The 123,929-nt window shown below is 47.1% G+C and overlaps 1 protein-coding gene across 1 annotated transcript; it reads right to left on the reverse strand.

Annotated features, from left to right (window-relative positions):
• Nucleotides 1–209: 209 nt before the first annotated feature.
• On the reverse strand, nucleotides 210–67,893 carry LOC126517689 (pancreatic lipase-related protein 2-like). Its single transcript, XM_055064130.2, has 10 exons — nucleotides 67,848–67,893; nucleotides 66,634–66,884; nucleotides 56,345–56,494; nucleotides 41,939–42,050; nucleotides 41,134–41,259; nucleotides 30,848–30,916; nucleotides 28,794–29,051; nucleotides 27,096–27,222; nucleotides 9,925–10,155; nucleotides 210–2,695 (listed from the first exon to the last, which is right to left on the reverse strand). Exons 1-10 carry the CDS (start codon nucleotides 67,891–67,893, stop codon nucleotides 2,593–2,595), a joined length of 1,473 nt encoding a protein of 490 aa, XP_054920105.2. The 3' UTR covers nucleotides 210–2,592.
• Nucleotides 67,894–123,929: the final 56,036 nt, after the last annotated feature.

Consider the following 123,929-nt stretch of genomic DNA (forward strand, 5'->3'; position numbering starts at 1 on the left):
ACGCACTCATGGTGGCACTGCAGTTTTCTTTTAATATGCTTGCTGGCCCATACCGGATGATGTGGTAGACTAAATGTTTCGATCATCATGATCGATTCAGTTATGGGAACCAAAGCCAATGAAGTAAGGAGCTTTTCATTTAGTCTTTCGTTCCTCGACTTGTATAGCAACAAAGTGCCTATAAAAGAAACAGCATACGGAAAAGTGTATAGGTTCAATAAATAGTATATGTATTTTATTGCTTCTCCTATCGGCAATCTCATAAATACACCCAAGCTCACTGTACTGTAAGCCCTGAAAAAAAGAGTGTTGTTCAAGGCAGAGTTCCTATGGTTTAAAAATTTATGAGCAATCCTCGCCTACCTATCAGCTAGACACGGCGCCGAAGAAAATGCCAAGAGCTGTAAACATTATGTTTACAGAGTACTTGCGAACATTCCGATTTGATGTTCTGACTTTTACGCAAGGTCCACTGCTCGCCAAGTGATCAAAGGAGCAAAAATAAAGACTAACCAATCTTTTCTCAGTGCCGCAAGATAGGAAGACAGCTCGCGTGGGTAAATGACGGTTAATCTATCAGGACTCAGTACGGCCGTCAAAATTGAGAAGAGGCTCAAGATGAACTTGCTGGTCTACTTGGTACTTTTCGTGACATAATTGCCACAAATGGACAAACACCTAACCAGAGACACAATGTCATCGGGATTCTCGAATTCCCTACTGTTCTGCAGGAAATATGAACACAATCCACGGAAGTGGTTTCTGTCACCGGGATGTTCCATTTAAAGTCCCATGTGCGACAAGATCCTGTCGCGCCCAGTGCGCCATATACTGAAAGTGCGACGGCGACCCGCGAGGGAAGGTGGCTTAATGCGCGCCGTTTTCCCATGCGCAAAATGTTGCAGAACACGTGATAATGCCCGCCTTAGAGGCAGAGGAGGGCGCCAGGTAACTTCCTCTAGTGCAGCCGTGAGGTCAGTGGCTGCGCGAGTGGCAGAGCACATACCAGACAAGTACACCCTATCATGGAGGCAATCTTCTGTGGGCGCACACACCTACTATTTCAGGTAGCGTAATCTCAAGTGTCGGAGACTTGTTGAAGTGGGACGCTACACGAAGCGCCCACTTCTCTCTGCATGTGCATCACGCTCTCATTGTGACAGTGAGTGTTTGCGGTCGTTTAGTGAAACCTGTTCATGTGTGCCTCCTCGCGCGTAGCACCATGTTTGTTATTCAATTAGTAAGCGAATGTTTACTCCAGTTTACAAGGCCGATAAAACTACGAGCCTTACTTCAAGTAGTCTCATACTTTGCAATTGCCATGGTTGCTTCGCCTTTCGAGCTGCACAGTGCCTGAATTTCATATGCGTCCTTTTATCAGCAATTATGTCAAACTCAAAACTGGCTACCACAGGTGAAGTGACAGAAAAGCTGACAGGAAGGGCCCTTGAAGTAACCACGAACAAGCGTGGTGCACACGTCAGCAGGTGCTCTTTTAGACAGGTAGGTTTGCGCACTGCTGCTGCCACGTGCTTGTGGTACTAGAGAACAAGGGTTCGCTGCGGTCACTCTAACTAATGGGAAGAACTAGCGAATGCTTGGCAGAAATTCTTTTGCTATAACTTGCACCAAGGTATGCACCAAGGTACTCTGATTCAGAGGACATGAGTGATCAGATGAACATGCAATATATTAGAAATTGAAACATATTGATATGCGTGTGTGCCGTGCGGTGACTCCAATCCTGAGCACTTAATCTGGTTGGCCGTAAAGCCTGGGGCCATAATATGTAAATATTCCTGTCATTTCTTGTTTCATTTGTCCGTGCTGGCACAACGCCATACCTCCGTTGCCACCAGTCTCGGCCTCCAGCTCGAACGTGTGATAAGGAATGAACGGGATCGAAGGAAAATCATTTTTATATACTGCGGCTTCTGGTTTTTCTAATGATATCGTCTACTGCAGCAGTATACTTTGACCATCACTTTCGGGAGTGGTTTAACTTTTGCGAGATTTCTCGTGAACGGCACCGATCACATCGGTGTTGTCTATGTCCGCGAGTGACAACACTCATGCCATAGTGTGAAGCACGCTTTCTGAGCAGTGCCAGAAACGCTGTCGCTCGTAGACGACGACGTGCCAGGTGTTGGTCACGCAATCTGTAGGGAAAGCGAAAGTATCCTCAATAGGGAATACCGCTCGCCTGATGTGGTATTAGGCCCTAGTTCCATCACTATGACAGGCCCTACCTTCGCTATGGCGGGCTGCGAACAGGAGGATTGCGTAAATGTTGCATGTGGTGACGCTATTAAGGAGCCATAGTCGCCCATTGGAAGTGTCTTTAACCCTATTCTTTCTCTCCATCAACAAACACTGCGCTTTGGAAGTTCTGCCATAGCAGTTTCATCGTAACAGCCGAGCAAGAAATTGTTTTGTCTCCTCATAAAGATTGGCTGTAGCGAGTACCCCGGACCTAGGTCCAAGGCAACTGTCCAACGCAGCGATGATGGTGAGGAGAGCTTGCTTCTTCAGGGTGCCGCACCGTTGTTGAAGAGCCCCCTCATCGTTGCCTCCATAAGGCCACGTACGCAGTCATGCTGCTCCCGTGCATGCGGTGAGAGTGAGCACGGAGTGCCTCTGGTGTACCACTGTTCCGCCAACGGGGCAGAACAGCTTCGAGCCTTCAATCTGTTCCCTGCGAGAGTGATCAATGCAGTAACAAAGCGTAATTACACAAAAGAGAACTCACATACTATGCTATTTAACGTAACGAATACAACAGTAAGAAGTTTGCCCTTTCCAGTACCGGATCTTGCATTCCTGTTACACAACTTGTCTGTGACACAACAAGTAACAGTGTTGAACGGTATATGTGATCCTGGGTTATTATAGTGACAATGAACGTAGGAGCAGAAATGAGGGTTCTTCGCAATCAGGACTTGCTGCTGAAGTTTTAAACAGAGCTGATCCCGTTGGTGTCATTGATTATATAGAAGTTATCGGACGACTTTTGTCTTGAAAAATACGGTACAGCAGAAAATTTGTTGCAACAGCTTACAGAAGCGACTGCGTACTGTGAAGAAAAGTTTATCCCTACAAAGATAAAACGTACAAGTGCAGATGACCATGGTTATCGCGTAAAATTATTCACGAAAGAAGAAAAATACAGATCAGCGCACGACAAAAGGTGACTGCGATGAATTCCGTAGGTTAACCGTTGAGCTTAAAGAATTAGCTGAGCCTGTAACCACTTTCTTTCTGTCACACTTACGACTTTCATGACACATGAACGAAGCAAATTTTGGCGCTATTTGCCCAAGACTGAAAACTGTGTCGCGCAGTTAGAAATAGACAGTGGAATTAAGGACGATGCTTCCGCTATCGCAAAAGCGTTCAATGAATGTTTTCAGTCTATTTTTACTCGCACTTCAGAACCTCCCGAGCACGACGGAACGCGAGCCAGTTATTCAGCAATGGCACCAGTCGAATTGTCAGAGTAAGGAATTGTAAACTTTATTTACAAATGGATGGAGAAAAGTCCGCAGGACCCGACAACATCTCAAACATGTTTCTCAGACGCTACGCAGATGAAGTGACTCCTTTCATTCATGAAATTTTCCCAGCGTTCTTTGAAACTTCTAGCGTTCCATTTGACTGGCTTTGTGCAAAAATCATCCCCATCCACAAAGGCCACAGCAAGTTACAGGTCAACAATTAAAGACCCGCATCACTAACCAGCTGCTATTTTAAGCACATAGAGTATTAACAAAGCGATTACTACCTATCTTGAAGGAAACAACTTGCTGTACACTAAGTGACACGGTTTCCGCAAAGGTCTTTTGACAGTAACGCAACTTTTGGAACCAGTTCCCAACTTCTTCGCAGTAATTAATTCTAGACTACAAGTGGACGCTATTTTCATTGACTTTTCAAAAGCACTTGACAGGCTAGCACACTGGAAGTTTATAAGCAAGCTTACAAACATTGGAATAGATGGGAATGTACTATCACGAATAAGCGCGTACCTCTATAACCGCGCTCAGTTCGTTGAAGTGAACAATGCAGAATCAGAACATTCGGAAGTTTTTTTTTCAGGAGTACCCCTAGGGTCTGTGTTAGGCCCTATATTATTCTTAATATAGGTTAATAAGATGTACCTTCAAGTCGAACCGGGCGTAACAGAAAGGTTATTTGCAGATGACTGCGTCATAGACAAAACAGTTCGAACAGAGGCTGATTAGCTTAAACCCATCTTTACTCAGCGTTACCAGATGGTGCGAAAATTGGGGAATGAGAACAAATGCCTTAAAGACGGCATGCATGTCAGTAACACGGAAGAAAGTGCCATTGCTCTTCACCAACAAGCTCATGGGATCAGAGGTTGCGCTGACAAAATAGTACAAATACTGTGGGGTAACCTTAACTGTTGCATTAAAATGGTACACATACATTAATAATATGTGCCAAAAAGGGCTCAGAGGCTTTGGTTTTTGTGTAGGAGGCTTGCAACAGCATCCCCGAATGACAAGCTCTCATGGTGTAAATCTCTGGTACGCCCCATTCTCGAATACGGCAATGTTGTCCGGAAACCATACCAAGTGCACCTTATGAGCAAGTTAGAGGCAATTCAAAACAAGGCGCTTCCCTTCATTTATTTTAAACGTTCTAGGAATAACAATGTGACACTACTACGCAATCGCGCTGCCGTACAAGCACTTAAAATCCGGTGGAGCGTAAACTTTATTTTCAAGTCAATAAGATTGGGCACCTGCCACGGACGCGGTTCCGAGACCATGTCTCGAAGCGGCTTCCTCGGCTCGCTCGACGGAATTCAAGTATTACTTTTTTTACGAAATATGTAGACAACTTTGTCGCACACAACATAGTGGCGCAGTGTGCTAAATATTCTTTATGTATATCCTCATATTCTGTTGGCAATTTTACCTATGTGCTTATTGTTCTCTCCTGTAAGTGCCTGCAAGGATCACAGTATGTAATAAATACATAAAATAAACCTCGTTCCACAATTTGGGACATAATATCTTGAAAGTGGTGTCGTATTGGAAATTCATTTCAGCTGGACATGCCTTGCAAGCTCACGGGCTACAATTCGTAAATTTCAATATGTACCGTAAAATAAATATTGAACGGAATCAGTGGATTTTTAAAATTATATGCCTATGTGGTTTGATTTCTCGTGCTAGTAATGACCTGTCTCATCAAATAATCGAGCTCAAGGGCAAGAATTATGATATCGGCCACGGGTGATCTTTAAAAATTCCATAAAGCTTAAAAATGATCACCAACGTAGATACGCAAGCAAATGCGCGACATACTGAAAAGCTTCCATCCGTCCACACCCCAATCACAGCCGGCTATCAAAAAACTATCTTTCTGTACGCACGCCACAGTAAAACAAAACTATCTCTAATACATGACAAACCTCGTTCTTTAATGTGATTTTACAATGTCACCACCACCTTGCAGAACGGTCACGCCTGCGCGCTTCACTCGCCTTAAACTACAAAGGAATTGTGGCCTATGATTTGGCACATTGCAAGGCTGCTGAAAGGGCCATAGCTAAACTTTGCCTTGATTCCACTCTTGTACGGTGGTGGCGTCATAAACTTCAGGCAAGTTTTCAAAATCGATTGCATCGACTGTCTTTCGGCTGGGCCCCCCCCCCCCCCCCCCCCACGCGCTCTTTGCCGCCGTTGTCGAGTCGCTCCTCCAGAAATTCAAGAACGACGAACACGGGTGAAGGGCTTAGCAAGCCCTGGGAACAGTGAGGCCGGAGGTATTACCTTATATTCTCCGTGTTACCCCCAACCTAAAGAAGGTTGCAGGAAGACACGGGGCGCATATCGTATTTTGTGCGCCACGCAAGCTCACCTAGTCCTGCCCGCGCATTCTTTCTGTTGGGAGCCAGAAGCGGGGTTGCAGTAAAAGGCATGCGAAGCCGTACATAAGATGTGCCACTGGAGTCGTATATGAGATCCTGCTAAATTGTGAGAAGACATATGTCGGCTAGGCTGGGCGATGCGTAAACGAGCGTGCGCGAGAATTGTGAGCATTCACTAATAAGTAAAAGCTGAGCGCATTCGTCTATACGCTGCAATTTATGAACCCGTATCCCGTCCAGTCACCACTGGACGGGATACGGGTTCTTGGAAAACGCAGGGACACCACGATACGTGAATTGTTAGAGGCTTATCAGAATAAAAAAAAAACATGTTAGTCATGTATTAGCGATACATTTGTTTCACTGTTCCGCGCATAAAAAGAGCATGTATATAGACAGATTGGATTGAGCAGACACATAGTCGAAAGTATGCGCTCCGCTTGTCCTTTTGCATCCTTTCTTGTTTGTGCTAAGTGGCTGGGATTTCATATGGTTATTTGATTAAGCGTGTGTGATTTTTGGAATCGCTCGCAGCATGGCTTTTCTAACAAGGCAGTGTTGGGTTAACGGTAAGTTCCTGTAATGTGGTAACGTCTGGTGAAAGGTTATGGCAATTCGTATATCGTATTGCAGAAGTACGGTTATGTCGGAGGTTGCGACAATTTTACTAGCACACTGGGTATCAGCAGGGAGCAAGTGTAGTGGACGCGGACCCAGTGCTACAGCTCGCCACCTTCGGGCACGGGTTTCGGAATGCGCGGCGAGGCAACAATGCGCGCTAGTAAAATGTGCAAACGAGCGCACCTACACTTACGCTCGCGTGTGGGCAGGGCAGCAACGTTTGGGACGAATTCGTCCAATGTGCCTGCTAGTTGAGTTAGCCGTTCAGAAGTGAGTGACGTCAGTTGCTCGTTAATGGTGGCACATTTTCAAGTCTGTTTTCGAGAGTTCTCTAATTTTGCTCCAAACTGCTGTGCGGGGCGAGTAGGAAAAGGGACACGTACTGAAACATGCCACCGATTATAAAGGAGCGGCCCTTCACATTTCAAACATTATTTGGACCGTGGTCAACGAGACGCTTGTAGTAAAAGGCGAACGTATTCATAAGAAATTATAGTACGGATGCGCTTGGTCACATCAGCGTTTGCGACAAGTTCTCCTTTGCATATATGCATAAAACGACAAACCCATGCTTCATGAAGTGGAGTTAAATGGAACGGAGCTGTCCAGTTTTACCTACCATCCTTGTTAGCACGTCAAGAAACCTTGCCCTAATCAATAGCAAAGAACACGTGGATAGCCCCGCGGAAAGACGTCAGATGTCGAGTGAACTCCTTGCTGCATCATAATTAAGAATATTGTCAAACTCATTTTCTTTATTTTATTGGTTTATTATTTGTGCAATACCCATATTTCTTCAATTTGTTCTTTTTTTTTGCTCTTCAAGGTACAAAAGTGGAGTAGCCGACGTTCTCTCTACCTCAAAAGCTCCTCAGCAACGAGTGTATAAGAAAAATACTTGACACGTCATCCCTACCGACCGCCTCATCTGTTTCGGTCTTTGCACAGAATAGTTTAAATCAAGCGCAGTTACCCCTAACAATACCTTTTAAGCGATCGCAATGATATTTGTCGAATCTTTGCCATCGACGTCAGCCTCCATTGGATGTTCCGCATTAAGTCGTACTGCGATAAGATACTATCTAGTCCGGCACTCCATCTGCTGCGATATCGAGGGAAAGCGCGTGAGGCTCAAACGAGAAGGATGGTGACTTGATGCCCGCTGTTTTACCGCCCAAAATGTTGAGCATCACGTGATCATGTGCGTGCCATAGAAAAAGGGGGCGGTGAAAGGGCGTCCCCTCCTTCATCCCTACCTTGGCTACAGATGGTTGTCCGCTTGGATGAGCGCCAACGCCGCACACGCGCAATATCTTGGAAGTAATCTCCGGAATGTGCAAACACAGACCGCGGGCCGAGATGGCTAGTCCGAAGGCTTCATGCGCTGTGTGTTCCTGCACGGCTAGTGTATGTGGTCGCATAATCGCAAGTTTCCAATACGCGGTGAATTGAGAGCTAGCAGGAAGCGTTCCCTCCCTGCGGCCGACGCTTTTCATCATGCTAGCTTAGGGAGCAAGAGTCTTCGTGGTCATCGAGCCAGATTTGTTCACGTTTACCTGAGCGCGCGTGGAACTACGCTTGTTCATTTATTTAACAAGCGAATGTCTACTAGAATTTATGCGGCCGATATAACTACGAACTTCGTGTAGTTGTCCAGTACTTCGCTAGCGGCATCAGTGCTCCACCTTTCTGGTGAAATTGCGACTTTGTTAGATATTACGAAAAAAGTTCATCAGGGGTCCATTCGAACATTTGCACAAAAAGCCAACATTTTCGTTTCCAGATCTTAACCCGATTTACCACATCTTGTATCGCAAGCTTCATATTGACACGTGTACTTGTTTATTCTTTTGCGAGGGACCGCATTTGACCCGCTAACAAAGTTATCGCTCAGCGCAAGACGCGCCTTTATGGTTTGGGACTTACCTGAAGAGTCGGTTTATTCTATCTGTTGTCTGTTCTCTCACCAGGCCTTGTGTAATGAGAATGCATGCGCGACGCGAATAGTGTTATACTTTATGGAAGGTATGCGAGCAACAGCGTCTACGCTGGAACCTGCGACTAGTTATCTATATACGTGCTTCTCACAATATCAGACGTCGACGATCGACAATGTGCTCACCGTTATGATAGCACTGAGTGCTACCCATTTCCCTGTGCCCACGTTCGCAGTATAAATAATTAGTTCCATGCAGTGCTGGGCAGTATCGAATACACATTCATGTTAGATACTATCTTAAATACTATTTATGTATCTGGTATCTGTAGCATAATACGTCTGGCAAGACGTGTATTAGTATCTGTATTGCCGATACACGAAAGAAAGTGTAGTGCATCTTAAGGAACAATATACTGCTATCGCAACCACACCCTGCAAAACTATAAACATTGTATTGCCATTTGTTGGGCGTGCTGATAAACTGACTTGGTGGCAGTTGCTTAGTGGCAGCAGTATCAGCTTCAGAAGTGAAATACAGCCAACGTTTATAGTTTGGCAGGGTCTTCTGGTGGCACTATCTTTTATCCTAAGATACAAGATGTATTATCTTATGTATAGGAAATACAGGTACTGATACACGTCTTGCTAGACGCATTATGACACAGATAAAAGATACCCAAACACTATCTAAAATAGTATCTAAGAGAGATGCCACTTCGATACGGACCAAGGCTGACTAAAACACAGATTTGCATATTGCGCCTGAAAAAAAGGGGACGTGGTATAAAAGAAGTAAGAAAGTGAACAAAATTCAACGCAGAGAACGCCATTTTATTTATGTAAGCGCAATATAATTGCAAAAATTTGTAGTAACTGCAACACAAGTCAGCGGAGTTTAAAAGGACACTGAAAAGAAAAATTGCGTGGACCAGCGTTGGTAAGTTGTCCTTCTAGCCACGACAGAAAAGCCACTCTTACAGTGAGAAGACACTTGCTAAGCCAGAGAACCAGACATATACGAAAAGCAAGTAGCGACGCAGCCTTTACATTTTCGCACCAGTTCATCATGGACAACATGGATTTTAATGTCACCTACTTGCGACTAGTGAAAGTTTTATCTCTAAAAATCTAATTCATTATATTCTAGATAAGTCCAGGATTCAACATAGAAATTTTCACATTTTTTACTGAAGCACAACGGCCAACATTATGAAAAACTAAATTGAAATCTGTTACGCAAAACTGACGTACCGCCGCTGGCATTCCTGCACGAAATTCAAATTGAAACTGACTAATTTTCTCTCATAACAATGCACCTATTACAGCGAAATAATTGACAGTAGAATTCTTCAAGGATAAATTATCAATGTAAAGTTATTCACTGCTTTATACAGTGTGTCTGCCATTAAGAGCGCACTTCCTGCCCATTTTTGACAAGGTTTACACAGCAAACTGCGCTCACCTCTGACTAGCGTGGTTCATTGGCTTCATGTGCACGAAGTTGACGAGCGACTCGAGGGTGCCGAAGTGGTCGCCCCTGACGCTGGCAACAGTGACCTCACGCAGGGCGTCCAAGGGTTCCAGGCTGGTGGCGAGCCGTGTGTAGCTGCGCACAGCCGGCGGTTGCAGCTTGAAGTCAGCCATCACGTCGCCATCATCTCCCCTGCGCAGACCGCTGTGCTCCGGTGTGGCGCTGCGTTAGTTTCATTAGTGTTTTCACACTGCTGTCACGTTGTAATGATCGTCAAGAATGGAGTAGAAAATCTATGGATGACAAAACGATCTCATTATTGAACGAACCTCTGCCCACAAAAGGAAATGAGGCTCAAAGCGCATCCATCACGGCGAGCACAGTGAGCGATCGCCGAAATCTGATCAGTCGGTGAAGCACATCGGATTTTTATAAAAGACACGGCGAAGGTACCAGCTTAATCACAAGTGACCACATGCCTTCCAGAAATAACTACGCAGTTTGCGTCGCGCACGCAGTCAGATTAAAAAAGGTTCGGCGGCAATAGACAACGGATAAAACTATCGATAGCATTCGAGAAGTTTCCAATATATGCGCGTCTGCCTCGAGCGATAACGTTCATTTTTTAGGTGCTGAAAAGCGGTCACAGCAGTAAGATAAAGTATGCGCGTCACCATTTTTAATGTAAAAGAGACAAAATTGGGAAATTATGATATTTGCGGGCACAACATTCAGTCAGCTAATACATGACAAGGTTGACTGGACATCGCTCTGAGAGGCCTTTGTTCTGCAGTGGACATAAACAAGAGGCTGCGGCTCCTGATGATGATGGCAGCGTTTATGACGAAGACGAGACAAATGCAACCGCAGAGTTATTGAATTAAAATAAACAAGTACCCAAAATGAGGCACCTGTCGGGTGAAGGTGATGGGTCACAAATCAGGCACGAGTAAACATATCGGATGTATAGAGCATTCGGTTTAGGCTTAGGGAACATTGAAAAGGGAAAATTAACAATATAACCAGCTTCCACTCGCAGACCCAGCTACTGAGATGACGATGACATACCCAATTGCGGAGTAAAGGAAAAAGAAGCTTCTTTTTGAGAACATGAAATGCCAAGCAGTAGGACTAGCATGAACAGAAAATGAACATACTTATGACAGGAAACGAGTGAGACAAAGAAATAAGAGTCATACAGTTAAAGCAGGTAGACAGCCAGATTCAGTAACATAGTTTATAATCGCAGTTTTAATATAACCGTGACAGCGGTGAATATAGCGTGGAATGTGAAGACGCGGAAGAACATCACCATCCTCTGTGGGATGCGAAATCCTTTCGCGGCAGTGCCCCACATGAAAAGGGGCCGGCATGAAAATTCCAGCGGTGAAGCAGCCGAAGCTGGGATTCACCGATATAATTAATTACATGACTTTCTTGATGAAGAAGCTTATGTGATTGTGAAGGTTGCGGAATTCTGTTAAGAGGAAGAGCGCATGCTTCGCCAAATTGGTAATTGATATTACCAATTTTTTTAGCACACAAAAAAAAAACAGGAGTAAAAGGAACGACGTGGAAACTGCGCTAACTTCAAAGGTTTGGTTTAGTTTACGAGGTGGTACATGTATGTATAGAAAACACGTAGCAAAACACGCAGGCGCATTTGTACTAGTTTTGTAATTTAATTTAATTAATTAATTTAATTATGGGGTTTTACGTGCCAAAACCACTTTCTGATTATGAGGCACGCCGTAGTGGAGGACTCCGGAAATTTTGACCACCCGGGGTTCTTTAACGTGCACCTAAATCTAAGTACACGGGTGTTTTCGCAGTTTTGTAATTTAGAAACAGCAAAGGTGCATGTGTGTCGGGAGTTAAAATAAAATGAACCGGGATATATTGGCTGCAAGATTAAGATACCAATCTGTCTTGCCATCCCCATCTGACCACGTTCTGCATCTTGTATACAATTTTTGTTGAGAATTCCATTGAAGGCGTACTAACATACATGTCCGCCAAACTACCAATTAACCCCGCTTCAATAGATCATGAGCTGTTTGCCTCGGATTTCTCCAGATGACACATCTTTCCATGAATGTAGGATTGTACCCACAGTTGCTGTAGTAGAAGGCCAGAGATTGTCCGTGCCTCCTGTTCGCACAAGATTTGCGCGCTCCCGCAGCCTTTCATTTGCGCAACGGCCCGTCTGGCCAATATACTTTTGCCACAGTACAACGGTAGCTCGCACAGAATGCTACTTTCACAAAAAACCTACTTTTGTGCTTTTTGTGGCAACCGGGCTGCTTGAAACCGCAGTAACTCGCTTTGCATAGAGTATAAAGCATGTTTGGCGCTGAATAGACAACTCTTACATTTGCCTTTTTCCCTGTCTTCTTCAGCCTGTTTGAGAAATCGTGTATGTACGGTATTAGTTCACTCGCTCCATTTTCGGCATAGCATACTTACTCGGACGCATTTGACGGTCTTAAGCTAACTTTCGATCATTGCTGTCACAACAGCATGCATAAATGCGCCTTTTAAGCATGAACTGCTTTTATATCCCGTTGTCGGCGACCTTCAAGAGACCTTGAGCCATAATTCTGGGCCGTTATCCTGGCATAAAAACGCGAATGGAACGAAAACATCGTCACCTCTTGGGAGTAAAAAACGCGATCATCTGGGCAACCAGCCAAACTTAAGAAAATGCGGCCGTTGGCCGCTTCGCCTTTGTACGGGACGGCATTAACATGCCCAAGTTAGTGCCCAAACAGGTTGCAACAAATATTGCTTCCCAGTTCTCAATATTTGTTCACAATATCATTCATGCTGTAGCAACTAGTACACTGAAGTTCTATTTATCATTTCCAATAGCGACCTTCATAAGGCAGCTACAGGGCACTGCAGACTTGATTGTCATTTTTTTATCGCTTGGACGGCGTAGCCAGCGCTCTTTTCAACGCCAGCGATCCGTGAGTTCCATGGGGCGTCCGGTGCGCCGCAGATGGCTGTTTGGCCGAGACGAGACTTGCAATGAGGCACTGTATGTGACGTGAAACTATTGCATTGATATGAATCAGGGCACAGTATGGCGTGGTGCGGTGTGGTGCGCCGTTGCGAACAACCACTGAACCCATTTTAAGATTGGGACTAGTGTCATCTCTAACCGACCTGCGTTGCCGGTAGCCCTTTCATGCTTACATCTTGTTAGATACGCACCAGTAATTGGCATCGGTCATATTCTCTTAACGCAACCACTCACTGTCGCATTCCAGTTACGCGTCGACCAAGCTACTGGACCCGCCAGACAGGGTGGCTATCCCACCCTCGTGTTCCGCGCGTGGATCTTTTCTCAGGCCACTGTGTGACGCTTCCCCGAAGTGCCACTGGAGGCCAGCACGGTTCTAGGTAGTTGCCCTAGTCCGGAAAACAGCTTCTTTGCATCACTGGAAGGTCGTTTAAGGACGACTAGTCCCCTCCTGCTGAGGACCTACAAGGCCAGGAGGCGACGCATGACAGAGCCAGCCATTGGAGAATACACTCTTAAAATTTTCACACCCTTATTGGCGTAATGCGGGTTTACTCATCTTTTCATCCTTGTAAACACTCTTGAAACACCCTTTCTTAACGGAAAAGGGTGTTCAATAAGAAAACACCCTTGGAACACCCCAGTCTTTCTAATTTACACCCTAATTATAAGGAAGTAAGTGAACAAGCTTACACTATATGATAAATGAACATTGGCAGTTAACGCGTTGATATTTGCTGTACATGAAACGCGCGCTACCTGCACTTGAATCAGGTAGCTGGAATGACAAGATCGCGTCATCTAGGCAGCAGCGCACTGACTCCGAACAGCGGTCAAAAATGAAGTTTCCCACGAATGTTGATATCGAAGGGATGACACTAACGCGCCGACTTTGCCGAGCCAGATATCTGCAAAAGGCTTCGCATGATCAATGGCTAAATATTTACAATTGTAACACTGAATACTTAAAGGTGTGCAACCAATTAGACTGGGAATGGTTAGGAGTGAGGGCTAACGGTAAATAGCTCACCAACTTACAGTTTGTAAATGACATTGGCATAGTCAGCAACGCTGCAGACTATTTGCAACTAACGTTACAGGACAGTAGCGCAAAAAGTGTAAAAGTCTAATTGAAAGTTAGTATGCAGAAGAGAAAAGTAATGTTCCACAGCCTGACGACAGAACGAAATGTCATGGTCGGCAGTCAGCCTCTAGAATCTGCGCAGAAATACGTTTATTGAGGTTAATTACTCGCAGGGGCCTCTGATCAAGGAAATTAACAAAAATAAAAAAATATTTGGAGAGCTTACGGCAGGCATTACTAAATCATGACCAAGGAGCTTACTGCTAATCACTGCTTTCTACCGTTACTAACGTATGGGGCCATAACTTGGAAGTTACCAAAGAAGCTTGGGAAGACGTTGAGGACCGCGCAACAAGCGATGGAATGAAAAATATTAGGCATGACGATAATAGACTGTAAGATAGCGATGTGGATTAGAGAGCGAACGGGGATAGCTGATGTTCTGGTTGACATCAAGACGAAGAAATCGTGCTGGACAGACATTGCAATGTGTAAGATAGATAACCGCTGGTCTATTGGAGTTGCACAATGGGTGCTAAGGGAAGGGAAGCACAGTCGAGGACGGCAGAGAATAAGGTGGACATGATGGAATTAGGAAACTTGAGGACACGGGGAACCAGTTAGCACAAGATAGGCGTATTGGAGATCGCTGGAGAAGCTTTCGTCCTACATCAAAATAGGCTGATGATGATGTCACGACCTCCATGCCAGATTCGCGACATGTCATTCATGTTATGTCATGCATGCACGTCATGCACGCTCTGATAGCTCGATTTGCGCCGATTGCGGGGGGGGGGGGGGAGGGGCGAGTAGCGGCGTAGCCAAGGGGGGGCACGCCGGGCACTTGTAACGCTCATTAACAGTAAATTTTTTGCTACTATGGCAATGACCACGCTCCTTCCCCTTCCACGGTCAATTGGGACCCCCCCCCCCCTCACACGAAAAATTTTCTGGCTACGCCACTGTGGGGAGGGGGCTGTAAGATTGCTCTAGACCTCTCCCACTAACTTGTCAATGGAAGCGGGGGAGGGGAGGGGAGCTGCCGTCCGGCCGGAAACCTTAGGCAGCCGAATTACCGTCTGCATTTCCTTTTGGACGTGAATACTGCTCTAATGTGATTGCACAGTAGGATTCGTGGCGGTTGGAGGGCATGCGAAAAAAAAAACTGCTTACAGCTATCAGCAAGTCTTAGCTTGAGCAGGTCTTTGGGAGCTGGGCAAGAATCTCATAAAAAGAAAAGCTTCGGACCCCTCTTACATGCATTGTCAGCTCTGGATCACCAGCGACTGCACATTTCCGATAAAAAAAGAGCACACAGAAACTCCTCTGGGAGTTGTCTAAGTATGCGTAAGCATTGTGACACTTGCTCATCTACACGCAGTCCGATGTTGTCATCAATGTTATGACACTTGATCCGACGATTATAAGCGACAGCGCTGCGGCGACACGAGCTGCTCTGGTCGGCGGCGCAAAGTGAATGAAGCAAGCAGAGTACTGCAAGTGGTGGTGCCAGGTGCGCTAGTGACGTTCCGTTCATTTTGAGCCGTTATCGCTCTTTAGCCCTTCTCATCCGCGTCGATCTATTAACAACCGTTCTCCGGCGGCGGCTGGTTGTGGCACGGCCGCCCGAACCGTACCTTGAAAGCGAACTGCAATGCGGACAGAGTGTGCCCACTGCTGAAAACTTCACGCGCTGAGTTCTCACCGTTTACTTTGCTTTGAAAACAGACGCGCGTACACCTGCCTTGAAAGTGATCTGCGAAAAGCGCATAGTGCGGCATGTGCTGAGAGCTTCGTGAGCGCTGTGTTCTCGCCGCTTCAGTCGCGTTGAAGCGAGAGCTAGCATGAAGGTGAATTCACTCGCTGCTGCGGGTTCTATTTTGAAAGATATCGTGCGGTACGGACTGACGGACGTATGGTTTTTCTTGTTGGGTAAGTATACAAATGCTTACGTTATAAAAAAAATCGCAGGGTTCGCGAATTTCGCGATAACAACCAACACCAACCTACTCCTCCGCCCCCCGCTGAGCGATGCCGTCTTGGTCGCCCCCTCCCCACCCTCGGGAAAAGGGACACCTCTGTCTCAATTGAAGAAACGATGATGAAACGTTAACAACGACCTTGCGCGTTACGCGTTAACAACCTTACGCGCTGTCCCATGGCCTCCGAGATTTGCATGCGAAGCGGGCGCACGCGAATCTAGGAGGCCATAATTGACCGCTTAATTGCATAAAAAGACAAAAAAATAATGCCAAGTGACACAGTAAAAGAATGTACACAAGAAACTGATCTTAACCATACTGTTCGGGAAAAAAATAAAAAAATTAGACAGCCGCAACACACGCCACTAAAGCCACCACCGCCGGCATAACGTCGGAACCAACAGCTGGCAACATTGGTTCACCGCTACATCGCTGCTTCGTCTCCGCAACAAGAGCCGCCATCTTCTCGCGCCTAACGTTTTGTATGGTTTTGTTCTCTGCAAGTCCGCGCACGCAGCTCATCGGTGGATGCACAGCTGCACGGCGTTGCAATGCGGTCTGCGTCATTTTCTCGTGTTCGCATAATCGGTGTGAGACATGTCGCATGTAAAATGTCTGATAGAAGTGACTCCCGTCCAAGTGAAGCGGTCGTACGGGGTTCGGAAGCGTCGACGGGTTTCCGGCATGCGAATTTCAGGTACGTGCAAATGCGTTTCGCCCTCCTATTGAGCTCTGGAGCAAAGCGTGCAATATTTCATGTGAAAGATGCAGTGCCCGTCATCATGGTGTGAATTTCGAGCGACAAACGAGAACTGCGGCACTTAGCGCACACCGCGGCTGCTAAGTGAGCGTGGAAATTGTTTTACGTTACCGTGATATGTTTCTGTCAATCTAACCTGTGGCTTGTGAACAGCTAGCCCATTGACTTTTGCTTGTGGCAGCGATAGTTACGTAAATGGAAGCGGTAATAATTTTCGAGAGCAGACAGTTGTTTCGCCCGATGTTTGGCCGTGTTCATGGCGTTATGAAGGCTAGAAAACTGGCTTAATCGTGCTTAGTTCTAACTCCAGGAGGCGTAACGTTGCCGCTGTATGTGTTTGTTTTCCCTGCCGCGATTACCACTTCCATGCTTTTGTTGCATGAGAGTGGTAGCTGCTACATGCCGCCTGGGCAGAATACAATAAAAGCAATTTTCTCACTTTCATACGCATGCAGTGTGACGTAACAAACTTTCCAGCGTTTTATTCGGAGCGTAAATATCCAGTATAGTTTAGTAGGAAACTTAAATTCTATCTTAGCTTAGTACGCGTGAAACAAGTGAAACTCGCATTCCTTTTTGAATTGTTCTCCCAAACCGCACCGCCCGCAGATGCGTCATCGGGTATTTGACAGTAGCTTCGCTAAGTGAGTGTGTTATGCGCAAATAATGCCCGGTTAAGTATCCTGTTAATTTATGCCGATGCTCGTTCATCTTAATTTTAAGCGATTACTATCCCCGAGTACCGGACGATGCCAAACTTGTTGTGAGGTGTAGCAAACGCGGGAAATTCAAAGTGGCGTGGCTCCAAGTTCCTGTTTTTACGTTTCTTGCATTCAGAGCCAACAGACACAGTATCACTGATTACTTTCCATTTCTGCTGTACTTAATCAATCTAATGTGACAACTGTATTTGCTCTTTATTATTCTCCATTTATTGTGTATTCAGCTTGGCTGCCAGAAAATTCTTGAATTTTTTTCAGTATCCAAGTGACGGAATATTTCACTGACGGCCGTGTGTAAAACACACAAGATAACAAAACTGATAGCAAAATGATGAGATGTTTCTTTTATAGAGTTCGGACTCGACTTTTGGTGAGGATGTCGATCGACCTTGGCCCCGGTGACAGCACACCGGACATGGCCAAAGTGCATCCTGTTAGTTGAGTTAGTTGAGAGCCGCCACGGTGCATATCGGAAGAGGGCTACCTCGCGGCTACATTCGGATATCACTGGGCGCGCAAAGAGGAAGCGGGGAAACATGCACGCTTGCAGTCTCGGAGGGACGCGCATGCGTGCAGGCGTCGGTCTCAACACCAGGGGTTCACCGCTAGAAGGGCAGGAGGGTCGCTTTGCCACGCGCTCGCGCATCCCGCAAACTTTTGCTGTTGACTGTACAAAGCCTGCACTAAGTAAAACAAATCGCGGAGGACAAATCGCGTAGGACGCTGCCCTGGAGTCCCCCCAGGGCAGCGTCCTCGGTCGCCTACTTTTCTTAACTTTTATTAATGACCTACCCAAATGTGTCTCATCTCGATTTCGTTTATTCGCAGATGATTGTGTTATATATCGTAATATTAGTAATGACGCTGACCGACTTTCCTTACAAACTGATCTTGATGCGGTGACCGCTTGGTGCTCCTCGTGGTTAATGCCTTTAAATACGTCTAAAACCAAGCTAATGTCATTTACTAACCATTCCACTCGACTTCCTACCACCTACTTTGACACTCACTGAACTTCCGCTAACTTGCAAGTATCTTGGCCTTCATCATCAGTCTGACTTAACTTGGCATTACCATATTAACACCGTCTTAGCATCAGCTAACAGAGCACTCGGTCTTCTTAGGCGTAACCTCAAGCATGCTCCTCCACACTTTAAAAAACTTGCTTATATCACGCTGATCCACCCAAAAATTGAATATCCTTCTGCCATATGGGATCCCGATCAAGCATACATAATCAACAACATTGAATCTCTGCAAAACTGTGCCCTTCGGTTCATCTTTTCCGATTATTCACGCTTCACCAGCGTCACATCGTTAAAACAACGTGCCGAGTCGGAATCACTATCACGTCGACGCCAGTTTGCTCGCCTAATCTTATTTCATGAACTTTATCACCATTCCACGCTTCACGATGACTTCTTTTCACCGCCCCCTGCAGTGTTCCCGCGCCGTGACCACGCCAACAAAGTAAAACTCATGATGTGCCGCTCATCGCTCTACGAAAAATCATTTATTCCTCGCACAATAATAGAATGGAATAACCTACCATCACGCATAGCTACTAAAGTTAACTTACCATCTTTCCAAACTTTGTGGCCAGAAAACGGTTAGTAGTAGCAGATTAGATGTTACTTATGGTTATATGCACATATTAACATATTATGTAAAATGTTCTTGTGTTTTCATGACCAAGTGCATATACCCCTTGTTCATATCTATTTCTGTTCCTTGTGTGTATGTTTGTTTCATGTAGTTTTATTTCTTGTGTATATTGCATGTTGGTGCACCCCCCCCCCCCCCCCCCTATGTTATACCCTCGTCTGAGGGCCCTTAGGGGTAATGTAAATAAATAAATAAATAAAGTGCAGTTGCGGCCATTTTGAACTGGTGGAACGAGTAGTGAGATGCAGCACCTCCTGAACTAGTTCAGAAAGTGCAAGTTAATTGAGTGGAGATTATATAGTAACAGAAGTTGGGTGATTCTGCATTGCATTCATGAAATATACTTCATGATACCTTTCCATTTATTTCTTTAGTTGTTAAAAATCCTTTTTGCATTGTTTGACAAAACTACAGAATGCCAACATATTTTCTAGCATTCACTGGTAGCAAACGTGTCAAAACTTGTTCTAGTTTCTGGATTGCCGCTTTACCCGTAAACCCCCAAGTTAATTCCGGAAAAATGTACCAAATTTTCGACATTTTTTTATGTACTCATTATATCGGTGTCATTCTCATTCTAAAAAATGTGTTACTTCATTTATCTCTGGTTAGAAATAACACAAAAATAAAAGCTGCTCTTGAGGGCAGCTTTCCCTCAACACTGACTGTAACTCATCTTTGACAATAAGAGCAGCATAACATCAGGCAGAAAGAGTGCGACTCGTCATTGACGATATTGGTACTGCCTCCAGTCACTAGTCCAGCTCGGGATCAAGGGTTAAAGGTTGCGACTTCATTGCTGCCCAATTTTAATTCTGCAGCTGTTACACTTGGGTGTAACTCACTCACTTCCCACTCACAGGAATGCATGTCATCTGAGGTGTTCCTTTTTCAATCAAGAATGTTGAGGTTGTCTTTAGTGAAACTCGATTCCTTGCCTCAAATGAGCTTGTACAAACTGACCAAGCTGATAATTCTACCTGCTTATATATGAAATATGTTGCGGTTATGAGCCCTCATAATGAATGACACGTAGTACAAGAATTTTGTTTATTAAAACAATTTCATGAAATTTTCCGTGTTCTTCGCATTCGTGTTGTCCACTTCTCTACTCTTGTGTCCTGTCTGCACGCCTCACCTCTTTCTTTCTTGCATATTTAATATTGTCTAAATTTAACCATGCTTTCTTTACCACAACGCAGGGAGAAAAGGTTCCGGTAACACCATGCATTCAGTGTGGTGGCCCAGACGTGTATGCAAGCAACCTCCCTCATGTGGACGAAGAACTACTCTTCAGTGTCTCGCAGACTTCCATGCGAAGCCCTGAACATGCTCCTCTCAGTGGAATGGCTGCTCATCTATCAGCGTGTCCATCACCAAGACTGCCAGTTGTAAAGCTTCTGAACCCTTTAAGAAAGCTTTATGATGTTTTTATTTACTTTTCACGGTTGGCCGTAGAATCTGAACATTTTTGATGTTTCTAACATTTTTACCTGGCACAAAGCGGAGCACTAACTTTAAGCCAGTGTAATGTATTTAAGTGATGCTCACTCTAATGCCTATCTGGTTTTGTTAGTGTTCAAGAAATTTGAATGTCTGATGAGGTAACAGCATTTGAATTTGTCATTGTGGCTTGTTTCAGTGAGCTGCTAGGAAATAAGACGAAAAACTTACCACACGACAGTTGTAGAATGTTTGTTTTCATGACTACAGTATACACGTTTCAAAAGATGGAAAGTGGGAAAAAAGCCTCAAGAACATAATCATCGTAGGATTGTCATGTCCTTGCAGCTCTGCAATGACTAATGCCTCACAGATCTTGGGAGCACATTCGTTGCAATGCCTACAGGTATATTTGATAAGATATTTGATTTGCAACACAGTTGATGGCTGATGGTTTTTTTTGTCGTCTTCATGATACTACTATGTATTCAATATCCATTTAGACGTAAAGGACACTACAGGCACTGAAGTATCAAATGGCATTCCAAAGTGCGATCTGATACAAAGTGCCCAGCATGCCTGTCACAAAACGTGTTCTCGGGGCTACCTTGCCTCTCTAGGTAAATGGGCACCAGATGCTCTGTGTACAGTGTAATCGGTGAACTTGTCTGGGGTGCTTGAAAGATGTGCTATGGGCTGTACTGGCAGTGTCTGAAGATAATGCATGGTTCTAGAAAGCCTGCAGCTGAGCATCTACCACCATACTGAAGGAACTGTCCTAATTTATTTTGTTAATGTGGTTGAAAATTAGGAGCTGCAATGAATAGTTGTGAATGTGACAGTGCTGCCAAACTAAAGCACAAATTACACACCTCGACTCACACAATGCACTCTGAAAGTTTTACTATGTGGTATCTGTGTTTGCTGCCTGACAAAAACTTAGCATATGCTGTAAAATGATGGAACATATTATTGCACCTCATGTTTACCAACATCTAGAGTCGAACAACTTCCTTTTTCATAATCAACATGGTTTCAGGAGAGGTTTGTCGTGCGAAACGAACTGCTTGAATTTACAATAGATTTACATTTTAACATGGACTCAAACCTTCAAACTGACAGCACCTTTCTGGATTTTTCTAAAGCTTCTGACCGCGTAGCTCATTGTCGCCTGTTTTTGAAGTTATCATCATTAAAACTTGATTCACTAACTCCATCCTGGCTTCGAAATTTTCTTTCTAACAGACAGCAGTTTACTTTCGCTAACAGCTTCTCCTCACCCTTTGCAGATGTTTCATCCGGTGTGCCACAAGGAAGCGTTGTTGGTCCCTTACTCTTTCTGATATACATTAATGACATACCGAATAACTTATCATCATGCATGCGCATTTTCGCTGACGACTGCATTATCTATCGTTCTATTAACACCTCCGATGACCACCTGATCCTCCAAAATGACCTTAACCAAATTATTTATTGGTGTGACACCTGGCTAATGACTCTAAATTCATCAAAAAGTAAAGTGATGTCCCTCACCCGCAAACGCACTAACTTGGACTATTCTTACTCTATTAAAAATGTCCCATTATCTCGGACCTCATCATTTAAATATTTAGGCGTAACTCTTTGAACAAACCTCTCCTGGACTTCTCACATTACCACCATCTGTGCCAGTGCTTCTCGATCACTGGGTTACCTGCGACGTAACCTTCGGAACTCACCTCCACTTATCCGCAAACTGGCATTTCAAACATTTGTTCACCCTCGACTTGAGTTCGCCGCTCCAGTCCGGTCTCCCCAGCAAAACTACTTAATTACCATGCTGGAATCAATCCAAAATAGAGCCGCACGTTTCATTTCCCGAAATTATGACTACCGTTCTAGCGTAACTAAAATAAAGATTCACCTTTCACTTCAGCTACTAAGTAATCGTCGCGACATAGCCCTTTTGTCATTATTTCATAAATACGCCCACCACACTAACAAACGTTACCTACACCTCGAATCGTTATCGCGCACGTCGCACAGATTATACAATCATCATAGCTTCACGCGCATCTATGGTAAAACAAGCATTTAACTGGTCTACAATCCCACGTGCCTTTCGGCTCTGGAACAACCTTCCAGACAACATAGTTCCGGAAACTGACCGCGAAAAATTCAAGCACTCACTGAACTCACTTAACCCTTCTTAACCATTAAAATCACACTCACTGTTCTGTGTTATTTTTTCTACCTTTTTCTTGCACTGCTATACGTTTGTTAAAAACTCATACAGTTCCCTTTCATTGTGCTCATATGCAGCTTTATGTAGCTAACATGTTTCTCTGACATTTAGGCTGTGCACTTGGCTGTTGTTTTCTTTTATTATTGTTGTTTATAGATTGTATGTACTTGATTGTATGCTCCCCTTACTCAATCCCAATGTAGGGGCCTTGTAAGGTATTCTACAAATAAATAAATAAATAACTGTGAAGAATGTATTTAGGTACATAGATTACTGCCTAGAGTTTCTTGGGAAATTTCAGCCAAGTTTTCTTATGACGCCATCAACGTTACGATGCCAACTACTCAAAACCGCTTACAGACACACATGAACGGCCAAATGTGCGAGTCTTGCGATTACGTGACATAAGAATGCTTTCCTGGGAATACCGTGTATGCTGCTTGTATGAACCAAGGGCCACTGCCTTTCTTTGTGGCGCAAGCTGACACTCCTAGTGTATGCCTATAATACCCAAGAAAGTTGATGGAGAAACGGAGCCAATCTAGCTCACATGGTCAGAGCATCGCCCGCCTAATGCGAAAACGTGTTTGAACCCACTTGCGGCAAGTTGTTCTTCCGTCCACTCACATTTATCTTTATTATCCTTTCTACACTTAAAGTTAAGAAGAACAAATAATCGATCTCATGCTTTCACTGTATACACATGAGAGTCAATCATTGTGAGAACTTCTCGGTATTATTGCCTAACACTTTCGGTAGGTTGACAGATTTTCGTGAGGCATTACAGACAAGTGAGGTCACCGTGTTTGTCGCCGCCGCAGCCCAGTGGGTGCGGACATTCTCACTGTCATACTCTTACAAGGAATATGGAAATATTTATTTCGAGGAAAAGCACAAATAAATAAAAGGTTCTCGAGTATCACTGTTCAGGTAAATAGAAACAGTGCAAACAGGGGGGGGGGGGGGGGAGGGCGCGATTCCTCAAATTAGAATGGAAAGGAGAGCACGTGTGAACGGTGCAGACGGACTGCTTGTAAACACCACTAGGGACCGTACAGATGACGGGTAAAAAAGATGCCTTAAGTTGGAAAAGGAAGCGCAATACATACAAGAAAATTTCAAATAAAAGGCAAGACACGGTCAGGCACCCTACAGCGCCTGCGCTGGTGGGGTGAATAAAGGCAGAAGAAAATGCTTACGATGGACAGCCCTGGTAAGAACTTCCTTCTGTCTTTATTTCACTATCTTAAACATGACTAATGACACGTTGTGCTTCAAACTAAAGCTAAACCTCGATAAGTATACTCCGCATGTAACCTCGTATACACACTCTTTATAAATCCCTGTGCTATGGTCTGAACATTAAGTAAAGGAACGTCTCATGGAACCACGGTCTCTCTCTTTGAATAAGTTGTACAGCAAGCAACGGCCCGTTGACTTTTTATTGTCATTGCATTCATATAAGGCAGAATGACAGGACTGACCCGAGGGCCAGGAAGGGAGCCAACGAGCTGGAGTCCTACATTAGGCTGCTCTTCCTTAACGACAGCTTGAATTAAAGAGGTTGTCTGTCGGAAATTATCTGCAGTGCGTGCGAAATAGGAAGCTGGAGACGCCGCCTGAATTTCACGAGGCACCATGCAGACAAGGCTATCGGCTGTGGGTTGCTGATTGGCCCGCTCAATGGCCGAGCAGAACGATATAGTGGCAGTGTTTGGAAGTAGCATGAATTGTTCCGCGATGCAGCAACTGTTCAGTTGCTTGCGTTTCTTAATAATACCTTCAACAGTTCAGCAGTCCCTCAAGAGCAGCAAGGTGAAAGCATCATCAGCGAATCCTTTCTAGACGTTGCTTTGTCCATCTCGGTCATCTTTATATGACCAATAGGCCCAATAGGTCACAAGGCTTCTGCTTGCATATATCCCAACTGGTCAGCTCTGTTTCGTGAGTCTCGAACCAGACGGGCGCTGTCCCGCTGATGTAGAACGGAGACTGGCGAGTCTCACTGTCGTCTCCCACCGAGTGTTCGTTGTGACGCGCTCGTAATTCACCAGCCAGTCATGGACGTCGATGATCTCGGTGCCGCACAAAGAACCAGGGTCACAGCTTGGATCTATATCCCCGGGTGAGGTGCCGGCGTTGCGGTTGACGCAGTATCTCCGGCTGTTCACATGGGGAACTTGCAAGGACAGGTCCGCTGCAGAGTTCCGTCTTGCATATTACCCAGCACCTCCACCAAATGGCCATGGAAAAAGCTATATATAGAAATGAATTTACAAGCTATCTGCGGGGAGCTGCAGCAATGCCAAGACGGCGGTAACATGATAGTTACGACCGTCGTTTTCTTCCCCGAGAGGCCAATGTCTTCTTTGTCACACTGCTCGCAGTCTCATGGCAATACTGTCCCGTAGTAGTGACGGGGAAGAGCAGTGCAGCAAATCTGTGAATAACTTAACATTTTATTGTAAAAACCTGTGCCCACAAAAGTAAGTTGTACTCGGAGCACAACGATAGCGGCACAGTCGGAATCGTCGGAATCTGATCAGCAGGTCAAGCGCGTCGGCTTTTATACATGAGTACCATACAACTAGCCCCCTGTTATAGGTCATTGAAAGGATTGCCGGACAATGATTTCTCTTGGACACATGTGCAGAGGTCAGCGTCGCTCCTGCCGCGTGATGAGACAGCAGAATGCCCAACAAGCCGCGCCCGTTCAAGCTAGCAGCAACTCTCCTATCACCCTATATCCCCAGCGCTCTCTCACCAAAGACTTTGGTTGCCCTCGCACCTTGCGATGGGTGTTCATTCATCATATCACTTTATGTTCTTAAAGACCCCTCTATGGGGTATTACATATAGGGTGGGTTTGCAATGTAACTGCATGACGTCATTCAGAAAGAAAATTGGTCATGTCATTCGAAAAGTTAATAGACAAGTTATTCCTGCAATCTAGCGGGAAAGGCCATTGCGTTCCGATGATGAGCGCGGAAAAATTCAACCGTGCGGGCACAGGGCGTGACACTAAACGTTCGTGGCTGATGCGACGGGATGTGCTCACTGGGGCGGAGATCTGGGTTTCAGATGTACGCATGATCATACTGGATGCAGACTTTCTGGCCTCTTCGCCCTTAGTGTTGACCTCCGCGCTCGTCACCTTGTGGAAACGACGACTAATATTTCCTTACAAGGCACCCTCGCGCCTATGACACCAACCATTAGAACGGTGCCCCAGATATCACGACTGGCGTTCGCCTCAATTCTGTCAGACTCCCCAGCAATCACGAAACCTTTCAATCTTGAGCTGCAGTACGTCACAACGTACCGCATCATGTTGTCCCCACAGGCCGCACAGTGTCCTGCCGACTCAGACTCCTCGCTGGTTACCATCTAACTATCGCAAGGAAGGAATTCGACCACATGCTCCAACTGCGCATCATCCATCTTTGGTCGGGCAGTTGTTCTTCAGCTCTCTACATGGTACCAAAGCGTGACCTAGGGGATTAGCGCATCTGCGGCGACTACCATGCGCTCAACGCGCGCACCGTCCCTGATCGCTATCCACTCCCTCACACTCATGACTTCGCAGCAATCTAGCTGGAATGGTAATATTCAACACAATAGATTTATTGTGTCTACCATCAAATCACTGTTGAGCCCGCGGATATCCCGAAAACTTCAATTGCGTCATTAATTGGGCTTTTTGAATGCGTACGCGTGCTGTTCGGGCTCAAAAACGCTGCTCAGGCGTTCCAGAGGTTTGTCAACGAGGTGACCCTGGGATTCCTCTTCACACTTGCTTACCTCTATGATCTCTAGGCGGCTAATATTTCTCCTGAGCAGCATTGCAACCATTTGGGCCTGTATTTTCTCGGCTATATGAACACTGCCTTCCTATCAACCCCGTAAAGTGTGTTTTCGGTGTCCACGGTAGTGAGTGTTTCGGACACCGCGTGACTGCCGAATGAATCAGACCAGACACATTGAACAGACGAGGATAAGGAAGTGTATGTGTCAGCTTTTTGACCGCTATGTTTGTAGTCGACGTGACAGACCAACTAGCTAAACAGTGAGCTCTTTCCAAGTGCATCCCCCTGAGTGTCATCTCCACACGCTCACTAACTCCTCTTGTCACTCCTTGACCGCTACTTCACGATGTTCCCACAACTGCGTTAGAAACAAACTATGCGTGCATTGGAGTGAACCGACTCAAGGAAGCTAACGTTTAAAACATGAAAGCGAAGTGGTGGCACTTACATGTCAGTAACGAGAGGTATGTGCAGCTGTACTTTTGGTCCCAGCGTGACTGTGAGCGACGAATTCTGGAGGATGTATCGGCTGGCCACATCGGCAATCACCTCCAGCCTCACCTCGTAGTGGTACACTGCATGTAGGTTAGTGCACGCAAAAGCACGGATAAGCACTTGCGTTTAGAAGGTGCTCTAGCAGCGCAAGATGAAAAAGAGACACGCACTGGAAGCACTAAAAAACACAAACCTGCGTGTGTAATTGCACACACACACTCACGCACGTAAATACACACACACAAATACCCACATACACGTACGTGTGCTTGTATAGAGGTGTTCCTTTTCGTCTGTTCCCGAATGCACTGCTATAATACCTTGCGATGTCATACCTTACAATGTCATGCCAAACATGCGGGATTAAGGCCGCATTGCCCCTCTCTTAGGCAAAAAAATTAACTGAGCTACAAGACATGAATGAGGGAAATGCAACCGCAGGGACGTCATCACTACAAGTATATATCTTGTTTCCTCCGCAAACTAATTTGTTTCGTCCCCGTCTTTCCTCGCGTTGAGCGCTTTCGGATAAGGATATTGCTTTAGGCGTCCCGTCTACCAACGGAGTTGAATGCATGTTATTGTGTCAAGTTTCCCAATTTGCTTTTCCTTGATCTTCAGAAGAACCTGAATGCAGTACCTGCTTGGTGCTTTATTTTGTTGTACCTATATAGCGTGTAGGCTTTTCCACATGGATATTTACCTTTACATTTATTCTTCTTCTCTTTTTATTATTTTATTTTATTTAGTTTATGAATTCCGAGGCCTGGAATCTCTTTTTACACCATCTATACCGACACACAATTGAATGATTAATTAAGTAGTGTAAGTAATAGCGAAATGGTTATTTTGTCTTTGTAGCATCACTGAAGTGTGAGCGGAGGTAACTGTTTCCACGTGAGGTCTTGTATACATCCAACTCCCTAATTAAGCCGCGAATGCGACGTATTCTGGCTGAAGTACTTGAGATTTATTTATTTATTTATTTATTTATTTATTTATTTATTCAAGGGTGCCTGACAACCCAGACGAATACAACGACTATGAGGCGCCCTGGAGGGACGCACTCCACTCTAATTTTCCCCACATGGGTTTTTTTTTTTCTTTTTGAGAGCGACGAATGTTCGGTACGCAACCATTTCCTGAATCCGCCCATTATGCAGAACGGCCACTGCGGCCGATAACTGAAGCAGTCATGTCGCACTGAGTAACATTACTTAATATATGCAGAGAAGCATCAGGTAAACATAAATGAATGGACTATCACTACTTGTCGCTAGGCGTGTTGGTTCCCACTTGTATTAGTGTGCACCACGTGTACACCACGCTAAATACCAAGACCTGAAACAAACCTTCTTTGCTGTTTTTTCCCGCTATCGCCTTTTCTGGCCATAGTTGACATCGTGTACATATATATTAATATATATATACATATTTCACTTGTCGTACACTATACCATGGACGGAATAGCTCTCAATGTTTATGATTAGCGGAAGAAAGAAGGAACGCGTCGAGAGAGCGCCCCCTTCTGCCTACGGTCTCTCTGTTCGCCTCTTCATTATTCCGCTTGAGAAATAGGCGGAAACATGGAGAGCTGTGCACAAAGGACGCCAACATCGCACTAGTCTGAGCACCTGGCGTCGGCTCTCACCGCAGTACGGGTAGTAACCGGCCGTGCGCAGGTAGACAAGAACCGAGCGCGAGGCGTCGGCCAGCGCCCGGTGTTGCGACGCGGGCTCACCGAACCGCAGGCAGCGATCGTTGCGCGCCCCGCAGTCCGTGCAGCGGCCGGCCACGAACGAGGACCAGTCGGCGCACACGTAGCCCACCATGGCGCAAGGCCCCCCCGTCGCGATCGTCTCCATGTAGTAGTCGTACGAACGCAAGTGCTCGCACAGCAGGTCCGCTCCTGCAAGAGGCAAGAGCGTCGCATCTTGAACCCTGGCGTGATCTACTCCGAGTTCCAGAACGACTGGCTAAGCGTCGGTCTGTTGGGCCGTGCGGCACGGAGAACGCGCTTGCGCTTCGCACGAGCAAATATAGAATGCTTTCTTTTCTAATACTCGCCGTACGGCGCCGAATGGACAATTAACCAGACAGCGATCATCTTAAGTCGTGCTCCAATACAGACGAAACCGGCAAAAGAGACCGCTTCGTGAAGACAGTGAGCAACGATGCAGGGTACTTTGATGCGCAAACAACATCGAGGCTGGGCAGAAGGCTTGAAAACTCGAACGGAATGTCGTGTGCTCACAACAATACGTAGTTACGCATTGTCATGAGCTTATTGTAAGCGATGTGGTGTTTTTCATTGGTTCGCCATCTCAAAGTGTTACAACACAGTGTTATGTGCTGTTCTGGACGTTTCTTGTCGACGTGAAGTGCCGTTTGGTCGCAGAGAGGTCTTCTAGACGGTTCCAGATGATTACCATTATTTGAACCCTCTTCTTAGCTGTTAGCGTAGATTTATTCCAACGCTCGCCAGAAATGAAACACACCCTTCATACACTGTAAGCACATCTGTACTTGCTATCCATGCGGACGTGCAAGCCAGAGAGAATTCTCCTCCAGTCCACCGTACTGCATTTCTCACACTGGCATTTCTTACTTTTCTCTAAGCGTCATTGTGAACTTCCACTAGGACCTACCCTACATTACAGGTGTTTTATGTCTCAACGATGAACATGAAAATATTTGTATATGTTTTATAAGAACCCTGTTAAACTGAACCAGAACGAAAAGAACTGCCATAATTTTCATTTGCTGATTTGGTTTACCTTGACGAAACATGGAAGCGGTGACATCTAACAAGGACAAGAAAGTTCGAGGCTAAGAAGTGGCAGTCCTGTCGTGTTTCTTTACTCGCCCTTGTCAATAAGCGCTGCTTCAATATTCCTCCACGAAGTAAACTGTACACGCACTGTGTTGTAAAACAAATAATTGTTACCAAGTGTAATGTGGAGAACCTGAAACAAATCGTAGAATGAAGAAAACTGGCGCCGGATTCTCCTTTGAGAAGTTCAGTCTGAGTTAATTCATAGTTAGTGTCGGCGAGCAACGAACGGTGTAACACTTCGATGAGAGTCACAGAAAGTGCAAGAACGTATGACTAAGTGCTTGCGTGTGTCCTTTGTTGTCTTCCTGTCGTTCTTGTTGTCGTCGTCGTAGTTGTTGGCCTTAGTACCTGTGCCGCAGAACGAGTGTGGGGTATAAGTATTGAATCCTGTCCCTTCTTTTGTGTTGAGCCGTTTGTTGCCTTTTTTCCTCTTCATCTAAACGTCGGCACATTCGTTTGACAGGCAGTGAATTTCGCGCTTCATTGTCTCCTTTAATTTACTCCTACTTGCGCCGGACAACGCGCTGGTTGACGTTGACTGGCATTTGATTCGCCAACACTGGAATGCTTGCCTAAATAATTTTATTTTTATTTGTTCTCATACAAGGGGTTTGCTGGAGATTTTTATCCCACTCTGGGAAATTTAACGTTCTTTAGTACAGTGCTAGCTAGAAGATCATGGCAATACTGAAGTATGCGATTTCGAAGTAACCCATTATGTGGTGTAAGTGTATTAAAAATGTACAAATAGGCTACTGACCAACAGAGCCAACACTACAACTTGATATAACAGCGACTGCTTTCACATTCTGTTATTCACTGTGCGCGCGTTCAGGCTTAGGTCTGAGTAGAAGCCGAGCAGGACTCACTGGAGCAGTTTGGTTGCCGGTCGCCGCCGTTGGGGAAGAAGTCGATGTGGCCTATCGGCTCCTTCAGTCCTGCAAATCAGTATAATCAAAACTTGTAGAATAAAACGCAAAGTTGTGTTTCGTGCAGTATGTTTGTTTCGCATAGGCGTCACTTTTATTGCAAACATGACACGCACAGTGGAGGAGGGATATCTTAAGGGGAGACGCTTCTCGAAGCAATTTTTTTATCACTTGCACTAGAGGTTTCATAATTCAGCCAATAATAGAGTTTTCTATGCAGATTTCAAGTATGTCCGTACTTTTTGTGTAGCTTTATGGTGTTTGAGTTATGCAATGTACAATGGCAAAATATAGTCATCATTTTGGGCTCTTTGTTATGCATTAAATTTCTACAAAAAACATTGTGCTGTAGCTGGTTTAGCACCAAGAGCTCATATCTAACTAAACTGCATGTACAATTACTAGAACTATGCATATATATTGCAGCATTTCAACTAATCTTTTCCCTCGATTCCATTAGATATAACCATGTACTTCTGCAGCTACTGCTGGAGGATACAGCAACTTCAGTTAGGTATCAGCACTGCGCATACCTTCAAGAGTATGTATGCCACATTTCGTTAGTACAGGACAATTCTAAATGTATAGTGTTAATTTCCTGTGATTGGGGAAAAAAATGTTGGAGGGCTCTAATGTTTTATTTTTTTTGTCACAGTTGTATTAATTGTAGATATCCATTCAATAGATATCGGCATTTAGCGGTCTACAAAGAGCTAAATAAGCTACGGAAGAAAGCTTTTTTGCGGAAACTTCGTACACAATACAATTCCCACGAATTCACTCAATTTTGCCATATTGTAGGACATAACTCAAAAACTATAACGACTACACAGACACGAATCAGATATTTCAAATCTGCTGGTAATGCACTATGAGTGGGTGGATTTTGAAATCTCTCGTACAATTATCTAAAAAAGAACTTTTTCTAGGAGCCTCTCCCCTTAAGCGCTCCTCACCAAGCCATATAGTAAATTCTGTGTCTAATGCGGAAGTTCTTACGCGCCCTCTGGGGAGTATTCTTACATAAGAATTTGTGAAATTGGTTGAATAATAAAAACATTTCAGTGACGCGAACCCATGATTTCAGCAGGCGAGTGCCACTGGCAAGAGGGGCACTTTCTCCACTTGCCTTTCTAGCCTGCGCAAGAGAAATTCTTTCCCTGCGTTCTCCCATTTCAGAGCTCGCCTTCATTTTATTTTAAATGTCAAGCATTTCTTAGCGAACATTTGCCATTATGACAGTATCTATCTAGTCGCCTACGTCTTGATGCTCTCATGGTCGTTTCGCTGACTTGGTGTGTACAACAATGACATAGGAGGACACGAATGTATGACGAATATAAATGAAAGGTCACTACTCGAATGTCATGATATGCGTGTCTTGTATTTCATAAAACAGCCACCTACGTCTTGGTATGTACCTAAATTGGCATTGTATGAGAAGATTCTACTATGAACATAAAGGATAGGTCATGACACGAATATCATCACATGTATGTCATGTAGCTCATGAAAAATCCACCTACATCTTGGTCCTCTGATGGTTATTTCGTTAACGTGGTAGGTAATAAAATTGGCATAGTATGACAGGAGTCTATGAAGAACATAATTGATAGGTATTGAAATCATTGCACAAACAGGCGTGGAGTGCGGCCTGATCCCGGGGACCAGAACCGGTAACGCACTCTCTCACCAGAGCAGGATTGGCCACCCTGGTGCAGTACTTGGCCACAACCTCCTATATGAACACGACAATCAAACCCCGGCCCTCAGTCCCCAGCAGCTGCGAAGCAACTGACCACGGCGGCGGTCAGACCTGCGACGCTGCAGAGGGTGCTAAGAATGCCTGGCTCCGGACAGGCCGCCATTGGAATATGAACCTGGCAACGTTTAACGCTAGAACGTCATCTAGTGAGGCGAGTCTAGCAGTGCTATTGGAGGAATTAGAGGGCAGTAAATGGGTTATAATAGGGCTTAGTGAAGTTAGGAGGCCAAAAGAAGCATATACAGTACTAAAAAGCGGGCACGTCTTGTGCTACCGGGGCTTAGCAGAGAGACGAGAACTAGGAGTCGGATTCCTGATTAATAAGAATATAGCTGGTAACATACAGGAATTCTATAGCATTAACGAGAGGGTGGCATGTCTTGTTGTGAAACTTAATAAGAGGTACAAAATGAAGGTTATACAGGTCTACGCCCCTACATCTAGTCATGATGACCAGGAAGTCGAAAGCTTCTATGAAGACGTGGAATCGGCGATGGGTAAAGTCAAAACAAAATACAGTATACTGATGGGCGATTTCAATGCCAGGGTAGGCAAGAAGCAGGCCGGAGACAAGTCAGTGGGGGAATATGGCATAGGCTCTAGGAATAGCAGCGGAGAGTTATTAGTAGAGTTTGCAGAACAGAATAATATGCTGATAATGAATACCTTCTTCCGCAAGCGAGATAGCCGAAAGTGGACATGGAGGAGCCCGAATGGTGAGACTAGAAATGAAATCGACTTTATACTCTGCGCGAACCCTGGCATCATACAAGATGCAGACGTGCTCGGCAAGGTGCGCTGCAGTGACCATAGGATGGTAAGAACTCGAATTAGCCTTGACTTGAGGAGGGAACGGAAGAAACTGGTACATAAGAAACCAATCAATGAGTTAGCTGTAAGAGGGAAACTAGAGGAATTCCGGATCAAGCTACAGAACAGGTATTCGGCTTTAACCCAGGAAGATGACCATAGTGTTGAAGCAATGAACGACAATCTTATGGGTATCATTAAGGAGTGCGCAATAGAAGTCGGTGGTAACGCCGTTAAACAGGAAACCAGTAAGCTATCGCAGGAGACGAAAGATCTGATCAAGAAACGCCAATGTATGAAAGCCTCTAACCCTACAGCTAGAATAGAACTGGCAGAACTTTCTAAGTTAATCAACAAGCGTAAGACAGCGGACATAAGGAACTATAATATGGATAGAATTGAACAGGCTCTCAGGAACGGAGGAAGCCTAAAAGCAGTACAGAAGAAACTAGGAATAGGCAAGAATCAGATGTGTGCATTAAGAGACAAAGCGGGCAATATCGTTACTAATATGGATGAGATAGTTCAAGTGGCTGAAGAGTTTTATAGAGATTTATACAGTACCAGTAACACCCACGACGATAAGGTGAGAGAGAATTGTCTAGAGGAACTTGAAATCCCACAAGTAACACCGGAAGAGGTAAAGAACGCCTTGGGAGCTATGCAAAGGGGGAAGGCAGCTGGGGAGGATCAGGTAACAGCAGATTTGTTGAAGGATGGTGGGAACACTGTCCTAGAAAGGTTGGCAGCCCTATATACACAATGCCTCATGACCTCGAACGTACCGGCATCTTGGAAGAACGCTAACATAATCGTAATCCATAAGAAAGGGGACGCCAAAGACTTGAAAAATTATAGGCCGATCAGCTTACTGTCCGTTACCTACAAAGTATTTACTAAGGTAATCGCAAATAGAATCAGGAATACCTTAGACTTCTGTCAACCAAAGGACCAGGCAGGATTCCGTAAAGGATACTGAACAATAGACCATATTCACACTATCAATCAGGTGATAGAGAAATGTGCGGAATATAACCAACCCTTATATATAGCCTTCATTGATTACGAAAAAGCATTTGATTCAGTCGAAACCTCAGCAGTCATGGAGGCACTACGGAATCAGGGTGTAGATGAGTCATATGTAAAGATACTGGAAGCTATCTATAGCGGTTCCACAGCCACCGTAATCCTCCACAAAGAAAGCAACAAAATCCCAATAAAGAAAGGCGTCAGACAGGGAGATACGATATCTCCAATGCTATTCACAGCGTGTTTACAGGAGGTATTCAGAGACCTGTAGTGGGAAGAATTGGGGATAAAAGTTGATGCAGAATACCTTAGCAACGTGCGATTCGCTGATGATATTGTCTTGCTTAGTAACTCAGGAGACCAATTGCAATGCATGCTCACTGACCTGGAGAGGCAAAGCAGAAGGGTGGGTCTGAAAATTAATTTACAGAAAACTAAAGTAATGTTTAGCAGTCTCGGAAGAGAACAGAAGTTTACGATAGGTAGCGAGGCACTGGAAGTGGTAAGGGAATACATCTACTTAGGGCAGGTAGTGACCACGGATCCGGATCATGAGACTGAAATAACCAGAAGAATAAGAATGGGCTGGGGGGCATTTGGCAGGCATTCTCAAGTCATGAACAGCAGGTTGCCACTATCCCTCAAGAGGAAAGTGTATAACAGCTGTGTCTTGCCAGTACTCACCTACGGGGCAGAAACCTGGAGGCTTACGAAAAGGGTTCTGCTGAAATTGAGGACGATGCAACGAGCCATGGAAAGAAGAATGATAGTTGTAACGTTAAGGGATAAGAAAAGAGCAGATTGGGTGAAAGAACAAACGCGGGTAAATGACATCTTAGTTGAAATCAAGAAAAAGAAATGGGCATGGGCCGGACATGTAATGAGGAGGGAAGATAACCGAGGGTCATTAAGGGTTACGGACTGGATTCCAAGGGAAGGAAAGCGTAGTAGGGGGCGGCAGAAAGTTAGGCGGGTGGATGACATTAAGACGTTTGCAGGGACAACATGGCCACAATTAGTACATGACCGGGGTAGTTGGAGAAGTATGGGAGAGGCCTTTGCCCTGCAGTGGGCGTAACTAGGCTGATGATGATGATGAAATCATTATCATAACATGTGAGTCACGTAGGTCATAAAACAGCCGGCTGTGTCTTGGTACGTACCAAAATTGGCAGAGTATGATAAGAGTGCATGACAAACATATATGATAGGGCTTCACAATAATGTCATGACATGTGTGTCATGCAGGTCATGAAACAGTCGCCTACATCTTGGTGCTCCCATGGTCGTTTCGTTAACTTGGTAGGCTCCCCGTAGACTGCTTTGCATAACATCGATTTCCACAGGGCGTGGGATCTGCCGGTCTTTTTTATCGCTTTTGTTCATCGCCGCGCGACGCACTCCCGCTGACTGTGTTGCGCGCGAGCTGTTGCGTTTGTCTCGTCTCACGCAGCGCATGATTTTTCGCGCGGCGTACGAGAACAGCTGGCTAGCGGTATAAGTCGGTGCTACACGAATTCTGAGCCAGGCACAAGCGGATCACAGAGCATGGTCGCGCGCTGGAACACGGTAGAAAATCACAGTTTCGTTGTCTGCGCGCGACTTCACGACATGGGAACAAGTAGACGAAATGAAGCACATTCCTCTTGCGGCGGTGCAAAGTAAAACGAAAACACGCAGACGTTACGTTTGTCTGTTTTCTTATTTACGTAAACTTTCATTCGTCTATTGAAGAAACAGATCACACATATCACAGATGTTCCCTTGAATAATTCTCTGAATCCTGTTCCACTAGGAGCACGTCACCGCAGTACGATACACTTAGGCGCACTTGTGCGACATGCGTATACTCTCCGCATGGGAGCGCGGCGAACGCGGGTAGAACTTTAGGGTTGAAGGCTAAACGGCATTCGGTTTGAAATTTCCGCTCTCTCCGCGCCGCCTACCGATGTATTACTTAGCAGGCACTATTGTTAGCATGTATTGTATGCACGGCACTTGTAAGCATGAAATAGCCAGACCTGGTGAGGGGCCCTTTAATGGGGCACTATAGAGAAATACGATTTCTTCTTTGTTAACAAATTATACACCTCTTTGTAATGCCAAGAAATCCGTCTTTAAAATGAGAAATGTTGCAATAACGAAAGACGACAGGTGACGCTGCCTCGAAACAAACCTCTCCCAGCTTACATCGCAAGTCAGTCACGTGATCGGGAATAGTGTGTGCCTATGTGTGTGTTCTGCGCATCCGTCGAGGCAGTTATTATGCCGGCGACTTGTTGCACAATTTTACGCGTAAGTGACACGAAAAAAGGCAGTGGGATCGGCGTTTTTTGTTTCCCAAGGGACGACTAGTGGTGAAAAAAGTAGATGCTGACAGTGCGCCGTTATATATGGCAGCCGTCAGACGCTTACAGAATCTCTGGAGTTCACTTGAGCTTTTCTGAAAAACTGGAACTACGGGGCTGCTGCTTTGGCAGTGTGTCCTGCTGCTATCATACTGCATGATTTTAATTAGGGAATGAACACAGAAGGCAAACTCCGGGAAAAAATACGGTCACGTACGCGTTTACATGATAAAAACACAGCACATGGCACGTAGGCTGCCTTCTACTTAATGTATTGTATTAGGTTAGTGTAAACTACATAAAGAGTGGTTTGCTACTGTAGCAAACAAGCATCTAAACCACCTACTGCATCGATTGGTGCCACATGGGCACCAAAAATCGCCCCCTAGCGATGTCTAGATAGAGCGGTACTACGCTGGCAATTGCGATGGCGATTTTGCTGAATCCAGATTCATTCAATCGGGATTGAAATTATTGATCCAGATCGTAGAACTCAGTCATCTACAGCTCAACCTCGTGCTGAGCTCACAGAGTGAGCAGTATGATTTTATTGCTCCGTTATAGTGCATCATCCAGAGGGAAAATAAGCATATATTTTGCCGAACTGCACGTAGGGTCAGCATTTAGTATCCTTTTTTGCAGCCGCGTAAATAGAAATACTCAGGGTGTAGCTCGCAGCAGGCCAAAAGCTCCTCCGGGTATCTCTGACGTAAGCTTCTGGCAGTGCACTCACGTACGCGGACAAATCTGTCACCGCAGATGCCATCGCACACCAGCTCTGTGCACACGTCTCTCATTTCGCTTTGCGCACAGCGCGCGACGTCAGTGTGTTAACCAAAGGTGGAGGTATATTGCTGCGCAGCTAGCCGTGACGCAACAAATTTTCGCGACATCTGCTTGGATACTCTAGTTAATTGTTTATCCGCAAAATTGGACTACATGATATTCTAAACGAGATTGACATTGAAGTAAGCCGGCTTCGCGAACTTTTACTGCACCTAGAGGCCCGAATACAAAAAAAAAAAATATGTCAAATTTCGGGAAGGTAAACTGGCTTACTGTTCAAAGGTTCGGGTGAGAGCCACCAAAAATGCAAAACAATTTAGACCTTGAGTATCTCTTCTAATAACCAACCCAATAGACCTAAAGTAAAGAAAATGGAGTTTCCAAGTAATACTTTATCAGTTTGAAGTGATGAAGCGTTTCCTTTAGTGCCCATTCAACCGCATTCTGATTAGTGTAGCTCATGTCCTTTTAAGGAGTCGCTGTGAGAAACGTCGCGCTCCTTCGCCACGCGCGGCGTTTGCCAGCACGCGCTGGCGGCCACACATAACGGTGCATAGATCATGTCAATAGAACAAGTCGCAATTTCGCCAGAAAGGAGAAGCACTGGTTGCGATAGAAACATAGCAAACAGCCATACGAAGTAAGGATAGCACATTTTTCTACCGTATTAACTTATGAACAATCACTTGCTAACTAAATTAACAAGCGTGGTGTCAGCGTACCGAGCAAACATGAACACATCGCACTCGATTACCACGGACACTCGCTGTCAAAACGATGGCGTACGTGACCAAGCGCGGCAGCGAGCCGACTCACCTTCGTGATGTCTATCACTTCAATGCTAACTGAGCACCGAGAACACACAGCACGTACAAAGCTACAAGCCGTCGACGCACCTAGACTCTGCCCCCAATGCACATTGATGTCACGAACCGTCACCAGGGAGGCACATCGCTGGTGTAAATCGCACCGCCAACCCCTGCGTCACTGTTCTGTCGCCTCTTAAGCGGCAGCACAGCCTGTTAGATACTATGTTCGTTTGCACGAGGAAGGTTTTGGGAGCGCTGCAATCACGGCGCTCAAGCGGGCGCGTCACGTGGTATATTTTGTAATTCGCGGTAATCTGCAGTAAGCGGGAAAACAGCAATACCTAATAGATAGAAAGTTAGAAAATGTTTATTCGGTCGCTTTTCAAGCCGTTCTACAACTTTTTAATTGGAATTCTTCTCCTAAGTTTGTTTCTTTAGAAGTTTAATTATACTTCAGTAATTATGCAAATAAGCACAATACAAGAAATAGTATGACTTACTACATACAATATTCAGCAGCAAGCATTGGGTCGCGTCGTCTCAGAGTGCACCGGTATATTTTTAAACTTTCAGTAAAGTTAGCTGGGACACCCTCAATATTCATGCTATGTTACTAATAAATTACTTGTTGAAGCTAGCACATGTGTTGTACCCTCCGTCCTTGCCTGCTTTTCGCGCTACAATTGGAATATGGAGTACCAAGAACACCGAATTTTCACCCTTCTCGAATTTATTTATAGAAGAATGGAATGCATAACTTTTGATTTACTTAACTTTGAAGAATAACTTGAAACTCATGTTCTCAAAAGTTTGTTCTAGGCAAGATTGCTGTTTCGTAGTGTTGTATTTCTTGTAATTAGTTTTCATTTTTCTTGTAACGTTACATTAATGTTCCAACCTCTTGCGTTGGATATGTATCAGTGTATCTTGCCCCTCCTGCCTGGGCCTCAAGGCCTGCCTTATTATGCAAATTAATAAAAACGAGTAAACAAGGGGAGTGGAAGGAGCACTAAGCCTCAAGCGACCTTTAACACATACAATGATGTATTATAGCATCAGATAAAGGAGTAGGCCGAAGAGGTCTGTTTATTAGGAGAATTGCACCATAGGTCAGAGAATGTAACGGGCTATGTAAAATGCACCATACTTTCTTAGACACAAGTCACGACAGCCGCGCTGTTCACAACGCCTATTTCCTAAAAGGGAATGTAACTGAAGAAAGCCGATATAGTCATTTTCGAAGATTCTACTCGAAACACCATGCAAGTAAATTATAATAATAACTTTCAACATTGTGATGCCTTGCTATTATCGTTAACGCTTCCATAACGTCCTGGCAAAACGTGTTACTATGCCAAATGAAGGTACCTGTTGATGAAGATTATTTGAGAATTTGCGTTATATTGTGCACTTATTGGCATCAAATGCGCGTGCGATATGTTCGACCAGAAAGCACTCACGAGTGTAGGCCTCGCTTTATATCAAGAAAGCTTCAGCGAACCCCGAAGATGTTCCTCGGCTGGCAGTAGTGAGTGTAGAGAAAGCAGTTAACAGAAACACACACAAAAAGAAGATAAAGGTATAGCAGGGGTTCGGACTGTCACCAATTTCATTCGATTTGTCTAAGGGGACTGTAACAAAGGCTGGAAACTCGAGTGTTTCAGAGGTCATTTCCAGGGTGTTAGCGGTGAAGTCCGCCAAGTATATGCAGCAATAAGGCGGAAGGCTGTGCGAGTTTGTATAAATGCATTTTGTACCAACAACGCCGACAGACAAGAAACAACGATGAAGGGAAAGGTACAAGCGGTAACTCGTAACTCGGTGATTCTTTGTTGCTGTACGATTTTCCGCATTGCGTGCTTGTCAAGTCAATGACTGTCCCGCAGCCTTCTTCTTCATAGTGCGCCATCTGTTTGCGCTGTTCATACAAAATCCAAGCCAGTGGAGGTTTATGTGCTGCTTAGTACCTCACGATAATGAGCACAATATTTCTATTGTTGGACTGTCCTGAGCAAAGGAAATATTTACAACACCGTAAAGCCTGTAATTGCGCATCATTTCTCATCAGCACAATGCCGTCAAAAAAACCACGTTTTTCGTGATTATGGGGAGTCAATTGAACCACTCGAATGATCAAACCCTTACAGGAAACGCGATGCGTAAGTCTTTGGAAGTGACACTAGTGGATTGTGACACCATGTCACCGTCGCTTTGCCTTTACCCACGTTGCGAGATACTACATGCGCCTGCGCATGGAGGTGGCAGGGAGTGCATGCGCTCCGCTCCTGTCCCCTTCTTGGAGCAGTAGCGGCATCTCTTAACGAGAATATGCAAATTATTTTGCTTTCCGGGCTCTCTTGATCAGACTGGGCGGCGGGATTTTTTGCTGAAGCGAAAGTCCTGTGAGCTTGGCCTCACCTGCAGTTCATCAGCCCAAAAAAACAAATGAACTCCCCTGCATTACTTGAAGCCTCAGAATGGATCGTGGCGCTGCCGCTTAAACCATTTCATTTGAACGCGTTATATCAGTGTAGTTGCCATTACCGCAGCTGCAAAGCGTTATATGAACGGCTGCTTGCCTTGTGTGCTTGCGGCAATACTGGAACGGGAACGACAAGAAAACCAAATAATTTGTAACATCAAAACAACAGCCGGGCGTTTCACGCAGAGAGAGCTCACCGAAGCCTCCGAAGGGTACCACGCCGTAGATGTCAGTGTGAATGACGTCCACAAAGTCGGCATCCGTCCGTGAGAGCCGCTTCTGCGGAGGCAGGTTCTTGTAGCGTGGCGAGGCGGGGTCCAGGCCTGCGAGGCGTCCAGGACACTGAATGTTCGATGGAGTTGCTTGTACAGAGCATCCTCAGAGGAAAAAAAGATAGATGCCATGCACCCGTCTGTAGCCCCACGAAGCTACAAAAGAAACTCGTAGAACAAATGGTGGAATTTTACGTGCCAAAACCACGATATCATTATAAGGCACGCCTTAGTGGGTCCTTCCCGAAATTTGGACCGCCTGGGGTTTTTAACGTGCACCGAAATCGAAGTAAACGGGTGTTGTTCTCGCATTTCGTTGCCATAAAAATGGGGCCGCAGTCGCCAAAACTCATATATGTTTTTTGAAAAGCAAGTTTCGCAAAATGAAAAAACGCAAAAAACTCGTCCTCGTCGGGGATATGAACCGTTGTCGAATGCCTTTCCGTAGCGGTCGCTCGCAATTGCTAGCCCAAGGTGCTTATCCTAAACTATTACCTCTCGTCATTCCACAGTAATCATTGCCATGGTTCGTGCGATAAGAACCGCATAAAACCGGCTCTGAATTCGGGATAAAGCTTAGGAAAATCATTTAGAGATAGTGAATTTTTCTACCGAAATTTTATTGCTTTCAATAGAATGCCCGTTGAGCTGCAATGGAATATTATGCAGAATTTGAGCACGAGAAACTGTCAGCCTTATTAGTAATGACATTTAAACTATTCCTGCGTACCAGTGATACGTCCAATTTGGCCGTTGAGGTACTTCCCAGCAAAGCCAGCCACATGGGCACCTATGCTGCAGCCAATCAGGTGGAAGCTCTTCCAGCTGGCTCCAGTAGCATTCTGCAGGTGGACAAAAAAGTGGCCGTTATCACCTCTTAACAGGATAACTGAACCAACCACAACGAGTGACGCCGAGAACTGCATCCTCTTAGAATACAAGAATATAAAAAAATACACGTGCGGACAACGCCTACTCGCAGTTGACACTGCTATAAAGGTTGTTTCATGCCGAGTGAGGCCAAGTAAAATATCTAGTGACACGCATGGATAAATAGCGTGGTATAGTCGAATACTGAAACCGGGTTAAATGCAATTTCTTGCGCACTAATTTGATCCAAAATATCACTCAATTTTTTTCCCCTAATTTCAATCGCGAACACTCATAACTGGAGGTAATACATGTGGTTCTGAAGAAGCATTGAAGCCAATATTGTGTGGACGTGCTTCCTTCAGTCATCAAAGGCTTGCCTTTGGCCCCGCTTTGTGGCAATAAGTCAACGCACCCTTCTCAAAGCTCGGCCCATCGCAAGAAATAAAATTTTTTTTCCAAAAAAGTCCCTGCTGAACTTTCTCTATGAAACGGGCTTCAACAATCGTTCCTAGGACATACGTTTTGTAAAGACTGCGAAATGGTTTTGCGCGAGGACGTTTTGTGCGGACAGATAACACATACACTTGGCGCGTCTATAATTCACATCCGCGTATTGGATAAAGTTTGTGTTGCAGCTCATTGTTCTACGGCGCAGTCGCCGGCCATTTACCTTTATCTGTATCTCCTCTTGTGCCTGTGATGAGTAGCACGCTAGAGACATACTCTCCGAACCAAGCTCTCGTCCATTCTCATTAAATTTTCCTCTTTTCTTTTGTTGTGCAGGATGTGTTCGTAAGAGCAGCTGGAAGTCAATTGCGACGTCGGACATACTGACGAAATATCACAAAACCACAATGAGGGGCGAGTAATTGAGGTGATCACGCTAAATTGACACACTCGGTCAAGACGACAGGATGTGCGCTTGGGACAGCAGGCGGGACGCACAAGCACTACATTTCCTTTATGGCTTGGTCGCTTGCTCTCTGTAACAAGGAACATAGATAGCAGGCCGCGATATTGGGCAAGACGGTGCCAGGAAGGCATCTGACAATTTACCCCTGTTATTGGAAGTTAGAAGCAAGTGCTAATAACAATTAATCAGGGTTCATGCGCGTCCATAGTTTTCATTTGCGTTCTGGTCAAGGCACTCTGGAGCCACCGCAGTTGCTGGTCACTTGCATGCTCCCGTGGTTTTAGACCAAAGGACAGCTTCGAGAATAGAAGCCGTGCACAACTACAGTTCACACTCATTTAAACGAAATCGCTTTATTCTAGGCATTTAATTTATTGGCCCGCTTTCAGGGTTCCGATCGCGCGGGATCTATTTCGAACTGTTACTACTGTAAATGCAGTATCACTAGGCACCGCGTTATACCCCGAACGAAGCGCTAAATCTTACGGCAACCTCGTGATCTACTACACACAATGACTCATTCCGTTTCTGTTGCAATTTGCTCCGTGAAAATTGCTGCATCTTGAGAACAACCTGTAGGAGTGAAGGGCTCTGCAAAAGGCAGCCCACAACGCGGGGCAAGCTCCTAGAACTGATTTTATCGCGTAATGACAACTGACCGGCAAGGCAGGTTTTCACGAACATCCACAAAATTTCTAAACTTCCGTTTCGTTATTATTGAGGGTTGCTTCATTTCAACATAAGCTTCACGAGCTTCTGGACTTTCAGAGTGTAAATCCCGCATCATTATAGCTCCCTTATAGCTCCTCTGCTTTCAACAAAATACAGTTTACAACGAAGTTAATTTACTCCCCAGATGCCGATCACATCGCCATGACGATAGTTTACTGCACATTGCGCCACTAAGTTAAAGTACCTAGGTATTCCTTCACGTAGCTTTCGTGTATGTTATTAGCTATCAACTTATTGTCTCACCCACGCGCTAGTGATGAGGAACATTTCTCGGTTTTCACGCGAACCATCGCCTTGAGCACAAGTTTCACTTTTCAGTAATTCTACAGCAAAAATTTTGCTTACGGCTGTTCGCCTAATTTAGGAACTCAGAACTTCAACATTTCCCGAGCTACATGCTCATCAAGTGCATTTTCTTAAACATCTAGCCAAGACCTACCACCTGAGGGAATTACACAAATACTGAGAAATCAACACTGTTCTGTCCCATCCTGTTTGCGCAAGAAAAACGGGGCACCAGATGCATGTAGAATTTGTTTGACTATGTGCATCAATATTCCAGTCTAATCTTTATGCCTTCTATTGTTCCCTTTCGTTACTGTTTCTACTTTTCCACGGTTTCTCCTTAACGTACAAGTAACACGCGTCTTAGTGTTCAAGTGCACTTTGAAAATCTATTGATCTGTATACTGTGCAAAGTATGCTGCTGACACTACTGTGTTTTTCTTTATTATGGCTTTTCTTAGCATTGAACACTTTCAAAAGTGTATTACGTTGCTTTAGGAACGATGCTGTTTTCCACACATATTCTTTAATGAACAAGTGCGCAGAGCCTGCATAAAGTTGTTGCTTCATGTCCTGCCAGCTCTTTTCACACTGACAGGAAATAAAAGGGATTGATTCATTCATTTATGCATTTTTCGGGTGTTTTTCTTTCAGAGAGAAACTCTCCTTGCCTACAACGTATATTAGGAACGACACCAAACAAAAATAATATAGCGGTTGTTCTTACAATGTTACAACGCTCACGTTCAACAAAGAACACTGAGGTGGTGAGTGGCTACACACGTGTTCTCTCTTCGTGCGCGTCGTTTATTGTTTTAATGCGCTTGAACATTGCGACGGGGCTTACCAGGAAAGCCGAGCCTTATCCTCTTGCCAGCACTAAGCGCTATAGGTGATGTCCAAATCCACGACTCAGTGACGGTTCCCATTGAACAAGAGAAGCGGATCACGTAGGCTTTGATTTTTCTAATTGTAAATGCCGGAAGCAGTTGCAGTGCGGGAAACACCTCAGGGCTGCCATATTTGAGACATCATCGATTGAAAACAAAGACTTTAAAGAATGCTCAGGCACCACCTACGCCGGACCGCGTAAACAAGAACGGCTACGTGCGAGCGACTACATGTCTGCTAACTAGAGGCCGGGTGGTACACGTCGAACGTACATCGAGAAATAGAGCAAGAAACAGGATACACTAAAGGACAGCGCTTCGTTCGTTTAATTCTGTCCGTCCTGCTTCTTGCGCTGTTTAACGATCTGACTATGGCGCGTACAAGACCAATCGAAACCAAACGGAACGCAGTGCTTCTATTTCACTGTATTTAACAACGGCGGTGGAGAAGGGGTGTCGTACAAAGGCGTAAAACAGGACTCCCACATGAAATGTGAGCCTAGATCGCAATGTCCGTAGGAGAGATTCCTTTCTGGAGATATTAGCGCACGTAGGCTCTTAAAATGTCCCTCAACGGATCTAATCGAAAATTTGTGTTACCCTATAAAGTTGTGAACTGTCGTCGAGAAAGCGTGATACAACAAGAATTATAAAGTCGTTCAGTAATCGCAAATTGAAGGACACTAATAGTAGCGCAGATTGAACCAAATCAAAGGCTCTGAGGTGATGCTGCAAAGGGGGAGGCAGACACCCTCTCCAAATTTACAAAGGGGGCGGTTGCGCCTGTAGTGAGATTTCAGTAGCTCAAAATAGACCCTCGTAGATATTAAGGGAGCCTACGACAGCGCAGAAAAGGCATTGTTACGGGATATTCTCAAGAACGAAAGCATAGACGACGATTCCGTGGAGCTCATGTGATATAGAGACAACAGAGTACAAGCTGTACGGGATGGGCGAAATTGTAAAGAAGTGCTGAAAATTCACCAAGTGCTCAAGCAAGGATGTCCTCTGTCTCTATTGTTGTTCACGCTTTGTGCTAAGTGCAATGAAAAACGACTGTCAAACAGTGAATGAGGGTTTCATTTATATCTTACCACAGAATAATCAGCACTTGTGTCAACTAATGTCCTCAGTTGATGAACGTCTATGGTAATGTGCAAATCTGAAGAAATTCTGTGTTCACTTATCTTATTCGTTCGTTTCTGTTCGTCCCGGCTGCTCGGTAAACTGGACAGAGAATCTCGCCTTTTTCGCACGTCAGCCGCCTCGCCTCCACAGGTCGCTCGCTTCAGTTTTTGTCAGGTGGGCTCAGAGAACGGCGCCTTAGTGAAAGCGAGGATGGCCGTGGACTCGGTGATCGGTAGCGTGTAGACGTTCGTTATCGTGACTGGTGTTGATATCTAGCAGTCGGGTCCTGTTGTTTGCTGAAGTAGTCCTGAATTTCGATGAGTTTTCACCATTACGAGGACAAGGCGCATATATCGTAAAACCGCGAAGACCTGCTCTGCGATGTGGGCACATTCTGTATAAATGTGTAGCTTGTCCGCAGTATAAGCAGAGTGGCGTCCGGTCTGGTGCACGCCACACGTCACTTTTTCGTGGCCCCAGCTCTGCTAGAAGGGGTCCACTACGCAGAGCCGGCTGGTGGCTGTTAAGGGTCGCAAATGGAGCAATATGCCCAGTCGGTTGGCATAACACATCAGCGTACGTCGCCACGCGACGTACCGGTGGGGGTCGTTCAAGGTGCACAGGCGGTGCCTCAAGTCTTGGTTGCACAATGGCGTGCCGAACTTCATATCGAATGAGGGCGGCCACAGTTGAAGCTGTCGGAGTGGCTTCCGGTAGCTGCAGCTTTCAAAGCTCCTCCTTTACGATTGATCGCACCAGTTCTCTTAGCGCTTCGGTGTTACTGCCTGGGCCTGCTGACAGGAGATCGGCTGGTGCGCTGGTGACATCACGAATGTAGTGATAGGCACGCTGCTGCAGCACCTTGTTTATGGTGGTCGCTTCGGTGCGAAAGTCAGCAACACTGTGTGGTGGGTTGCGGAGGAGTACTGCAAACAGTTCCTGCTTAACGCCACGACTCAGATGGCGTAATTTCTTCTCTTCGGTCATGTTTGAATCAGCGTGCTTGAAGAGGCGGGACATGTCGTCGATATGCGTGCCAACACTTTCGTTAGAGCACTTGTTTTTGGTTTGTAGAGCATGTTGTTCCTTCTCTCGCCGATGGAGGCTGGCACACGTGGCAACAACTGTCGCGGAAATTGTTCCCATTAAGATAGCGCCGCTTCATGATTAATGTACCATGTCCTCGCTGACTCGTGAACGCTCAGCTTTTGTGGACGCGGCGGCATTCGCAGGAAACAAGGCTTTCGCAGTGGTGGTCGTGGACGGCCACGGATCCACAAGACATGCAGCCACGGTAATTGCAAGCAAGACTTGACAGTCCGAATAGGTTGCGATCGCCGCTGCGCTCACCGACGACATTTTTTTTCCCATCTACAGCGACTCCATAGCTGCTGTCAGAGCTTTTCAAAAGGGCATGGTGTGCGCACAGGCTCTGAGAATTGTCACAAAGAAAGAGATTAAGAACCACGTCATATACTAGCTCCCGGCACACTTAGGACCAAAGATCGGCGACGTCCCCAACCTTAACGAGACGGCACACGAGGCCTCGCGCGCACTTACAGACCGCGTGGCTTCACCAGACCACTCGGAGAACAAGGAAGCCCCCACTACATACAATGAAATCATTAAACACTACTACCTACAACGTAGAGAGCATAGCCCGCCACACCGAACGCTCACTCGAGCTCAAGCAGTTACACTCAGAATGCTACAAACAGGCACATACCCCACGCAGAAGTGACTACACCACTACATGCCTGAGATCTACGACAAGTCTTATTGCACCAATTGCAATACATCCCTTAACGCCTATCATTTACTCTGGCCATGCTCGCACGCTCACATAAACTCCGAACTGGACAAGCGCAAGTTTGAAAAAGTAATCCGGAGCGAAGAACTCGCTCCTTTGGGCCATGAGAGCCGCAAAGCTCTCGTGACCTGCAGGACGTTGAATACAGTTGATTACCTTCCGTCGTTCCTTCTAACACGAAGTACACGTTGCGAAGCTCCTGTGCCTCGTGCCAGCCGTTCAAATCTGCTACTCGCTCGAAGTGCTGTAACCATACTTCCACATCTAACGTATCGCCATGGAAGGACACGTGCGTGCGTGGTGGGTACATGATGAGCTGACACGATGCCACTGGGCTATTATTGGCTGCACCGTCGCTGGTAACTGTTGCCTGCACTGCTGAAACAACACGAAGCCGTCCGAACTCGGGCGGGTCTCCTCGGATGCGGTGGCTTGTGCGCTGGTGTACTAGAGTCAGTTCTCTGGGTTCCAATCGCTGAGGGTCGGGGCTCCGCTCTCTCACGAACTGGGGGCTTCAAATCATACCCCGCTCTTCCACCAGAAATGAAGCCTTCTTCAATGAAGCACACTGAACAAACGGGTATTTTTGGGACTATGCGCTTATTACAAGCTCAAAAATTGCGGAACTTCTAACGAGATTTACTAGAGAAGACGCACCCTTCATGTGACATACTGAACAAGAGGTTGCTTTCAACGCATAAAAGGAACGATTGCAAGCCCCACCGATCCTCGTCCACTTCGAAGAGACAGCGGACAAAGAAGTCCATATAGATCCAAGCAATCTTGGTCTCGGAGCGGTTCTAGTTCAGTGACAAAATGGTGAAGAAGAAATCATAGCGTATGCTAGCCGCACTGTCTAGAAAGCTCAAACAATTTATTCTGCGACAGAAAAGGAGTGTTTGGCTGTCATATGGGTCATCAGAAATTTCCCACCATACCTTTATGGCGGGCTGTTCCATGTAGTCAGCGATAACCATTCTGTTTGCTGGCTGGTAAGCCTAAAGGGCCCATCTGGACGACTTGCGAGGTGGATCCTCAGGCTCTAAAAATACGACATTACTGTTGTATGCAGGTCTGGGAGAAAACATAACAATGCTGACTGCTCGTCGCGCTCACCAGTGGAGATTTCCCGTTCCTTACAGCGATGACAGCTTCGGAAATCGCCCAGCCTTAACGGGCCGACACAGAATTGCTCCCACTCATCAAGCACCTCGAACGATACGACGTCCAAGTACCGCGTATGTTTATGAGAGCTTTGTCGTCACCTTGCCTCTTAGATAATGCACTGTACAAGGGAAACCTTGAACGCAACAAGGAAAACTTCTTGCTCGTCGTACTGTCAACCATGCTACCGGAAGTTATGGAAGCTTGCCATGATGAATCATCGTTGGGTCCCTTAGGTGTCAGCTGGACGTTCGCCAAAATTCGTCTCAGATGCTTCTGGCCTAAATTGTTAGCGTCGGCGCAGCATTACGTGAAGACTTGTTGCGAATGTCAAATGTGCAAAACACCGCCCGTGAAAACCGGCCGGCCTTCTCCAACCCATAGACCTGCCGAAGACTGCATTGCGAGAAGTTGGAATGGATCTTCTAGGGCCGTTCCCAACAACGTCATCAGGGAAGGGGTGGATCATTGTAGCGACGGACTATTTAACACGGTATGCTAAAAATGACTGCCTTGAGCGAGGAACGGCAGTTGAAGTTGCCAATTTCTTCGTTTCTAACATAGTACTGCGACATTGTGAACCAATGGTCGTGATTACCGATCGAGGAGCGGCCTTCACAGCTGATTTGATGCAGTGTTTGATGAAGATGGCTCGCACCAGTCGCAGGAAATGCACTACATACGATGCCGAAACAAACGTCCTGACGTAACGTCTAAACCGAAGCCTGGCCGATATGCTGTCCATGTATGCCGACCTCATACCTAAGACATGGGACGCAATCTTGCCTTACGCCACTTTCGCCTATAATACGGCAGTACAGGAGACAACCCAGGTCCCTCCATTTCAACTGGTCTATGGCCGCACAGTAACAACTATACTGGATGCTATGTTGCCGGTAAATGATGACAACAAGGACCCGTACGACGTCGACGACTTCCTACAACGAGCTGAAGAAGCCCGGCAGTTGGCACGGTTCCGTATCCGCCAGCAACAACGTAGGGACGCAAGCTACTACAACCTGCGCCGCAGAGAAGTTCAGTACCACCCAGGCGATAAAGTGTGGGTATGGACACCAGTGCATCGTTGCGGACTATGTGAAAAAGTCCTTCGCCGATACGTTCGACCTTACGAAGTTATTCGCCGAGTAGGTGACCTGAATTACGAAGTCATCCCTCATGAACAAGAGCGATCAAAGCGGCACAACTTTGCGGAGGTCACACACGTAGTCCGCATGAAGTCTTACTACAGCAGGCAATGAAAGCTCTTCTATATATCAATTTGTTTCACACGCATCGGGAAGATGCGTTTTCGGAGGGGGACTAATGCCGCAGAGAGCGCTCCACATGCCGGTTATAAAAACTCTCGTGTGATACCCTTCCAATTGCTTCATTGCTAAAGCCCCTAGGCATTACTCATAGCATCGCCATTAGAAGAGCGTCAGCAATGCCTCGCGCTTGGCGATACAGCACGTCTTCTTGCACGCGCACAATGGAGAACCCGAGTCTCCCGTCCAATGAGAAGTCCCGTCGTGGCTCCTGCCCTTCGGGGGCGCGTGAAAGTGTGTTCGGTGTCGAGACGCGGTCGACTGTTGAATAGGCTCCTGTTAACTCTTCTTGTAAATAGTTTGACTGTTTTAATATTGAGTTCCCGGCACAAGTTCGCCCACACTAAACCGGTTTGTTTAGTGCGCTTAATTAAACAGTGCTACAATATGAGCGGTATCCGTTACAGCTATAGGTAGCCGTGCAAGGTAGATAGATAAATTTTAAGGAAGAGAAAAAGGGTGGGGGGAGATGTATACAAAAATGCTAGAATGAAAGTCAATTATCGCAGGCTAGGAGACTTTGTCGCCACCTCGTTTCAAAGGCGATGCCAACAAATCATCACCATCCTCATTATCATAAACATAACATGGCTGGAGTGATCGCGCCTTTGTAACCTGCTATGGTTATGTGCGGCGGCTGCATTTGGGTCGGAGATTTATTTTGCCTACGATAAGGATTGCATAGTATGTTCGCGTCAGCCGCAATCACTTAAAGATATGCATAATTTTTCTCTGCCTACACACTTGCTTACATCAAAGGTTTTGATGAAAAAGAAAGGGTACGACAATAAGCAAGGAGAAGTTACTCTCAGGACTACTACCCAAATGCTAGGAAAGAATCGTTTGGAGCCTACTTATGACAATAAGTTAGATGTGTAGTGATTTTTGTTAGTATCGCATGTGGTTGCAGCACTCCAAAAGTATTTTCCTTGATCACTCATTGGCCAGCGCTCATCCAAAAAGCCGACGTCTTCTCAAGGGAGACGACTGCGCCGCACTGCGCCTCTCAGGTTGCGACAGAAATCGAACCGTACCACCTGATGGAGCAAAGTCCTACAGAGGTCCGCGTCGAAGGAAGAATTTGGATGTGGACAATTTGGCTATCGACGACTGATTGCGCAAATACGATAATGCTGCGTACTACAACCAAGATGAGTAAAACATCACGAGCATTTACCGCTTCTGAGCAGCTTTCTCTCTTGATTTCTTGCTCGTCTAACCAGCGAACACGTGTGAGATGACCGAAGAGTACGCTGAGCTTCTGTCGAATTGTGTCTAAAAAATTATTATTTTCTGGTGGTTACCTAGCATCTTTATAAGTGTTCGCAAGTCTGCTTTTGGTTTTTACGCTATCGAAGGTATGTGTGCCAATTTGTAAGTTCATCAGCGTGCAAGAAGGGAACATGTTCGTGGTAGTGCGTATATTAGGGGCCATTTGTGTATATATGCTGTCGTTTCTTTCCTTTTATCTTGCATTTCCCCATCAATGGGTACAGCATGATCAGTGCGTGAGTAAAGCCTGTTGAATTTTTCTTGCTAGTTTCTTTTTTTCACGTGACTTAGCTAATGTTTCCCTTGCTGTGTCAAAGGTAGTGCTAATTTATTGTATGAACACCTTGGTTTGGATTTACTGAAGACTCATTATCTGCAATATTTCCTAAGTATGTATCGGCATAGTACAAGCTCGACAGTTATTGACATAGCATGACATAGTTTCTGAAAAAACAAAGTTCAGTAATATTGCTTTCCCGATACACATTGTCTGCGTGTAATGCAATGTGCTGGGATAAGTAGAATACCGGCACTTTGAAGCGATTGCTCCTATTTTGTGAAACATGACGTCGCTATGTCACATGCTTCGCTTCACTGGACTCAGAGAGTCATTACCATATTTTACTGCTGCCTATGAATATTTCCCCATATCAGCTGTGGTATCGTTGATATTTTCCGAATGTTGTTACGACACGCTTCAGGCAGCTCTTCACAAAACGAATACATTATTCGTGATGTTGAAATGGATCAAACGCCTCTAAAGTGCTTGTTAACTGGAATTTCAGTGAGGTGGGTACAGTGAGTTTGGTGCAAAAACCTGTGCTTTAAATGTATACTGGGTTTTAAATGTCTGTAATCTTTTTGGTACGTCTTTTGTGATGACAGAGACATTTTATCCCTAAGTGCGCACTTCGTAACAGTATAGAGCAATGACAAATTTGATTTTTTTATTCCAGGTACCGTATAGACTCGTGGAAGGGCTGTACCCATGTAAGGGTCGCACTCCGAACTTGGCAGCCCCAAATTTGGGAAAAAATTTCTACAGGAGAAGCAATCGTATTTGGTGTCCCGATGCCGCGCGCACACATCGCTAAATGTTCGCGCGCTGCGTGATTCCACTTGCCGCTACTAGATAGCGAGACAAGCGTGGTGACCGCTGATACAATGGTACATCTGCGGATCCGGGAAGTGCGCAAGCCGCCGGCTGCTGCCATGCCATTTTGACAAAAATGTTGGCTCCCGTGCAAGGGCCGCCACTCGTCAGAATTGTGGCAAGAAAGTGTGGCCTTCACGCGAGTCTATACGGTATTTTTATAGGGCGGGGAAAAGGACAGTAACCGCAATCGGCCATCGCCACTGTCTATAGCGCTACCGCACACTGCCTACGTCAGCAAATGCAGTGGTTATACACTATCAGCAGCACAGGCTCACTCACATCGTCTCGATTAGCAGCAGCAACATAACCACGTGACATCTCCGCCGTCCCCTGCTTTGCTCGCATCAGATGCAAGCAGCCACGTAGCGTTTACGTTTTGACCACCTCCAGCAGTCTATTTCTATTTCTCCCTTTCCCGCTAAGTTCCTTATTTTCGGTGGCAGTTTTACTTGATGTTTGTTGCAACGTTTCCTACCGAAATTGCTAGATGAAACTCGGCGGATGCGATCTTTCCCATAGGATGTGAATGGTCGTTACCGAATGGACTTGTCTAATATTCGCGCTTGTGGCTTCAGATATTGTTGTGACTTTGTTTGTTACGCTTGATCAGCCTTTGTCGGCCTGAGTTTCGTAAATATTGTATCTTTACAAACGCAGAAGCCATTAACAGTCTACGCACACGCATAATCATAGTGAATTTTGTAGCATTTTAAACTTATTATTTCGATGAAAATGATCGGCTCGCAAAGCAACAAAACCGAGCATAGGCAGAAGGATGAAGTGTAGGAGAAAACTATCCGGCACTCATTGACACGCTGGCTGAACCACTGTGCGTTAAGCTAAATAGCACCAGAGCCTCGTCTAGCAGTTTTTTGACGACACTATGTTGTACTACACTGTAACCCGTGAATTTCCCACGCTTGCTGCAGCGGCCTATTTATCCACTGCGATTGGGACTGTAACAAAAGGAGAGAGCTGTGATGTCGTCTTAACTGGTAGGGAGACTAATCGGTCAGAAAAGAGCGAGCAGCATTGTTTGAATTTTCTGCGATTGTCCCTGCAGAAATATGTATTTTATTTGGGAACACATAAGACGCTTCATAGCAGCGTAGCAGAAACCCGAACGCAATAACTCAAAGCTTTTTAAAAAAAGTACTAAATGTAAATTTGGCGTGACGACAGTGGGCATGGTATACTTTTCCCTTCACACTTACGTGAAATTGTTAGTCTATAACTCTGTCTCTTTTTCCCAATCCTAAACTATTGTCACATTGTCTGTGGCAACACTAAAGGGCCAAACATTACTAAACTTTCTCTACTACACGAAACGGCTGCGCGTGACGTTTCTTTCCTTTTATCTTGCGTTTCACATCAATGGGCACTGCATGATCGAAGCGTCGGTTATGTATGTTGAAGTTTTCTTGCTAGTTTCCTTTTTTCGCATGACAGCTAATGTTTCCCTTGCTGTGTCAAGGGTAGTGCTAATTTATTGTATGAACATCTTGGTTTGGATTGACTGAGTGCTCATGATCAGAAAAATTACCTAAGTATGCAACGGCAAAGTACAAGCTCCACAGTTATTGACGACAGCGAATTCCGGCCACTTCGGCCGCATTCCGATGGGGGTAAAATGTTAAAACTCCCGTGTCCCGTGCATTGGAGGCACGTTAAAGATCGCGTAGTGGTCGAAATTAATCTGGAGTCCCCCACTACAGCATACCTCTTAGTCAAATCATGGCTTAGGCACAAAACACCAGAATTGAAGGAAATTATTCTGGTTACCTTTTAAACGTAAAGAATTTGAACGAGTAACTCAGCCTGTGACGCACACTTCGAACGCTCTTTAAGAAATTTGAAGTTTGTCCTGTAAACTTAGTATTCAATCAATTACTCTTGCAACGCCACCTTTAGGGTCAACTTTAGTTGCATTGAACACCAATGCAACTTATTCAAAAGCATGAAAAAAAAAATACAACATTCGTCAAAATGCGACATGACTGATACCACACACAAGCACAAATTATGGAACACAACTACTATCCTACTCATTACCGTTCATGTTAAATTCACTTGGTTTGAATTTAGTTACTTCGTTCTTTATGCTTCTGCAACAATGACGATCGTTGTTGTATTACACTGTTTGAACTGCACTTGTTCACAGCGCATATTTAATTCCTCTCTTGCTATTGCATAATGCCACCCAACAATGTCAGATTGCTGTTGCTAATACTCGTTTTCCTTTATTTTGTAAACAAATTTTCAAAGGGCCACCGACCCTTGTAAAGTTGAATTGATCTTGTCTTTTTGTCTGTGCTGCCTACATTATGCAATGATGGGAAATAAATTTGATATGATTTGATCTGACTTGGTAGTTAGTTGCATGGATTTGTGTAACTTACGTACTTGGGGCCACGAAGGCCCTGTTTTTTTTTCTCTGTCTCAAAATTTCTAAGTACTTATGGTGTTATAAATATCACAAGGCAATTAGGGTCAGCAGACACTAGTAAGCCTCACATGCTATGGCATTTATAGGAGAATATGCTCTAGATAATCATTACATTTCATATCGAGAATGTCGATGAAGCCAGAAGGACGAAGTTCAGAGAAATAGAGTTACATAAGATCTGCGGTTTTACATGCCAAAGCTACAATATGATTATGAGGCAAGCCATAATGGGGGACCCCAGAGTAAGTGTGACCACCTGCGGTTCTTTAATGTGAAAGCAAAGCAGAATACACGGGCGTTGTCTCACTGTGGATCCATGAAAATATGGACGCTGGCATCGGCTTTTGATGCCCGCCGTCGCGCTAGCAGCGCGACGCCAACGCCACAACGTTGCCACAGTGAGTGCTTAGAAAAATCCCTGTTCTCTCCATGATTCGAATTCTGGCTGTTGAATGTACCACCGCACTTCCAGCGCCCGCGAAGACTAGCGCCGAAATTCCCTGTAGTAATTTCTGGAGTTAACTCTGTGCCCAAAACATGGCGTCTCCGAGTGGCGCGCGCTGCGTTATCTTGGAGGCCAGGAAAAAGAACGAACAAGTGTGCGCACGCACAGTTCCTTGTAACTTCATAAGTCAGCGTGCTACTACAGCGCGTCACGATTAGTAAGCAACTCTTTGCAACTCCCACGAACACAATCGTCACCGCGTCAACTGCGCGTCGCGCTCGTTTATTTACCAGGGCTAATCCTCGTTAAAGGCATAGAAGTGAGTAATTGGTCTCACCATAGGGGAAGGAAAAATATAGGAGGGGGCATTACGTCACGCAGCCAGCCATGGGAAGCTAGCGCTCCGCGAAGACACAGTGGTGGTCCAACACGTGACCTTCTGCGTCGAGATCACGGAGCAAGAAACGAGATTTGCTGAGACGCTGCGTTGCCAATAGCTATGCCAGTAGTTTTTATTCGGTGCGCGTATGTTCGGATGCAATGCAGTGGCTCTGCCTGCAAAGCGGGAACACTGTTGCGGCACCAAGTTTCGCTTCAGTGGCGTTGGGGTATACGCCTATCTTTTTCCTTCCTCCATGTGTCTAACGCACACGCGTCATCTGGCCATGGCGCGCACGGTAATCGAAGTACACTATACCTGAACGACACGAATGAAGGCGGCCAGCTGCTGTCCCACTTCAGGAACCACTTGATTAACTACGCGGCCATACAGGTCTTGCGACTTGCGGCCCCAGTCCACCATGATGATGTTGTACTCGCCACGAACAAGGAACCGGTCCTTCAGTTCCTGCACAGTGGCGGAGTCGACATTTGTGCAAGTGGCGAGCTTCTATAGATGCGTGGTTGAAAAAAAGCGCAAGTTTACAAGGAGGGACACCGGAAAATAAACCCATATCAGCGCTGAACCATGACCTAATATTTGAAACAGTGCAAACGCGGGGCAAAAAACGGGAGAACAGATCACACGGACGTTGGGTGTCGTTCTGCTCCCCTAATTTTTTTAACGCGTTGTTGCACTGCTTGCCATATTACGTCCTTAAACACACACAGAACCCCCCCCCCCCCCCCCCACACACACACTCGCACACACATGGTGTGGCGCTGCTAAGCACGAGGTCGAGGGAGCGAACTCCAGCCGCTGCGGCCGCATTTCGATGGCGGTCGAATGTTAAAACGCCCGTGACCCGTGCATTGGGAGCACGTTAAAGATCGCCTAGTGCTGAAAATTAATCTGGAGTCCCTCACTACAGCGTACCTCTTAGTCAAATCATGGTTTTGGCGCTAAACACCAGAATTGAAATTAATTATTCTGGTTATCTTTCAAACCTAAAGAACTTGAACGATACCTGCAAGGCGAAGAGAATAATATTTATTTCAACAGTCTCGACCAGTGAGCCCATCTAAATCGTGGTTTACAAAAAAAAAAGGCCGCTCTTTGGCACTAATAGTAAAGACAGCCAACAACGTGCCTGGTTATTCTTACGAAAAAGAAAAAAAAATATCCAAAGGATATGTCAAACAGAAAAGCGGTTTGGTGACAGTATGTACTCTCTGTGCGTTATTACAGACTTGCAGCCCCCTTACAGGCAACGTTGTCGGGCAAGAAGAAGGCGGATATTCATGTTTGTAGGGCGAGGAGAACAGTGGGAGAATGGTGGTGAGTAGAGTAGTAGTAGTAGTAGCTAACAAGGGAGGCAGGGAGAAAAGCGATTGCTGCGCAGCACCAGTGGGCGTGTCGCTGTTCTAGCTAGAGAGAGCGCAATTCCAGAGTGTGGTGGAGCGCAGAGCATAGAAGGAGCCCGCAAGGGTGAACAAAAGGCAGCAACTTGTGTAAAGGAACACACAATACACATATACACAGGCACGCCGTTTATGAAAATTTTTTGGTTCAAATGGGGCGCTGAAGAACAAAACAAAAAGAATATTCGCCAACGAGATGGGTGCTGCCTAATGCAAAGTTCGAGCGCAACTAAATACGTGTTTTTCATATCGAAATATATTGGCTGGCGCGGACAACCCACTTCGTACGGCACGCTGAAAACGGAGCGAAGTATGGCGCGACTGCCTCGCTAATCTGAAGATCGCGAGAGCCAACGCGTGGGTGACGCGTGAGTGCGATTTACAGCAGCCGCCGCCGACAGACTTCCCAAACGACGCGCGCTACTCTGGCGCCATCTCGTAACCATCGTCGGTGCACTACGGTTTTCTTTTTACCCTTTCGCCCTCCCTCCCCCCCCCATGCTTTCCGTCTCATGGTTTTGCCAATTTCTGCTACACCTTCCTCTCCGCTTTCCTCCTCGCACGTCTTCGCTCTCGCCGCTTTTGTTCCCCCCCGCCCCGCCGCGCGTCACGTTCGCTGTCGTTGGCTGTGCTCTTTCGCTCGTTTACGTCGCCGCAGCCGACAGCGATGCTCACCGCAGGAACAGTCGCCATGGGCGGCGCTCTAAATGGGATATACTGGCGTTGGAAAGTGCCTACGCCCACGGGCTGAAAGATTTATGCAGGCCGAGCTAGACAGCCTTCGTGTGAGTTCTGTTTTCGAATGTTTATCGGACAACTGAAGCTACGTCGAACAGTCCCAATTCCTAGCAGTGGGAATAAGTCAGTCACAATAACTACTTGAGTTACGGGGCAGCCGAAACTGTGCATTTCTTAAATTTATCATTCGATTTATTTACCCCTCCCCCTGACGCACACGTAGAAGAAACACTGAGCGGCGGCCAGCGTGTGAATTTGCAAGTAGAAATGTGTCAGCGCACCCCGCTGTCAGTGCATATATCCGAGAGGCACGTCAGCCATAATGGTCTCATTAATTATTTTTGCGAACGTTCCAAATTGATGGATGAAAAAGAAGTGTCTGCTGCGTACATGGGTGTGTTGGAAACCGGATCGGAAGAGCATGACGCTCACGCGTTCGCAGGAATGACGTGGCAGGTAAATGTGGAAAAGTAATATATATATATATGCACTGTTTACCTGAAGACCGTATAGTTCGCCTTATATTACTTAATTATGAAATATCATGCCTAAACAGCTATTTTTCGTGTAGGCCCAGGCCATGTCTCTGACTGAAGGCTAGCGTTGCCTCTCCTGAGCTTGCACAGATACCTTTTATAAGCAGATAACTCTGGCCGTTAGGTGGCGCCATTTCTGAGCATACGAAGATATGTATTGAGTCTACCTTTATTTCCGCCACTGCATGGCCTTTCATTTATTAATTCTCGGTTGGTTTTCTCTGTTTCAGTCATTTCCTGTGCCCAGCTTTTATCTAACATCAATCATTGCCGATTAGCTCGATTTCGTGTCGTTTTAAGAGTTAGTGAATGGAATACATGATATACCAACTGCAAAGCTTTCATCGGGCAAACAGAATGTCCTTTTGTTTAAAAACTTCTACAGCGTTTCTACTTTTTTCTTTTTTTACGAACAGGTACCCAAGATAATGTGACATGAGGCTTCGTTGATGAATAGAAAGTGCGCGTGGGAACAAAGCACATACGAAACTGAGATGATTGCGAAGGCAGCGCAGGGCAATCATAGTTTCGCGACGCCTAACATAGATTGACGCCGATGCCATAATTACTTCATGAAGTAAAACATGGATTCGAAACATTTATTCGTGATTCTGAAAATGTAACTGACAATGTTCCTTAATGGGTACCACGCCAGAAAATCTGTTACATTTGCTTTGATAAGTCGTGATTACGGTTTCGGAAGGATTTCGGCGAGCGAACTGGACAGGCTTAAGGAATAGATCCGGTATATAACTCACGTTCATGTTTAATTTCGTATGCTGGCTTGCGCGTAATGGATGGTGCATCGCAAACATTGAGTTTTGCGTATCCTTTAGTGTGTGAACACACCTGTGCATGCGAGTTTATTTTTTCAATGCGAGTGAAACAGGAATGATATTGTCACGTGGTGATGACCGTCAAGTACACACTAGCAAAACTCTCAGTAACAGAACTGACTTTTATTGGGAGGACTTCTGCCCACGAAAGCAAGTTACACTCAAAGCACGACTATGGTGGCGAACATAGCCGGCGTTCGTGCGAATGTGATCTGCCGGTCAAGTGCGTCGGCTTTTATACATGAGTCACCAAAGTTTCCAGAGAAATGGCTGGTGTCCGCGTGTCTTCCAGAAAGTACTGCACAATTCTCGTCACGCACACAATCAGATTACACAAGCTTCGGCGACAGCAGACAACGCATAGAACCATCGATAACATTCCAGTAGGTTCCAATCATACAGGAGTGTCTTGCGCTCAGCGATAATTTTAAGCCCGGGCGCCGTGATCATGCCTATGATATCGCACATTAGACGATAAGAATAAAGGTTTTGGAATCTTCGTGAGCCCTCGCCATTCAATGTGGTAAGTGTGGTTCTTTCACCGACACTTTTTTTTTCCTGCTTTCCCATATGCCTTCCGCGCTGGCTATCGCAGAGATACATTCAAATGTTATAGCGAATCTCCTTTGTTGAATACGGTCAACAAACCCATGTACCTGATGCGCGCCGCTGTCTGCACCTAAAGGTGCGTAGGAATTCGAAAACCGAGGCTTGCATTAAGGTATTACTGAACTTTCGCGGCGTTGCTATCATTTGTCTAGTCTTGTTGGGCTTCTGTGAACAAACTGCTTCAATAGCTACTGTTGCCTCAGTGGTGGTGAAACAGTGTTCTGTTTAGAAGGTGAGCCGGAGACAAACTTAGATCGCAACGAAAGTTGCAGACCAGGCACCTATTGCGCCCTGTGCAGGATTACGTACCTGTGTATAAGCGAAGAAATGAGGCGTGAGACTAGATATTTTTTCTTTCCCCTTTAAAGAGGTACAGCTGACCGATTCTTTAACGGTACCGCTCGAGCATCGACTGGCCGGCCGATCAGGGCCTTCTAACGGCGCGAAGCGACGAGATCAGCAAGAGTAGCACACGCGCACAAAGTTCGCTCGAAGTGCGAGCTTCGTGTGCTAGTCTCTTCCCACTGGCATGACACCGCCCCTTTCGCGATTATCTAATAGGCGTTGTAACATAATCAACAACAACAACTCATTGGAAGCTTCCCTGCTTATCGCAGACAGCGAGGACGCGTGAACTGGGACGTGTGCTTTTTATAACCCTTTATTGCATGGCGTCTCATTGTTGGCACTTACCGGTAAATTTTTTTTTCGGGTGTGAGAGGTCCAGCTAGGAATGACATAACGTCAGAGTAATTCTCACGGCTATGCGCATTTGTTATGAGCAAAGTGCTTCCACCGCTTGAGCGGTACGTAAAACAGATGTGACATAATTTTTTTGAAGCCACGTGAAAGTCGGGAAGAGGGGGGGGGGGGGGGGGGGTGAGGGTAGCGCGAACAAGAGCAGCTATTTTTTTTGTCGCAACATTTTTCCTGCGAAAACATGGCAAAATTATTCCGGCAATATTTTTATGGTATCATCAATTTAAGCCCTCTATTAGTTTTCTCAATTTCTTCCCAAACTACGGCAGAGAACCGGAAATCATGGTGCGCCGTATTTTGAACAGTATGGATTTGAGCGGGGAAATGGGCAATGTGCTGCCATCTGGTCAGTGGCGCGCAAAGTAAAGATGTTCTCTTAACAAGTGCCTCTTTAGATATCGAATCACTGAGTCAAACCAAAAAAGTGAGGGGAACAGCTGCCGCAAAGCCACCCAAACAGGCTCTCATCTGAGCCATCGGCCATAGGCCAGAATTGGCTCTATTAAACAAAGAAGTCGTCTGTGAGGTGCAGGAATTGCAACGTTCATTCATGTCTTAACGCATGTAACAATGGTTTTGCTTCATTCCACACATCGTGCTAACGGGAACGCAGTCAGTCAGGCTTTGTCTTATGACCTTAGCAGCAAGTCCGCTCGGCCATTTTCATGATGTTTCATAATCCATATCTTATACGTTTCTTTTACCATGCGCGAAAAAACGAGGACACTCAAAAGGAACACGCAACACCGCACCACTGCGTTTGCGGTGTGGTGTGTTTCTTTCGCGTGTGTTCGTTTTTTCGACCAGTTAAAAGAAACGTCTAAAGGTACCAACCAACTAGCCTGTCAGAACGTCCTACTTATGTTCGGTACAAACTTGTATGTTTATTATAGTCCTAATAAATCTGAAAATCTAAGTATTTACTTCTGTTCACTCATAATGTAAACAAAGCTTATATGGTTCGTAAAATAACTCTGTCATCATTTATGCAATATAGGGACAATATAGGCCGCGGTATTCAACATGCACCGTAAGAGAAAGAACAAAACGCGCAAAAAAGATGTGATACTTTTGCATGGCAAAGCTTTGCGAATTTTTTTTTTCATTATTTTGCTGTGCATGCGCGCCAGATCAGTACACGCAAAAATTAAAAAAAAAGAAATGAAAAAGGAGGCAAGCCACGGGCACATTCTGTTGCTGTCTTCAATAAGCCGGGAAGTGTGTCTGGCTGGTAGGAAAAGCCTAGTAGACGAAACTTGCGCTTCGAGTGAGCTACGTGCGCATGCGCTAGTCTTTCTGATCTCATCTCTTCGCCCCGCTTTCAACACTCACACCACCCTTTACATAGAGTGCGACGCAATTGCGTTCAAGTTCGAACTGCGAAGGCAGAAGTCAGAAGCTAAAGTGCTGATGACAGACAGCGCTGACTTGCGCTGCTCGATCCCCTTCAACATGCACCATGGATGGATGGATGGGTGGATGGATCTTATGAGCGTACCCTTTGGAATGGGGCGGTGGGTTGCGCCACCAAGCTCTGGCTATTATACTGCTTAATGTCCGACCTAGGTTAAACAATAAAAAAAGAAAAAAAAACACGATGAACTCCCACAACCAAATTTTCTGATCCCCTATTGTGGACTGTGCGTTTGTACGTCTCAGTTTTTTGTTGTTTCCTTACTTTTCTTCCACCAATCCTCCAATCGCCTCTTACTAATCCCTATTTCGGATATGTTTACTTTTCCACAAGTCTCGCTGAACCCAAGGGCTTCAAGAAGGCCAGTAGCCAGCCTTAGTGGGCCAGCCTTACATATCAACAGCATGCAGATGAAACAATTGAAATATGTGTCACCCATAATTTGTCCCCTATTTTCACACATCGACAATCTTGCATTTGAGTGCGGGGTTTTTCCCAACGCAATGAAAACTGCAAAAGTATCTGTCATTTTTAAAGGGGGCGCGACCAAAATGTACCAACAAATTATAGACCGATTTCAGTACTCCCTGTGTTTTCCAAAGGTATGGAAAAAGTAATTGCCTCAAGAATAATTAAGTTTTTTGACAAACGTAAGGTAATATCTGAGTCACAATTTGGGTTCAGAACTGGTGAATCTACAGAAACAGCGTTATTAACAATGAAGGAAATAATTTTGAATAATTATAATAAGAACTTGTATACAGTGGTTCTTTTCTTTGATTTTAGTGCTTAATTCATACGATTCTTTTTAACCAACTTAAAGTGTGCGGACTCCGTTGTAGACCACTCACATTGCTTCAAGGATATCTCTAAAACAGAAGCCAGTCGGTATCTTTAGATAATGAACTTTCATCCATTTTGCCTATCAGTTGTGGGGTCCTACAGGGGAGCATATTGGGACCCCTTTTGTTCAATACGTACCTAACTGATATTGTTAGCATAGATCCTTCCACTGATATTGTGATATACGCGGATGATAACACACCACTTCTGTCAGAGCCTAACCTTAACGATGTAATTGGGAAATCTAATCACCTACTGATTAAATTGTCAAGGTGGCCAAGGATAAATAAGTTAAGCATTATTCCTACAAAGTCAAAGGCTATAATATTTCGCGCAAGAAACGAGTCGATAATACCGCATTGCATGCTTCACTTTGAAGATCACTAAATAGAAATAGTTGGAGTGCACAAGATATTGGAGTATATTTTTACTGTTATTTAAACTGGGATGCCCATACTGACATTGTTTGCAAGAAACTCTCTTCCGTCTGCGGGGTTCTGTCATGATGTCGTGAAACTTTACCTTTGATATGTAAATTACAAGTTTATTGCGCACTTTCTTTTCTCACCTTAGCTACTGAAATTTAGTATGGGCCACAATGACCAAAACAAACATAAATAAGGCTCTCATACTGCAAAAGAAAAGTGTTCGAATTATCGCCAATGTTAACAATACAACTACCTCCAAGTATGCTTTTGAAGCACTTGACATTGTCCGGGTCAACCATTTGTGTCACTGTAAGTTGTTAGAAAAAATGTATTTTTCCACGGCATCCATTGACGATTTTTATTCGGCTCTGGCATCTGTGCACACGCGTCATGTTAACATACACACAAGCACTATTATTACATGGAATATATCACGTTTTCGCACGAATTACAAATTACAAATGTTGTCTTACAACCTACCCCATGTTATAAACACGTATAAACACACAATAATATATATCAAAGCGGAGCTGCGGAAATATTTTGTTGAAATGTGATTTTATGTTTGCTTTATACCTTGCTTGATTATTCTTATTATCTAATTTTGAACGTTTGTATGACAATTTGAGCGTTCCTATTTTCAATATTATTGTTTAAATTTTTGTGCAAAGGTTAAGGCTCTATATATATAACTGGTGAACGTTTTCTTTTTATTGACTGTAACTTTGTATCTGTGTCTGATTTCTGTATCACTCGTGTGCTACTGCTTGTAGGGTTTTCTGGACATCGTCAAGCTGATCACGCAGTCTTTTGCCAGAAAACTCTGCAGTTGAACTTGGAACATAATCTTATATACTTATAAATCAACCGCTCGGTAGACGTCTTCACATTCTACTAAAGCATGCTCCATAGTTTCCCTAGCTTTACCGCAGCAAGCACATGCTTCTTCTTCCTTCTTATATTTCGCTTTATAGGTGCGTGTTCTAGGGCATCCCGATCTAGCTTCGAAAATTAATGAGCTTCCCTTTGAGTTATCATAAGTTGTTTCTTTCCTGGTTTCGTTTTTTTTCTCTTAAGTAGCTGCTCATAGCAGGTTTCTTTTCCATTGCCACCACCCATGAGATTATTTCAGCCTCTCTGACTTTCCTCCTGACGTTCCTTGTTGCTGTGTAGCCTACCCTACAGGCCGCATACTTGCTGGCAAGATTCCTAGTTCCCTTCCTCCACTTTGAATCAATGTTTTTCCTGTACATATACCCCAACACTTTCCCAGCCCATTAACTTTCTTCCATATTCCTCAGTCATTCTTCATACTCAATTTTACTGCAAGCTTCCCTCACTTCAAAACTAGTCCAGCCCATATCACCCTGCACAGGTTCATTTGTAGTCTTCCCGTGAGCACCCTACGCGAGACGACCCACTGACTTTTGGTTCCCATCGATTTAAACCTGATTTAAAGCAAACAACCGCAATTCCAAAAGTAAGTGCTGAAACCATTACACCTTTCCACATATTTCGGAGCGCCATGTACCTATTGTATCCCCATAGTGCTCAGTGCTTCATTATGGCTGCCATTTCTCTTCCCCTTCACTGTTATTGTTTTTCTGTTTTCCCATATATCTATTGCCTTCGTTTATCCATATGCCAAGGCATTTATATTCTGTAACCCTGGGTATTTCGTGGCCCTGTATTGCCACTGTCTCTTCACTTTTCTCTTTCAATACCATAACACCTGATTTTCTAACAATAAATTTCTAACCTAAATTGGTGCCTACCTATCCGCAGATATTATCCAGACGTTGCAAATCACTTTGCTTGTTAGCTAGCGACACAATGTCGTCCGCATAAGTTAAACCTGCGAGTTGCTGCTCTACTACTGTACCCGCCTGTTTGTGTGAGAGACTAAACACGATATTACTTCCCTAGCGCCTTCTCCATCCTCACCATGTACATCATAAACAGCAGCGGGGATAAGGGGGATAAGTCATTCGGCGATCGCTTCTCGTATCTCTCTGTTCCACCAGCTTTTCGGTTTCTTTTTTCCTTCCCAATGAATATGTTGTTTCTCTTTGCGTATTCCTGTCGTTATTGCACTTAGAAGCTCACTATATTCCCACTCTTTATTTGGCCATTTGCCAAGTTCTTCCTCGACTCTAGTGACTATATTTGTTATTTGTTCAGCGTTAGAATTTGGACTGTCGAACCAGCCCAGTTGAGCGCACTCTTGCGTTCAAGTCTTTCGGCAGAGAGGAGGCCGCCTAGAGTTGGAAGGGCCTGAGAACACCGTCGGACTCTAGTGATCGAAACACTAACGCAGAATGAGGGCCGATTCGGTGCGAAGAACAATTATCCGCTTCTGCAGCGTGGCTTCATCTGGAAGCGCCAGACATGGGAGGCACAGAAAGAAGTGACGACACAAGCAGTGTTAGCACACGTTGTTCGTGCAAGTATGGGAGTGTCAACGCACCCATCGTTTACTCTTTGTCGAAAGACTTGAAAACATCTACGACCTAAATAGGACTGTGAAGTGGGAAACACCTCTGCAAAATTGGTTTCTCGTCCGTTTCTTTAGTTACTGCTGCAATCCCGACGCCGGCTAACAAAGAATGATTTCAGTTGTGCACTTTACGCACACATTTAACAACTTCTGTTGTGCAACCAAAGCCAGAAATATTTGGCTCACTAAGTTATTTTTTGAAGACAGATTATTTGTGTACATGTTAGCGCCTTTCGTCACCGCCTACACCCTTTCACATAATATGCACATATGCTGAAAATTAAATACCGGGTTCACACTCGACAAAGAAAAGGTAACGTAGAGTGACAAAACAAAAATGTAAGAGAGTTAGCTGACGTAAACGCACGAATAGAGTTAACCGCAAAAAATCACATAAGACACACAAGAACATAAAGTTATCTAGCACAATTATTTAAATATTGATTGTTTGATTGGCTGATTTATTCATTTATTGCAACTCTTTATTATATTTCAAGCTGATAGAATGGTATGAAACTGCATTTACCATTTCTGGAGCGAGGAGCTTCCCACTGTTGAGGTATCCGTGGATGTATATCTTCGTGTCCCATTTTGCACTGAAGGTAGAGTTGAGGATGCTGTCGCGATCCGCGGCAAACAGGAAGTACGGCTTGTGGGGGTTCTGGCGGGTGAACAGCCGGAACCTGGTGTCCAGCGACGGACCCGAGTTGGCTCGCTTGTCTGCGCGAAGCCACAGAAGGGTACGGGCACGAGAACGTGGGGGCGCACGGAGAGAGGCTACTTATAAAAAAGAAGTGCACAGTCATTGCAATTTGGGCCTGTTGGCCGCCATAACCATGATGTTCGTAGAGGAAAATGCAATGCACATACAGAGCGTACGCTGGAATCTACGAAGCTTTCGTGAAGGGTTTACGCAAATGATATTAAATGGGCCATTTTATTGCTGTGTCTTTGGCGTATAGGAAACTGGCGCGTGCGCTGAGTTTTCATGCACTTGTGCGCGTTGACACTCAAGGTGGCATACACAGCGGTCATGTGAAAGAGCTAGATGATGCTGGCACGATTGAGGTACGGCTGTAGCCAAATGGTGGGGACATCGGGCTGCTGTGTTGGGGGACCGAGGTTTTGTTTTGCCATGAGGCACTTAATTCAATCTGTTTAGAATGAGCGAATCGTCAGGACCGCAGCACCCAGGAGCCGCGGTCAGGAAAATCCAGGAAGGTTCGCTAGGAAAGCGTTGCTTTAAAATTCAGGCAGAACTCATTGTTTGCGAACGTTTATCGTTGTTATTGCTATAGGATTCAAATTTTGGAGACAATCTAATTTGGCGGTGTGAGACTCGTCATTTAGGTCATTGGTGAAGATTTAATAACTATCGTTATTTTCTAATGTCACGGGATTCGGTTTAAATGTAAAAAAGAACTGACGCCCATTGCGGTGGCTTAGTGGCTATGCCGTACCGCTGCTAGACACGAGGTCACGCAATCGAATCTAGGCCGCGACGAAATTTGGCAGAGATGGCCGAAATGCAACAATGACCATGTGCCGTGCTTAGTGTGCACGTTAAAAAACGCCAGTCAAAATTAACCCGAAATCGCATCGGCTTAGACAGCTGGGGTCACAAGAAAACTGACCCAATCCTTCGGTCGGCCAACGGCAGTAATTGCAAGAGAAACTTCATGGATAGTGTCGGCGACTCAGATCTGAGCCCTTCCGCTGAATGTGTCATTTCCCACTAACCTCTGCAAGCTGCAGGCCAGTGGCGAGCAACCACAAATTCCTTCATCTCCGTGGAATGACTACTGGCCCGCTTGCACCCGAGTCTCCTCTAGTACGTAGCGTAGGCAGCTAAAGCACTGCTTAGAAAGCCGACAATGAAGGTGCACGTAATTTACCGTCATCTCGTCGAACGCGTATTGTGCCTCCAGTCGTTGTCGACAGCGAAAAAGCAACGCCAAGCAGAAAACACGGGCAAGTCACAGCCTCCGAAGCAACTTACAAACGTGCGCGACGCCCGCGGGTCTCCTGGGAAGCACTGCAGGCGAGCGCGGCCAGGGTCGCAAGCCAAAATCCAAGCCACAGCAACCAAACCCAAAGCAAACCATCTCTCCGCTGGTTCCGCTCTCAGCCGACGACGGGTTTTCTTGGAATATGGTTGACAGATGCCTGACATGTACAGAATTTGTGGTGCTGCCACGTTGTCTCTGATAGCCGATGAGGCAAGCACAATTCTGGCCAATGACATAAAGCCAAGTGAAACGTTCGGTTTCCAAACCCTTATGAGATTCCGCCCCAGGATTTTGTCTTGCGCTTCTCCTGGACATGTTGAGCCATCTAGAGGTGCCTGAGCGAACTCTCCCCTTGCACCGACGGCGCATCGGTGCGTGGTAGCACAGAGGAACATTTATTCGTTGCCAACTTCACGATTTTGGCGAAGCTCATACAGCTGTTGGCTAGCGTGTTCAAGGAACCATACTTAATAACGATCACTATTGAACTGTTCGAAGCCTTGCTTTTGATTAGAAAGACCGCCAGATTAAAGGCGCTAGAAATACGATAGAAACTGCAAGGTGATGGAAGTGTGGAAGTGTTCTTTCTTCTTCCTCATTTTCGTGTGCTACGAATATCGTCTTTCAAATAACCAAAACTATCTGGTTGCAACGATTGCTGCTTGATCAAAACAGCAAGCTCTGCGAGTTGGTAGGCATTCTATGAAGAGACAACACAGTGCCCATGTCGCCTTGTCGCGCTGCTTGTTTACGAAAGTTCTTGCCCGTTCTCACAGTTAAATAACCCAAATAGTACGGAAGAGGGCTGCTCCATTCATTGTAATTGTTTTTCATTAAAACGGTGTGTGTATAAAAAAAGTAGACTTGTTGGCGTTTATTGATCTTGTAACGCCCACTACAACTAAGAGCAACCATAGGGCACACTAGAGGAGCTCGTTTCATTGCAACAAAGTGTTGGTAGCTTAAGTAAAACTCTAGCTTGGGCTAGTTGGTTCATGCTTGAATTAGTAAAGGCAAGGCGCAGAAGACCAGGACTCAAGAACACAAACGACAGGACCGGCGCCACTCACAACTTAGTTTATTTCCGCAAAAGCCTGCCTTATGTAGGTTAATCAAGCCGAGTCACACACGAAACTGTAGAAGTAAAATACAGGAATCTATCGACCACTCAGGAATCATACCTGGCACAAAATATCTAATCAGCAAACAAGAACCACACGTGGAGCAGCACGGGAAGCAATTCATCGAGTATAGTCTTTTCCAAGCCAAAGGGGACAAAAAACGAGACATAAAACGTACCGTCTACGCTTCACTATCAAACTATCCACAACATAAAACATTTCAAACGCCTAAGGCCGAGTCAGTGATAAAACCCGCACGACTATGGGAATAATTACCAACGAAAAACACGGAAAAAACCTGAATAATGGCGTCTAAGTACAGCGTGTGCGTCAAAACTAAAATCTGTGATAGTCACTCACCCAAAAAAATGCTACAACATGTGACTGCGCGAAAAATGAACCATGTGAAAAACAATGAAATGGACAGAACAGTTGAACGACAAAGGGTCTAAAGAACAGAGTCTGCGTCAAAAAAAAAAAAAAAACGCTACAAAAGCTTGAGAGCCTCTAGAAAATGGTCCAAAAAATAAAAACTAGTTAAATAAAAGTAAGACAGACGGAAAAACCTAAATGAAATCACTCTAACATCAGTACTTAATGAAACCTTCTAAATAAGTATTCTCCTTGTCACTACAAACATTGCCACGGAAACGTGGCAATGTTTAATGTGATTGCTGTCATGCCGTTAGCTTCCCCTGCCTCCTGGACCGGGACCGGTTGTCTAGCAGTCGACCTTGACAACCGGCCTGCTTTACTGCACCACCCTCTCATCGACGCACTGGAGGGAACTTATTTTGTAAGACATCAGGTATGGGTGGCACGCTGGCCACGTCACCTTGTTCCCCTCCCCCTAAAATTTTGTATTATGCAGCCTTCCCAACCTCCTTTTCCCTCTTCTCCCTCCCCGGTCAGGTAGGTACCTCTCCACCTTCCTTTCCCCCGATAAGTTTTCTGGCGACGGCACTGACGAGGTGAGACGGACCGAAAACTGGAAAACCTTTTCGTGTTTGGTAGCGCTATGTTTCGCTTGGCCTTTATCTGTTTCTTCCGCCTAGACTAGTGTGTAAGCACCGTAGTGTCGTAGAGACGCAGCTGCTTATGAGGAACGCTAACGTGAGAGCGTACAACGCTCACGCAGCTGTGGAAGCCAGAACGCTGCCCACAGGTGCGGCAGCGCGAGGTTGATTAATTTTCCTACAGAGCGTGGAAAAATGGCTGTGGCTTAGCTAAGGTTAAGCCCAGGATGCGAAGCATACTAGCCTTTATTTTAGTTGTTGAACCACTGTTTAGCCTGGTGAACTGCTGTTGCTTGGCTATATTTGCTCGGCTAGACGAAGAAACAACTCATGCGTTACTATGCTTCGCCTTCAAGAGTGGAACGTGACAGCGTTCCCGTCGACCCGCCAAGGGGTGTAAGACAATGGGCTACGGCGCAGCGACTACGCGCCCCGCATTGGACGCGGTGAGCGTCGAGCAACGCAGCGTTCGGCGCGGCAACGAAATGTGCGCCTGAGCAAGCGACGCACGCCTGAGCCTTAGAAACAGCTCGTTTCTAAGGCAACACCGCATTCACTAGAGGCGATTTTGTACCGCTTTGAAGCATCGTACTATAATAAAGAAAAAAAAAAAAATACTCGTGGCTCAGTGGTAGCGTCTCCGTCTCACACTCCGGAGACCCTGGTTCGATTCCTACCCAGCCCATCTTGCAAGAGTTGAGCCAAAGCCACCTAGAAACATGCCCAGCTGCTTATATACCGCCGCGACGCCGCGAGCGACGGCGCGAGTTGGAGCCCCGTTTCTCCTCTGTCATGACGTCACGGTGTCACGTTGTATTGAAGGCGACACCGCCGCGCCTGAGGAGCTGGGTTGAGCTCTAGTAACATGCTTCGCATAAAAGGAGCGCGGTCTCATATTTTGCCTGAGGGTGAGTTGGCTTCGACGCTTTTGCAGCTAAACGCAGCCCTCCATGCGTTGGCTATGCATGCGCGCCGATGGCTTGACAGCACGACCGCGGCGATGCGAATGCGCTTTTAGTCTCCCAACTGCCACCGCAATAAAACGGCTCTTGTAAATAGTTTTTACAAGAACGAAAAACTCAAAATTTATTACGTGCAAAAGCTCCCAAGATGCATGTTATAACGTACCGATTCTAACTACGGCACGAAAAAAAAAATTGATTGGGATACACAGATACGCTAAGCCATCTGTGCCCAAGAAAATCATTCTCATGCAGAAATTTAAGGTTCTTGAAGAACGCAGCGAATACTGTTGAGGCCAAAGCTATCTATGCGTACTGTGGTGACTATATAACAATCGTGAATGGGGAGCAGGAAATAAAAACAAAAGTGGTAGGCGACCCTAATCTGTGACCTAGGTCTCTCAGCGGCAGTCGCACCTCGTTGTTTCTGTTCTCTACGTTAACGTTAGGCGAACACAGCGCACGAAGCGTACTCGCCGGCAACTGTTTTCCATTAAATAGCCGTCATCGTACCGCCTCCTTGAGAGTGACGTCATTAGCGACATCATTACTTTCGCATTATACTTCAGCCGTGTTCAGGAATTGCACCGAAGTCGCTCTCACGTGGCCTGTTTCTCCAGTGGTTTGGTGTACAGTAATCAGTGATTCCTAATTAATTACAATTATTCCAGACACTTCAGTGACTCAACTTGTAACTAAACTAGTGCTCTGACATCGCATATACAATGAAACCCACGAATTTTGTACTGTACCATTGTTTCTGATTTTTCTTATTATTTTGAATTGCCTTCCCGGTCTTCCCAGGAGGCGAACCGGAAGTGGCGCGATAGAAACGAGTGCCACTCGGTGCTCGAGCCACTAAAAAGAGGTAAAATGACGTATCGTAATATACATATCGAGAGCGAAGAAAAAGTGCAATCGCAAAAGCCGGTAAGAGCCAGACCGTACCAAGAGCGTTTTGTTGTACTTTTTTTCATTGGCGAGAACAAAGCTTGTTTTTGTAGCAATGCATCAACAAAAAATTTGAACAGGCACCTGGTTAACACTACGTGCATGAATTCGAAAGCATTGCGATCACTGCGCGTTGCATAAATTTATTCCACAACGCAAGGACGTGGGTTCGATTCCCAACAAAGGTCGCGGGTTCGAGTGCCATAATTACCTCCCTTTAATTCACTGTGCCTTAGTTCACTTCGCATTATATTACACGAATGGTCGTGAACTCAATTCCCACGATACGTAGTGTGTGCCAGTGCCTTGTTCGATCCTAATTAACTGTGTTAATTACATTCGCCTTAACTAACACCAAGTGCTGAGGATTTAACTTTCACCAATGTTCGTGAGTTCGAATGCCCTAATTAACTATACCTTAATTAACGGTGTCCTTATTGTCTTCACATTAATCAACCATGAACCAAAGGTTGTGGGTACGACTTCCGCCATAAATCGAGAGTTCAATGACATTGTGGAGCATCGGTGGTCACGCCAACGCCCACAACTGCGTCAGATTTTCCGCCTCGTTAGCCATATAATGCTTTCGCAATAATAATTACAAAAATAGTACACGATCACCACAGACAAAAAGGGATCCAAAGGATTTTTTATTTTGTTTGCTAAATTGAGTTAGAGCCATATTTTGTAAATCGAGCGTTCTACAGAATGTCTCGGAACTATGCGGAGCACCCGCATTTGATCAAGGGTTTGACCTCGGCTTATCAGTGAATGGGCCCGGCCCCGGCTCCCAGTTTCAAGCCCGAACCCTGGCCAAGGTCCGAAGGCATCAGGCCCGGTCCATCAAAAATTCCTTGCCCCGGCCCGGTTCGGCCCACGGGACAGGCAGGTTCCGGCCTTTCGTGCCAGCCGAGTCCAGTGCGGTGGTCTAGTTTGCGATCCTGAAGCTCACTTTTATTCCACACAAGATGATTCATAGTTGAGGATGCCATTGTGGCACAGACAAAGCAAACGCAACAGGGCTCGTATTCAGAAAGACTTCCATAACAGAAAATGTGAGCTCATTGTGATGCTGGACATATTGTTAGCGGAGGTGACGTGCCAGTGGCAAAGAGCACTTACGAATGAGGCCCTTGGTGAACTCGGTGCCTGATGTCGGAACACGGCGAGCGCTACGTGACATCCGGTCAGCTCTTCTTTGTGATTGTTTTGATTTTGCTAATAATGACTTCCCCAAGATGTCGACTGAGAAAACATTAGTACAAATAATATTGTTGGTGAATACGGGTGGAGCGCTTTTCACTCAACATATTGAGGCAAGTATTTTTTTTAATAGATGCTTTCATGTTAACAATTATTTCTATTTATTTATTTAACGAACATAGTGCGAAACATAATCTAAAGATATGTCTTAACGATTTCTGAACTGCCTAAAGCACATAATCATATCAAATTACTATTGCGTTTTGGGATGTAGGCGGCAGCCTTGTTTAGGAAAGACATGTCACGAAATTTGCACTCGTTATAAGTGTTTGCTACATGTTAGCCTTGAACGAATGCCTGGGATCGGACGCGCTGTGTCCTATATCTCTTGAACAATGCGTGGTCCGCTGGTGTTGAGCGGTTACCTAGTAGCGCAATTGATTTTGGTCTGTTGGTGTTGAAACATCTAGTGAGAAAGCGCCAAAGTTTAATGACAAGACCGAAACACAAAGACCCTAGCGTTCGTCGTCGTGTCATAGTGTTCCTATTTTGACGATAAGCCTTCGCGCTTTCGAACAAGATGGCACTGAAAGCACGAGAAATGCGAATGAGTGGTTAGCAGTATACAGAACGTTTCATGTAATTACTTGAAGCAAAACTGTGCCTTGTATGCGGCGTAATGTCGGCATCTGGCGGCTTCGGAATGGCATCGTTGATGAGAGCCAGGGTATTGTTACGATTTCTCTGTGGTTAGCCGCGTTCGTGTTTTTTTTTTCTTTTCTAGGCAAAAATAAACAAAGGAGTTCTAGCCGTTGACTGGCGACGGCTACACCTTTTGTCTCGGTTTATAATGCAGAATAAAAAAAGGGGTAATTATTGCATTAGGGGATACCTATCGCAATGTTCTAATTGTAAAAAAAGTCTGGTACTATCATGGGTGCCCAAGGTTAAGGTGCAAGGAAGACACATACACAAGATGCCAAACTGAATATTCGTTGCAAATACCAGGTGCAGAAATACTGGTGGCCATGAGTCTAAAAATATTGCAAGTCAAAAAGTTCTATGGTAATCATGTACTGTTCGTATCCTCTCCTGCTTGGACCCTCGAGGTTGGCATCATCGAATAAATAAATAATTAAATAAATAAATGATGTTGATTGTACCTTGAACAGTCGACATGTAGGTGGTATACATGCTTTTCGTGAGTGCATGAACTTGCTATAGACGCTCGTTTAACTCTTTCCCTACTGAGGGCGAGACAGGCTAGTCGTTGAAATTTACAGAGCCCCTTACAGGGACAAGCTGGGCTCGTCTATACTAAGGCGTAGAAGCACAGGTTCGGGTTCTCTGCGCAGGGGTGAGTTCGGCCATAAGCTAAATCGATGTTCATGAAAGTAATAGCACTGCTAATATTCCGTGCAACAAATGCCCCTTCTCATTATTCTTATAGTTTTGAAGCTCTTCAGTGAGGTTTTTATTAGTGCTTGGCGCTAAACAAACTCCCAGGTTATTAATTTTTTCAATTTATAATAATGAAGGCTTGTTTTGGGACTAGGATATTCGATAGTATTATTTAGCCATTCCTTTGCGGATATGTTTGTTTGCACGAATAAAAGCAATCGATATATTTGGCTAGATTTTCCAGAGAATACTCGGTAACGATGGGGTTAACTCGAAATAAAAATTGAATTCTGTAGGCAGCGTCGAGGTGGAGACGATGAATGCGCCGTGGGATTTGTAGGTGTAGCTAGTACTCAAGGGGTTCCATCTGTCCCAATAGCTTATTATTTGCATAAAAGGCGTGTAAAGTGCCGATTTCTTCTTTATTATTGCATGAAACTATTTATTCACTAAGCTGTGAGGAGTCACGCTGGACTGTGCAATTATACCAAATTTCAACAGAATCGCCGGCCGCAAATATTAGCATAAAAACTTGAAGGTATGTTCTCACTGTATGTCTGTTTCAAACTACGGTTTTCTTTACTTCATATAAGTGTATTATTTATGAGTTAACAATAAAGCAGGAGGAGGGGGGGCAAGTGCGTGTGCTGGTGAATAATATGGTGCTTAGAAATGGCTGCGGCAGACCTTCATCCCTCCGTAGACAGAAATGGCTTGATGATAATCCTGATGAAACGAAACCTTCGAAATTTCACCGGAAGTGTGAATCATTCAGTGACAGCAGCGTCTCAAACTCCTTAGGTGGTTTTCTAGCTCTATAGAGGGTGCCCCAACTGTTATTCACGAAGATTTAAAGATATGCAAATTCCACGTAGCTGGAGAGAACCAGGGTAATGTTGCTTGTCGTCGCTTAGAGATTCTCTGATCTCTTTTTTTTTGCATTCCGGCTTATTAAACAACCAGTTTTACATAATTAATCAACTTTTCAGACATAATGCATGAGAAGTGTCACTGAGGAAATTGTATAGCAGCATGAAAGTCGCGGGCTCCTTTATCGCTCGGGAGAAACATCTTTATGTAGCACGTATTGAGCAACTCAATAGATTAAGGCGAGTCTAGCAGTGCTATTGGAGGAATTAAAGGGCAGTAAATGGGATATAATAGGGCTCAGTGAAGTTAGGAGGCCAAAAGAAGCATATACAGCGCTAAAAAGCGGGCACGTCCTGTGCTACCGTGGCTTAGCGGAGAGACGAGAATTAGGAGTCCGATTCCTGATTAATAAGAACATAGCTGGTAACATACAGGAATTCTAAGGCATTACCGAGAGGGTGGCAGGTCTTGTTGTGAAACTTAATAAGAGGTACAAAATGAAGGTTGTACAGGTCTACGCCCCTACATCCAGTCATGATGACCAGGAAGTCGAAAGCTTCTATGAAGACGTGGAATCGGCGATGGGTAAAGTCAAAACAATATACACTATACTGATGGGCGACTTCAATGCCAAGGTAGGCAAGAAGCAGGTTTGAGACAAGGCAATGGGGGAATATGGCATAGGCACTAGAAATAGCAGGGGAGAGTTATTAGTAGAGTTTGCGGAACCGAGTAATATGCGGATAATGAAAACCTTCTTCCGCAATCGGGATAGCCGAAAGTGGACGTGGAGGAGCCCGAATGGCGAGACTAGAAATGAAATAGACCTCATACTCTGCGCTAGCCCTGGCATCATACAAGATGTGGACGTGCTCAGCAAGGTGCGCTGCAGTGACCATAGGATGGTAAGAACTCGTATTAGCCTAGACCTGAGGAGGGAACGGAAGAAATTGGTACATAAGAAGCCGATCAATGAGTGAGCGGTAAGATGGAAAATAGAGGAACTCCAGATCAAGCTACAGAACAGGTATTCGACTTTAACTCAGGAAGAGGACCATAGTGTTGAAGCAATGAACGACGATCTTGTGGGCATCATTAAGGAGTGTGCAATAGAAGTCGGTGGTAACTCCGTTAGACAGGATACCAGTAAGCTATCGCAGGAGACGAAAAATCCGATCAAGAAACACCAATGTATGAAAGGCTCTAACCCTACAGCTAGGATAGAACTGGCAGAATTTTCTAAGTTGATCAGCAAACGTAAGACAGCTGACATAAGGAAGTATAATATGGATAGAATTGAACATGGTCTCAGGAACGGAGGAAGCCTAAAAGCAGTGAAGAAGAAACTAGGAATTGGCAAGAATCAGATGTATGCGCTAAGAGACAAAGCCGGCAATATCATTACTAATATGGATGAGATAGTTCAAGTGGCTGAAGAGTTCTACAGAGATTTATACAGTACCAGTGACACCCACGATGATATTGGAAGAGAGAATAGTCTAGAGGAATTCGAAATCCCACAGGTAACACCGGAAGAAGTAAAGAAAGCCTTGGGAGCTATGCAAAGGGGGAAGGCAGCTGGGGAGGATCAGGTAACAGCAGATTTGTTGAAGGATGGCGGGCAGATTGTTCTAGAGAAACTGGCCCCCCTGTATACGCCATGCCTCATGACCTCGAACGTACCGGAATCTTGGAAAAACGCCAACATAATCCTAATCCATAAGAAGGGGGACGCCAAGGACTTGAAAAATTATAGACCGATCAGCTTACTGTCCGTTGCCTACAAAGTATTTACTAAGGTAATTGCAAATAGAATCAGGAACACCTTAGACTTCCGTCAACAAAAGGACCAGGCAGGATTCCGTAAAGGCTACTCAACAATAGACCATATTCACACTATCAGTCAGGTGATAGAAAAATGTGCGGAATATAAGCAACCTTTATATATAACTTTCATTGAATACGAGAAAGCGTTTGATTCAGTCGAAACCTCAGCAGTCAAGGAGGCATTGAGGAATCAGGGTGTAGACGAGCCGTATGTAAACATTTTGAAAGATATGTATAGCCGCTCTACAGCCACCGTAGTCCTCCGTAAAGAAAGCAATAAAATCCCAATAAAGAAAGGCGTCAGGCAGGGAGATACGATCTCTCGAATGCTATTCACAGCGTGTTTACAGGAGCTATTCAGAGACCTGGATTGGGAAGAATTGGGGATAAGAGTTAATGGAGAATACCTTAGTAACTTGTTATTCGCTGATGATATTGCCTTGCTTAATGCTCACTGACCTTGAGAGGCAAAGCCGAAGGGTGGGTCTAAAAATTAATATGCAGAAAACTAAAGTAATGTTTAACAGTCTCGGAAGAGAACAGCAGTTTACGATAGGTAGTGAGGCACTGGAAGTGGTAAGGGCATACATCTACTTAGGACAGTTAGTGACTGCGGATCCGGATCATGGGTTGGGGTGCGTTTGGCAGGCATTCTCAGATCATGAACAGCAGGTTGCCATTATCCTCAAGAGAAAAGTTTATGACAGCTGTGTCTTACCAGTAGTCACGTAAGGGGCAGAAACCTGGAGGCTTACGAAAGGGGTTCTACCTAAATTGAGGACGACGCAACGAGCTATGGAAAGAAGAATGATAGGTGTAACGTTAAGGGATAAGAAAAGAGCAGATTGGGTGAGTGTACAAATGCGCGTTCTGGACATCTTAGGTGAAATCAAGAAAAAGAAATGGGCATGGGCAGGACACGTAATGAGGAGGGAAGATAACCGATGGTTATTAAGGGTTACGGAATGGATTCCAAGGGAAGGTAAGCGTAGCAGAGGGCGGCAGAAAGTTAGGTGGGCGGATGAGATTAAGAAGTTCGCAGGGACAACATGGCCACAATTAGCACATGACCGGAGTAGTTGGAGAAGTATGGGAGAGGCCTTTGCCCTGCAGTGGGCGTAACCAGGGTGATGATGATGATGATGATTGAGCAACTAAAAGCTGTATCGGCGAAAGTTTCATGTTGCTGCACAATTTCGTCATTGACATTTTCCTTCTAATTCTAATATTCGAGAAGGTGGTTAATTAACTATTACTAATTATGTACTTAGGATGAATGCAATGAATACTGTTAGTATCCCCAAGCGACGGCAAACACCTTGATTCTGTTCATCTACGCGGGAGTCACATACTTTTTAATCTTGATGCATCACAGCCGGGTCACCCTGTACGTGCTGGTGCGACGTGGGGGCGCTACGCGACACGCAAGAAAACTCGTGCTCGGCACAAGGACAAGCACCGTGGCAGCTACCATGCGTCTCAGTGCGACGGCTTGATGACCCGCGCCGCCATTGGCGCTGCAGTTGCCGCACCTCAATGGTGCTTGAGCGGAGACATGCGGAAAACCATCGGAGTTAGTGAACGCACAGTGAAACATTAGGCAGCTCTTGACGTTTGCTACTCAGACAAGAGCATGCACACAGCAATGCATCGAGAACGCTAGCTTTCGTATAGTCTCAACGCGATATAGACAGAACAATGCCCTTGGTACGCTACCGGCGCGTCCACTTCGCTTTATTGTCTCGTCCCTGAGGACTCTCTAATCTCACGTGCGTGAGTGGCGCATGCGCCGTCAGCGCGACAGAGCGACAGCAGCAACAGCGTCGACGGAGTAAATACGCCTCCAGTGTCGTATAGCTGCTATCGCAATAATGAAGAAACATTTAAAGCGGCCGAACGCCTGTTTTAAAACGCCCTTTCCCCACGCCTGTGTCTCGTTTCGGCTGCTCGCTCTTCACAGCTTGTCTCTCTTGAAGTAGTCTCATTGAGTTCTTTGAGAGGGTGAAGGTCATTCGCATTATACGATCATCTAACTTGAAGAAAAAAGATGTGCGCAAACGAGTGTGCCTTAAGCCAAATCATGTTCTAAACAGGTCTCAGACACTCTCATCGCTCACATAGCAGCATTCACGTTATGGCACAGCACCCGTAAGGAACCGGCATAGACGGTGGTGCCAAATTTTCCTTTAGATAATACTGTAAGAAGCCCTTTGACAGTACCTACATGAGCCAGTGAGCACGTACTTGTGTCGAAAACCGAGAGCAAGGCCGTAAGCCTTACCCAGAATCCAGCGACGTCCATGGACATCAAAGAGAAGTTAGCGCCACCCACGAGTAGCAGGCAACAACAGCCGCTGCAAATGCACCCGCAGCGCCGGCCACAACGCTACAGTCTAGAGCCATAGCTGTCTGACGTCACGAGCCGTCGCTCCAACCGGACTCAACGATACTGCCGAGCAGTGCCATCGGATTGTCCGTCCTTGCAGGGTCACTGGGTTTCCGGGCTTTTCCACCGACCTTCTTCGAAGGCCGACAACTGACGCCGCATTGTCTTGATGACGAACGGGTTTCCGGTTTCCAGATGCTTTCGTTTCACTCGTCACAGACCACGTCACAAGTTCCCTTTTACAAGCAGCTGGCCCGCCTGCTGCAGCTGCACGCCACACTGTATTTAGGACGTCTCAATTCGCTTTTTTACTCCATCAGACCGGAGTCACTTACGTGCACAGCTGAAACGTATCCAATAGACTTGCTCCAGACGATAATTATGCCTTGCCACACAATTCACACTCCGCCTTCACCATGAGAAACTTGTACCGCGGTTAGGGACTGCTTAACACATGCTTGAAGCCAATTGGCAGTGAGAAGCGAACACGTAAGACGTTCGGAATGCTTCACACGCCGCATAGATGTCTTTCACAGAATCCTACTTTGGGACAATGAAAGGCGACAGATTTCGATGACTGCACGCTTCTGGTCGTGGAGATGTACGCGTCACTCCGCGAACGACGGAACCTTGTCACAGAGGGCAACACACACGCGGCTCACTTCCGCTACGCATTCCCAGAAATCAAACGCACACATACGCAAACAAAAAACGAAAAACGTGACGACGGCTCTCGAACAAGTTCACGGCGCTGAGCGAAAGAAACGCGACAGCGTTTGCGCGTGCAGTTCTGGCAGCACAAGCAACACCCGCCTTCTTCCTTGTCGCATCCACCGCGAGGGAGCATCTTGGGCGTTTGTCCCGTTACCGCTATTCTATCACTTGGGCGCGCCGAGCTGGAATCGGCGAGGAGTCAGTGCGATGAGCGATCCGCACAGACCGTACGGTGAATGCCGGAACGAGTTTGTCTGGTTGCCTGCTGCCGACACTTCTCCGTGCGCCGCGGCGGAGGACGGGTCATCCTGGGGCGACCGCAAAAACATAAACACGCAGCGGAGTGGGCGACCCGGGCCGACCCTGGTGGGTCGCTTCCGTTCTTTCGATTTCGGTCGCCTGCCTTTTTTTTTTTTTGCTTGGCAATGCGCCCTTTCCCTTGGCCCGTGCCTCATTTCGACTGCTCGCTCTTCACAACCTGTCTCTCTTCGAGCGGTCTTACTGGGTTCCTGGAGAGGGTCAAGGTCTGACAGCCTCGGCAGGGTGTGCGAGCCCCGAAAGGGGCATGAGTGCAAAAAAGAGACAGCATATGAAGTCTCCGGAGGTAATTTACTGCGAATGAAAGTGCGATGAGTGAGATAAGGACTTTATGACTTTTTTTTTATAACTGATATAGGATTTTCTTTAAATAAATCAAAGGTTTAGGTTTATTATAAAGAAATAACTTACGCAAACACCATAACAGCCCAGTGGCGGTTGGGTTCTCCTGATCAGATCTTGGTCGCGGGTTCAATACTGGTCACGAGCCCGGTCCCGAAATGCAAAAAAATTTCGTCTACCGTGTGTTAGGTCCACCCGCAGTAAAAAAGAAAGCATGTTGTCAGAATCAACCCCTAACCCTGCCCTACGGCGTGCTTTATATTGAGATCCTGGTTTTGTCCTGTAAAACCACAGAATTTATTGTAATTAAGATTAACTTAGCTTAACGTAGCGGACTGACACAAACAACAAGCGCTTGTTGTTGTCAGTTTTTTTTTGTTCGCGTCTGTGCAAATTTGTGGCAAGTTGCTCTAATGTAAATGTCCAGCTTTATTGGTGATTATTATTATGAGTTTTCTTGCATTCTCTTCGAAACGAGGGGGCATCAAATTTTCATCTGCGCTGCTTGAGGTAATTCATTTTATTTATTCATTTACACAACAGAGCAGGCCCATCTGGGCCCAAGCTAGTGGGGTAAATATAAAAAAATAAGAGAAAATTATATACACATATTCGGAAAGCAAACAAAAACAATCAGCTTCAAATAGTGGGACATTTACGTAAATATTTTTTTTCTAAAGAATCGGAACTGCTTAGCAATGACAATGGTAGTGTTTCATTGACCAGTGGCGCTGGGGGAAAATTAAAATTTCACAACGTTAGCTCTTGCCTCATACGAAGTTATGGATTCTGTGTGATGATGACCGGTTGTGCGTGATGCTGATTCCCGGAGATGTAGGTCAGAGTAGACGGACACATTGTTATTATTAAAATGAAAAAGAAACTTAGGACTTAGGACTTTCCGTATGTGCTTGCATTAGAACTGAAGCTGAGTCGGTTTTGCGGTACTTAGAAAAAATGAACCTAGGTGTTTACCGTTGAACCAATTCCAATACGTTACTATTGCCACGTGGTAGTCACGGTGAAGAACGCAGCGAAGCTGTGAGCAACAAAACTAGCGTTTTACTGGGCGAGCCTGTGCCCTCAAATATAGGAAACAGTTGGCAATTGTCGAAAATCTGATCAGGGGGTAAAGCGCGTCAGCTTTTATACATGAGCCGTCGAACGTTCCAGAGTAATCGCTGGTGCTCGCGTGTCTTCCTGAAAGCTCTACACCATTTGCGTCGCCAATACATGAAATGAGATTACGCAACGTTCTGCGACAACAGAGAGCGGATAAAGCATCGATAACATTACAGAAACTTCCGATACATGCAGGCGCGTCTTGCGCTGGGCGATAACATCTGCTAGACGGTGAAAAGCGCTCACGCGTAAACGATAAGCAACTTCACGTGTCGCTATGATCTTTATTGTGAGGATCCCAGACGCTGCAGGCATATTTCATTTTTGGCCTAATGATCGGTGATTATGCTCGGAGTTTAGTTTCGGGAGGCGCTTGTGTTAGCGTATGTCGAAAAAATGAAGCTTTCAGAATGAGGCAGCACATGTTGGAAACCTGAGAATTACACGTACGGTTGTTGGTTATTGTAAGAGAGAGAGTGAACTTTAATGAGCACCAGCAGTTCAGTCGGCTGGGCCTAGGCCTCCCACGATGGGACGTCGAGGTCTTGCCTCTTCGCCGCTTCGTAGGCCTGCTGGGTCGCCCAGAGTTGGTCGTCGAGATGGGAGCTGCGCAGGGCGGCGTGCCATCTCGACGAGAGGGTCACGGGATTAAGGTCTTGGTATTGTTGTTTGTACTCCCATAGCATGTGGGGGAGTGTTGCCGATTCAGTTTTACAGACCTTGCACGTCTGGCTCGGGTAGATGTCGCACCCAAATATTTATGGTTATTCAACACGAGGATGAGGAGCAGGACTGCAAGAAAACATGGCTTTGTTTTTCTTCGTCGTAATCTGCGTGAAAACCGTTTTTCATGATCGATTAAGAGACGTGTCCCTTTTTTCACACCATGTATGAATGCTGCTAAGGCTAATGTTCAGAAAGTTCCTGATCTTGTCAAGGAACAATTTCGTGATGCAAAATTCACTAGGTTGCAAATAAACCAATTTGTACTAGACTTTTTATTAACATCGATGATAAGCAGAAACAACAATGGTCCCAGCATACTTCGTTGCGGTGCCCCGGATGCAACCGGTAAACGTCGTCAGCACTGACTATTAATGGAAACAAATTGGACGCGATTTTCTAAGTAAACTAAAATTCAGTTTATTATGAGAAGGGAGGCCAGTTCGAAAATGGCCAGGTCGTGCCATTTTCCTTATCCTCGAACAGTGTTCAGGAGACGTCATTGTCGGCATGAACTTCCTGAACCAACACGGCGTAATCATAGACCTGAAGACAAAATCGATAACGCTGTCTGAAGATCAAGCGATACCACCGGAGAGCTCTCGTAGTCACCACACCTTGAGTGTGCTCGCAGATGAAGTGAGCATTCCGCCTCGCTCGAGCATTGTTATTTCGGTCGGCACAGAAATACCCGTTGATGTAGAAGGTGTCATCGAAGGCCACCAATGTCTACTGCTCGACCGTGAAATTTGCGTCGCTAGAGCAATCGCTCGACTGCACGGAGGAAACACGAAAGTATTGCTGACAAATTTCAGCCAGGAATTCAAGCACATCAGCAAGGGCACGACGATCGCATACATCGAGGAAATTCTGGAAACCAGCAATGCGTTTGTCCTCTCGGATTCTGCCGCATGCATCCCGACGACCGTAGTTCTCGAACCAGACTTCGACATATATCCTAGTCTCCTCGTGATTAAGCAAGAACAGCTGAGAAGCTTACTTCGACGATACAAAGAGTGCTTTTCGTCGTCATCAAGGATTCGACAAATGCCAGTCGCAAAGCATCGCATAATAACCGAAGACTGTGCTCGACCACTCCGCCAGAGCCCTTATCGAGTTTCTACACGAGAACGTGAAGCTATAAGAAAACAAGTCGACGAAATGCTGCGCGACGACATCATCCAGCCGTCGAAAAGCCCGTGGGCGTCTCCAGTTGTTTTTTTTTTTTTAGGTAGGAGAACCCGCCGACAGGCCAGAAGAGAAAGCTGGCAGAAGTATCTATCGAGTATTAACTCGTTTACAGATGAGGCCAAAGCCTGGAACAGGGTAAACAGAATCACAGGGCGACAAACATATTCACTCCCTCTAGTAAATACACAGGGCGATACACTGGAAGATCAGGCAGACTCACTTGGGGAGCACTTTGAGAGCGTATGAAGTTGAAATCAATATTCGCAATCCTTCCTGAAATATAAACAAATAGAAGAACGTAAGCCATTAACAAGAAAATGTCGACAGAATGAGCCTTACAACCGTCCTTTTAGTATTGCCGAACTGAGAGCTGCCTTGAGCGCATGCGGGAACTCCGCACCAGGATCTGATCGAGTCATGTATGAAATGCTTAAAAACTTACACAATGATACGAAAGTTGCATTACTCACACTTTTCAACACCATCTGGGATGCAGGGTACCTTCCAACCGCGTGGAAGGAAGCCATTGTAGTCCCTGTTTTGAAAGAAGGCAAACACCCTTCCTCGGTGGCAAGTTACGACCCGATAGCCCTCACAAGTTGCATTTGTAAGGTGTTTGAAAAAATGATAAATCGGCGACTCATTCATTTCCTTGAACAGAGCAAAATGCTTGATCCTTATCAGTGCGGCTTTCGAGAAGGGCGCTCCACAACCGATCATCTCGTACGTGCTGAAGGGAATATCCGAGACGCATTTATACATAAAAAGTTCTTTCTATCGATATTTCTCGATATGGAAAAGGCGTATGACACAACGTGGCGTCACGGAATCTTAAGAGACCTGTCAGAAATGGGCATCCACAGTAATATGCTTAAAATAATAGAAAGCTATCTGTCAAATCGTACGTTCCGGGTAAAAGTCGGCAATGCACTCTCACGTCCTTTTACGCAAGAAACGGGTGTACCTCAAGGAGGCGTGCTCAGCTGCACGCTCTTCATCGTGAAGATGAACACGCTTCGCGCTTCATTACCACCGGCCATCTTTTACTCTGTCTACGTGAACGACATTCAGATAGCTTTTAAATTCTGTAACCTCGCAGTGTGCGAGAGACAGGTACAGCATGGCCTGAACAAAGTCTCAATGTGGGCAGACAGGAATGAATTTAAGATCAATTCTAACAAAAGCTCTTGTGTTCTTTTTACAAGAAAGGGAGGACTTATCCCAGATCCTTGCATAGAACTGCGTGGACAACAGATACCTGTAAACAATGAACACAAATTTCTAGGTAGCATACTTGACTACAGACTCACTTTCGTCCCCCACATTAAACATCTTAAAGAAAAATGTCTAAAAACGATCAACATAATGAAACTTCTATCCCAGACTACATGGGGTAGTGACAGGAAGTCTTTATTGAAACTCTATAAAAGCCTCATTCGTTCACGCCTAGACTATGGTGCCGTGACATATCACTCTGCCGCCCCGAGTGCGCTAAAAATGCTACACCCTATTCACCATCTAGGTATCCGCTTAGCCACGGGCGCTTTCATGACAAGTCCCGTTGAAAGTTTATACGCCGAATCGAACGAGTGGTCACTTCATCTCCAGAGAACATACATCAGCCAAACATATTTTCTGAAAGTCCACTCTAATCCTCAACATCCGTGTTATACTATAACGATTTGACATATGCTACACTCTTTCATAATCGTCCCTACGTAAGACAGCCTTTCTCGCTGCCTGTGAGGGAGCTTAGTCATGAAATGCATGTCCCACTCCTCGAGCTTCGCCTAATGCATCCAGCCAAGCTGCTACCTCCTTGGGAGTGGCAGCTGATACAATGCGATATATCTTTCATGCAAGTTACAAAACACGCCCCAGAGGTTGAAATTCAAGTGCATTTCCGGGAACTCCAGCACAAATACTCCTGCACGGAGTTCTACACAGACGCATCGAAGTCACACTACGGGGTGTCCTATGCAGCCGTCGGTCCATCCTTCTCGGAATCCGACGTACTGCATCCGGAAACTAGTATCTTTACGGCTGAGGCCTACGCACTGCTGTCGGCCGTAAAGCATATAAATAAATCACAACTTCAGAAATCAGTTATATATACGGACTCCCTCAGTGTTGTGAAGGCCTTGATGACTTTCTGTAATAACAAAAATTCAGTATTTAATGAACTCTACTCCGCACTGTGTACAGCATATATGTCTAACCAACATGTGATTATATGCTGGGTGCCTGGACATAGGGGCATCGAGGGATACACTCTAGCCGACCAGATGGCCACATCAACTTCATTTCATGCAGTTAATCCTACTGCTTCGGTCCCTGTCACAGACCTCAAGCCTTTCTTAAGAAGGAAACTACGAAACCACTGGCAACGCATGTGGGACGAAGCAATAAATAATAAACTGCATGTAATAAAGCCACAATTAGGTTTCTGGCCTCCTGTAACAAAATCCCGCCGGACAGATGTCCTATTCTGTCGCCTCAGAATAGGACACACGGTTGGCACGCATAACTTTCTTCTAACGGGAAACGAGCCTCCAACCTGTGGTAGATGCGGGGAGAGGCTGACCGTCCTCCACGTCCTCCTGGAGTGTCGGGCAGCCGAATCTGAGAGAAGGAAACATTTTTCTCTAGCATACCGGCAGCACATCCCCCTACATTCCGTAATGCTACTCGGCCCAGAACCTTTATTTGACACCAACACAGTTCTAGGTTTTCTGAAAGATGTTGTCTTGCATGTTGTTAGCCCCACATGTTCGTAGCGGGTGCTCTCTTCAGAGGATACCGCTGTGATAGCTCTTTCGTATAGCACGCGCCTCTAGGCCCTTGTGTTTCAAGGGCTCTGGCGAGGCAGCAGTGCTCCAAGTAATTTTACTATCTTATACATTTTCCATTTTGCATCATTCTCCTACGGTGGATTTTAATGGTCATAGTATTCGTCATTAATCATCACCATAATTTTATTGCACATAGATTATACGCACTTTACAGCGACTATTTTTAGGCCACTTTACAGCCAAATCACATCTTCCATAATACATCGTCAACATTAAGACTTGTCATGGCGCTCTTTGGCCAAACCTAGCCCTTGCGCCACTAAACACAACACATGATCATCCAGTTGTTTTAGTGAAGAAAAAGGACGGAACCCTACGTTTCTGCGTCGATTATCGTCGACTGAACAAAATCACGAAGACGTATACCCCCTCCCACGGATAGACGACGCATTGGATCGGCTCTGCAATGCTAAATACTTCTCATCGATGGACCTCAAGTCTGGCTACTGGCAAATAGAAGTCGACGAAAGGGATCGCGAAAAGACCGCCTTCATCACGCCAGACGGCCTCTGTGATTTCAAGGTTATGCCATTTGGACTGTGCTCGGCGCCTGCAACGTTCCAGCGCGTGATGGATATGGTTTTAGCAGGATTGAAGTGGCAGACCTGTCTTGTTTACTTGGATGGCATCGTTGTCTTCGGCGGAAATTTCGATGATCACCTTAAGCGGCTTGCGACAGTATTAGAGGCCATCAAGTCATCAGGGCCCACTCTGAAGCCGGAAAAGTGTCGCTTCGCTTACAATGAGCTTCTATTCCTATGCCACGTCATCAGCAAATCTAGAGTACGCCCCGACCCGCAGAAGACAGCTGCCATCGCAAAGTTCCCGCAGCCAATCGACAAGAAGGCAGTGCGCAGATTCCTTGGCAGATGTGCCTACTATAAGCGCTTTGTCAAGGACTTTTCACGCATCGGGGAGCCGCTAACACATCTAACGAAATGTCATGTCGAGTTCAAGTGGGAAACGCCGCAGGCCGACGCATTTCACGAACTCAAACGACGCATGCAGTCGCCGCCGGTACTTGCCACACTTCGGCGAGAACGCCGATACTGAAATCCACACTGACGCCAGTAGCCTACGCCTCGGTGCCGTCCTAGTCCAGAAGAAAGACGGACTTGAACGGGTGATATCTTATGCTACCTGGTCGCTGTCAATAGCGGAAGGCAATTATTCTACGACTGAAAAGGAATACCTCGCCATCATTTGGGCTACAGCAAAATTCCGCCCTTACCTCTATGGCAGGCCATTCAAAGTCGTCAGCGACCATCACGCGTTGTGTTGGCTAACTTAAAGGACCCTTCAGGACGGCTGGCGCGGTGGAGCCTCAGACTGCAAGAATATGACGTCACCGTAATATACAAGTCCGGAAGAAAACACTCTGACACCGACTGCTTATCACGCGCCCCCGTCGATCCCCCGCCAGAAGACGACGACGCCTTCCTTGGAATAATAAGCGCGGGAGACTTCACTAAACAGCATCGAGCAGACCCGGAGCTAAAAGGCCTCGTCGAGTACTTGAAAGGGAACACCGACGTTGTCCCTAGCGCATTTAAGCGCGGGTTGTCCTCGTTCACGCTACAAAACAACCTGCTCGTGAAAAACAACTTCTCACCAGTCCGCGCCAGCTACCTTCTTGTTGTACCCTCAGCGCGGCGTCCAGAAGTACTGCACGCCCTACACGACGACCCAACCGCTGGGCACCTCGGATTCTCCCGGACGCTGTCGAGGATACAGGGAAGGTATTACTGGCCGCGTCTGACCGCCGACGTCTCCCGTTACGTCAAGACATGCCGAGACTGTCAGCGACGCAAGACACCACCGACAAGGCCAGCAGGATTACTACAGCCAAGCGAACCTCCTCGTCGACCATCCCAGCAGATTGGGATGGATTTGTTGGGCCCGTTTCCGAAGACAACATGCGAGAATAAGTGGATCGTCGTGGCGACGGACTACCTCACCCCCTTCGCTGAAACAAAGCTCTACCAAAAGGCAGCGCAGCCGCAGTGGCAAAATTTTTCGTCGAGCACATCCTGCTGCGACATGGTGCCCCAGAAGTCCTCATCACCTACAGAGGAACGGCTTTTACAGCAGAGCTCACCCAAGCCATTTTGCAATACAGCCAGACAAGCCACAGGAGGACAACTGCCTACCACCCGCAGACGAATGGTCTCACGGAGCGCCTGAACAAGACCCTCGCCGACATGCAATCAATGCATGTCGACGTCGAACACAAGGCCTGGGATGCCGTCCTGCAGTACGTAACATTCGCTTACAACGCGCGGTGCAAGAAACAACACAGATCACGCAGTTTAAGCTGGTTTAAGGCAGGAACCCGACGACGACGCTCGACGCCATGCTGCCGCACGTCACTGACGAGGAGAATCTTGACGTCGCTGCCTATCTCCAGCGCGGCGAAGAAGCCCGACAGCTCGCCCGCCTACGGATCAAGACCCAGCAGTGTACCGAGAGCCGACACTACAACCTCCGACGACGCTTCGTCGAACACCAGCCAAGCGACGGTGTTTGGGTATGGACCGGGCCCGATACGCTGACGAGGACTGAGTGAGAAACTATTGCGACGCTATTTCGGACTGTTGCAAATGGGTCGCAAGCCCCTGGCGGCCTGGGCCACAGCTGGAAGCATCCGAAGGTCCTGGCAAAGGATCAGTCGACTGCTAACAGAACAACTTGTTTATTCTAGCATCGCAAAAGAGCGGCCGGTCAGGTCGACCAAAGTGGAGGAACGGGAGACCACGTTACTCGAATGAATAAATCGAAGCTTCCCTTGGCGTCCGGGGGCAGCTGCATTTATACTCTTGGAGTCGAGGGCAAGAAGGAACGGCTCGGGATGAGGAGCACGTGACGGCGGCGCTCGGACACGTTGAGACGAGAAGTGACGCATCCGGCGGGCCGGCGCCGGTCAGACCTCCTCGCTTCACAGTTGGGGAGCTCCTCCCCCCGGCTGCCGCGCTTTGACAAGCGTGGGCACCAACATGTACACACACACAGACACACACGAAGACACGTGGCATTGAAACATGCCTGGACGCGATTGGCAGGAAGCGTTGCGGCAGCGCGGAACGGGCGAAAATGTGCACCGCTTTGAACGAAGCCCCGGTGTCCGTTGCATCCGCGCCGGCTATACTGCGCGTCGGAGGCGAAACGTAACAGAACACCCCGCCGGGAGAAGGAGATCCCGATGGTCAGGGGACTGCATTCGCTGTCCGGAGGAATGTCGCTCGATGATGCTCATAACCGAAGTCGGTCGCCCCTCGGCGTTTCTTGAGCGCAGCGCACCGACGAAGGCCTCGTTCTCACGTTCAGGTTCACACAGGACACTGCAAAGTGACTTCGGGAGAGTTGCCTTTTTTTATGCGTTGCATTTTGCGATCACTCAGTTCAGCCCTTGGGCGCGGCCGGGCAGCCACCATTGACCTTTAGCGCAACCACGTGACGTGACGTCACGACAGCCGGAGGAAAAGCTGGGCCCCAACTCGCGCGGTCGCGCGCTGCCGCAGCCACCACCTGACTCCCACTCCTCCCGTTAGGGGCGTTGCGCCGGTGCCTGCCGTCACGGAGGAAAAGCTGGGCCCCAACTCGCGCGGTCGCGCGCGGCCGCAGCCACCGCCTGACTCCCGCTCCTCCCGCTAGGGGCGCTGCGCGTGACGTCACGGACCGCGCAATATGCAACGCGGGCAATATGCAACGCATTCTTGGCTTAGCCAAGCTAAGCCTGGCCATTTTTGTTCCCGTTCCCCGCAAGCGTTAGAACTACACCGAAACTCAACCGCTCAGTCAGCAAGCACGACACAACCCTCACTAAGCCATGCCAGGCTCTTTCCCCTTTTATACTACTGCCTAGTTCCTTACAGTAGTCTAGCAGCACTCAGAACGCGTCCACAAATTGGAAAATTCCACTAGCAAGCACGTCATCACTTTGGAACACTAAACAAAAGCAATATGTTAAAAATCCTGCCTCAGGAAGAAAACATCAGTAACAAACAACTTTGAGGCTGATTCCTGCGTTAGGGGCCTCGACTTAAGCCATCGGCGTTACCGTTGAGACTCCCCTTTTTGTAACGCACCTCAAAGGAATATTGTTGCAAAGCGAGGCTCCAGCGCAGGAGGCGGCGATTTTTGGAAGAGATGGTCTGCAGCCATTTCAGAGGGCAGTAATCCGTCTCGAAGCATGCGAAGCGGAGACCGCAGCGAGCGACCGTACACCAGCTCAGCTGGCGAAAACCCCGTAGCGGCATGCGGCGCGGTGCTTAATGCAAACATCACCCCAGGCAGACACAGCTCCCAGTCAGTTTGTTATTCAAAACACAATGCTCTCAACACGCGCTTCATGACGGAGTGGAGCTTCTCAACGGAATTGGACTGTGGGTGGTACACTGAGCTGTGTAACAGCTTTACCCCGCACCTTTCGAGAAAGGCTGTCGGCAAAGCGCTAATAAACACTGTGCCCTGATCTGACAGGATTTCCGCAGGAAAACCAACTCGCGCAAATATGGACAGTAGTGCATCGACTATCTCAACTGAGCTGAGTTCTTTAAGCGGCACTGCCTCAGGGAACTTGGTCGCTGAGCAGATCACAGTCAAAATGTGTCTGTACCCCGTGGTTGTTACCGGCAGAGGTCCCACTGTATCAATAACGAGCCGTCTAAAAGGCTCCGCTATGATAGGTCCCAACTTCAACGGTGCCCTCGATTTGTCCCCTGGTTTGCCCACCCGCTGACAGGTGTCACATGTCCTCACAAAGGGTTCTGCGTCACGAAAACACCCTGGCCAATAGTACTCTTGCAAGAGACGGTCCTTAGTCTTCTTAACTCCTAGGTGTCCGGACCACGAACCCCCATGCGACAAGCGCAAGAGATGCTGAGGGTAGCACTGAGGCACGATCAGCTGATCGAACTCCACTCCCCTGCGGTCTAGATACTTCCGGTACAGGACCCCACCTCTTTCCACAAAGCGAGCATTTTTCTTGGCGATACCTTCCTTGATAATGCAGCGTATGTTTTCTAGGCTGCCATCCTTCTTTTGCTCGGCTATCAAAGCCGACCGGCTGACTTTTAGCAACCTGTTAAGTCCGTCTGACGTAGGCGCGATGAGCAAATCTGGAGACAGCTCTTCTAACTTTCCCGTGTCGGGAATTTCCTCTCCAGTATCTGCTGCCTTTAACGCTACAGGCTCAATTTTATTCAGTTCGGGCGTGCTCTGAATACCAGCTTGCTGCGCCTCTGACCCTTTCTCATCGTTCAACAACGTCGGCCCCGCAACTACCGCCTTTGCAGCGAGCTCCCGAACCTTCGATCTGGTTAAGGCCTGAACGCTAGCCTCACCAAACAAAAGCCCCTTCTCCAGTGGCGTAGCTAGATTGTTTGGCACCCGGGGCCCATAGGTCTTCTGTCACCCCCCCCCCCCCGGCTGTAGTCGAGGAAGGCGAGGATATCGACAAATTCCGGGTTTCAGCACCAGTACAGCCGCCTTCGATACCGCGCACGTCCCCTTGGTCCCCCTCTCCTTCACTTCCTTTCTCAGAGATCACGAATACAGCAGGTATTAGCGGCGAGGAGTTAGGCAGTCGCCATCTATCGGAAGCGCCTCGCTGGCGTAGTATGAGGGATCACGCGGGGCGCTTCTTATAGGTTTTGCTGTCAGCGCTCACTGAAAACACCATGCGCGAGCTCTCCCAGACATTTCTGTAAGTTCTTTCGAAGCGAGAGAAGGTTTTTATTGTCTAAATTTTAATCTTGGGCAAACTGAAAGCACGGAATCGTTTACAGACGCTATCTCTTTACCGAATACGCACAGTGAACGCCACTGTGCGCGGTCGCCGCGATGGAGTCTCCCGAACCGGCTTCTTGCGTGAAAGGTAGGTAAACGCTGTGAGCAAACTATGTGAAATATGTTCTTATAGTGATTGTATAACTAAATTGAGCGTAATAGAATGAAGCCTCAATGCAGCGATCGCACAGATTCGCAGCGACCGACTGCGCGTCCGCATGCTTGTCCGCGCACTGTTTCGCTTTCTCCGCGTGCACGTTTTCGCACTGCGCCATGAGCTTTAGGCCGCAGAATATGAGCATTTGACAGTATACAAGCAACCATTGTTGCGTAGGCGCTATCGGAGCTGTTCAAAAATAATTTGATTGTAGAAACTTCGACGCCTACGGGGACTGTGATGTGCCGTCGTGACGATTCAATCTTTCTTTTTTTCTAAATTCTTGGACTTTTCAATATTATTTCTCGAATCGCATCACACTATATGTTTATCGGTGTTCTCAGCCTGTGATTTCCCGATGCTGCTTTTTTTTGCGAAGCAATACTACTTTAGGTCCCACTTCAGCCCGTTCCGTGGCGAGGCGGTGGTAGGCACCATTGACCTTTAGCGTGACCTCGCTGCGTGACGTCACACTACGTGACCTAGAGTGAAGTCACACCAGCTGTGTAAAAACGGGGCCCCATCTCACGCCGTCGCGTGGCGAGGCGGTAGCAACCAACGGCGGCCTAACTCCCGCCCCTCTCACCAGGGGCGTGGCGCGGCGCCCGAGTCATCCTCGCGTGTCGCGACATCAGCAGCGGCCTCCTCGCAGCCGTCGACGTTCGGCGGGTGTCGAGCATCGAGAACGTCGTCATGCGCTACTTGGACCTCTCGTCCTTCAGCTCCATACGGGCGTTCGCCAACGGCGTGCTCAAGTCCGAGATGCACCTGGACGTGCTGGTGCTTAGATGATTCACTGTAAGCCGTAACACTAGCATAACCCAAGACTACCACCAGCCATACTACCAGCTGATCCGAGAATGACACACTATTGCGTCGCAATCACCAGGCTTAACCAAGCTAAGCCACGGCCGTTTTTTTTAATCCAGTGCATTCTTTCATAACACAAACATGACCATATGCCATGCTTCTTTTTTATATCGCTCCCTTTCCACTCCAGTGAACTTGCCAGTATCTATTGCATCGACAAGTTCATAGACCAAACCTTCACGACATTAGTCGGGCAGCGGACTCGGGAGAGCGTCTCAGTGCGCGTTTTTTGAACATCGCAGACCCGGCGTCGTAGCAGAAATCTTCCTCGCGTATGTGCTTGCTGCATACCCGAGTTGTAGCCGATGACTGTTTGCCAGTTTTATGTTTCGCGAGCCAAGCTTCACGCAGCTTCTTGTCCTGCGGCTACGTATGAATAAGGCTGACACCGGGCTCCATTGCGTACGTCCGGCACCGAGCAGTAGCCTATCAGGTTGCGCGCCTTCAAAGGCAGTCACTACCTTTTGTAGTGCTTTCAATCGTTGTAAAGGAGACACTCGAAGTGGGAAAATCTCGCCACTAAATGAGGACTGCAGCGTACGAGGGAACTTAAGATCTCGTTTCCAGCTCGCTTCGGCGCTCCCGAAGCAGCCGACGCGGCCGCTATGTCCACGTGATCCCTAATAGCACGTCACGCCGACGGTGGCGCCAGCTTTTCCAGTGGTGCAGCTCGAGGCCAGTGCACGCTGTTTTTTTCTGCGCCAAATAACACAGGGTGCTGCACTGATAACTTGTGATAAGCACATGTGCACATCTTCTGTCAGACTGTGAGGCTTGGCAACCAATACAAATGCGGCATCGCGGCAAATACGGCTCACGTCACAAGTAAAAAAAAAAATTATGAAGTTTTAATTACCAGCTTTAGCGGCAACGTTGCATTTGCAAAATTGAAGGCCGACATTCATACCTTGCCCAACAACAACTTCACAAAAATCGTCGTCGGTACTATGGCCCGCAGTATTTTAGCTGTGGGCAGCCCTGAACGAAAACGAAAATTAAATTGTGTTTCAGTGACGCTGATTTCCCTACCATATAAGAAAAACGGAAAACGCCACCTGCCTCCCTGCTGCGCGGGCGCCAATGCTATCTCTTCATCCTGATCAATAAAGCCTTGTTTTTATTTGCTGCTATGCGGACAAACGTGATTATCCGAGCTGCGGTACCACCAAATGATTGGCAAAATAATAGAGCATGCTTCGCGTCGATTCTTGGCGTCACCATGAAGCCCGTGCCAGCGAAACCTGTTCGTCTGCACTCGCAATGCCGAGGGTTGAGGGATCAACGCCACTGGGCCACTATTTCATATTTCTTTCGCTACTGCCATACTGGGCACCGCCCGCCATGCCAAAGTACTGTAGGTCGTAGCACCCAAAACGATTTTGTTTAAGAAATTTTTATTGAGTTGATAATATGAATTTGAGTCCTCAATTCTTGGAATTGAAGTGCTTCCTCTAAAAGTACTAATTAAGGAATTATTAAGGATATGGTTATTACTTATCTGCCATATTTTTCGCGCTACGAGTTCCTAGTAATCACAAAGACACATAACTTCATAGAGTATCGGGAAATATCCTTACAAAATTAACGTTTTTTTTTGTAAAATTCTATACAGCTGACACAGACACTGTACTTGTGACATGAAGTCAAACAACAACAACAGTTTTCTGAAACTTTCGGGGGTAGGAAGAAAAGCGGGAAACATAACGGCAGGTTTCGCAGCGCCTTCTCGGAGCGAGCACGAGAGGGGAAGTAAACGGCGAGTTGAACATCGCGGCGCCCGCGACTATATACAGCCTGTCGAGTCATTCGCCGCCAAACTCTTCGGCCGCACCGAGTTTGAAGACGACGCAGAGAATCCAATTCGCGACTTTTGACGGCCGCACTTAGGCAACATCACTCTCAACGAACGCTTCGCCGTAAACGCGAGCGCCGGGGGCGCTGGTTGAACGCCCTCTTTCTACTGCCCTTCTTCGTCTTCGCTGCGCGTTCTAAATGGAAGAGGGACCCAGCAGCCTTAACGCTTTACAACGCCTGACTGTATGTTTAGCGACGCCTGCTCCCAGCATGAACACACGGCATGAGCGCACCCAACATGAAACGTTCCGCTAAGGTGAGTAGTTTAGCGACCATATTGTGAATTAAATTTTTTAGCCCGCACATTCGTGCAATTATTTCGTGGGGTGTTGATAGAGCTGCAGCCGACAATTCTGCGGCGCAACGCATCGGGTACATGAGCTCGGGCTACTGGACACTCGAGCATTCTTTGCCATTTGCGCCAAGTCAAGCCGTCGGAAAGAGGGGTGTCTTCAGGCGTATGGCACCCCCCCCCCCCTACTGGCTCCTTGCACCCGGGGCCCATGGCCCCCCGGCCCCCCCTGTTGCTACGCAACTGCCCTTCTCGCGCAGGAGGTGATCGGACCTGTTCGAAAATAGGTACGGGTACTTGGGGGGCAGCATAGATGACACTGCGGCCTCCGTCTCAAGTGCTCCGAAAGGTCCTTCAATAAGCACTTTTGCTACGGGCAGACACACGATATGAGCTTCCACGGCTTGCTTGATCCATGCACACTCGCCCGTGAACATATCGGGTTCTACGTAAGAGGGGTGAACTACATCCATTGTAGCTGCGGAATCACGAAGCACTCGGTACTATTTCCCATTCACGAGGAGGTCTCGCATGTAAGGCTCGAGATGCTTCATGTTCTCGTCAGTGCTGCATAATAACAAAAACACAACTTTCGTTTTTGTTTCTGGACACTGCGCCGAAAAGTGACCCGGCTTCTGGCACGTATAACAAACGCACGCTTGCCTCGTCTCGAACCGCTTTCTGCGTTCGGCTTCGGCTGCCGCCGTCTCCTTACGTTAGGTCGGACTGCTTTCACTCGCGTTTGCACTATGTGTGTCCCGCCTTTCTCTCATGGGTGCGAACTTCGGCCTCTCAAACTTGAAGCCAAATTCACCCTTTTGACCGTCCTTAGCTCCGCGAGCCCGACGCGTCACAAACTCCTCGGCTAGCTCGGCGGCTTTAGCCACCGTACTAACGTCTGGCCTATCCAAGACCCAGTACCGCACGTTCTCAGGTAACCGACTATAAAACTGTTCCAGCCCGAAACACTGCAGAACTTTCTCGTGGTCACCAAACGCTTTCTCTTCTTTGAGCCACTCCTGCATATTTGACATGAGCCTGTAGGCAAACTCTGTATATGACTCACTTCTGCCTTTCTCATTTTCCCGAAACTTCCGACGGAACGCCTCCGCTGACAGCTTGTACTTTTTCAGCAGACTCGATTTCACTTCCTCTGCCTCCTCTTTCTTCAAGCGAGTGACTACGCGGGCCGCCTCACCGGGTAACAAAGTGAGGAAGCGCTGTGGCCACGTTTCTCGAGAGAACCCCTGCTTCTCGCACGTTCGCTCAAAGTTAACCAGGAACAAACCAATGTCCTCTCCAAGCTTAAACGGCCGCATCAGGTCAGTCATTTTGAACGATACTCGTTCTCCTGCACCGTGTGCCTCACTTCTATTACGAGCGCGTTCCATCTCAACCTCGAGACGCTTCATTTCCAAAGCGTGTTGACGGTCGCGCTCCTCTTTCGCTTGTTGCTCTCTCTCTTTCTCTTTCTGCTCTTTACATTCGCGCTCCTGTCTTTTTGCCGTCTCCTTCTCCTCAATGGTCTCAAGGCATTCCGACAGCTCGTCAGCCTCAGCTTCTAACTGAAGAATAGCCCTTAGCAGTTCTGGTTTTCTGAGTTTGCCTGAGACATCCAGACCCAACTCTCTTGCAAGCTCCAGCGATTTCGGTTTGCGCAACGACTTCCAATCCATGGCTGCTCTGAATGCTGCTTTCTCTACTGCCTACTACTGTCTTGCCGCAAACTAACCCGGCAACAACGACAACCACAATTACCAGCTCTGTTTCTGACACTAACAAAAGCCTGGCAAAATTCAGAAGAAGAAAGTCCCGCACTCACCAAACCTCGCAGCCAAGAATTCAGCGCAGTCGTTCCGCTGCAGGCAACCAGTCATCACACAGGGCTCGTTGCACTGCTCCCGGATGGTCGTTGTGCTGCTCAGCATGCAGTCGACCGCATATCTTCGCTGCTGGCCTCCGTTGTCGCGATCTCACCGCTGGCAACCAGTTGTTACATATGGGTCGCAAGCCCCAAGGGTAGCGTTGGCCTGGCGGCCTGGGGAACAGCTGGAAGCATCCGAATGTCCTGGAAAAGGATGAGTCGACTGCTAACAGAATAACTTGTTTATTCTAGCATCGCTAAGGAGCGGCCGGTCAGGTCGACCGAAGTGGAGAAACGGGAGACCACGTTACTCGACTGAATAAATCGAAGCTTCCCTTGGCGTCCGGGGGCAGCTGCTTTTATACTCTCGGAGTCGAGGGCAAGAAGGAACAGCTCGGGATGAGGTGCACGTGACGGCGGCGCACGGACACGTTGAGACGAGAAGTGACGCATCCGCAGGGCCGGCGCCGGTCAGACCTCCTCGCTTCGCAGTTCGGGAGCTCCTCTCCCCGGCTGCCGCTCTTTGACAAGCGTGGGCACCAACATGTACACACACACACACACACACACACACACACACACACACACACACACACACACACACACACACGCACACACACACACGAAGACACGTGGCATTGAAATATGCCTGGACGCGCTTGGCAGGAAGCGTTGCGGCAGCCCTGAACGGGCCAAAATGTCCGCCGCTTTGAACGAAGCCCCGGCGTCCATTGCATCCGCGCCGGCTATACGGCGCGTCGGAGGCGAAACGTAACAGGACCCTACGAGGTCGTCCAACGTATTGGCGCACTGGACTATGAGGTCGTGCCAGAGGGCATTTCGCATTCACAGCGGCGCCGCGCACGATCTGAGGTGGTCCACGTGGTGGGCCTTAAAACCTTTTACGGACGCTGACGAACTTGCTTATTTTGTTGTTTTCTTTGCTACGAATGCTTTTCTTTATTACTTTCGTTTGTTTGCAGTATCGGGTCGACGCTTTTTAAGAGTGGGGTATTGACACGTGTACTTTTATTTATCGGGCGACCACGTTTCGCCGCCTAACAAATCTTATTGCACAGCGCGGGACGCGGCTGCATGTATCCGAAATTTCTGGGAAGTTATCGATGCTTCTATCCGCTGTGTGTTGTCACCGAACCTTGTGTTATCTCATTTCATTGGGTGACGCGAACGGCGTAGAACTTTGTGGAAGGCACGCGGGTCCCAACGATGAGTCTGGAACATTCGATGACTACTGCATAAAAGCCGACGCGCTGGAACCGCTTATCAGATTTTCGACGATTGCCGACCCTGTTCACCGCTATGGTTGTGCTATAAGTGTAGGCTCTTTTTGTGGGCACAGGTTTTCCCAATAAAAGTTAGTTTTGTCCTTCACAGTATTGCTACTGTGTTCTTCAACGTCACCACCACGTGACAATATCGTGAGATAATACAAACTTGCGAATCGGAGGGTTTTAATAGGTGTGTTTGGTTAACCTTTGCGTATGGGGGCAGCTAATATGCATAAAGTAAACATATATATAAGAAGGTTATTTTCGCAATTTATACACTTCAATTCACCACAAGAAAATACCATTTTATTGTTTTTCCGCATACTGTGATGTTTTGAGTCCGAAAGACGTTCAAGTTATTTTGTGAGGCAGGCAATAATTGCTGTGACACATTATTTTATTGCACAACACTGGATACAGTAGCCAACCATTATTAAAACTCAGAAGAAGTTACTAGCACAATGCTTATGATCAAGCATCTAGTATTTTATTGCATTTGAATTGATAGCGTTTTTTCATTGCGCAAAAGCTACTGCACTGAAATAATAAACCAGTACATACTTAAAGAGCACGAATTTGCTACAATATTATTCAATCAATGAAATGTATATTATAGTGCCCAAGTACCGCTGGAGAGCCTTCGTACTCGTGCACTTAAATGCAATATTTGATTGAAAATGTAGAGAAAACAGGAATGTGTAAACAAAACAATACGAGATAAAGAAAAAATAGAGAAAAAAATAAGGAAGTGTAAATGGGACTTGACAATACATGATTATTTACAGAAACACAGCACACAGAACATGAACTCTGAATTATGTTTATGTAGGCACAATTCTTAATAAATGCTTTCTCTAGTCGAGTCACATATAGAGCAGTCTTCAAGGCAACGGGACCAGGCAAAGAATGCGGAATGCAGCCTGGTATACTATTGCGTCTCGAACAATTGCATATGATGCGTATGACGTGTTCGACGCGTCGGCTCCGGCTCGCAGTGCACGTGCAACGCCTGTTGCACGTGCTGCAGCGAGAGCTGTCGGACTCATTTCACGCGCACCGTGTGTCTGTTGCACGTGCGACGGTGGTTCTCCTCAGCGGGCCGCTGTGGTCTAGCGTGGCATTAGGCTTAGGAAGGCGCGGTGTGGTCGGTGAAGATGAAGCTTGAAATCTTGACCAAAACGCACTCACTTTTAAAATAGGTGGTATCCGCTGGTTCCTTGTAGCTTGCCGATTCTGTCGGTGCAAAATGAAAGGGGTGAGTGGCCTTTCGGTATAAATGAGCGCAAGACGCAGGAGCCCTTGTGAGGCACGTCAGTACTCCACGGCCCCCTAGCGGGGAATGTGCATCTGTGTGCGCTTGACTGGATGATACGAGAGCCCGTACTCATGTACGGGAAACAAGAAATGCTTGAGCAAACTGTCGCATCACACGTTTATTCCACGTGTGCGGTTAGAAATTCTGCGCAAAGCTTGCACGATTTGTTTGCTGGTCTTCGTAACGCGTTAGAACCAAGTGCTCGCTGTGCAGCTCTCGTCTAGGTGCATACCCAGTATTCGGAGAGTAGATTTTCGTGGGATAGGTGGATCACCGATGTACACTTGAAAAGGCTGCTTTTCTTCGTGTTTCCGAAAGTCAGATCAGCCACCTTGCATGACGACAAACTCTGTTTTGCCTAGGGCAGTGTGTAAACCCGTTTCCGTGGCATAGGCGTGAATAATGTCGAGAGCTCTTTGTAAGACGCCCTTCTGTTCCCCGATGGACCCTTGATGTGTCCAAACGATGAGGTCGTCGGCGTACACCGCGTGTTTCTGGCCCAGTGCGTCGGCAAGGCGCTTTGGTAGCTGGTGCATAGCTATAATAAATAGGGTTCATGAAATTGCCGAGCCCTGGTGGACGCCTACGTGGTTGGTTCCTATGGCACTGGCGTCATGACCAACTTCGACTTGGTAGCTTCATGCTTCAAGGAAACCCGCTATGAAGTTGTACATTTTCGCTTTAATGCCAAGGGCACGTGCTTTAATCATGATGGTGCTGTGTGAGACGTCATCAAATACCTTGCGTATGTCCACTGTGACAACGGCTCGTGGGTGCACCGAATTGGAGTCGAGGACGTCCTGCTTTAGGCAGAGTAGCACGTCTTGTGTTAATAGACCAAGGCGAAGTTCATAGAGTACAGGAGCCAATAGGTCGCGATCTTCAAGGCACCATATCAAGCGTGTGTTGACCCTGCTCTCCATTACTTTACAGGCACACGAGATCAAAGAGATCGAACGGAGGTGGGCTAAGGTATGTGGTGGCTTACCAGGCTTTGGAATGGGCTTGACCACCGAAAACTTCCAAGTGGAGGGCAGTATCCCGGTATCCCAGATTCGATTAAATTCCTCGAGAAGAGCGTGCTAGTGCTCAAGGGGCAAATTGCGTAGATGAAGCATGCCCACCCCATCGACTCCCGGAGCACTACGTACGTTAGCACGCTGCAGGGCGTGCTCCAGCTCAATTATGGTGAAGAGGCTGTTAAGTGGTTCGCCATCTTCAGAATGTGCATCCGCCTGGTATGTGTTTTCTGTGGGGCGAGACGTCTGCAGGAAAAACACTTCAGCGGCCTGTTCAGCAAGTCCCTGAGCGCTGATGCCTTCGCGGAAGGCCACACAAGCCGCACCTTTGTTCGTCTTGGCTGGCGGAGAAGAGTGGGCAGGACGACCAAAACCTTGGACGTATGAGTCTGCTCATTGATGGATTCGCAACTTCCCATCCAGCAGTTTGACGCAGGCATAGTCGTATATTCTTCAAGCAAACGCTGTATTTTGCGCAAGCGTCCTTCGTGGTGCGCAGCGTGACCAGACTGCCTGTACTAGGCGCGAATCCGGTGCCTTCTATTCCATAAGGTGAGCAGATGTCTATCAGGCTCTGCATGGTCAGAGGGAACCTGTAAGTACTTGGTGGCTCTTTCCTTTGCCGCGCATAGCTGTGATACCAGATGCTCAATGTTCCTGGCTGGAGACTGCTGCTGCAATAACTCGCGGTATTTGTCCCAGTATGTAATGTGGCTTAGCTGTGCAGTGGCGTGTGGCTTCATCTTCGTAGTGACATGCAAAAGCATATGAGTAACAGAAAGTGGTCACTTCCCATGCGAACTTCCAGCACCTCCCATCGAAATATCTGCGGACGAGTACTCCAGGTAAGATCTCATATTGTGTCTGCTTGGTGAACTGTCTGTTCCATCCTCCTGTGTGTTTGGGGCGGGTTGAGGAGTGTCAGCCCGTACCCCGAGGTATCTTGCATGATGCGCCTGCCTTGTGTTCTCGGGAACCACGTAGACGCAAAAAATGAGCATTGTACTCTGTGATGAGACTTCTAACTGGCAGCTGACAAGGTTAAGAGTAGCGCTGCACCACGGTTGGCTGTCTAATTGAAACTGTGTAGCTCCTCGTCGCACGTACAATGCTGTCTTCATGGGTTCGGCGATGTCCTAGCCCGTTATTTTTAGCACAGTGCCGTTGACTTCTTGAAGGGCAATGACCAATGGAGTGCTGTTGTCTCGCTTGCTGGAGAACCGGGTGATTATGTCAGCCCTCTTGTTATGTTACGAAGAGAATGAAAATTTGACTGCAGGACAATTGCCCATGGTGATGATGTTAAAGAACTAGACATGGTGAGGCTTTGTTGCATCAGAAGCAATCAAGCTTGGTGGAACCCAAGGCGAACGCATAGCAGGGGCTCCTGTGTTTGTCGGAGAGGTTGTGCCAAGAGGGAGAGGGCCAGAAAGCGTGATAAGTTCTGTGATAGTGTGGATGCATGTTTCTATGTCCCAGTTAATAAGCAATTGGACGCTTTGATGGATTCTTCATGATGGCGTTGATGCATGTCTCTATGGCCCAGTTAATAAGCTGTTGGACGGTTTCATGGATGGACTTCTCCATTTGCGCCATACGATTTTAAAGACGCCGCTCAATATCTTGAAGTGTCACTGGGTGGGGTAAGCACCGTTTACTGAGCTGCGACCCTTCGCGGATGCTGCGTCACTCCACCTGAGGCAGGCTGCAGCGCGGAGGACGAGAGTGTTGAGATTGAAGGGAGCGCTGTACTATTGCTGCAACTGATTAGGTGCGCGTTCGCTTGTCTAACTACATCCGAAAAGTCCAGAGAAAAGACGGGGAATGCGGGAGATGGAAATTCAAGACGATGAGCAAAACGTCAACAATGTGAATGCAGGAGCCAGCGTTCCGACAAGTGGACTTGTCTTCTTCTAGGCGACGTATGCTTTCCTCGTCACATTATATATAGGTGGTGTTCTTCTAAAGGGGAGAGGGTGTTAGGCGGGAAGATGCGGAAACGAGGGAAAATGTTTTAGTGTGTCGAATTGAGAGTAAAGGAACGCTGTGTACAAGGTCAAAGCCAGGGCACCTAGCCCGCCCTCCCCCCTCCCCCCCCCCCACCCCGGCTTGTCAACGCACGCGCGTTAGCCGGTGTGTCAAGGGCGTCTGACACGCCAGCTGACGAAAAAAAAAGGGAAAGGAAAGGAAAAAGAAGGGGGGGGGGTTACGCCAAGAAATCAAACTGTTGTTGCATATAGCTTGAAGTTTAGCATAGCGAATATATTCTAAAGATTCCTTTGAAACGTTCATGCCTATTGGTTGCAATGTCTTGAACTTGGGGATCAGGTATAATTTTCTGTATTTTCTTTCTCGTTCAGAACAGAAATTTGACTGCAAGATGTAGAGTTTAAGTTCATCAAAGTTATGACCTGGTTGGTTGAAATGCTCGGCGATGGCTTTGGGAAGCTTTTTAGCTGTGGCCGCGCGATGTCCGTTTAATCTGACGTTCAATAATTGTCCTGTTTCACCGTATATTGTCTCTTACAGAAGGAACATTCAAGCATATAAATCACATCCGAACGTGTACAAGTGAAGCTAGATTTGACTTCTTGTGCATAACTATTTGCGGTGCTATTAATTTTAATGTCAACTTGAAGATGCCTGCAGGTATTGCACCTAGGGCGACAACATGCTTTTATTACGGGGGAATGCTGTTGGCAGATATTTGCGTGCACTAACGTCTCTTTAACGTTCTTGTTTCGGTGATAGGTAACCCTGGGTACATCCGGGAACGCTTTTCGCAGACGCTCGTTGCTTGGTAATATTGGGTGGTATTTTCTTAGCATGTTGTTTATGTTTGGGAGTGCATTATAATATTTTGTTTTAAAGGCCGGCGGTCTGTCAGATTCTAATGTGGGCTGTCTCTTCGCCAATTCCGACTGTCTCTCCAATCTTGACGCGGCATCATAAGCTCTATCGAGAGAAACTTGGGGATAGTTCCTTTCTACTAGCGTTGATCTAAGGTCATTTAGGTGGTGGATATAACCGTGGTCTTCGCTGGAGATTCTTCTTATACGTTTCGCTTGTCCGACAAAAATTCCTTGCTCGCGATGTCGCGGGTGATGACTGTTGTAGTCTAAATATTGCTGGCTATCTGTAGGCTTCCGGAAAAGTGTCATTCTCAGTTTTTCATTTTCTATGTACACCGTCGTGTCAAGGAAGTTGATCTGACTAGGAGAGTGGTGAGCAGTAAATTTAATACTCGGGTGAAAGCGATTGAAATGGCTAATCAAGTTGATTAAGGCGCTTGTTCCGTGTTCCCATATTATAATTATGTTGTCAGTGTAACAGTCATCACCCGCGACATTGCATTAAGGAATTTTTGTCGGACAAGCGAAACGTATAAGAAGAATCTGCAGCGAAGACCACGGTTATATCCACCACCTAAATAACCTTAAATCAACGCTAGTAGAAAGGAACTATCCCCAAGTTGCTCTCGATAGAGCTTATGATGCCGCGTCAAGATTGGAGAGACAGTCGGAATTGGCGAAGAGACAGCCCACATTAGAATCTGAGAGACCGCCAGCCTTCATAACAAAATATTCGAATGCACTCCCAAACATAAACAACAACCTAAGAAAATACCGCCCAATATTATCAAGTAACGAGCGTCTGCGAAAAGCGTTCCCGGATGTACCCAGGGTTACCTATCCCCGAAACAAGAACTTTAAAGACACGTTATTGCACGCAAAAGTCAGCCAGCAGCATTCCCCCGTAATAAAAGCACGTTGTCGCCCTAGGTGCAAAACCTGCAGGCACCTTCAAAGTGGCATTAAAATTAAAAGCACCGCAAGTAATTATACACATAAAGTCAAATCTAGCTTCACTTGTACAAGTTCGGATGTGATTTATATGCTTGAATCTTCCTTCTGTAAGAAACAATATATCGGTGAAACAGGACACTCAATGAACGTCAGATTAAACGGACATCGCGCGGACACAGCTAAAACGTTTCCCAAAGCCGTCGCCGAGCATTTCAACCAACCAGGTCATAACTTTCATGAGCTTAAACTCTACATCTTACACTCCAATTTTCGTTCTGAAAGAGAAAGAAAATACAGAGAATCATACCTTATCCATAAGTTCAAGACATTGCAACGAATAGGCATAAACGTTTCAAAGGGAGCTTTAGAATCTATTCGCTATGCTAAACTTCAAGCTGTAGGCAACAACACTTAGTTTGATTTCTTGGCGTATCCCCCCCCCCCTTTTCTTTCCTTTCCTTTCCTTTTTTTTTTCTTTGTCAGCCGGCGTGTCAGACGCCCTTGACACGCCGGCTAACGCGCGTGCGTTGACAGACCGGGGTGGGGTGGGGGGGTTGGTGCCCTGGCTTTGACCTTGTACGCAGTGTTCCTCTACTCTCAAATCAACACGCTGAAACATTTTCCCTCGTTTCCTTATCCTCCCGCCTCACTCCCTCTCCCCTTTAGAAAAACCCCACCTATATATACTGTGGTGAGGAAAGCATACGTCGCCTAGAAGCAGACAAGTCCACTTGTCGAAACGTTGGCTCCTGCATTCACCTTGTTCCCGTTTTACATCCGAGAAGGTGGCTTTTCCGCTGGCTGCAGACTGTGCCGCTGGGGGTACAGGTGGCCGGGTGTAGACATTCTGGCGCCTTGCCCTTAGCATGGGTCTAGACGAGTTTTGTTCTGTTCCGCTCTCGGGATAGCGGTGCTGATGCACCTGTGTCTGCCGTTTCCTACGTGGCATTATGGCAGCTGGCTAGCGTATTTGTTTAATTTTCTTGTTGACTTGTCGTCATTTTGGTCAGTTTGTGGCTGTGGTCAAATGAGAACCACCACAACTGCGGCACGTCCGTTCTGCCTTCAGGAACTGTGTGCCTTCTTCGTGTTGGCGCAGACCGCATGTAGAGCATCTTGCTGCCAGAGTGCTACTGCGTGAAGAGCGCTGCGCACATCGGTTTCCCTCGCGTCGACTACGAGCTGATTGCTCTGGCTTAAGTAGCGAACCGAGAACTCCGGTATTGAGTCTTCCTCAGAGAGGCTGAGATGAGCCGAAGTGTGGTGCATTATGACTCTGTCTAACTGTATGAACTGCTCATCCATAATGTGGCACGGCTGCTTAGGCCGAAGGATGATGGTGTGTTGACGTTTATGCGGGGCACCTGAGCTCGGCGTCGCCGCGTCCGTCACACGGTTGTGCTTTGTCCGTCGATAACCAACTGGTATCCAGTTGTCCTCTTCGTCATGGCGACTAACGAGAGCAGCAAGTATTCGACGTGCGTCTGTCGCATAGGACTAATACCTGGGTATGCTCGTGTACTGTCGTTGGGGCGTCGGCATGAGCGAGCCTCGCGCACATTTTTCTCCGTTCGGTGCGGTAGAGATGGCACGCGCTTGGTAAAATTATTCGCAGACTTCCCTTAAATGCCATGCTGTTCCTCAAGATCCATGAGTGCGGAGAAGAGGTTGGTGTCCGACAGCAGCAGCACCCTTGAAGGCATGGCAGCGGCGGCCAAGTTCCTCATTTAAGGGGGTTGATAGAGTAAACCACCCAAAAATCGCATTTACAATTTTGGCACAGAAAAAGGCACTGCACTATGGGAAACAAACCTGCGGAAGCGCGACCTCGAGCACCCGCTCAAAGCTGCCCAAATGTCGCACCGAAGTGTGCTGCGCGCCTTGGCTTTAAAGATGGCAGACGGAGGCCGGCTTGTTTATCATTATTGTTCGCGGGTTTTTTAGTTATGGCGTGGTTTTTATTTTTTGCTTGTTTGCGTTTGTGGTAAGTAAATGATTTGTACTAAAATATCATAAATCAATTTGAAGAAAATGGGACATCCACCCATTGTCACAAAGGAACAATTGTCACAATTGTCACAAAGGAATCCCATACGGGTTCCTCGAAAGAAAAGTATCGTAGTTGATGAAAAATTTCTTCTGGTCCGGGGCTAGAACCCGAAGCCACTGCCTTTCTGGGGCAACCGCTCTATCATGTGAGCTAACCAGGCGGCTAGCAGATGTCAGGGCGGAGTAGAATTTGTTAACAACTCGAAGCAAGAGTTTGACGTAATAGTCCTTTGTAGAAATGAACTATTACGTCAAACTCTTGCTTTTCCTTACGGGGTCGTGGTCGCCTATGTTTCGAGTTTCAAATGTTTTACTTGCCTAGAAGATGGCATGATCGTCCAACAAATGGAACAAAAACAGAACTTGAAAGGTAATCGGTCTTTTGAGCAAATGTATTCATGGACAAACACAGAACACCAACGAGTCTCTAGACCAACGCATCTGGTGCTGCTACCCTAACAAAACTTCGTCGGTGCTAACACATTGAAGACAGCAACTAACAGTGATGCAGCCTACTACAATGACGGTAATTCTGCACGAAAAGCTGTTCTTGAGGCCCATGGAATTTTTCCAAGTCTGTTTTATATTGCCCTCGACAGGATGGACAAAAAGCCTATTGACAAGGCAGAATTCTATGACTCTGCCGAGAGCGAGGACAGACAACGGATAAAAAGGAAGACTAAAAAGGCTTTTGGACACACCTGCAAGAAAGTCGGCGGTGAAATGCAGTCTCCTGGGGCAATTTGAGCATCCACAAGCAGTACTCGAACATAAAACATCATTTTTTTAAATTGCATTTTTTATGAATTTTTCAAGTTCAGTGTACCTTTTCTCAGAAAGTGTTCATCCATACCAGTGAAACTTTGTACACATGTACTACAACCAGTCATGAATATTCTGAACTGAAGGAAATCTCTGATGATATGAATGATAACACTGGAAAAATTTACGCTACAGGAAACCCCCCTTGTGGTTTTGTGCAAGCAGAGATATATTTCCTTTGGGTGGGAACCCCTAAGTTGATATGAAAGCTCTTTAGTTGAGATATTACCTATGGGTATTTAGAATAACACTGTGTAATACCATCACATTCCTCTGCGTGATTGTGGAGAAAAGGTACACCAAATAATTAAACACACCCAAAATTTTGGGAGTGGGCCACAGGAAAGGTAAACCACCTAGACACAAACAAAGTGTATTGTGTTGTACCCAAGAGCGTCTTTTGTAAGCACGTGAAATTTGATGCGAATATCAGGAGGCTTTTCTAAAATAATACGTTAAAACTAACATGTACCATTTACTCTACCATACCTCCTTAAGTCAGCGGCGTAAGCGAGGCAGCCTGGTTGTCCGGAGCCTTTAGGCCCATGTCCTCAGGCAGTGGTACATCGTTAGGGAGCACGAGCTGCTCCGACGAGGCTACCAAAGCACGAAGTTTTGTCGTGAGTAATAGTAGCAGCGATGGCCGCTGGTAGCCAGCCGGGTGGCGGTGTCGCTGGCGGGTTCGGAAAACAGCGCGCCAGATAGCTGCTACTGCAAGCGGGAGATAACGTGGAAACCAACAGCGAGCGCAGCAAAGGCTGCCAGCTAAGCGCCGGCCAAGCGGCCGATTTCGACGGAGCGCGCTCAAAACGCGTCCGCTCACATCGGACTATGGTGAGCGAAAAAAAAAAAGAAACGTGATGGCGTCGAATAAAAAGGGGAGAAAAAAATTGCCGACGAATACGTTACCTCCTAATGCGAAATGTGAGCGGAGCTCTTCAGCTGATTCGGCTTTTCGATATATTGGGGCAAAACATTCATGGAAAATATGTACGTAGGTACAGTTACACACAAAATCAGCTTTCGGCCTCTGCAAGGGCAGTTCGTTTAGCAGCAGCGGCAGACGAAGGGCTTCCAACCGTTGCCTCGCTCATGGCTCAGCAATTGGCTGGGAATGAACTATTGATATATGCAGACAGCTTGTATTATGATATAAGCAATCTTTGAGCCTCGGACATTTCGTCTCGTGCGGAACATTTCGCACCAACAGCCGCAAACGGAGCGTAGCTTGGAGCAACTGCCTCGCTTATCGAGAGGTTGTGGGAGGCAGCGCGTACGCGCACACGAATGCTGCGCGGCGAAGAGGTGGCAGCGGCGGACGCTTACGCTGCTAGCGAGTCAACTGAGCATGCAGGAAGGAAAGTCAGGAGAGGCCCTGATCATCACTCTTTGTGAAGCTAAAGTGAAGCCGGAAGTTGGAGTTGTTCATGGTGCTTCTCCGCCTATCGGGCCAGCTCTCTTGTTTACATTTCTCGCGAAGCCAAGCCGAGCTGCGCGCTACCGGGTTGCTCGGACGCGCGCTCTCCGCAGTAGTACTAAACAACCGCGATGTCTCATTGCATTACCGTTGCCGAAGTCATGTTAAAAGAAGTTCATAATGAACTTCGCAAATTAGGCCGTGACGTCGAATCGGCTGCTTTTACCGGCTTTTTCAAAAATAAACGTCTTATAAGGCGAGCCAACTGAACTGTTCTCAGTTACCGCATGTACCGGCCGCTGCCCAGTTTTCGCGTGTTTTTTTTAAAAGAAGGTCACCTTTATCGCTGCCTTCTACTTGCTTTTCTCTGCTTGGGCTATAGGTCTTGCAAGCTCGACGTCTGGCGATACGAAAAAAGATGTACGGATTCTCACTGCACTGCACTAACGCACTGGAGACCCGTACATAACACCAACCCATTTGCGATTAATTTGGAATTTATGAGCACAAACACATTCTAGATTGAGGAATCGTCGTGCTTTATTGAACAAACTTCGGGTGGCCGCGCATCACTGCGACAGCGCACCGACGAGGAGGCAGAATGTCATTTCTGACTCAGCGTTTCGATTCATTGACTGCTGCCTGAGGTGCCTTCTTACCACGGTAAGTGAAGCATGACGGAACCAAAGTTTTGCGATAGCCGGCGCACGGTGCAGAACAGTACGCGCGCAGAACCGGCCCACATGCAACCATATGGAACAGCCGTTTGATGTGCTCGCAGACGTACGTTCTGTGGAGCATTGCCGACTCTTGCAGAGCATCCGCTAACCTTCACTTCCCTGCGCTTCTCGCGCGCGCAGATAAGATACGCCTGCGGTAGGGAGGATTCGTTCCTTTAGTCAAAGCATCCGCTTGTTTCCCATCTTCCAGGATGAAACTTCGGCTGGCAGGCGCACGGTGCTGAGGGCTGCAAAATGCACATATTCTGCGTAACGTACGCTCTATCAGCACGTGTATTGAGGTACACCTGTGCGGGTATGCATGATGAGCCTCGAACGCGATCTGCTTAAAAGACTTCGGGCTCTCGCGAGTACTGCGAGTAACAAACAACAGTTAAGCAACATGTGTTTTAATATGCACAAAAGCAAGCTGTTACTGAACACGAACTATGCATTCATAACGTACGTTCTAGGTGCCGCAAATGCACCATATGCGCCGTCAAATGCAGGAATCACTGATCTGCGAGGCGTATTCGAAAACGCATCGGTTTCGGTCTGCGATAACACGTTAGCAAGATTCCGGCAAAGAGGGCAAGATTCCCCGCCGATATTCCTCATTCGTTCATTTCCTGAACTTTAGTTCCTCCTGTTCCACTTAGCCACAGCAACATCTGGGAAAGCATGGTCCAGATAACGCAGCGCAACAAAACTAGGAGACCAACGCGAACCTGCCCGCACGGCGCCTTTGCCACGGTACGAAACCTATGGATCAACACGTGTGAGCGCACAGAACCATAACAAAGCCGCGATTGTGGCCCGAAAGGCGTGGCCGCTACAGCAAAGAAATAAAAAAAAACAGCAACATGTACGAGAACCTACTACGTCATTTCCTCCGCATTTTTCTCCTAGCGCGCCCGAGGGGGTAGGGCCTCTCCTCAGTTTCCTTCCTCCATGCAACTGAGGGTGGCTCTGCGTTTCGGCTTGGGAAGCGCCCACCTCTGATACCGAGCCGGCGCTTCGGAAACCGGAGAACACCGCGCGCTCTCGCGCGGTCGCCTCTATTACGTTGAAGGGCAACTCGCAGTGGTGAACGGTGGCGGCGGTGCGTTTGACGCTCGGGCAAAGCCTTGGACCGCAGTACATCATCGTCGTAAGCCGATACCGAGCCGGCGCTCTGATTGCCGCCTCACAGGGGTGGCATTGGAGGAGGAGCGAAGAGAGCAAGGCTCGCGCGCCGTGCGCGAGGGATGGCGCAGGAGCGCCCTGAATAAAACTTATAGCGTCCTCGATCACCTTGCCCCGAGGTTGCCCCGAAACCAGAATGGTGCGCTTTGCCCCGCCGTGGTGCCGCACTGCGGAGGGTCAACATCGAGGACAAAACTGCACCCTGCGCAGAGTGCTTGCATGCAGCGCTACTTTGCCCCTGGCGCGCAAAACGTGCGCGAACACGCGCACGCGCATATTTTATTGTTTGCAGATGCTGAGCATCTGCGGCAAGCGCTCGAACCTTGTCAAACTGCGTGCTCCGACATACCTGGTTGCAAGCAAACACCAATGAATTTTATAATTAATCCTGACGACCCGTTCAATGAACCTGTCCACTTTCGGCCGCTCTTCACCACACTGTTTTTGGACGAGGTCGAGCAGAATGTCGTCTTCGCTGTCAGACGAACTTGAAGAATGCTCATCGATTGCGGCAACTAGCAGCGCTTCCTTTCTCATCGCCGACAAATCCACTAGCTAACTCCGTCAACTCCGTTGCAACGTACCGCAGCTATCGGGCCAGAGCGTCCGCGATTCTGCAGTCGGCAGTACGCGCGCACGTCGCGCGTCCCGCAGTGCTTGCTGGGATTGCACTCCGCGCACCGCCGATTTTCTCGGTGCGAGACGGGGCAACGGAAAACCGCTCCAACAGGGTGCGCTTCCGGTGATCGAGGATGCTCAGTGCGCACCGGTGCGATTGATCGAGGATGAAAGTGCGCACCAAGGCGCCCCCCGGTTCGCACCGGTGCGGGTGATCGAGGACGCTATTAAAGGTAGCGACATGCTTTTCTCTTCTGCCGCAGCTGCGTCGAGTAGCATGAGAGGACGAAGGTATGCGCCTCCGAATCGGTTGAGCGCCGTGATGTGGTATTTTTCGCGCACTTTCTTTATATTAATTAACGCGACAGCATTAAGGAGCTTGTGTCGCCGAAAAGTCGGTGACGTCGGCCTCGGTGGCGGCGGCGTTGGCCGTGGGCGAAAAATTCCGGAAGGTAATTCATAAATAAGAACAACTTGCAAGATGGGCTGGGTGGGAATCGAACCAGGGTCTCCGGTGTGTGAGATGGAGATGCTAGCACTCAGCCACGAGTTCGATGTTTCAGAGTGGGTCAAAAGCGCCTCTATAGTGAACGCGGTGTTGCCTTAGAAACGTGCCGTAGAAAGTTATACTGCTGCGTATATCGGTAATTATGAGCACGTAAATTACAGAAGTCGCAGTTAAACGCGTATCGAAGTACGTTTCTGCTACATTTCTGCTGCGCTTTCCGCACACGCAGAGCCATCTTGCGGCAAACACAGAAGACCCCTCCTCGCAATGTACGGCGCTGCCTCGACAAGTGGCGCGCCACGCGCGCATTAGGGCGATTGGAGGATTGGCGAGTAAGAGGCGATGGGAGGATTGGTGGACGAAAAGCAGGAAAACGGCAAAAAACGGAGACGTACAATAGCACAGTTAACAATAGGGGATCAGAAAATTTGGGTTTGGGAGTTTATAGCGTTTATATTGTTAATTTTCATTGTTTAATTTAGGTAGGACATTTGGCAGCATAATACCAAGGGCTTGGTGGCGCAACCCACCGCCCCGTTCCAAAGGGGACGCTCATAGCATCCATCCATCCGGGGCTGTGCGAGGCGCGTCGCGGCCCAGCTGTCCATGCCGATCATGACGTTTGGCTCGCGTAGATCGTTTCCCCCTCCTAGACACCGAGTTGTTTTGTTCGTTCCGTTTGCTCAGGCGCACGTTTCGTTGCCGCGCCGAACGCTGCGTTGCTCGACGCTCACCGCGTGATTGGTGGCTACAAAGTCCGATGCGGGGCGCCTCGTAAGTGATCGCTGGGCCGCAGCGCATTGCCATACACCCCTTGGCGGGTCGAAGGGAATGCTGTCGCGTTCCACTCTTGAAGGCGAAGCTTAAGTGTCCTGCAATTTTTTTTTCCGCATCTCGGGGCACTGACGACCATGATAGTTGGCTGTCGAGTTTCCGCGGCGAGGTTTTCTCCAGTGATTTTGGTTGTTTTGACTAAGTTTTGTGGCTAACGGCGTCATTTAAATAACTCAGTTTTTGTTTTGTTTAATCTTAGCAATTTATTCTAAGAGTGCTAGCGGTGCAAACGTGTACGAATGGAGCTTTTTTTCTTTGTTGACAGCGTACGGAGCTCAGACATGGGTAAGCTTATGCACGGTTGCTATTCTCGGCACTTGTTGAGATTTGTTTTACTGATTTTGCTACCGTAAACAGGTGTATGAAGCTATGGAGTGCTTAGGCTGTCATATGTCATTCTATAAACGTAACACGTGTTATTGTTGTACTACTGAGAGTGCGTAACTTTGTCACTGCATGCTTTGTTAGGCACTGCAAATATATTTTGCCAGAACAAGCTGTTCACTACCAGCGCAAATGATTTTGAGCGTTGTGAGTAGGCTTTCTTCGCTTCGCTGTCTCGGCAAGATAAAGTGCACGAGTTTGTTGGCTCTTATCGACTTAATTGGAACTGCTCAAAGGGGGAAAGTGCTCATTGATCGAAACTATTTCTATGTGTAACTTTCATGCTTGCATACGCTTTGTTCACAAATGAAGTACAGGTTCCACTGTGATCTTCGCGCTTGAGAGCCAACGGCACCATGTTTTTATGAAACCGTAGTACCAGCTTCACTGCGTAAAGAGATGCCAGCGTCATCATGATACGACGAGAATAGCTGAGATGCGGCGCTGCGAGCAGCCGAAGGATGGCGCTGCGAGCAGCCGACGCGAGCGGACGCGTGTCACATGCGCTCCGTGAATTTCGGGTGTTTTGGCCCGGTCAAACCAATTAGATCGCCCAAATTTTTGTGGGAATCGACGCCGGAAGCGAAGCGGACCACGAGGACACCAAATTCAAGCCGGTACGTCCAAAATTTTTGGATTTACCGGACTTTGAATTTTCCGAGTGGCCGACCAGGCGCTAAGCCTAACGAGGCCTAGCACGAGTACGGGGCTTCGAGGTCTTCCCCCGGCTTTGGCCAGCGGCGAGGCGGACCCAGAGCGATGGCCCGACACGACATCCCGAGCTACGACCACCTCACGATATCACGACTACTGACCACCGCCACCGAGGCGCAAGATTTCATGGAACAAGACCCGCACGAAGCCGTCGTCGCCGCACCGTCGACGGCGGTAGGCCTACCCCGAGGAGGAGGCACCCGACCGACCCCAGGCAGCACCCCAGCGACAACGTCGGCCCCCGCGTCGGCGTCAAACCCGCAAGTAAACCATTTAATTCGAGATCCGGACCCGGAATGGGAAATCGCCATGTCTAGTCGGCAAAAGAGACGCCAGCGCGGAGGCCCGGTTTTGGCAGGAACGCCGCATGGCAACATCCAATCACAGAACGCCGCCATGATGTCAGGCGCCGCGCCAGCTGCGCCCGGCGAAGGAGTGAGAGGAGGAGCGCCGCCGCCGAGGAGGAGGCTGCCGCCGCTCCCGCGCGAAGATTTAAAGATCGTCCTGAGGCCGAAGGGACTCGCAGTCAAGGACTTGCACACGCACCAAGTGGCGCGGGCGGTGGTGGCAGCCACCGGCCAGGGCTGTAAGGCGGAAGACTTTATAGTCCGGCTGCGCAACGGCTCCAATATCATAATCATCAGTACCAACGACGAAGAAGCGGCCCAGAAAATCAGACGGATCACTGAGCTGACTTTTGGCGGGAAGAGCTACGCAATGAGCAGCCACGTCGCGGCGCCCGAGGGGACGCTGCGCGTAGTCATCCACGGCGTCGACCCGGGGACTCCGGCCGAAGAACTGAAGGCGAACCTCCGCGTCCGCACCCAAGGAGTAAAGGTCCTGGCAGCCAGAATGCTCGGGCGATCCAGCACCGCCGTCGTCACTTTCGACGGCCCACGTCTCCCCAAGCAAGTCATATATTACGGCGGGGAGATGTGGTGCTACGCGTATCGCCCGACGCGGCAAGTCTGCTACGCCTGCGGTCAGCAAGGACACCGGACAGACGTCTGCCCGAGCCCGGAGTCCAAGACCTGCCGGCAGTGCGGCAGCCAGAATCCTGTCGAAGGCCACGAGTGCACACCCAAGTGCCTGCTGTGCGGGGGCGACCACGCGGCCGGCACCAAGGACTGCAAGATGAGACTCAAGAAGGCGAGCGAGCTGCGGTGGGGCAAGCCGCCACAGCCGCAGCAGCAGCGCCGCAGCCGCAGCAAGAGCCACGGCGGCGGCGGAGCCAGACGTCCACGGTGGTTCTCGGACGAGGGTGACGAGAGCCAGCAGAGGGGGCGGAGCCGTAGCCGGAGCCGAGACCGGGACGGGTCCTGGCCACCCCCACCTCCGAAGGGCCAGCAGCCAAAGAAGCAGCAGCAACAGAAGCAAGGAGGAGTTAAGGTAAGCTGGGGAGCCGGCCCTCCCATCACGCTTTTTCCAGATGCTCCGCACTCAAACCCAAACACAGACAATACCAAGGACAAAATAATTGAGGAACTAAGGAAAGAAAACCAACAATTAAGGAGACAACTTAATGACATAATTAAAGAACTACAAGAGATTAGACGGCTAGGTTTCGTCTCGCCGCCCTCGTACTCCTCGCCTATTAGGGTAGCTTCGCCACCGAAGACCCCTAGCCCCGTTCAACAGGTGACCGGAGAACTAAGCTTTAATGATAAGCTAGAGAGCTTTATGCAAAGTATGCAGCAAATGCAACAAGAAACACAGAAACAGATGAAGGATATGCAGAAGGAACTGCAGAATACCCAACAAAAGATGGCCCTCCAGGAGCAGGGATTCCGAAACTACATTAAGAACCAGAACACTCAAAAGATAATAGACTCTAGAGAAAGACTCTTTAACGAGCGCCGTTTTGGCGGTAGCACAGAAACCCTAGGAGCGACTAACCCATCGACCTCTACAACATGGCAGGAAACAACCAATTAGAGATTTGGCAGTGGAACTGCAGGGGTTACAAGCGCAAGCAAGGGCTCCTGCAGCAACTCATTTATCACAGAGGAACCGCGCCAGACTTGATACTACTACAGGAAACCTTTAGCACTCCGGCACTTAGGGGCTACACGTGCCTGGAGAAAGGGAATACCGCGACACTCATAAGTAACAAAATCGTCACCATAGCTCACGACGAGATTAAGGATACAAATATCGAGCACGTGATAACGGAGATTATTCCTAAAAAGAAAAGGAAATCGAAGAGCACTTTCGTAATTAACGTATACAGCTCGCCCAAACAAAGGGACGGGGACTTTCTAAAACTTTTTGCCGAAGCCAAGAGGCTACCGGGACACAACAGCCTAGTGATAGCGGGAGATTTCAACGCTAAGAGCCCCCTGTGGGGTTACGCCAAAGAGGATAAGAAAGGGAGGGCGATTAGCACGGCCACGGAAAATGCGGGATGCGAGCTCCTAACCGACGAGGCCCAGCCTACCAGAATGGGTAACAGCGTCAGTGTAGACACGTGCCCCGACCTCACGTTTGTCAAGAACGCCAAGAACGCGGAATGGGAGAACCTGCTGGAAAACCTGGGCAGCGACCACCACGTCCTCCGCCTAGTACTCGAGGCGGAAAACACGAAGAGAAAGATCGGCTCGACCAGACTGACGGACTGGGACGCCTTCAGAAGACACTGCAGAGAACTGGGCGGCGACATCACTTCCCCGGAAGAATGGAGCCAACAGTTGAAGCAAATCCAGGAGCTCTACACCCGCGAGGTGGACAGAACAGAACAGGCACCGGAGGTGGACAAGCGGCTGCTGGGGCTATGGGAAGCACGCCGCGGCCTCACCAAGCGCTGGAAGAAGCAGAGAATGAACAAGAAGCTAAAGAAGAAGATTGCGGAGATCACCAAGAAGGCCGAGGAGTACGCGACGCAACTGGCCAGACAGGGGTGGCAGCAATTCACCGACTCGCTAAACGGCACCCTCAGCACGGCCAGGACGTGGCAGATACTCCGAGGCCTACTGGACCCCAGCAAGAGCAAGCGAGAGAGCAGCAACTCGATCCAGAGGCTGATCCACCTATTCCAAGGCACCGACGAGCAGCTGCTCGAGGAGGTCCGCAAGAAATGCTACGGAACGGGAGAGCCGGAGGGATACCGCGGTGAGTACCGAGGCGAAGACAACCCGGACATGGACCGACCCATCTCGAGGGAGGAGGTCGTCGAGGTCATCAGATCGGCCACCAAGAACACGGCGGCGGGAGCGGACAGAGTCCGGAACTCCCTCATACGCAACCTGAGCGACGGAGCGATAGACCAGCTCGTCAAGTACCTAAACACGCTGTGGCAAGAAGGGAAAGTTCCGGCGGAGTGGAAGCACGCCATCGTCGTAATGATCCCCAAGCCCGGAAAGAAAATCCAGATTGAGAACCTGAGGCCCATCTCGCTGACGTCGTGCCTAGGAAAACTCTACGAGAAAATCGTCACCAAGCGCATCCAGCGGCACCTAGAAAACGGAAGATACTATCCAAACTCGATGTTTGGGTTCAGGGCCAACCTGTCGACGCAAGACGTTCTACTGCAGCTCGAGAAGGAAGTCCTGACTACAATGCCGAGAAAGGGCGAAAACGTCGTCATGGCCCTCGACGTCAAAGGGGCCTCTGACAACGTCAGCCACGAGGCCATCATGGAGGGCCTCAACAATACAAACTGCGGCAGGAAGACCCACGACTACGTCAGGGACTTCCTCTCGGGCAGAACGGCGACGGTCGGCCTGGGCGAGCTGAGGAGCGGTATCTTTGCAACGCCTAGCAGAGGTACGCCCCAAGGCTCGGTAATCTCGCCCGTACTGTTTAACGTGGCGATGCTGGGCCTAGCGCAGAGACTCGAAAAGATCCAGGGAATCCGACACGCGATGTATGCGGACGACATCACGGTCTGGACCACCTGCGGAACCTTGGAAGAAAAGCGAGCGGCGCTGCAAGATGCGGCCAAGTGCATCGAAGACTACGTGAAGGAGAGGGGCCTCAGGTGCTCCACCGAAAAGTCCGAACTGCTAAGAGTCGGCAGACATCCCACCAAGGCGAAACTGGAGGTCAGCCTCGAAGGACAACTCATCCCCGAACGCAGCATGATACGCGTCCTCGGCATGTGGCTGCAAGGCAGCAGAAAGTGCAACCACACCATCGGCCTCCTCAAGAAGTCGACCGAGAACGTGAGCAGAATGATAAGCAGGGTCTCCCAGAAGAGGCACGGCATGAGAGAAGAAGACACTCTGAAGCTCGTCAACAGCCTGATCGTCAGCAGAGTCATGTACTCGCTACCCTACCAAGTGAGGACTAAAACGACCAACGAAGAGATTGAAGTCGTCCTGAGGAAAGCCTACAAGACGGCGCTGCACCTGCCGAGAAACACCTCCAACGAAAAGCTGATGCAACTAGGGGTGAGCAACACCTTCGTCGAAATGGCGGAAGCACAGCGGAAAGCGCAAATGAAAAGACTAACGGGGACCTACACGGGGCGAAACCTGATCGGTAGGCTGGGCTTCGAAATAGGAGACGTCGACCGGTACGAGGACGTACCGGCGGTAATTAGGAAAACCTTTAATGTAAAGCCTATACCGAAGAACATGGATCCCAGGCTCCACGAAGGCAGAAGGAAAGCTAGGGCCGAATACATAGAAAAGACAGTGGCTAGAGAAGAGAACACTCTCTTCACGGACGCGAGCATAAGTTTAATAGGAAGCGAGGCAAAGGCCATCGCGGTAGTAATGAACAAGGAGGAAAAGCTTGTCTCGTGCGTCTCGGCCGAGATACGGAGCGTAGCTGAAGCCGAGGAAATCGCCGTGGCGCTGGCGGCGATGCAAGGATATAGGGAGAATAAATCGCTAAATTTCTCACAGACTCGAAAGAGACTTGTCGCAACTACATGAGGGGCAGAATATGCAAAACTGCCCTTAGGATCCTCAGAGGGGGTAACCCCTCGGAGGAGGCGAAAATCAAACACAATCTGATCTGGATACCTGGACACGAGGGCATAAGGGGTAACGAGGCGGCGGACGGTCTAGCTCGAGCTAATAGATTCCGGGCTGGGCAGCAGCAGGAGTACCGCGCTAGTTACGCCGGGATCCTCAGTGACAGTTATTCGGAATTACTGCAACACTACAGGGGGACTAGATTCAAGTACCCACCGCCCCATAAAGCGCTGACGAAGGAGGAAGCAACGGGCTGGCGTAGGCTCCAGACAAACACCTTCCCCAACCTTTTCATATTCAACAAGATGTTCCCAACGCAGTATAGGGACACCTGCCCCTGGTGCGGGGCTACACCCACACTCTATCACATAACTTGGGAGTGCGAACGAAACGACGCATTCCGCGATCATAAACCCCCGAGTGCGGAGCATTGGGAGAGCCGGCTCGTCAGCTGCGAACTCGCCGTCCAAAGAAGGATGGTGGAGCACGCTAGGGACGCGGCCAAACTCAGTGGAGCCCTGGACTGAGGGACCACCCGTGCTGAAGAGGCTTCCCTTCGACGAGAAGACAGCGTGAAGAAGAGAAGACCTCGATCCGCGAGAATTCCATTTTATAATTCAAAAATGTTTTTCTCTCTCTCTTTCTCTCTCTCTCCGCGTTGAACGCGCGCGTTTCTACAGCACGCTCGCGTTATTCAGGCAACTATGTCACGCGCCTTGCGTTCGGTCATCATGGTACTAAAATGAATAAATTATGAAGGGGCACAAGCTGGACACACGGCAGTCGATCGGGTACACGCAAGTATACACGTACGCCCTTCGAGCTGCGCAAGCGGATCCGACTTGTTGAAGCGGCAGCTACATGGTGCTGCACACACGCAAGCGCATCGCCTTTGGCGGGAACCGGCGAAACCTTCATCGCCGCCCTTTCACACCAGCAAGTGTCTTTAGAAAGGCGAATGAAAGTCTGATCTATGCAACAGGAAAGAATCGCGAAGCGAGTTGATCTGTGCAGGCAGGGACAGTGTTTTTGCCTACGAGTACAATGCATGGCAGTGGACGACATAACACACAAAGAAAACTCTGGCATTTCTATAAACATCGTGTACATTACCTACACATTATTCATGCGACAAGGAATTCAGATTTTTGTTCTTGTACTCGACACTAAGAAAAATTTGTGCATCAAACTAGCCTCAAAAGCTTTCTTCTAACTGGAAGCAGGCAGCCAACCCGACGCCACAAAACAAGCACGCAGTTACACGCTGAAAAAGCACAAAAAACATCTGCTTCCGCCAAGTTCATAGCGCTCCACCATCGCTACTAGCAATATTTCATGCGCAAACACCCAATTCATGCGCAAACACCCAAGAACAATTTTCAATCTCTGACCTATTGTAACTCTATGGGCGGCTTGCGAGCCAACGGCCAAATTGCGAGCTGCGAGAAGGCCAGGAGAAGGAGAGGCCAGACGAGGAGGAATGTCGCTACCTTTAAGTTTTATTCACGGTCCTTACGCTGTTAGAGCAGCGCGTATGATGACTTTGGTTACAACGAGGCCTACGGCGACGCGAAACGCGAGAATGGGCGCCATAAGGCTGTGCACTTACTCAATGAAGAAACTCCAAGGGAGTTGTGCAAGCATGTGTGAGCAAGTCTGCCCCCATGTTTCAAATTTCCACCTCCAAATTTAGCTTGGCCCACTTTCTAATGCCCGGGTCTAGCTCACTGTATCACCGAAGCTGTACTTCCCACTGTTCATCTACTAGTGTATTTCGCTTTCGAAAGTCATTTTAGCCGCAGGAATCAGCTCAGAGCTTATACGCCCAAAGTGCCGCACGGTTCATTGACTACAGCACGCACTACTGCACAGTACACGGGGGCAATTTAGAATTCTGAGCTCATCCAAATATAGCCTCGAAAATGTCCTGTGGAATATCCTGTGAATAATTAGTCTGTGCAATATAATATATCTGAAATATCTGTAGAATCTAGAAGAAATGTTTTTGCTGTACATAGGCTATACATCGTATAACGTGATATACATTGTGTTTTGCCACTCATTTGTTTAACTACATTTTATGGCCCCACATGGCTGCCAACTGCTAAATGGATGAAATAATCGTCGTCATTCATTATTTATAATTTTCTTTTTACCACTGCATCCAAAGTGGCTTCAATAGGCATGACGAGAAGGTAGGGGGTGGTAATAATAAAAAAAAAAATAATTCACAAACCTAACACAGGTTACGCAAGACACCACATGTTCATGTTTAAACTACTGCAAAGCTCCAGGTAACTGGCATCTGGAAGGGACTTCAGAAACACACCATTTGAAGGTATCTTTTAACGTCGCTTGGTAAGATTCCCGTCTCAAGTATTATAAAAATAGACTCACTGCAAAGGTCGGATTCGCATGTACTTTATTTCCCTTTCAGGCCACGTTGGACGCTCAAAAGCACGTAGTCAGGGCGTGGCATATATTTCGTGCGATCAATACCATTTCTTTTTACAAATTATGAGGAAACTACATTAAATATGTTTTTACGACGTTTTTTAGGACAGCACTTGTCCTACCCTATCTTCTTTTTTTACAGTCTTATAATAATTTGTTTCTACCTTTCCCAAATAGAAACCACACCTATTTATTATGCATCTTTTTGATTTTTCTGCGTACGCTAGGGTCCATGGATCCTACACCATGCTGGCGCATTCAAGTATTCATCAGGCGTTAGTCGCATAGAGTAAACCATTTGCTTTTATGGAAAAGTGCATTGCATTTCTTTTTGTAAATCCTAGAAAAAAAGGCGCTTTGGCAGTAATAAGATCAAAAGGAGGTTTCCAGGATAAATTGGGGGAGAAATACACTCCCAAATTTATAAATTACGAAACAGTCTATTGCTGCGTCCCATTATTATGAATATTACACCGCAGCAGATATCTTTTTTCCTTAAGAAATACACGTGAGCGCAGTTTTTTTCTTCTACGCTAATTTCTATATGCAAAGCTGTGTATCGAATTTTGACAATCATCTATTTTAATAAGTACCCTCTGCGACAAACAATGATCTACATACATAAAGACCGAAGAAATAGTGTAAACTCAAAACACAATTCAAGGATGCAGCGAGCCGCGCACTGACGCCTGTAGCATTCGAAATGTCACGCCCCCCTCACACGATGTGTCGGCATTAACCCTTTCAGTCACAATGTCTCCATATGGAGAGAGGACATTCTAGGTGGCTTTTTTCATCAAAATCGAAGGAGCCACCCTGCACACTAGTGCGACTAATATTCGAGGCATAAACAAGCGCATTAAACGCCATCCGATATGAAGCGGCGAAACACGACTGAAGAAGAAGATGTTTCAAGAATCCCCCACAGTGGGTGTGCTGCATCGCATAAGGAATACCATACCATACACTACCAGACGCCTCCGCCTTTCACGGGAGCCCTGGTAAGTCGTGTTCAATTTTCTATTTTACGGCAGCCTCACTCACTCAGAACAGTTAAAAAGCCCTGTTCAATGTAAAGACAGAACTACGTTTTACGAAAAAATCTGGAGGACGCTTAAGCTTCGCCTTTAATAGTGGAAGGCGAGAGCATTCAGAGATCCCTGACTGTTTCTCGAACTTCCCGGCAACTACGGCTCATGTAATCGTAATGTTTACAGAGAAGCACTGGCGGAGAAAGGTAGGTCGGGGGGGTGACCTTCCTGGTATAAACGCGGTCTCTGGCGCGGGCCGATATTCCCATATTTTTTCGCATTTGAAATATTTCATTTTGATAAGATTTAACATAAATTCATTTACTCTCCGTGCTGTGTTCCATGAAACTTGTTTGTAGGCTGTCATTCTAAAATTGAAAGAAATAGCTTTGTAATGATTGTACGAATGAACGTATGAGCTCCTTTGGTGATAGAAGAACTTTAGTGTCATACAGAGTATTTATTGCTAAGGGAACGCTAACGCCTGCTGCGACGCCGACATTGGATTTTAAACACGGAGCCTTCACACTTTTGTCGCGGTAAAAGGATTACTCAATAGTTGGCGTTCTGTAACTGAAGTATTTACCGCACCGCCGACCCATACGCACCACGCGAAAATTTAAAACTACCGACGCTTGTATCTATTTCTTGAATTATCAAGTTCACTGTACAAGAACAAAATTTTTGTTGAGTATTCTTATTTTTTTCATTTTAGAGTGGCGGCAATTTTTATATGGTTCACAAAGAGCGCTGTGCGCACTGTTTGATCGTGAATGTGGTAGACGCTCTCATTGCCGGACCATCGAGCGAATGACGTCGATTTAGCAATTAAATCGTGCACTCGAGTGCTCGTTCGGATATTAGTGACGCTATTTTCGTGCCAGGTCAACAGAATTTTGTTTGGGCG

This window comes from Dermacentor andersoni, chromosome 11, assembly GCF_023375885.2.
Source record: "Dermacentor andersoni chromosome 11, qqDerAnde1_hic_scaffold, whole genome shotgun sequence".
NCBI classification, from domain to species: domain Eukaryota; kingdom Metazoa; phylum Arthropoda; class Arachnida; order Ixodida; family Ixodidae; genus Dermacentor; species Dermacentor andersoni.

Coding starts and splice junctions, on each gene's coding strand:
- LOC126517689 (XM_055064130.2), bottom strand. CDS start 67,893: ATGAAGGAATTTGTGGTTGCTCGCCACTGGCCTGCAGCTTGCAGAG. Junction 42,051..56,344: donor CCTTCATTCGTGTCGTTCAG/GTATAGTGTACT, acceptor GTCCACCTGCAG/AATGCTACTGGAGCCAGCTG. Junction 30,917..41,133: donor GGTACCCTTCGGAGGCTTCG/GTGAGCTCTCTC, acceptor ACTGATTTGCAG/GACTGAAGGAGCCGATAGGC.